General features: G+C 39.9%; 4 protein-coding genes across 8 annotated transcripts; 3 read left to right on the top strand and 1 right to left on the bottom strand.

The window, feature by feature from the left end:
- Window positions 1-306: 306 nt before the first annotated feature.
- itga7 (integrin, alpha 7) lies at window positions 307-40,974 on the top strand. Of its 3 annotated transcripts, XR_005207379.1 has the most exons (26): window positions 307-834; window positions 18,047-18,174; window positions 18,866-18,945; window positions 19,212-19,467; window positions 20,936-21,067; window positions 25,618-25,825; window positions 26,949-27,145; window positions 27,448-27,536; window positions 27,670-27,797; window positions 28,829-28,924; window positions 29,105-29,166; window positions 29,436-29,605; window positions 29,870-30,019; window positions 31,163-31,278; window positions 31,818-32,004; window positions 32,122-32,196; window positions 32,383-32,462; window positions 32,583-32,660; window positions 33,485-33,587; window positions 34,326-34,541; window positions 35,362-35,478; window positions 35,618-35,731; window positions 36,755-36,853; window positions 37,780-37,905; window positions 38,345-38,516; window positions 39,890-40,024. XR_005207379.1 is itself a non-coding variant. In XM_037773634.1 (25 exons), the coding sequence occupies exons 1-25, from the start codon at window positions 620-622 to the stop codon at window positions 40,043-40,045; spliced, it is 3,378 nt and encodes a 1,125-aa protein (XP_037629562.1). In that variant the 5' UTR covers window positions 308-619; the 3' UTR covers window positions 40,046-40,974. The 3 variants fall into 3 exon arrangements, 2 of the variants coding, with proteins under 2 accessions (XP_037629562.1, XP_037629572.1); XM_037773634.1 differs by lacking the exon at window positions 38,345-38,516 and having other exon boundaries at window positions 308-834; window positions 39,890-40,974; XM_037773644.1 differs by lacking the exons at window positions 20,936-21,067; window positions 38,345-38,516 and adding an exon at window positions 21,817-21,924 and having other exon boundaries at window positions 308-834; window positions 39,890-40,974.
- Window positions 40,975-45,336: 4,362 nt separating this feature from the next.
- Window positions 45,337-48,482, top strand: npffl (neuropeptide FF-amide peptide precursor like). The gene is made up of 3 exons (XM_037780679.1): window positions 45,337-45,623; window positions 46,420-46,535; window positions 48,000-48,482. The coding sequence occupies exons 1-3, from the start codon at window positions 45,477-45,479 to the stop codon at window positions 48,118-48,120; spliced, it is 384 nt and encodes a 127-aa protein (XP_037636607.1). The 5' UTR covers window positions 45,337-45,476; the 3' UTR covers window positions 48,121-48,482.
- A 7,271-nt stretch (window positions 48,483-55,753) lies between these two features.
- LOC119494499 (protein phosphatase 1 regulatory subunit 1A-like) lies at window positions 55,754-90,817 on the top strand. 2 transcript variants are annotated; one of them, XM_037780423.1, is made up of 8 exons: window positions 55,754-55,862; window positions 56,069-56,160; window positions 71,701-71,761; window positions 83,016-83,053; window positions 83,209-83,272; window positions 85,574-85,756; window positions 88,020-88,151; window positions 90,553-90,817. In XM_037780423.1, the coding sequence occupies exons 2-8, from the start codon at window positions 56,080-56,082 to the stop codon at window positions 90,630-90,632; spliced, it is 639 nt and encodes a 212-aa protein (XP_037636351.1). In that variant the 5' UTR covers window positions 55,754-55,862; window positions 56,069-56,079; the 3' UTR covers window positions 90,633-90,817. The 2 variants fall into 2 exon arrangements, with proteins under 2 accessions (XP_037636351.1, XP_037636360.1); XM_037780432.1 differs by having other exon boundaries at window positions 55,787-55,820.
- Window positions 90,818-96,962: 6,145 nt separating this feature from the next.
- On the bottom strand, window positions 96,963-114,472 carry LOC119497626 (calcium/calmodulin-dependent 3',5'-cyclic nucleotide phosphodiesterase 1B-like). 2 transcript variants are annotated; one of them, XM_037785867.1, is made up of 14 exons: window positions 114,278-114,472; window positions 112,077-112,190; window positions 110,049-110,231; window positions 109,516-109,582; window positions 109,266-109,382; window positions 108,741-108,881; window positions 107,401-107,501; window positions 104,573-104,698; window positions 103,275-103,376; window positions 102,932-103,052; window positions 99,132-99,213; window positions 98,754-98,871; window positions 97,742-97,881; window positions 96,963-97,432 (listed from the first exon to the last, which is right to left on the bottom strand). In XM_037785867.1, exons 1-14 carry the CDS (start codon window positions 114,328-114,330, stop codon window positions 97,335-97,337), a joined length of 1,563 nt encoding a protein of 520 aa, XP_037641795.1. In that variant the 5' UTR covers window positions 114,331-114,472; the 3' UTR covers window positions 96,963-97,334. The 2 variants fall into 2 exon arrangements, with proteins under 2 accessions (XP_037641795.1, XP_037641803.1); XM_037785875.1 differs by having other exon boundaries at window positions 97,742-97,878; window positions 114,278-114,464.
- Between the last annotated feature and the right edge of the window lie 3,687 nt (window positions 114,473-118,159).

A 118,159-nucleotide genomic window follows, 5' to 3' on the forward strand; every position in this document is an offset into this window, starting at 1 on the left:
GTTTTTCCCCTTTATACGCTCCTCAGATCTACAAGCACCTGCAGCACTGAGTGGCCACAGAAAGAGACACTTTGGACCGTGTGAACTCCAACAGATAAAACAGTCTGCTGTCTTTTCACCCTCTCTGTCTCTCTCTCTGTCTATTCAATAGCCTCCAAGTATCTTGACAACCTTGCCTAGTATTTTGGCAGCAGTCCCTTGAGTGTTGATGTCAGCTGAGGGAGAGGAGAGGAGGTAGGGAGGGACAGAGAAAGAGAGAGGGGAGGGGGAGGAGTGAGCGGGCTATTCAAGGCACTTGTCCTCTGTCTCCCTCTGAGCATAGAGGAGGGGGAGGCGCACATGCATTGAGAGAAACACACACACACACACACACATATGCGAGTGGCGGCCACATTTTCACAGCCTGCTCTTCAGACTGACAGCAGCAAACGGAGTTGAGAGGCAGCACGATCAGAGCGAGGGAGGAAAGAGAAAAGAGGATTGGAAACAAGGGAGGCATCCACAGAAGAGAGAGGAGACTACACAGGATTTGCTCTCTTTTTATCTCTATAAAGGATTCATCCCTGTTCTCTTCTTGAACTGAACTTGCTCTGCTGCTAAGAGGAACCTGCACCCTGCCATGGCAGCCCCGGTGGGACATGGGAACACTGTCTCCCTCTCATCTTGTTCCTCTCATCGTTGGCTCCTCTGGGCTCTGTTGACCCTTTCAAGCAGCCAAGTGTGGGGCTTTAACCTGGATACTACTCACACACTGCACAAGTTGGGAGACAGTGGCACCTTTTTTGGTTTCTCTCTAGCACTTCACCATCAGCTTACCCCTGAGCCTCAGAGCTGGTGAGTGGGTGAATGCGGCACACTGCTCTTGTGTGTCCTTTTTGACTTTTTGCTGCACCTCACAGTATAAATGTGTGGTATCTGCACCTGTTCCTCATGCAAAATGTTCACTACACAGTGAATGTTAATTTTTTAGGGCAGTTAAAAGCTGAAATTTTGAGTTGTGCTGCTACTACAGTCAGCATTTCTATGCTGCACCAGTCCTCAGATTTGCTAAATCATTGTTGCACTCATAACTGTGGTGTAACTGGGTGCAGGAGTTTTAGCATGTTTATGTGCTGCATGCACAGCAAGAGCAGCCTGAGCTTGATAGATGGTGATTTACAGCAAGTGGAGAGTGGATGAGAGTAGGCTTGTGCTGAATCAGCTGGCAAGAAAAAAGGGTTTTTAAGTGATTTTTTCCACAGCAGTTCAGGTCTGATGCTGACTTCACACAAGGGGAGTGGAGATACTAATGTGTCCTACAGTGTGTGTGTGTGTGTGTGTGTGTTTTCATGGACATGTCTGTTTGCTCATCTACATGACCATGTTTGTTCTCTGATGTGTTTGCCAACAGCTGTTTTGCTGTGTCTTTCAGTGTGACTGGAACACCCATAAGCCCTGTTCCCGTCCTCCAGCAATCATGAATAAATTATACCAGTAAATCTTTAGAAATGTTTACTGCATGACGGTTAATAAGAGACGGCCTTAATTTACCTCTCCTCAAGTGAGAGGTTGCGATTAATATTTCATCTGACGTGATGCCAGAGAGAACAGATTTGTAATATATCTATAGGATATAGGTCTGATGGAGGTCTGTACTGTATTTTCCACTACAAATTCAGTTGGCACAGTTAAAAACATTCCTATAAGTTCACAACTTTTTGACAAGGTTTTTGTCAAACATTTCCTTTTAACGGTGCAGCAAAAGAGCAACAAGACTTAAGCACAATGCACAGAAATGTGATACATGCATATAATCAGTGGTGGAAGAAGTATTTAGATCTACTACAAAAATGTAAAAATACTCAATTACAAGTCAATTCAAACTTAAAAAAAGTAAAGTAAAAGTATTTGTTGTGCAGATAAATGCCCCCTGTGAGTGTTATACTGTACATGCTTTTATATTATAATATTGGATTGATTTGATGCATTTTTGCTAGTTGGTTGTGGTAGAACTCAGAGTTTAATCTATGACGTGATATTTTATAAAATCATCATGCAGTAGCCTATATGTTTTTATGTAAAACTCTTTTGCAAAGTAACTGAATGTAGTGGAGCAAAAAGTACAGTGTTCCCCTCTGAAATGTAGTGTTGTAGAAGTATAAAGTTGTATAAAATGGATATACTTGAGTAAAGTACAGCTCAAACTTAAGTACTACACTTAACTATTTCCCACCTCTGAATATAACCTATATGAGGGAGTTCATTTACTACAGGTCCCTGTTTTGGAGCTCCATATTTAACCGTTGGCTGCTCAGTTTACTCGGGCTGGAGTCACCCTGTCGCCTGGTAAGACCAGGGGAATGACATCAGCATTCACACAGACACAGAGACAGTCACCCCTCTGAAACCTGCTCACTGTCCAGCAGCAGCATTCCTGGAAACTTATTTTAAAAAAGGACTATGAGCTTAAAGTATTGCATTGCTTACTACTGCAATAGAGGCAGGCAGGACTCCTGAGAAAATGCCCATGTTGCACCAAGAGGAGACAGTCAATAAACTGACCCGATGTGCTGATGTGATGCACCTACTGGAATAGAGTGGGATGAATAATGCTGTTGCCAGTATGCTGTGACATCACATCTAGATGACTTTATAATGATTTCATCCCCGTCTACTGTATCTGTATGACCTGCAGGGCTGTAGTCAGGATTTGAGAAATTCTGAGGTCATTATTATTCAGTTTCCTAACATGAAGGTTTTTGTCCTCTGAAAACAAACAACATCTCCAAACACGTCAGCGTTTCATGAGCTGATACAGTCCTGTTTTCAGCTTTGTGATACTGCATTGTTTCAGAATACTAGGTAAGAAGGAGTAAGAAGATCAGGGGGTCTTTAGGGGGAGATGGCAGGTCAACAGTATATGTCACATAGAAGTGGTTTACATCATTTAAATGCTGGGAACCTGAAGATCAATTTGAGATGCAGCTCAGCTTGTGTGTCAAGTTGTTGTCATAAATCAGAAATAAAAATGAATTTATTAATTGATTAAAATAAATTGTAAAAGACCCCAAAGGTTAAGAACCTTATGATCAAAGTATATGATGGTAATCCCCATGCTCTATTATGTCTCATGAGCTGCTGCAGCAATTTCTGGGTTGATACCATTTTGTTATACAGATTTGGTGCTAAATTTGACAATTTTTTACCACTAAAGAATTGAAAAAAATTATCAATAATCCCTCCAAAATACCACATTAAGACACCAAGACCTTGAAGAACACCATAGTAAAAGCCATGCTGGGATTGGGTAATATCCTAGAGGTCACCACAGGTCATTTTATACGGTGAGGTCAAATTTCAAAAAATGGTTTCACTATATGAAATGGCTACCATGGGGACTAACATCATCACACATGAATACAATTGAGCTCATGAATCCACAAGAGTCTCAGCTTTACAGTGATACCCAATTTATGTAATTCCAAGACTGTTTATGGACCCCAGTATGTGGAATTAGATCAAGGGACCAATGTGAAAATGGCCATGATAGTTTTTCACTCGCCAAAAATTAGCCTAACTTTGGAGCCTTCACGACAAGCTAGCATGACATGGTTAGTACCAATGGATTCCGTAGGTTTTCTAGTTTTATATCAGTATCTTTACTCTAACTTCAAAACCCGAGCTCCTGAGGTATATGACGTTAGCTATCAGGCTCTTTAGCTGCTATCTGCTCCACTGTGTTCAACAGCTAGTTTAATGGCTAACTGTGTCTGTCTACTGGTTGGTGCCAAACAAGACAGTTAGTCTAGTCAGTGTGCATTTTTTTAGGGCTTTTCCACTGAATGATGCTATGGCAGCGTTGAGAATGAACCAAAACAGCTAAACAATGAGCTGAAACTGCTGTAAAGCTCCTTAAAGTCGAGTGAAGCTGCTACATTGCTATCATAAAGATACTGATTATGACCAGTGACTCTGCAGACAGCCAGGAATACCATTCTGTTGGGGATATCATTCAAATCTTTTTACATATGTATGCAAACATTGGCTTAAAAGACATCAAAATTTAATATACTGAGTGTAAAAAACAAATCAAATCAGCCTATAAAATATCCACTAGTGTAGAGTGTTCATTAAACCTGAGAAAACAGAGATCATGAGCTCAAAGTCACTTGTACATCCCAGATGATTTGATGATGATATCGTCAGGACTGAAGGAGTTCAAAACACTTGCACTCTCAGTTGGAGAAATGTATTATTCAGAAAGCAACAGAGCAATTATGTTTCCTGTCTGAATAGTACATTAGCTTTATGATAGTGCCCTCTCTGTGTTATTGCAGTTCAGATCTGAGAGTTTCCATTATCTTCTCTGCTCTTCTGATGTACTGTCTTGAAACAATTTGGCTCAAACTTGCTGTAATGAGATGCTGTTGACTCATTTTTCTCTTCATATCATGAAGGTTTGGGTTACTGTCGCCTGTCGCCTGTGGCCATGCTGTGTTGTCCTCATTGTGTGTTGTGCCACCAGATTCAATGGTGAAAATGATATTACCGCTTTGATGCTCTGTTCTGTGCTTACTCATGGCTGTATGACGTTAACGTGCTAATAGAAATCAGCTTAGTCATACTGTTTTGGAGTACTTTCCCTAAAAGCATCAGAGGAGTTGTGGGTATTATTTTTTCAAAGGAAGGCTCTTACAATGTCGGGGGCCGGCATCCAGCTGCAGATACAGCTGGCACATTTATGGAATGAATGTCTTTTTGTTCAGTTTTACGGTTTCTCTTCAGTACTGGCTTGTGTCTGCCCCAAAACCCATACAGTGCCCTTTCAGTATGGCAGCAAAGGTCAACCCCATGTGACACAGTGATCTCATATGTGTTGTAATGAAATCCTGTTCAGTGACATGTTGGGAGGAAGAGCTTCAAACGGGATTCACAGACATCTGTAAACTTTCTATATTATCTCTCTTGGTTTTTGTTGTTGTCCTGCAGGCCCCATGCTGAACTCAGGGGCCTTCTTCTTCTTCTGTTGCTGATGCCAGACAGAGGATGAGATGATAGGGTATTTCAGTCTGAGTTATGTGTGCGTCTGCTATTTATACTGCTATGAGAAGTGCTTCCGCTAATAGTTCACTGCCTGGTTAAGACAGGAAGCCCCGAGCTTTATCCCACCACTGTCAATCTCCCTGAAGTCAGCTACTGCTTGTTTTTATACTATAGTAAGTCTGACAAACAGCCTATAACAGTAGAATATCAATGTGTTGAATTGTTGGTTTTGATTGGTCGGACACAGCCCCCCCAATTCCAACATCAGAAAGATGTGGGTGGTTTCTGAAGCTTCTCAATCATCCAACAAGCACTTCTGAAGAAGCAGATTGGCAACATAAGAGGTTGTAGCCATGCTAGCTGATCTGAGAGCGACTGCACTAAGCCACAACGTTGCATTAAGATTAATGCTAATATCAGCATCATGCTCACTCATAGACTGTATATAAGAAGTGGACGTAGTCACCATGACAGGACTCATTGGTTTGTGGACTGCCGTTTTGAAGCCTCGACTTCGGCATTTTGTTTTTTGGTTATCACCATCTTGGTTTTTTGGAACCAGAAGAAACACAAGATTGTGGAGATAAGTACAACTGAATGCTGAATAAGACGTTTTCAACCAAAAAGGTTCTAATTAACTTTCATGAACTGAAAACACACTGTGAGAAGGTTAAAGTTCTAAGACAAAAACACAGACAACTCCCAGACCGGACAACGCCATGATAGCAATCTGCCAATCGCAAGGTAGCCCCACCCTTAAGCATCTTTGCTTCCTGGTCTATTTGATTCTAAATGGAACCATCATTTACTAAATGAACATCATGCTGTATTGAAGAAGACTTGAAACTAGCGATTGAGACCATAAACTAATTTTTACAATGTTTACTGAGGTAATAAATCAAGTGAGAAGTAGGGTCATTTTCTCATAGACTTCTATACAATCAGACCTCTTTTTGCAACATGAGGAGTCGCCCCCTCCTGGATATTAGAGAGAATGCAAGTTTTTGCCCACTGGCTCACATAGACAATGCCGACATGTTGATGTTTAGCAGGTAAACTGTTAACCACATTTATCATCTTAGGTTAGCACATTAGCATGCTAGCACTACAGTAGTTTTGCAGGTATTGAATCATAAACCAAAGTATTGGACAAATGAATGTTTGACTTGATGGTGGCGCTAGATGAAAAGACAATGGATCACCAAAGTCATTGGGATTCATCCTCTGGGGACCATGGACGTCTGTACTGCATTTCATGACAATCTGTCCAATAGTTGTTCAGTCTGGACCAACCAACTTCACTCATGTCCAATGCTAGAGTCATGCCGCTGGCTCATAAAAACACCATGCTGCTCTGCTATATTCAGGATCAGCTGATTCTACATACTGCAAGCTTTTAATGTCGCGCACATCAATATACTTAGAACAAACCCATGACAGCATGATATAGCATGAAGCGTTCTGAATATATAAATGTTAAGCTCACTGCCAAAGGCTTGTAAATCATACTGTACCCAACATGTATGCTGGAAAGCCTCAAGACTTTCAGTTTCATGTCATTTCCTTTATATTGATCTATGCTTCTTGATTTAATGTGGAGGTCTTTTCTGTTTTAGAGTGCGTTGACGAAGGTGGGGGAAGGCAATTCTGACGTAGGTCACAAATCATCTGTGATGGATCTCTATCTGGCCTTGACAGACATCTATTGTGCTCATTCTTTAGCATGACTCAACTGTTAGGCTTCCTTTTGTGTTATGTTTTTAATCGTAGCAGTAATTTCCTCTTTTTGGACTTTCAAATTAATATATTATAACAATGTCTTTTCCTCGATCCATGCCGTTTTGTTTTTTGCGTGCAGCATAGCCACACATTGACAACATTATTGGAGCGTGATTGATCAGGCTGTTGATGTCGGTAGAGGTAAAGTTGACTGTGTTGCATTGCTGTCAGAGGTAAAGTAGAAAGTCTCAGGTTGCAGCGAGGTTCATGTTTACCATGGACCTGCTTTGGTGCCTTTCTGAGGAGAGTCTCAGTGCCAGTGGAGCCACAGGTAGCTGATATAATCCCAGACATATAGTCTGGATCTCTGTTTCACTGGCTGAGTATAAGAATCTAAAACAGAGCTTTCTGAAGCTGAACAAATCCTCTTATTGAACTGGAGGCTTGATTAACACAGCTTAAAAAACAAGAGTGGAGCATGGAAGTGATTTTTGGATGACCTCCAAAAGGTTACAGAGATTGCAAGAGAAGTCAAATACAAAAGATAAGAAACTCAGCAGCAGTGTACAGGTCAGTAGAAAATAGGGCTGGGCAAATAAACGAAAGAAAAATGTTTGTTTATCGTATATATTTTTGTATATCGTTTCGATCACGATATAGGCTAGGTCTATATTTATTTATTTTTTCTCTATAATTAATTTATATATATATATATATAATTTCATGCTCCTTTTGCACTCAAGTTCTTAAAATGAAAAAATACTCTGTATGTTTTATCTGTCAAGTATTTAATTCACACAGGAGTATACAGTATTTCATATAGACTATGTATTTATTGATTTACCAGAAAACATGCTATATTGTGATATACATTGTTATGGAGATATGAAATGATGTATAGATTTTGGCCATATCACCCAGCCTTATTAGGTACCATTTATTTATATTAAAGTAATAGTTTGACATTTTAAGAAAACACACTTATTAGTTTTCTTGTGGAGAGTTAGATGAGAAGATCGATACCGCTCTCGATCTTCTCATCTAACTCTCAACAAGAAAGCAAATAAGCGCATTTCCCAAAATGTCAAACTAAACTTTAAGTCTCTTTTTTAATAGTTGCTAACTTTTATTTTGCTGTTAAAATGCGTTTGGCTTTTGCCTCCATCAGTCAAACACAATACCCTCTGTACCTTCCAGTACCATTTCTTTTGTTCAATCCACATATAAATGTGTGTAAATGGGGCCCAGCATAACTGCCTCACACATTCATAACACAATGAAGAATTTCTGGGGGTTCATTTGCATCAAAATAGCCAAATAAAAGCTGCTTCTTCAGCCTCAGCTTAAGAGTTGAGAATGAACCTTCCCCCCCTTTTCCCTCCCTAATTCAATTCATGATTTTTCTCCTGCTCCCTCTCTCTTGTTGCTAAATCTTTTTTAGAGGCCATTCATGTGAAAGCCTCATAAATGTAGGACCTCGCGCTGTCGCAGTGCTTATTTATATGAGAGATCAGAAGGGGCAAAGGGTATATGGCATGGGCTTTACAGTCCAGCACACACACACACACACACACACACACACACACATTCGATTAATGCACTTTACTAGCTCCCACTTACTCTCTGTCTATTTAACATTCTCCTGTTCCTCCACGCTGGGCCGCCGGGACAAAAGCTCGGTGGGAAGCAGCGCTGCTTGGCCGAGAGCTTTCAGGAATATTACTCTGCAGCGGACCACGTGCTCAGTGGAGGGAGAGGAACAATCTGCAGAGTCAGGAAGGAAACATACAACTTAGATGTGATGGAGGACGTGCAGATAAAGTGTTGGCAGTGTAGGAGGAGCAGGAGCTGATTCTGCATCAGAGATAGTTGGCAGATAAATTCCTGAGATGGTTTCTGGCATTTTGTTGCATTATTAGTACATATAATTATCATCTGTGGTGTTAAGGACTAGTGTTTGACTTTGCTATTAGGTTTGCTTTCCATGCTATTTGATAAAAAAAAACTCAGAGGTTAAACCTTGAGTACACTATGAATATGGTTTGATCAGTATGTGGGGGAGGGGTCGAGGGTGTGATGGGGTCGGGAGCTACGAGGATGAATAAATCATGGAAGGCCTCCCCTTTGATTAGATATGTGTGTGTGTCTCCACGCTTATGTGTGTGTTCACTTGGGTTGACGCAGTTTAATCAATCAGCTGATGGCGGCTCTGCTGGGAACTGATAGTGAGATCGGAAAGAAGCCGTGTGAAGCAGACAGGAACAGGAAATGACAAGAGATGTGGAAGCTTTTTGTTTGTATTTCTTAAAAGAGATTAGCTGATTGATTATGCAGGAAAGTCTTTGGATACAAAGAGTCTAACTTTAAAAAAATAAAAAAGAATAGATGCCCTTTGCGTTATCACTGTCACTTGCTAATCTTTTATAATTTCCTCTAACATTTATGGGTTAAAGAGGTCCACGGATCTTAGCCTGTGTCATCGTTGTTGGTATCCTGTGTCGGGTTGAAGTGAATTGCTAAATGATCTGTGGGTTTTGTTGAGATTCACAAGGTCTTCATAAGTTCGGGCATATGTGTTTGCCAAGTGGAGATTTACACATCACTAAATTAAAACAGGTTGCACAACACAAACTAGTTCCTACATAGAGATTTGTTTAACTAGATATCGTAACCGCCAGATGTAACTGTAGCACAGCTGACCTTAACTGATCTAGGGCTGCTGCAACTAACAATTATTTTCATTGTCAATTAATCTGTCGATTATTTTCTTGAGTAATCAATTAGTTCTAGTCTATAAAATGTCAGACAATGGTGAAACATGTCAATCAGTGTTTCCCAAAGCCCAAGACGCTGTCCTCAAATGTCTTGTTTTGTCCACAACTCAAAGATATTCAGTTTACTGTCAGAGAGGAGTAAAGAAACCAGAAAATATTCACATTTAAGAAGCTGGAATCAGATCATTTTTTCTTAAAAAATGACTTGGACCCATTAATCGATTATCAAAATAGTTGGCAATTAATTTAATCGATTAATCTTTGCAGCTCTAAACTGAAGTGACAAAACATTAGCTTGCTAACATGTGACCTGTTTGTACTGAATTGAGTATAAGAGGTAATATGAACTATGATCTGACAAAATGTTGTTAAACGATGCAATCTGAGAGGATTTTACAAAAATAAAACAATAAACCTCAAATTATAAAAAAGTAAGCTAATGCTAATAGTTACTCTAAATTACATCATTGGTTATATTACCATATCTTTTTTTATTTTACACAATACTAAATCTGAAAAACATATTTCTCCATGTCTGCACATATAAATAAAATGATCAAATAATACCTACATTTGTGAAGGATTTGCAGTGAAGTTTAATACAATGATGGACACGTTTTTATCTTACTAATGTAGAAAGAAAGCCAGACAGCAGCCGAGATGACTAGAATGGCGAGGAAGCAATTAGTAGCCGCTCCCTTATGGAAAATGAATCTCTGTCTTTGTTAATTATTCTCCTCTCTTTGTTCTCTTTGCTTTTCAGATTTTTTTTCAGTCGCCTGTTTCCTTTCTTAACTCTGTGTCTTCTCTATGTATCTCTTTCTCAGCATCCTAGCTACCCGATCTTAGTCGATTAGTGGACTTATCGGTCGTTTCGGTCAAGGTTGACTAAGATTTCTTTAATCCATTAGTCATTTTTTATGCTTTTTATATACTGAATGACTTATTTCCAATAAACCGATGAACACATCTCTGGTAAACACAAGATTTAAAGTGGTGCTTTTGTGTGATTCTTTGCGGAGAAACTCAGTTTTACAGATCTTTCGAAAAATCCACTTATCGATAAGTCGACAAAATCGTATTGAGTGTTAGTCGACTAAGAATTTCTTTGGTCGATGACAGCACTGCTTCCGTTATCACACATTCACACGATGAACATGATTAGTTTCCTGCGGGACAAGACATGCAGGTCAGGTGACCTGGAAACTCTAAATTGATCACAGGTGTGACTTATTGAACGTGTCTGTGTGATAGACTTGTCCAGGGCGTTTCTCTGCTGTTCATCCGTTGCATGCTGCTTGTCCCAACCCTCCCAAAAAGATGAATGGACAGAATAGGAAAGAAAGAGCAATTGAAATGGAGGCAAAGTTTGAGAACCAGATGTAGATAGACAGATCAATAGATGGACGAGTGGATAAGGGAGGAGAAGAGAAGGAGGAGATAAAAAGAAACAGGGGAGGGATGATAGGGGTTATTTCCTTGTTACACTTTGGACCTGGGGGCCAATCGTTACCCCATCTATGCCTGGAAATGACCGCTCACTTATTGATCAGTAGTGGGGCAGGTGGTGAGCTTAGGGGTTGTTAAAGATGCATGTGACGTGAGGATGGAGTTACCATTGTCCTCTGAAAGCCTAGTGTTTGTACCCTTCTCCTTCCTCAAATATACTTTCAGTGGATAGAAGCTCAAATGGTTTTTCCTATTTTTGTGTTTTGTTTTAAATTGACAGAAACTGCCCTTGTGATGTCCTTGAACAAATCGTTTAAGCAGGAAGTTGAGTCAGGTCCGTGGGCAGTGAACCGCAATATCCCGAAGGGGGTTTCTCATGGTCTGGCAGCTGTTTCTGTCTCTCTTTTTGCCCTTTATTGTGCATTACCCAACCCTTCTCTTCCTCTGTCCCGAGTGGGAGAGAGTTGAGATGTTAAAATCATGATGTGATGATTCACAGCTCGGTCACCTCATTCTCAGCTGTCATTTTCCCATCAGCAAACAGGAGTCAGGTGCGAGTACGGGCATTTTATGAAACAGCTCGGCTTTATGAGACTGATTGTCACAGCCGACGTTGAGTGGACAGGCTGCGGTCAGCGTGCTGATCCGTAGTTTACACAGTTGTTGGACAGCCTCCTGTTGTCTGCTGTGTATCTGCACGTGTGTGTGTGTGTGTGTGAGTTTATGAGCAAATATTCAGGTCCGTTTGTACACTCATGCCTCTATTAACGTCTGCGTGCTTGCACATGTTTTCCTTTGCATGTATATAGTATGTATGTTTGTGTGTCCAGGTCAGAGATCACAGTCTTGCCTCAGGGTAACAGAAGGCCTAAAGAGCCCCTGGCCCCCATGCTGATCCTGTAGAGCCACTATCTATACAGCAACAGCCTCACGCTGCTCTCCGACGGACAGATGTCAAAGGGTGTGAGCAGACAGATTACGAGGGATCAACTGAAACGGTCCTGACACTAAATATTGGAAATGTTTAGGGTGTATTTGATTCAACATTTCACAAACTTCATAAGCCTTTAAAGATCCTCCACGCCTGGAAAATTCCAGGGAAGGGTTGGGTTTAAAAAAAAGTTGTATCGGCTGTTAAAAGTTTCAGTTCCTCCTTAAACTGTAGTGTGAAAAAACTTCTGCCCCCTAAAGCGCATTGTTTGGATGATGTGCTGTCACATTGAGGCCCTTTTCAAACAGAGCTTGTGTGGCCGTCACATTAACGTCTGAACTGCTTCCCAGTCTTTCTTCTGGCTCTCGCGTTTCTCCTTTTTCAATGAAAGTCTTCTTTTCATAAACAAACAAAACCAGATTTCAGGAATTCTCTTGGGTTTACAAAATACCTCTCTGCAGATGTTTTGTTTGACTGTGTATTGGTGTGTTTACATGCTGCTATTGCCAGGTGATTTCAGTAACAAAGAAAAGGCAGACTAGTTTTTAGCTTAATGTCAGTGGAATTTGGAGCATAAAAATTGATTTTGAAATGTTTTTTAGCAACACAAGTTGATAAAATATTCCCCAAGAGTTGGGGAATTTTGTCAACCCATCGAGGAGCATGCATCTTGCTATAATAGGCATGGAAATTGACTTCATGGGATTTTACAAGCTGCAAGGGTATAAGGAATGGCTGAACATTGCTGGATTTAATCATGTTTTAAGGTTGTGAGTCATTCATTAAGATGAGATGGACTCTTGGGTGTAGCTGTTTTTCCTCTTTATACAGTTTTCTTGATATTTAGAGAAAGGATGCCGCTCTGATTATTGGTTACATGTGTGATGTATTGTTGTCTCCCACTCTCAATGTGCCTGTATGGGAAGCTGGACGCAGGGATGTGACTCCTGAGAGTGGGGGAGGAGTGAAGGAGGATGGGATTGTGTGTATGGATGGGGTTTAGATGGGGGAGGGGTGGACAGGATCGTGGTGAGTGTCGGGGTCACTACACATCCTCCCCTCGACGAACACATGGGTATGAGTGGGGTAGTGTAATGAGGCTCCTGTGTGTGACTCTTGTGTCTGTGATGAGTAGCTGGAAAAACAAGGATGATTTTAATGACAGTGGAGGGTGGGGTTAGAAATGTTGTATAATACACTGTTATTGTTTGTGTGACAGCAGCTGATAAATTTGGATTTGTTTACCATTTATTATTCCTAGATGCAATCAAAACTAGAGTTGCAACTGTAATTGATTAGTTGCCAATTATTAAATTAATCACCAGTTATTTTGATAGTCGATTAATAAGTAAGTCGAAATTCTCTGATTCCAGCTTCTTAAATGTGAATATTTTCAGGTTTCTTTACTCGTCTATGACAGTAAACTGAATGTCTTTGAGTTGTGGACAAAACAAGACATTTGAGGACGTCATCTTGGGCTTTGGGAAACACCGATCGCCATTTTTCACCGTTTTCTGACATTCTATAGACCAAACAACTAATCTATGAATCAAGAAACTAATCATCAGATTAATCGACGATGAAAATAATCCTTAGTTGCAGCCCTTATCAAAACCACTCAAGCAAAATACCCTGATTCAAAAAGCTTTCACATGCTTTGTTGGGTCCAAAATTAACATTACACACAGTCACTGAACTATTGATTTAGACCATCAGGACGTAATAATAATAATAATAATAATAATAATAATATAACAATGTTAATTTAGTCAACCAGGAAAGAGCCTCGCTGAGATAAAAGATCTCAGATGTGCTCATCAAGATAGCATCACCACATAGAACATAAACCACAGAGGTTTTCATGTGGGATATTGAATGTAAGACTATTAAAGAGGACATATTATGTTCATACCAACTCAACATCAGCATCTTATGTTAGTATGCAGATGTTAGCATTTAGCTCAAAGCACCGCAGTGTACAGCCTCATGGAGCCACTAGCATGGCTGTAGACTCTTGTTTTGATCTGCCCAGGTGCATTATCTAATCTGTGTATACAGAGTGTAAATTGCACACACACTCTTCAGATATGCTGGTGCCAGCTCTGTGGCGTCTGGGTTCATGTGGGCATTTCACTAGACACCGTCACCGTCACGCTCAACACCCTGATATCTCCAATCCAGGCCCAGACTGCAGCAGCAACATACCCACAACCACTCATATTACACACACGCACACACACACACCATGTCAGATGTGGGTTTACTGAAAGATGAGATGAGCTTGGCAGTGGAGATCATGATCGGACTGTCTGACTCAATCCTGAACAATGAAGTGAGCTCAGAAGTGGGTGAAGGGCAAACAAATGAAAGCATTAGTCAGACGTGACATTTTATCTGTGTCAAATTGGGACATGTGTGCCTGTCTGTATGCTGGGAGTTATTCAACTCTGACTAACTCAATCACTCAACTTCCTCCAGATTGTGAATCTGTTTGTAGGAAGTTATGTGATTGAATTAAATGTTCAGGGCTGTGACGATTTGTTAAGGACACCCAGACAACATGTCCTTGTTTTCTTCAATCCATTTTTAAATGATAGATTAAATTTTTCACTCAATGATGCTTTTCATTTTAGGGAAAGATGAAGAGGAATGAGGGAATGAATGGTTTTAAAAAGGGCTACAACCAAAGATTATTTCCAAATTTTGTATTCATTGATTAATTGTTTGACCTTTAATGTTAGAAATAGTGAAAAATACCCATCACAGTTTCTTAAAGCCCGAGGTGACATCTTCAAATGTTTTGTCCAATCAATAGTCCAAAACCAAAAGATATTCAGTTAGGCTAACTTAACAATATTGCATGAGAGGAAGAAAAGCTGCACATCCCGCTGAAGCTGGAGCTCGGGAATGTTTTGTATTATTGCTCAAAAAATGATTGAAATGATCAATCATCAAAATAGTTTGCAATTTTCTGTTGACTAATTGCATATTCAACTAAAGATTTCAGCTTTAATCTGAATATTTTCTCATATTTGAGACTATGGAGGCGTAGCATTGGCGTCCTGTGGGGAGCGTCTAGCAGCTATGGCCGTGCCTTAGGCATGTGTGAGGCGACACGGAGAGGCGACTGTTCGTTCTAAACAACAATGGCGGCTCCTGAAGAGGTTAGCGTAGATGCTGCAGCATCAGTTATATCAGAACAAAGAACGGCGCTGAAGGCTTTTCTCGATGGAAAGTATGTTTTCGCTCCTCTCCCGACTGGCTTCAGCAAGAGTTTGATTGATAGATAGCTCATCCAATCACCTGCTAAGTATTTTTTGACAGTGCCTGTCCTTTCCCAAACACTTTCCATTGACGGCTTCTCAGATGGTTCTGTGTAACAAACCATCTGGTGGGTCAGGTTAATAGTATTGTGCTAGTGAATATGATCTTATATGACAATGAAGTATGTGCCATCTACAATAACTAAAGTTAGATAAACACCAGGAAGAGATTTATCTGTCTCTCTGCCACATTTCTAATGTATGAGCATCCTGTGACTTGTTGGTGATTTTACGAGACTTTCTATTGAAAGATGGTCGGGTCCTCTATTCATTTTGTTTCATCTCTGCGTATACTTCATGTCTTTTCAGGTGTTTTCTCTCTGAGGAATAATTTGAATCTGTCAAAGTTGGCTGAATATAATGTTTAGGCACATGGACAGGCTGGGAGACATCCAACTCTCTCCTCCAAATACTGGCGGTATAACAGCTTGACAGACCTCCCACCTTACACCCTGACACCTGCCAGTGTGTCTGCACATGTGGGGGGAAAGATGGGTATCACCTCAACTCCTACACGTAAACCAGAGCTCCCCAGGAATGTCGAGCTATAAGAGGGATCAGATCTTATCAGGGATTTTTCTTTTCTTCCTCTTTTGTTTAACGTGTGTTTGCGTTAGCTTAACACCGTGTGGATCGGGGTTTCTCATGTGGGCCACCACTTCACATGAGAAGTCTTGGCTTTAGGTGGCTGTTTGGGGTTCTCACTCATTAAGGTGAGGTGAATCATCCCTGAGGCAACGCACGGCTGCATCTCAACAGAAGCACTTGTCAGGGAAGAGAGGAACATAGAAAGTAGAGCTGTCTGGCCTCCTGGGCGGTAAGAGTGGTCGTTTTTGTGTTATGATGACCAGGATGAAAGTGAGGACAAAGGTTTTTTCTTACACTGGAAGAAGAAAAGATGTTGAGTCAGGGTGGCAGCTATTGTCATGGTGTAAAATGAGTAAGATGTTTGGATGTGCAGCAGACGGATCCACCATGCTCGACTCTCCCCTTTCCCATCACTGTCTAAACTGCATCAAACAGCTATGGAGTGCTCCAGGGATGACGTATTTTTGTAGGCCAACCAGGAAGTTAACATCCCCCTGGTTCCCTCGTCAGAAAGCCAATGGGATTTATCATTGGGTTTTGGATTATTGCAGAAAACTAGAATGGCATTCGGAGAGCGCAGATTGCCAAGCTGCCCAAGTACGATTGTCCCCCCCCCCCCTCTCCGTGCAGCTTGCGCCATCAACCACGTGTATTTTTGTTTATGTTGAGATCAGCGCCATGAACGCGTCATCAGTTACACTGCGCATGTCTTAAAGTCTGTGGTGTTAGTGCACAGGCTGAGCGGAGTTATTAAAAAAAATTCCCGAAGCCGGATCATGATCCGGATCGCCACCAAAATCAAATGGATTGTTCATTGTGCCACACCCACCCCTCCAAAAAATGTCTTTCAAATCCATCACGGACTTTTGGAGTAATCCTCCAAACGGACAAACCAACAAACAAACAAACCAACGCCAGTGAAAACATAACCTCCTTCCTAGGCCTTCGGCCTTGGCGGAGGTAATAAACTCTGTGGTAAACAAACGTTTATGATACTAGTAGGTTTTGTTCTGCGAAATAATCTTCACAAATGAACACCACTTAATGATCTTTGAAGTGTGAAAGCAATCGCCAGAAGTACAAAGCTAACGCTAGGCTATAAACGGACTACACCACGGTCGCATGAACACGAGTAAATTCACGAGTGGGATATTTACTGACGTGTTTTATGTCGTAGAAGAAAACGTTAAACTCTCTTAAGCTTGTGTTAACTGCAGACCTTTTCATTTCAAGCAGCTAACTAAAAACCCGTTGACTTCCAGACGAGGGAACCGAAAGTGCTAAAATGCTACTACATTAGTATGATGAGCTGCCTCTGTTACGGCCGGTTGACGAGTGTCTGTGTCTACTTCTCTGTCTGTTTGTCTGTGTGGGGTTCATGCAGTGCTATCAGCTTGCTACACTGTATTTATAGTCAAAATACTTCCCTGCCACAGAGATAACTCTAATTTAAGTGTGTACATAACAAGGTAGGCATGAGGGGGGCTGCTGATGGGAACTATTCAGACAGACACTGCTAGTTGTTATTCATACGTCATTATAAATATATGTGAGCAGCTATTGTTGTGGCTCCCAGTTTCAAGGTCGATCCCTCTCACTTTTGCTTTTTTTTCCACCTTGCAATCTGCTCTTTATTCTCTGATCTCTCTCTTCTGCCTCTGTTTCCCCAAGTCTCGCTTCCATGCATATGCCATAGCTGACGGTGTTGGGTGGAATGTGGCTCAACGCTCGGTTTTTAAATAGCATCCTGGCCTGAATCAGCCGCTCCTAATAAGGCAGAGGGCAGTGACACTGGCCCCAAAATATCAGCAACCGCCTCACTGAGAATAAAACTTTTCCTTGCCTTGATAGCGAAGGATTATCGGTGATAAGCCGTTAGTACAAACAAGGTGCAGCACACGCAAACGCAACAGAGCTGTTTTGAATCAACTTAAAGTCAAGATAACACGTTTAACTGTAGGTGGTCTACGCAGGATTTGAATAGCTTGAGCTGCAGTTGTTTGTACTTTACAGTAATGGTGGCTTAGGTCAGCTGAGGCTGAAATGTGCCACCAGTCACGTGTGAAATAAAAGTGTTAATAATAGCGTTTAAACACTGCAACTACAGTTACATTGTAAGTAGTACTAAGACTCACATGAGATGTTTAGTTTCTGTCATGACACATAGCGTGAAATCAGCAATGAATCTTTAATTATAATATATGTATCACGATTAAATGTTCATTGTGATGTTCCTTCAGGATCCTTGTGGGGGCGCCGCAGGCAGCAGGGCAGGGCCTGTTGAGGGGCAGCCGGCCAGGAGCCTTGTTCAAGTGTCCAATCACACCCGAGGAGTACGACTGTGAGAGGGTGGATATCGATGGAGATTGTGAGTGAAGAGCTGAAACGATTCGTCTGCTAATTGATTAGCTGCAACAATATGCTGCTAAATGAATCAGCAACAATTGTGATAATCGACTAATCATTTAAGTCATTTTTTTCAATTCGTTTCAGTTTATCAAATGTAAATCTTTGTTTTTTTTTCTTGTTTCTATTGTTACTTTTATTGTTTCCAACTGTTGGCCAGATAAGACAACCAGTTTATGTCGACTTACCCTATAAAAATGGTGATGGCCATTTTCTATTAATTTTTAATTTTCAAATGGTTAAGCAACTGATTAAGAAAATAATCTGCATATTAATGGAAAATGAACATAAATTGCTGATTTTTTAAATTTTTTTAGTCACTTAGACTCGCTGCGCTTTCTTTTCTTAAATTTCCACAGAGATTATTCTCGACTTTCATCTCTGGTTATTTTGTGACATCAGGAAAAGCCTTTCTGGATTAATTCAGTTACTTACTGTGAATGCCATTATGCATTTATCTTCAAAAGTTTCTAACTAATGTTGCCATTAAAATCTACTTACTCTAAATTGTATTTGTATTTAGTCATTTGCATTGCATTAGAGAAAAGTTAACTATAATTTGAACTTCAATAACTCCTCATTGAATAACAAAGTGCTGTTTGCTTACGGTGGCTCGTATCCTAATTGGTTTACAATATGGTGTTTTCCCTTAGTGAAACTGGACAGAGAGAGCAAAGACAATCAGTGGCTGGGAGTCACTGTCAAGAGTCAAGGGATCGGAGGAAAGGTGGTGGTAAGTGAAGATAACATCCTGTACATGCATCAGTGCAGGAAGCGAGCTCTTTCCTGCGTTTGAAAGTAAAACTGTTGCTCTGCTTCTGACCCAATGATATGTAAACACAGAAAGCACATTTTCACTTTTGGTTCCTCTGTTAAGTTGTACTAACTTTTAGTTCTTTATGCATGACTATGAATACTAGATTTTTTTAATGAGTCACCAGTAACAGCACAGTAAATCCTAATGGTTAATACTTAATGACATTTCCTGTCCCTCACCAGACCTGTGCTCACCTGTATGAGCTCAGGCAACGCGTGAATAAACCCTCAGAGACTCGTGACCCCATTGGACGCTGCTACGTCCTGAGTGAGGATCTGACAGAGCGAGACGACCTGGACGGAGGGGAGTGGAAGTTCTGCGAGGGCCGGCCGCAGGGACACGAGCAGTTTGGCTTCTGTCAGCAGGGACTCTCCGTCAGTTTCACCCCAGACAACAACTACATTCTGTTTGGGGCTCCGGGAACTTACAACTGGAAAGGTAAGGTGTCTGAATCACCCTGAAAACAAGGCTGTGAAAAGGCAGACATGTTATTTTTCCCATTGTTGTGTTGCAGTTTTAAAGTTGCATTAATCATTTTTAGGGCACTAGGTGGCAGCAACGAGGAGACAAGCAGACAATCACATGTTTTTCTATCTGAATCTTTGGTCAGAAGTTGTCTTATGTTTTCAAATTTGAATGCAGTCTGAGGAAAATCTGTGTGTTATATTCTTGCCTTCTTAAGATGTGATATGTTAATCTGCGTCAGTACACATGCTGTAGACCGGTATGACGTTTAAGAAGGAAAGAAAGAAATGTTTGTAGGAAATGTTTTTACAATTAAATCTCCTAGTTTGTATCTATTAACCCCCTTTTGCCCTCATTAGTGCTGCACCATTACAATGTGCAAATTGTTTTCTTGTTGTCGTGGATTCAAGGAGGATGTTCATTATTGACAATTTTCACTGGATATACAAAACATTAGAAGAAATACTGTTGCAACTAATGTGAGCTAGAGGAGAGAGCCAACATATGTACACTGCCTAATTAAAACAGTGCTATTAACAGGACAATACTGTTAGGGATTTAAAAAAATCAAATTGATTTATAAACCAATCTAGTGATTGGACACAGACATTATGCAGAGCAGCGGCATGCATGTAATCAAAGAAAGCCCTGAGATTTATCTGGTGCAGTAATCAGTTACTGGATTGATTTATTTTGTCTGCCACATCAATCAATCAATGCTCATGTTGATCTTAATTTATACAATACACATTCTAAAACATAAAAATATAAGTCTACATTTTGTCTGCTAGATGCTGATGTTGATGTTTTTGATTTTACTCAATGTTATTTTATAGTGTAAGACATTCCACTGTGTCCACAACAGAACATGCATTTAGATGGAAAGACAGGTGTGATTGTGATTGTGAGTCTGAGAGTGTCGGCCTGTCTCAAATTCATACTACACACAGATTCTTATCCGATTTTTTGTAGTGTTTGTTTGTAGTGTATTCTAAGTGACAAAATTAAGTATGCTCAAAGCAGAGAGTACGCATACTAGGGATTTTTTTTTAGTGTGCTGTCAATAAACACTACTCACTCGTAATGCAGTGCACAAAAGAAATAGAGGAGCTGCTTAAAGCTGACATTAAAAAGGGGGTGTGAATGGTGGTGAGACAAAAAAGAAAATTACTAGATCTTAGGAAAAACACTTTGCAGTCTGTTTTTGAAGTCTAATTTTGAGTTGTCTATTGATGTCCAACGTTGCACGTGTATTGTATAATTTCCTGTTAGTATAACATGGTATAGTAGGTTGATTTTCTTGTATACTAACTGCTAAAACAGTATACCATGACTGAGTACATACGATGTATAGGATTGGTAAGTAATACAAGAGTTTATATTCTGATGTGTGCTGTGTGTGCTTGTTGCTTTGCTGTGCCCTCACCTGTTTCCATTCCAGGCGAGATGCGCGTCCAGCTCCTAAACCAGACTCTGCTCGACCTCGGTTTATATGACGACGGGCCCTACGAGGTGGCAGATCAGAAACAACTTAATGCCCAGCTCATCCCTGTGCCCTCCCACAGTTACCTGGGTAGGATTTGCCCTCTTTGCTCACTGCTGCCTGTGCACAGGAGAGAAAGAGAGGGCCGGTGCAGGGCGACACCAGGGCTCAGGCTGTACTCCAACATGGCTGCCAAAACCCCAGGAGCTAGGAACAGTAGCAGCTGCCAGACTGCCTCTAACTGGTCATTCCCTGTGGATTATCTCTGGATGAGCCTATCTGTGTGTGACTCACAGAGCCCTGAATGGGACTCCACCTCATTTTTTTTAAACGTTTTCCCATGTGAATGTGGGTGGACATGTGAAAAATGTCCAGAGCTAATTGTGGCCTGACATGAATTCGGATGATGCCAGTATTTGCAAAAAATTTGGCCTTTCTCCCTTTTTTGAGTAAACAAGGGAAATATTTACTCCCAAAAAATCAACCCAACAACAATGACGTTATCTTCATCCCATCCACCGCCCTCCTCTTAAAACAAAGTACAGGAAAACATGTCAAAACTTTTACGAGGGTGGTGTACATGCAGTCAGGGTGCAGTCTGAGCCTGAAACGTCGTCTCTCCACCAGGTACCCAGTGGTTTTGCAGGACCACTGCGGCACCACAAAGAAAAAAAAACACCAATCAATCACAGCCTGTCTCACCTGCACCTCCCTTTCCCCCTCTTTTTCCTCTCTTTTCACTCTTTCCCCTCCCTCACCATCTCACTATCCCATCACTCCCTTCCTACACTCGTCCTTCTGTCTCTCCTCTGTTTTTCTCTTCCTGTCTTGGGCCATAGGGCTCTTGTTCATGGCTAGCCCCATTGAAGATGCACTGCTGTACAAAACTCTGGAGCCCTCCAGCCGGCCCACACCGTTTGAGGACGTAGCTCATAATAGCTACTTAGGTTTGTAGGCGTGAGGTGTTTTTGTTTGGACCGGACTGGGCTTGTAGTGGAAGTAGTCCCACTTTCCTCCTCCGTCTTCGTCTTAATCCTTTCTGCTAATTCCAGATAGATTTTTAGTGTGTAATCTATGTACTATATGGGGCCGTATCACCTGTACTGTTATAAAGAGACAGCCATCCGAACCTGAAGATTTTTTATGTAAAACTTTAATTTAATTTAATTTGATTTGATTTAATTTAAATTAATTTAAATTAATTTGATTTAATTTATTTGATTTAATTTAATTTAATTTAATTTAATTTAATTTTTTTGGTATGATTATTTTTCACTTTCTGCTTCTAGCTGCTGATTTGACGATGGCAAGCAGATGGTTGTCTCTTTGAGTAGCAGCGGGGTGTTTGTCTGTTCTGTCTGTAGACATCCGTCGTCTGTAGTGTGTTGACTCAGTCTGCATGTGTGTGTCGGTACGAAGCTTTCCAGGTGGTGGTGGTTTTCTCGTCAGTTGTTGTAGTGTTACTAAATCGATTTACTCATATAAAGGTTTAACTAACAAACAAGACAAAGAGTCTACAGCCGTGCTAGCGGCTCTGTGAGGCTGTACTTATAGGCACAGCATTGTGCTTTGAGCTAAATGCTAACGTCAGCATGCTAATACGCTCACAATGCTAACATGCTGATGTTAAGCAGGTATAAAGTAATGTTTACCATGTTCACCTTGGTGTGTTAGCATGATAACATTTGCTAGATGGCTCTAAAAACAAAGTACAGCTGAGGCTGATGGGAATGTTTTGCAGGTTTTGTCATAATACAGATTACTGGACACATCAAAAATGTTGACCTGATGATGGCGCTAGATGAAATTTTGAGGGATCACCAAAGTTATTACAGTTCGTCCTGAGGGGATCATGAATGTGTGTACCAAAGTTCATGGCAATCCATGTAACAATTGTCGACACATTTTATTCAAAACCACAGATGTCACCCTCATGGTGACGCTAGAGGAAAAGTCAGAGGATCACCAAAGTCCATAGGATTCATCCTCTGGGGATCATGAATGTCTGCACAGAATTGTGTCCCAATCCATCTGTAGATGTAGAGATATGTCACCGGATCGTTCAAAACTTTGACCTGCTGGTGGCGCTAGAGGAAAAGTCAGGAGATCACCAAAGTCAATATGATTCATCCTCTGGGGACCATGAATGTCTGTACAACATTTAATGGCGATCCATCCAATAGTTGTTGAGATATTTCATTCCGGACCAAAGTGGTGGACTAATGTTTGTTTTTGTTTTAACGTTCTGAATCTCGTGGTCTTTAGTGTCCATGTGTGACGACTCATCGTCTGCTTAACACAACCTGTTTATTGTTATTGTTCCAGTTATTACTTTTCACTAAGTGTGTGGATCTGCCATAAATCTCTTTATTCGCATACCTCCAGGCCTGCTTACCCTCCCGCTCTCCACATTGAGCCGTCTCCTTGACAACACTAATTCCCACATGACCTTTTAGCCTTCATTTATAACTCACATGCTTCCATTGATCATAACCAGATGATACATGCCACACCTTTGCATGCTTACTAAAATGATAGACACAGTGTTGTAGCTATTTCTGATTATTATTTTTTTGTTTATTATGTTATGGTTACATACATTAATGTTATTACAAAGAGCAGCGTATTGCTGAATAACAGCATACGTCCTTTTTCCCTCAATCAAGGCCAAATCAAATCCTATAGAGAATAGATAAAATAGATATAAAATAGATCTTTATTATTCGGCTAAATGTAGTGTTATGTCAAAGCCAGGTTTTCTGAAGACTTGATTGTTGTTTAGATTTTCATAAAATGTGAGAAAATACTGTCTGTTACTGTTTTTCATATACTGCAAGAGTCAAAACAAGAGTCATGCTTGTCATTTTGACTAAATCTAGTCTTGACTTTATCTTGCTTAATTTGTCAAAAATTTAAGAAATAAAAAAAAAAATAAAAAAAAAAATAAATAAAAAAAAAAAATAATAATAATAATAATAATAAAAATAATAATACAAAATCAATCAGCTTTTAGTTATTTTAGTTTTAATTGCTCATAGAAGTTTGCAAAAAAAATCACAAATATAGTTTGATGGTTTAAAAAATAAAAAAGACAAAAGATTAAAAATGTAATGTTGTAATGTTGCAATATGACTTAAAAAGTATTAACATTACTTTCAATTATATCAAGCTGTTGCCACTGTGGCACAGACAATACCCTACTAATTAAAAATAAATAGGAATCTGAGCTCGGAGGACCTATTGAGAATATAATGTGGAATGAAATATATAATAAAGTTAATACCATCACTCATGTGAATAGTTGTAAAGACAGGGTAATGCATCCTTGCACATTTAGTGAGGATGCACCTTCCACAGGAGAATGGACAACGGGATTGAAGTTGTGTTGAAAATTGTGTATGACATGGAAACATTTTAAAAAATGTCATCTACCTAATTCAATTAATTTCTTGGATCATATGAAATGAAGTGAAACCAAACAGTTAGGTTCAAGGCTCAGCTTTATTGTCATTTTACAGCACATAATATAATGCAGCTGTAGCCTCCTCCGTGCTATGCACACAGAAAATGTATAAACAGGTAAAATATTTTATATTACAACTAAATAAGCAATAAAATAGAACAAATAGAATAAGTAGCGCTGAAAGAATGTCACTGTAATGTGCAAATTATGGTGCAAAGACTTGAATGAGGGTAGTGCAGATACATTCCCATTGTTGCAGGGACCCTATAAAAACCTTTTGCTGCCTTAAGCTTTCATTCCCCATTTAGATTTACAGAGACGACCTTGTAGCGAGTCTGTGTGTTAAAAAGCCGCCCTGTGTGGAAAAAGTAGCACCTTTGTCTCCGTTTTTACAGGACTTGCGATGCAGACTGTTGCATTCCTCACCTGCCACCCTGGAGCTGCTCACTGTTTGTCTCTGTTGTGTTGTCTCCTCCTGCATGTTTACTCAGGACTAACAGATGAACCCCCTCCTCACGGCCTGATAGATTATTTCACACCCTCCCCTCTGCATGCTTTATAACCAGTGAAGCAAATGGTTGCTTCTGTTCAGGTGAAAAGTTTGCTACGATGTGCTATTTTTCACAGCTTGATAAGAACACACATCTTGTCATGAAGCAAACACGCACACACTCCCTCCCCCTTACACTTGTTCACTCCTACTGATTTATATGCAAGCACACATTCCTTTACACACACACACACACACACACACACAGACATACACTCCCACACAAAAGTGGAGCTGCTTTAGGTTATAAATCTGATTAACGTCCAACCACTATGTTTACATCCTGCCTTCGCTCGAGGCAACTGATAGAGAGCAGCAGCTTCATGAATCTCATGAGACATTAGGTGAAGCCCCATACGTCTCCCTCTGTTAGCTCACAAACAGCCCATTTCTGCTTTTACCAGTGGACACGCAACCATTCGCCGGCCTCCAGCGGTCTTCAAACACATGCACACAGGACATTTACACCCATCATGAGTTTGGCATAAAATCAATAGTCACTTAAGGCACATTTCATTAGTAAGAAGATGAGCAGGACATGCTACACAGAGAGGAGATGAGCCTCTGAGCCCTACAGTCAATACTAACCCCTGACCCTTTCCTCCGTCCTGCCCTACCATCTTCCAGGGTTTTCCGTGGATTCAGCCATGGGGATAATGAGCCTCGGGGAGCTGACGTTCGTGGCGGGCGCACCTCGGGCCAATCACACCGGGGCAGTGGTGCTGCTGAAGAAGGACAACGTTTACCGGCTGGTGCCACAGCACATCTTCTGGGGGGAGGAGCTGGCGTCTTCATTTGGGTACTCGGTAGCTACGACGGATCTGAACAGGGACGGGTGAGGAAATGCTGGATGAGGAGACAGTCTGGATGATCATCATTACAGTAAATAGTCAGGGGTGAACAGTGGTGGAAGAAGTATTCAGTATTTTTACTTTCGTACATAAGTATTTCTAACAAGATGTACATTAAAAGTACAGTGTGTAGGAATTGGTGGCATCTAGTGGTGTGGTTGCAGATTGCAACCAACTGAGTACCCCTCCGCTCATACCTTTCCAAGACTGTGGTAATGCCTGGCTTAGAGGCCATCCTTACTATAGCAACACTACTTTAGGAGCAACGGAAGTCAGACGGTGGCTGGCGGTACCACGGTTTTGCACTCTGCGGCTCACGTTACCGCAGTTTCACAAGCGTGTCGGAGAACTACGGTGGCCTTCAGATAACGTAAAAACGCGAAAAGCTCTCTCTAGAGCCAGTGTTTGGTTTGTCCGTTCTGGGCTACTGTGGAAACATGGCAGACTCGGGGCAGAGGAGTCGCTCCATATGTAGATATGAAGGGCTCATTCTAAGCTCACGAAAACACAACGATTCTTAGTTTCAGGTGATTATACACTAATGAAAACATAGTTATGAATATTATATTCCATTTCTGCTAATAGATCCCCCGAAATGCTACACACTGGTCCTTTAAATGTCTAAAAGTACTTATTTCTATATCACGGAAGAATTATGACATTTACATATTACAGTACTTTACTGTAGCTGCTTTATATATCATTTTGTGTAGTTTAACATATGACAAGGCATCATATTTTATAAATTGACACACATGTTTTATATAAAATCTTAATCTGAAAAGTAACTAGTAACCATCGCTGTGAAATAAATGTTGTGGAGTGAAAAGCACAATAGTATGTATTATGTATGCCTTTGAAATGTAGAGGAACAGAAGTAGATAGTAGAATACAATGAAAATGAAAATACTTCAGTAAAGTACAAATACCTCAAACTCTCAAGTACAAGTATATAAATAAATGTACTTAGTTGTATTCTACCACTCAGGATAAAAGTAAATGGGATGTGGTGTATTTTAAAAAAAAATGGATCAGAGGTTCTAGGGTCTCACAAAAACTAAATCCAGTGTTATATTAATTTGTAATTCTCTGTTTCTGTCCGTATAGCTGGACAGATCTGATTGTTGGAGCTCCTAATTTCTTTGACCGTAAGGCAGAGATTGGTGGGGCTGTGTACGTGTACCTGAACCCCTTTGGTCACTGGGACGACCAGGCTCGGCCCATCCGTCTCAATGGGACCTACGACTCCATGTTTGGAATGACAGTCAGCAACGTAGGAGATCTGGACCAGGACGGGTACGGAGGTGAGAACAACGGGCTTTTTTTCACACAATTCATCATCAACTTATACTTTAATAACTTATAATACTTAACTTATAATATAACAATGGAAAGGGACTGATTCTGTTCAATTTCTACTGCTGTTGTTTGAAACAGAGGGGGATATCAGTGGTTTCAATCCAGTTAACATTCACAAAGTTTTACTTTCACTCACAATCATACTGTGGGTTCTGTTTTAAACCATTTAAATGTAAACTAAAAAATTATTTAATTGAATGTGTGCACACTTTAAACAGTTTTCAATCTGTGACCCGTATCTGTGCAGATATTGCTGTGGGGGCACCGTTTGATGGAGACGGCAAAGTTTTCATCTACAGAGGCTCAGATGCTGGAATTGAAACAAAACCTGCTCAGGTGAGTTTCATGCAACAGTTTAGGACTGAACCAACAGATGGAAGAAAGAATAATAAATAAAAAGACCAAAGGAATAATAAGAGAGTGACCGTCTGAATGAATAATGACTGATCAGTGTTTCTTATCCCACCAGGTGCTGGATGGTCGTGACTTTGATGTGAGACGTTTTGGATACTCCCTCTCAGGTGGTTTGGATATTGATAATAACCACTATCCAGATATTGCTGTGGGATCTCTTAATGACTCAGTGGTTCTCTTCAGGTGAGAAAATATTCATTTAAAAAAACCCAAATAAGATTGTCTATTTGATAACAACATGTGTTTGACATGAAACATAAAGGCCCAATGTTTAACTTTTACTGTTGGAAAATTCAGGATCAAATTCCAAAAGTTAAGCAGACATTAATGACACACATATACTCTCAGTTTGCATCATAAATCTTGTGTGCTATATGAATGTGAAATGGTTCATGACCTCTGGGCAGCTATTGTTAGATGTATATAACAGCATGCTGGAAACAGAGATCATTGTGGGTCCAGCATTATGAATATTGGGTGTCTTAACAATGGAGGTATACAGTATGTATTTTGTATATACTAGTGTATAGTATTTATACAGTTCCCTTTGTTAACACCTTATTTTGAAAACCGGACGTAGTCACACGCGATTACTTCCGCTATCTTCGCCAAGTCCGTCGCTAGCTCTGCCATCAGCTCTGTTCTCTTTATACATCCATGGTCAGCTCCATCGGGGACGTTTGAATTCATTTAACATAAATGTCAGTATATGGGTGCTCTACAGTTGTAGCGTCGGCCGATTTGACAACGGAGATGCGAGTGATGGCTGGCTTGCCCGCACGTTACCGCAATACGATAACGTTTCCTGTCTATGACAGAGTTAGCATGCAGCTTTAGCCATGATGTCTAGCTCTGCTTTTCCTGGTAAAATGTGAAACCCAAAGTGTTTCCATACTTTACTGTATGTGTAGTGTTTACCACTTTGGATTTAACATGTGAGGGCGCAATTCGTATCCACGCAGACCCTCCGTTGTTTTCTACATTATCGTTTTGGCTCACTGCAGCCGGCTGCGTTTTGTTTTGGTTGATGGATACGAAACAGATATGATGTCACGTTACTCTGACTACAACAATAAAAGCGATAACTTCCTTCTACCTCCACATAGACTTAAATTAAGCAAATATATCGATTCTGGGATTAAAAAATTCAATTTTAATTTAGTCATAATTGGTTGTACCTGACACACCTCTATGTGTTTTCGTGTGTCCCTAAGGTCTCGTCCAGTCGTCCATGTGGTCAGAGAAATACTAATCGACCCTCAATACATTGATCTGGAGCAGCACAACTGTAAGGGCAGAGAAGGAGTCTGGTAAGAACAGATAATGTGACAAATAATCCAGGATAACTGAACTAAACCCAGATTAACAAAAGACAAACCAGCTGTTAATGTACTTTTCTCTATGATTTTTTTTCTCACCTCAATCTAAAATACTGTTGTCGTTGTAAAAACAGATATTTATTTTCTCTCTCCACCGTCTGCCTTTTTTAGTGTGGAGGTCAAGGTCTGCTTCACCTTCACAGCCCACCCAGAACACTACTCACCACACATTAGTAAGTCACACCTCGCTTTTCAAGACTATTTCCTCTCACGTGGGACAGGAGTCTATTTACAGTGGAAAGTAACCTTATCTGTGGGGTAACATCAGACTTTATTTGGATTAAATCACAGCTGTGTAACACTGTATCCCCTCAGATGGGGACTTCGTATGAGTTCTGCCCCCGCTGGGCTCTTTAAGTGCTCTCTGTGTGTGTCCTGACATTTTTCAATCCCTCTATCTCTCTCCATGCATCATCCTCCTTTTTTTTTTACTCCCTTCAAGTCCTAGTGGTGCACTTTGAAGCAGACACCGAGCGCAGGAAGTTGGGCCTCCCGCACCGCGTCAACTTCCTGGGCCGCAGTTCGCTGGAGCCGGAGTACACTCAGACAGAAGAAGTGGAGCTACATGGGCAGCGTCACCTTGTGTGCACCACTGCTACCTTCCAGCTCCATGTCAGTACCTTAGATTAGACAATAACTGGTGGTTCTTGGTCTTGTTTTTTTTGTCTTTTATTTTAATCTGGTAGCAAAGTAATAGTAAAAGTGTACCATGTGTGTTTTGGCAATCTACATTTTGAGTTCCAGGGCATTAAACAGTTAACGTTTCATTCAATATTTTGACACAAAGAAGATGAAATGCTGCAAAAATCCAAGATACACACTCTTTCGCGTCACAAATAAACTCTTTGACCACATTTTCTTTCTCTGTTCATGCAGGAGAACATCCGTGACAAACTGCGTCCCATCTCCTTGGCGATAACGCACACTATCAAGACTGTGCCACCGCGCAGACACTCAGGTGCCAAGAGGCTGGAGAAGCTGGCGCCCATCCTGAGTGTTTCCCCCTCTAATACGCTGCACTCCGAGGTCTGTAACAAAAAGGAAGTAGAAGTATTTTATGGCTGGGATTAATTTTTATGGGCCACACTTGCCCGCAGATTACTTTATAAAGAAGTGGAGATTTATGAAACACTTCCCATCAACAGTTTTTTTTCTGCTGTAATTCAAGCTTGTCAATGCTCGTTAAAGCCAAAATATACTATATTCATATTACATATAAAACATATCGAGCTGAAAATGTAAGTCTGTTAACAACATACACATGAAGAATGAGATTTTTTTGTAGAAATTGACCCTGGATTGCTTGGTTTGTGTGGTTAAAAGATAATTCACACAGTTAAATGCTGCAGTGAGGATTAATTACTCATAGTTTACGATTTTCATAAATTAACTGAGATGTTTTTGAGTCATCATCCTTATTTTGGAGCCTTAAGCTGAATCACCTTCTTACCTCCTCCCACAAACATCCGCTGGCTCCATGGTTTTTCATCCCATGCAGTTTTTCTCCCTTGAACCCCAAATATCTGCTGCTTAAAGGGACAGTGTGTTTTGTGGGATCGCTTGGCAAAAATGGAATATAATGTTGATAACTATGTTTTCATTAGTGTATAATCACCTGATAATAAGAATCGTTGTGTTTTTGTTACCTTAGAATGGGACTTTAATATCTACGTAGGGAGAGAGTCCTCTTCATGGAGTCCGCAATGTTTCTACAGTAGCCCAGAACGGACAAACCAAACACTGGCTCTACAGAGAGACATTCACATGTTCGCGTCGGCCACCGTAGTTCTCCTACACGCTTGGCACACGGGAGAAGTTTCCTGCAACCTCACCGCTAGATGCCACCAGATCCTACAGAGTGCTCCTTTAATAGGCATTTTAAGCTCAATGATGAAGAAAAGTGTAACGCAATTGGGCTGCACCAAACAGTTATTTTTTTATTATTGATTAATCTGTAAATCAGAAAATATTCATATTTAAGAAGCTGGATCCAGGGATTTCTGTCACTTTTGCTTAAATATAACTTAATTGCTAATATAATGAACACATTTCAGCATTAATCATGCTACATAACATCATTTAATCTCGTTTTTAAAACCTAAACTTGATGTTGAATGCGCTTCGAGATTTAATAATCAACTTCACGTCTGTCTCCTTTACCCTCCGAAGGTGAACTTCCTGCGAGAAGGATGCGGCACCGACAGAATCTGCCAGAGCAACCTGAAGCTGGGCTACCAGTTTGGAACGCGACCCCTGAACTCCGACCTCTTCACCCCTCTGCCAAAGTTAGTGTCTGCAGAGCCCGCTCAGTGTGAGATGGTGGCCTTGATGATGCAAACTGTTGCCTAGCAACCTATAGCCACAACACAAACAATTGTTTGTATGCGGTGGTAATAACTTGTGTACGAATGTTAACCTTGAGGATATAATGCCTGGTTTACTGTCATGTTTCTTAAATTTATCTTTTGATACCAGCTGATAATAAAGTACCCTTCATAAGTTGTTATTGATGGATATATTAATGATTTCACATTATTTAATAATGATTTTTATATCTTATATCTTATATTCGTAAGCCTTTACAACAACGTTTAGGTTGCCAGGTTGTGAAAAGTTACAAATATTAGTTTCTCACTTTTTAGCAGTCAAGGGGAGATAAACATGTCATGTTGGAGCAGAATAAACACCAGCCAGAGGGATTCTGTAACTTATAAACCGTTAATAAAGAGGGACTTATTAGAGAGTGGTACTTTTCTTAATAAATCCTGATGGCTTATCATTATGTACCTGTTTTCCATCTCAATTCCCCGACCTCTTCATGTAGAGATGAGGATGATGTTCAGGTGTTCTCCCTGTCAGACCAGCGCTTGGTGGTGCTTGAGATCACCGTCACCAACACGCCCTCTGACCCCCTGCACCCTGACGAGGACGGAGATGACGCCCACGCCGCTCAGCTGCTCATCTCCATCCCAAACACTCTGTCGTATGCCGGCTCCAGGGTCCCACCACAAGTATGGGCTCTAATGAGAAAAAGCTTTTTTTCCTTGGCGTTGAGGTGCATTCATTAACTAGAAACATGTTTTGATTTTTCGCTGATGGTGTTTGTTTGCTATCCTGACTCGCTGTAGATGAGATGCCAAGCGAACCAGAATGGCTCCCAAGTTGAATGTGACCTGGGAAACCCTGTGAAACGAGATACTAAGGTACGGAAACAAAGCAGTTAAAGCTTGGAGGACTGTCAGGATTAAAAGATGCAATTTATCATCATAAAAATATATATTGATACCTTTTGATAATTCTTTCATACAGTGTGAAACAAAATCATCATAATTTCAGCATTAAGTGTCATTAAGTGTAATGAAATATCACTTTATGTGTTGCTTTTTCAGCTGAAATTCACCATCAACTTGAGCACGTCTAACATCACGATTGAGACCACTGAGTTGACAGCAGATCTCTTAATGACAACGTAAGCCCTCTACATCTCTTCTTGATGGATTAGCATCTTATTGCCCTCACATCAGGCTTTGAATATTTAAGATATTGGACAGTTGATCACAGTGTTTGTTTGTGTTTGTTTTGTCCCCAGCATCAGTGAGCAGCCTGAACTGGCACCAGTCACAGCGTTTGCTAAAGTTGTGATAGAGCTCCCTCTGTCTGTCAGTGGGTGAGTAAAACCTTCATCAATGCATGTGGCACAGAAAGGCTGCTTTATCTTAGCTTAGCTTACTTAAACCCTTAACATACACGTTTCTCTTTGGTGTCCTTTAGCTTGTTGTGACTGACAACTCTTCATTGAACTCTTCATATATGATGTTTACACTAAGATATTCAAGATATAATAAGCATCGTTTTTAGGACTGCAACCAACGATTATTTTCATTGTCAATAAATCTGTAGATTATTTTGTCGATTAATTGATTAGTTGTTTGGTCTATAAAATGACAGAAAATTGTGAAAAAATGTTGATCTGTGTCCTCAAATGTCTTGTTTTGTCCAGAACTCAAATATATTCAGTTTACTGTCATAGAGGAGTAAAGAAACCAGAAAATATTCACATTTCAGAAGCTGGAATCAGATAATTTTGACTTTTTTTTCTTAAAAAATTACTCAAACCGATTAAACAATTATCAAAATAGTTGCCGATTAATTTAATAGTTGACAAGTAATCAATTGATTGTTGCAGCGCTAATCATTTATACACATATCCACAAAATTGTGCCTCAAATATTTGTTGGAAATTTTGGGATCTTTTTAAGAATTGAAAACAAAGCTCTGCTGGATTTAACAATGTACATGCATGAGTTTGAGTAAAAAAAAATCATCTTGCTCTCTAGCAGTTATTAGAGACTTGCTATTATCCCAGGTTTGCTTGCAGTCTTGGACTTTACAGCTACTGTGCCCAGTAAACAGATATCTGCTGTATGAAGCTGTGTGAGTGTGTCTGCAGCTGTCTGACCCACTGATGTGATCCTGTTTTTTTTACTGTAGGCTCGCTCGTCCTCACCAGCTGTTCTTCAGTGGGTCAGTGAGGGGAGAGAGTGCCATGACCAGTCTGGAGGACATCGGCAGCCCCGTAGACTTTGAGTTTGTGGTGAGGAACCAGTGTGTGTATGTGTATGTGTGTGTGTGTGTGTGTGTGTGTGTGCAGGACCCCTGTATGTGTGTTTTGATTGGCGTGTGGACCAAGGTTATAATAGTTTTTCAATTTCCATTAGTTTTTATTTTATTTTATTTTTGTCTTTTCAATTTCATTTTATTTTAGTTTTAGTTAGTTTTCAGAGTGTTTACTAGTTTTAGTTTAGTTTCAGTTTTTCAGAAAGGTTTATTTTTATTTTTTTATATTTATTTTTAGTTTTACAGTAGTTTTAGTGTGTTTTTGCTATAATGTCATTGTCTCAGAAGTATGTAGCTATATACATACAAAATACATGGCTGGAGAACTGTATAGGAATGGCCATAATGTATGATCTTCCTGCTACTTTAGTGTCCGATGTGAAACAATTGCAGTATAGCACCATCTCCTGGAAGGTCAAGTCTGTTCACTTTCTGTGGTTGATTGTCATGAAAGTTGACTACCGTAAAAAAAGGAAATTGAAATGAATTTATGTTAATTTTTACATTAGTTTTATTAGTTTTTAACCAGACAATATCATTTCAGTTTAATTTTTCTTAAAGGATATAGTTTTCATTTTCACTACTTATTTTCATTTTAGTTTTAGTTTACTATAATAACCCTGGTGTGGACACAGGTGAGCGGCGTCTGACACATCATGGCTAAAGGAAGACGCACATCTTAATATAATCTGTGTTATATTCTTTTGTCCGTCAGGTTTCTAATCCCGGCCAACCTCTGCAGACGCTCGGCTCGGCCTTCCTCAACATCATGTGGCCTAACGAGTTGGCCAATGGGAAGTGGCTCCTGTATCCTGCCAGCTTGACGTTTGAAGGTCACCCAGACACAAAGTGCACTCAAGCAGGGGCCTTGAATCCTCTGAAGCTGCACAGCTCCTCATCTGCAGAACTCCCACAGCTGGCCAATCTCAGGGTAATAACCCATGCTATGAAATGTTATTTTAACACAATCAATAAATACGTCGCACTCAGTCTGCATCCACGATTAAGGCCACAGAAGATGAGGTTGATTAATGTTGCTAAAGTGAGTGATCTCTCAGTGGCAGTTAAGAGCTGGTTAAATTCTTTTCACAGCTTCAGTGCTTCCTTTCCTTATCTCATTTAGCTCAGGAGTCTCAGGTCCATCCTGTCCATCATTTGTGAATTGGGATTGTTTTACTTTAGCAATTAACAATTCACAACGTGGGTATTCTGGACAACTTTTAGTTCAATCTCAATTTTAATGTTAGTTGGGTTTGCTATTAACAAAGGTAGTTTTTAGGTGAAAAAAAACATACAATGCAATAGTAAACCTCTTCATTAGGTCTATGTTCTCCTTTCTTATTCACAGTGCGTCTGGCTGTAGAGAATTAAAGATTTTGTGCTGGAAATGTATATATATATATATATATATATATATATATATATGTATATGTAAATGTATATGTATGTATGTAATAATAAATATACTGTAAATATACAGTATTTGTTAGATGACAAAAACACTCCTTTTCCTCCTTACATATAAAGTATTTTCCATCCAGTTAAAAGAAAAGTGGTTCAAAAGGAGAGCATTTTTGGATGTAGCTGCATGTAAAGTTACATGTGGTTGTCAAGACTTTGACGGCAACATCTTGTTCTACATTTCTACACCGCTACATCATGTACCACACTGATGCTTTTTGTGGAGCATAACTCAACCATTTTTAGAGACTGATCTATCTCTACCTGTATGAATGTGTCACTTCCATCAGGCTGGGCGAACGCGGCGTTCCCACCCAGAGGAGGAAGGTCAAGTGAAGACAAAAGGCAGCGTGGGACGAACCACCCCAGCTGTGGCGGCTTCAGAGAGACGCAAGTCTCTCAAACTGGTAAGAGGGAAAGAAAAACACAGATTGCACAAAAGAAGAGATGCAGGCTTTGTTACTTTTGCTTTTCACTGCTTTTTATAGCTGCTTTCATCTGTCTCCAGTCCATTTGAAAGTGCTCAGCTGTCGTTTCTTCTTCCAGGACTGTCTCTTGGGGTCGGCACATTGTGTTCTGTTTCAGTGTCCCCTCCACAGCTTCTCCGGTCAGGCCGTCCTCAAGATCCACGCCAGACTGTGGAACAGCAGCTTCATAGAGGTACAAAAGACCCTGTAATCATTACATCAGCACCTTAGTGCACAGTACTCTACCTCTCAGCTTCACTCCAGCTGTTACAGCTGCTGCTGCTCACATTGAATGCAAGTGAATGAATGATAACTGCAGCAAGCGATCACAAGAAGTTTGATGTTAAGGCTGGCAGCAAACTGTGAACACAGCTGTCAGCTTTGACCACTGAATCACCTGCAGCTGCCCGTTTGATATTCAGTGGGAGATCCAAGAGTAGCAAGAAATATACAACATATATGGTGTTTTTCCTTGAACATCAAATTCATTTTTTTTAGATGGCAGTTTTCTTCTGTGGTTTGACTTATTTCCACATTAATCAAGATGTTGGCGCAGAACCTATTACTTATTAATATATGTCGAGTTCAGTGTGTGTGTGCTAAAATAGAAAATGCTTTATAGGAAGAAAAAAAGACTGGGATTTATATTTGTACAATGTGTCTAAAAAGGTTCATTCAAAGGTTAATTCAGCGTTCAACATTAATGTTTTGTTTCACTTACCCGAAGTCAATTTTTACCTGCCCCTATATAAATTGTTTTATTTATTAGCGGTTATCAAATAACAACAAAGACCAAAGTTAATTGTCACGTTTAATATTTATTTATGTAATTTAATCCAGAGTTTCACCCACATCCTCCAACGTCACCCAACTAAACTCCTGTTTTTAGGATAATTGAAATGCTCACTTTCAGCTCATAAACTTTAAAAACTTTTCAATTTTCTTGCTACTGCTGTGTCTGGACAGAGATGAGAAGGAAGTGGGATGGATCACTCCTTAACTACATCCATCATCAGCTACGGAAAAATAAATGTGTTTAATTCTTTAATCGGGCAAGTGAATTGCTACATTTACTAGCCAGAAGTAGCATTTAACTTACCCCGGGCATGCGGGAAATCCTTATTGTTGTGCCCTGTCATTTCACAGGAACTTTAAGAGCTGTTTCTGAATGAACAGTTTATGTATTTATGTTTATGTTCCTTTTTCTGTCTGTCAGGAGTTTCCAGCAGCCAGTGCTCTGGAGCTGCTGGTCAGAGCCAACATCACTGTGAAGTCCAGCATCAAACACCTGGTCCTCAAGGATGCTGCTGCACAGGTACGCAGCACATACCACAACACGTATCCTCAAACATTTTACTTAAATTTTGTTCACTAAGTGTTGGGTACTAAATGTCTCTTTGATATGTTTTTTTTTAGGGCTTTCAATGTTAATGTGATAATAACGCGTTAACGCAAATTTGTTTTAACGCCACAAATTTGTTTAACGCATTAACACAACTTTTGATTTTTAATTAACCTCTTAAAATGTTCAGAGTCCATGTAAAGACCTGGTTAAATAGGTTAAATAATGCTTCAAACTTACACTAAAGTTTGGCGAGGAAAAACTGGCTTGGCCATTTTCAAAGGGGTCCCTTGACCTCTGACCTCAAGATATGTGAATGAAAATGGGTTCTATGGGTACCCACGAGTCTCCCCTTTACAGACATGCCCACTTTATGATAATCACATGCAGTTTGGGGCAAGTCATAGTCAAGTCAGCACACTGACACACTGACAGCTGTTGTTGCCTGTTGGGTTTGAGTTTGCCATGTTATGATTTGAGCATATTGTTTTATGCTAAATGCAGTACCTGTGAGGGTTTCTGGACAATATCTGTCATTGTTTTGTGTGTTAATTGATTTCTAATAATAAATATATACATACATTTGCATAAAGCAGCATATTTGTCCACTCCCATGTTGATAAGAGTATTAAATACTTGTTGTTCCCTTTAATGTACATTTTGAACAGATACAAATGTGTGATTAATTTGCAATGAATCACAATTAACTATGGACAATCATACGATTAATTGTGTTTAATTGTTTTTTTTCATATAAATTGGCAGCACCTTTTACTTGTACTCTTTTTAAATACACCTATTATCATTACAGGCATGTGTGACTGACTCACTGATTAATTCAGCAGTGATATTTGTTCTTGTAATTTTGCATTTCCATTGCATTCTCCCTTCCTCTCCAGGTACCAGTGATGATCTATCCTGAGCCTGGTCTCGTTGACCAGTACCTGATCCCCTGGTGGATCATCCTCATAGCCGTCCTGGCAGGCATCCTGCTGCTGACTCTGCTGGTCTGCATACTGTGGAAGGTAACACACACACAGGATAACTGACTGTCACTGCATAACACTTGTACTCTCTATAGGCCTTCTTGTTCTATGTTTCAAAGTCCCAAAATGTATAAAGATTCGCTCTATTAGATTCAGATTCAGCCTGTGAGAGGTCTTTATAGTTTAATTGACTTCATCCCTGTCACCCCACTGGCCATTACTCTGGCATTTTCTCATCACTTTCCATGGTAGTCCAATGATTTCTATCCACTTTGTTCTGTCCTGTAATCATTTTATTCCTTCCAGCTCACTCTCATCTCTTCCTTTCCTCTTTTGTGTGTCCTCTGTGTGTCCTCCCTTTTGTTTTGTCTCCTCTCACTTCCATCTGGGGACTCTCTATCCTTAAACCCCCTCTTCTCTTTCATTTCCCATCTTATTTTCTCCTATTTTACTTTCCCTTTGGTGATCTGTCGCCCAGTGTGGGTTCTTCAAACGCAGTGAGCAGCGCCCGCACTATGACACGGAGTACTACCGCGCCCATTTGGGGGTCCAACCCTCGGAGGCGGAGAAGCAGGCATCAGAAGAACTATAATATAAAAAACTATTATTTCACTCTGGCCTGCTCTCCCCTCCACCTCCCCCTCCAAGCGGTAAAAATACTCAATCGCTTTGTTCCTCGATGCACTCTGGTGTGGCTGCTGTTGTTCATTACACTGTGAAATATTACCATATTTTGGCACAATTAATAACAAAAACACACAGATGTGATATTATAGCTTTGGGAGGGGATTAACGTTTAATCTGTGCTCATTGAACACCATCCAGCCAACTCTCCATCAGAGCTTTTCAGATGCCTGCTGTGCTGTGTGTTGTGCCTCTTGCTGTGTAGACTTCACAGTTTAATCATCTACACTTGTTCATTCTGGCACCCGTCTATGGAGACTGTTCATTTTCATCTATTAATACCTGCATCTCATGATCAACTGGCTTTTTTTCAGGTGCCAGAATTAACTTGTCATTAATATCAACAGGTGTTTTTGTTCACATGAATGTGTTTCTTAATGGCACTTTGGCAGCGTGTTGGCGTGTTAATCGAGGACACTTGAGACTGATGCTGAATTTGAGATGTGGAGCATGTGGATGTGCTTTTTATTAAATTGTCACTTTGACTGCACAAGGTCGTCAGATCATTTTCCTTCTCTTCTGTCAGAGATGAACTAGTAAAGACTACTTTAATGGAATAAATTAGATTTTATGCATCTCTTACAAGGCATGATATAAAGTGGTGCAGGGATGATGTGTTTTTGTAGGCCAACCAGGAAGTTAATAGCATCGCCCCGGTTCCCTTGACAAAAAAAACAATGAGATTTTTCCATTGAGTTTTGGATTATTGCAGAAAATAAGCTCTGTGGCAAACAAACATTTGATACTCACAAGTTTTGTTGCACAAAATAATCTCCACAAATGAACACCACTTTTATGATTTTTGAAGCATAAATGCAATCACCAGAAGTAAAAAGCTAACGTTAGACTATAAACGAACTACACCATGGTCGCATGAGCGCGAGAATACACAACGAGGCTGTAAAGGCGGACGAGTCGCCGTGATGACGTTTAAGGTCTCATTTAGCCACTTGTTAGAAACTGCCTTTTTTAAGACACGTGTAAGCTTTAAAGTTCATGAGTCAGATATTTACTGATGTATTTCATTTGTAGAACAAAATGTTAAAATCTCTTCAGCTTGTGTTAACCACAGACCTTATTTAACTAAAAAACCCGTTCAAACCCCATTGACTTCAAGACGAGAGAACCAGAAGTGCTGAAATGCTAACTCATTTCTGGGTTTTAGGACTCATTCCTGCACCACTCTATTGGAAAGTGAAACCAATGAAAGGGCAATCAAATGCACGTGATTTGCTGTGGCGTTCTTATATACAGTATATGACACCAGTTAATTATTATTTTTTTCCTGTCTTCCTCTATCTGCACTCCCTTCCTGTTCTCCTCTCTCCTGTGCCGACAGTGTGGCTTCTTCCAACGGGCCACCTACAAAGACAAACTGCCTCAGTACCACGCAGTGAAGATTCCTCGCGAGGACCGGCCACAGTTCCAGACTGAGAAGTCAGGAGCCATCCATAAAAAGGAATGGGCCACGCACTGGAGCGACGGGACCTCGTAACCCGCTTTGAAGCACTGACTGACTGAATTCATTCAAATCACCACGTGTGGCACTCATTCTGTCTGCATTGGAAGTAACGGACTAAAAGAAGTGCACATAGACTGAGATCACGACATCGTGTGCACTCTGTACTGTGTCAGTACTTTCATATTGGTGGCCTGTTACACTGTGACTGGATCTATACTCTTCTCCATGCTGTATTCCGCTGAAGACCGGCCTTGCATAGTCTATTTCTACTGTGCATCTATATCAGTGTGTTACGGTTAATACTGAAGGCCAGGAACAATATTAGAACCAGTCTAGTTGCTCACTATGCTTTACAGCCTGCAGGAGGAGCGCTGATGATGGACAAGGGAGGACAGAAAATCACAACTCGAAGACATGCATGAATGCACAAACATACAGTATAATCTTAGATGCATACAGATACACTGGACATTGTTGATGAAGAAGCCACTGCCCTGTGACAAAGACTACTTTTTGCCTTAACTACTGTAAGACTGACGACTGATGTGGGCAATGAAAAAAAATGCATTTTTTTTATATATAAATGATGTTTTGTGATTTCCTTTTAGTTAGTACTGGTAAACATTGGGAAATGTCAGTATGTACAGTTAGATATCAGTTCAGTAATATGTTGCAGAACACTGAATGTGTTGTCGTCTGGGCTTGTCTACGGCTCTGGCAATAAGTTCCCCTGATGGTTTTTGTATGTCCTTATTCAAGGAAGAGAAACGCCTTTTTGTGTCAATATCTTTTTCACTTTTTGTTAACATGTCAGTCAGATGTACTTTAGGGTACATCTATAGTTTATTGCCTGAGTGAACTTGAATAAGAACAAAAAAAACACAATATAACCTATGACAGCCATAACACTGTAGTTGCATGAAACCAAATATATAAGAAAAGCGAGGCAATATTTAAAATATGGTCTGCACATTTGCAGTGTAAGCATTTAAATTCCTGAGCCAGTGTATAAAAGGATTACAGCTACAACGATTAATCGATTAGTTGTCAAATATTTAAATTAATTGATTAGTTGTCAAATATTTAAATTAATCGCCAACTATTTTGATAATCGATTAACCGATTTGAGTAATTTTTTAAGAAAAAAAAAAGCCAAAATTCTCAGATTCCAGCTTCTTAAATGTGAATATTTTCTGGTTTCTTTACTCCTCTATGACAGTAAACTGAATATCTTTGAGTTGTTGACAAACAAGACATTTGAGGACGTCATCTAGGGCTTTGATCGACATATTTCACAATTTTCTGACATTTATAGACCAAACAACTAATAAATTAATCAAGAAAATAGTCAACAGGTTAATCAACAATGAAAATAATCATTAGTTGCAGCCCTAAAAAGGATAATGTGTGAAACATGGTCTCAAATTAAAACTTATAATACTACGTATGTCTGAATTCAATACATCATAATTGTGAGGTTTTCACCACCACCTACTTTATTTCTATTTTTTTATTGAGTAAAGATACTTCACCAGGAGACATCTTGACCTTTGTATAAATAGTTTTAAAACGCTTTACTTGGATTATATTAACCTGCTTGTCTCACTGTTCCTGGTACTGTACTCCAGTCACACCAGCCAGAGTAAGATTCATTTCAGTACTGACGTTTCTTACTGCATACAAGTGCCTTATGGTAAAAGTGGCAGATTGCGAAGAACACAAGGCAATTTACAAATTACATCAGGCAACGCTGAAGCATCTGTTGGACAACATGGAGAGAGGAGAGAAGATTTCTAGAAGAGCAGAACATGTGGGCGAGGAACCAGAGGAACTTTCTTTGGGTCTATTTTGGGTCGGTGACGTGGCTGTAAAGCATGAAGAGTCAGCTTGTTTTTTAAGGTATTGCTGGACAATCTTGTATTAGCTGCATGAGGCTCCCGTTGCTGTTCTGACCTTCCCCTGTTGTTTTTGTTGTTTTTTTTGTCATGATTCAGTGTTTTATTTATTTTATGTTTGGCTGCACCGTTTTAACATTGTAAATAAAATAAAATAAAACAAAATAAACCAGATAATGTGTCATTCTCTGTAGAGTTTCAGCCAACAGTGATCAGTTACTGGTTAACCTGCAGTTCACTCTGAGAACACCAGATGGAGCCAAAAGTCTGAAAAGTGAAATACACATCTGGTCCCTGTACTATTTGGCATTGTATTTGTCAAAACAGCACTGTTTATGTGATATGCAAAGCAAATTATTACTGATATATAATGCAAGTATGGAACAAAAACAATGCAAGATAATAACAGGGCTTGTATGGAATAAATTTGCATTATTATGTTCCTTATTTTCATGCTAATGTTGCCCACAACCTCGTAGTGTGACATGAGTGTGTCAACAAGAGGAGAGACACCACAAGGACAGATATTAGTGGTACATTAAAAAAAAGCTTTACTTTGAATATACATTTTCTTGAAGAAGAAATAAAGGTATCTTGTATTGTTTCTGTGGAATATAACATGTAACTATCAGGTGAATAGGGAGCTGTTAGTGGCTTTGTCATATAATAATAACAATCATCATCAGGATATGTCAGCTTGTGCTCTGGTTCATAAAAGAGCATACAGGTTAGCCATAAATAGCTCGAGGTCATAAATCCTTGGCTCATTTCCTGTTACCAGCAGGGAGGTGATTAAATAGGTCATACATGGTCTTTTCCTTTAGGTCCAGTTAAAATCCTGTCAGCTACATTCAGCTGAGCCAGCGGGAGGTGTTAGAGAGAGATGTTTGACTTTGCATGGGTGTAAAAAAAAGATTGGATGTACACACAGCTGACCTTCTCAGGATCTGGGGAGGATATCCATGAATATATTTATCCGTACTGTACAATGGAAGAATATGAAGCCTGCAGCTTTATGTTGGAAGACACAATTTTCCGATCATTCAGATTTATATTCAGGTTTAAAGACGGATGGGAAATATTTAAAACATCAAATATCTAAATATTTTTGACGTACCTTGTACCAGCTGTTTTAAACTGTGTAATAGCACATCAAATCAAACTTATTTCTAAAGCTGACCAAAGTAGGTAGTAGAATAAAGCAGGTCAACAGAATAGACAATAAAACATGCATATAGATATCAAGACGAGATCGATGAGTGATGCAAAAACTAATAAACAGCCATTTAGTAGTCGCAAATTAGGTACATTCAAAAATCCAAAGAATTGATGTTGATGTTTCTTAACTCTACCCACGGAGGGATGACTGCAAGAGAAGATGGGGATTTAGTTATGGTGACTGAATATGTTTGATTGATATGTGATTGAACCTGAGCCAAATCAATATACCTACTATACCTATTATGTGATCACACTGAATGACTAATAGTATTTATGTAGCTTATAATAGCATTTGTACCACATGCTTGGTTACACCTGTACACTCCATTGCAATTCAAAACAACAGATCTGCAATAAATTAACCTTTACATTTTACCTTTTACATTTATAATGTTCAGTTTTTTGTTGGAAATGTGGAAAATCAATTATGTGTTTACTATTCAGGTTATAGTTAAAGGTGGTGTTGTACTTGACTACATTATATTGAGAGTTGTTTCTATTTTTCTGTCCTCCGTGTTTACATAAGCGGGGCAGAATATTAGAAACACCTTTCAATATAATGCAGGCCAGTACGCTTAATTAACACTTCTGTGACCGTGTCAACTACAACAAAACATTACAGGCATCATACGAGCTGACTTTACAGCAGGGCTGTTATATTGGATTGTATGGGACTGTATAGATGTACCTAATAAAGTGGCTACTGAGTGTGTATTCCAGTTTAAAAATAACCGAATCTTAATCAAAACACAGCACAGATTAAACATACATCTTTTTATTATCAAGTCAGAGTGAGCGAATTAGATTTTTCTCTAATCCAAAATCTTAGGATCTTATTATAGTAATGAAAACTAATTCCCCCCAGAATCCGTCAGATGTCATCCTGGTTGCCATGGCAGTTAAACAGTTAGACTGTGTGTGTGTGTGTGTGTTTGTGTGTGTGTTTGTGTTGCAGTCTAAGCGGATTGTCACCCATTAGGCACTTGAGCCAAATCCGTTGATGTCTCATCCAGTATTGGGGAAGTGACTAATTATTACACAAACACACTCACACTGTACATGCACACAAACACACATACACACACTGTACATGCACACACACACACACTGAGTCAAAGACAGAGACAAAGTGAACACATACGGCACTAATAAAGCCGGTGTCACTCTCACTAATCAAGCTTAAAGCAGTCCTGGTTTGAAATTAGCAAAATGAAGGAAGTTGACATTTAACAAATGAAGGGGTTTTTATTCTAAGACACTCTTTCCTTTGGGAGAAGCGTCTTCTAAAATCCTTTCATCAGCATGTTAAAAGAAAAAAAACTCATAAAAGCGTCTCTTCTGCTGTGAAAGCGAAAGTTCTGATGACCCATAACGTTCCTATTGAACCATATTGTGTTTTACATTCCTACCAATAACCATTTGGAGAGAGCATGAGGGAAGCATTTTCAATTAAATTTCTACATGCTCCTGATAATGAACTTTAAAAAAAGAGAATAAAAACAAACCTGAAAAATTAAGTTTGCATACACTATCTTGAAACACTTGCAAAATGATCCCTAAAACGAAAATAAAGATAACCAACATTAATCTGAGATGCCATTAAGACACAGACTCTGAGGCTGATCCTTCACTGATGGATGAATCAGTGACATTATTTTAAACCCTGAGGTGTGAGATGATATTGTTGGATATATCCTCTCGTTTAGAAACATTAACTCTGGAGCAAAAATATCTTTTGTTTTTCTGCTTTTTTTAGGTTCATTACTTTGTGGCCTATAAGAATCATTAAAGTTGTCCGGACTAATCTGTTTAATATTGGCGCATGATGATTAAGTGGGTGACGAGTGTTTCTCACATTGTCTGTACATGCAGTGGGGACTACTGGGCAACAGGGACTGGTGGATCAGAGTCCATTTGCAGGGATTTATCTGTTTAATAACTGGGAGAGTTGTGTTGCACTACCCTAAGGGCCACATAATAACGCACTCTGGCCATCACTAATGCCCTGATCCTGCTAAATGGACCTGGTTAAGTCTCATATTAGGGGGGCTGGTTCTTCCTCCATCCTGTCCCTCGTTCCCCTTTATACAGTAGCATCTTTCTCCAGCTCTCCTGGGGGTTTTCAGCCAGCGACCGTGAGGTGTATATAAGACCCGGCGAGGATGTTACCATCCACTCAAGTTAGCCAGGTCGCTGCACAAAGAGGGACACTTAACCCCCGACCAGGACGAGTCTTTCTTCTGTTTTCTCCCAGGAGCCAAGCCCTTTGAAGACAAAAGGTGTAACGGGACAATCCTCTGCCTCCTCTGTCATCAGAGTTCATCTGACCTCTCCTTCAGTTTGAGACCATGGACACAGGTGCGGCGGTGACTCTTCTGGCTCTGGCGTTGGCGATGGCTGGCGTCAGTCAGGCTCTTCACGTCCAAGGCAGTCTGGACAAAAATGACGTGCTGCCAGGCTCAGAGGAGAACATGGCCGACCACCTGCTGGGGCTGGTGAGACAACAAACCACTCGCACTTCATTTCAAGTCTTCAAATTAACCTGCTGTGGCAAGGAAATATTTTAGAGTAACACCATTTATGCGTGTTCATGTTACATCCAATTTGCCAAAATCATTTTGGCATCTTTAAATATAAAAAATCTTATTTTGAGACATATCGTAGGCACACATTTTAAAATATACTGTGCGTCTCCGGGCAGGATTTAAATAGGGACTGTCTTCGGTGCCACATTAGACTGAATGAAAAATTCTGTGCACAACCAGAAGACATGCCAACATTTCCAGAGAAATCTGTCACTCCATGTGATGAAGTATGTAAATGGGATTTGAGCCCTTTTATCAAGTGAGACAAGCTAAATCACACAACTCATTTATATTTCAGATAGTGTTCCTCTTCATGCAACAGAGAAGCTCTGTAATATATTCTGAGGTCAACAGACAGTCGGAGCACGATAGAGGAGGAGGTTTCAGATCACAAGGAAAATTATAAGGTTTTCCCACTGAGACAGATGTGGGTTTTATTTTGCATAAAGATAAGAGTGGATGGATATTTGAGTGGACAGGAGGTGCATTGCTTTGCCTTTGTACACTGATATCTACATCTCAAGGTCTCTTGTCACAGCAGGACTGACTGGCTGGAGTTAGAGCCCCCGGAGGGGTTTGTGTTGCAACCCAAAATTGAATGCAGTTAGGGTTCTTGATGTGGTCCTAAGATATTTTTCATAAACAGAATACAAGCTTTTTGATGTTAGGCTTTGCATTTGTTTGTGTGCGTGCTGCTGTGCTCCAGGAGAGTGAAAACACAGATAACAGCGTTGATGATCGTCTGCTGACCGCGGTGCTGAGAGCTCTGCTGCTCGGGACTCAGAGGGAAACCAGGAACTCTGTCCTCCATCAGCCACAGAGGTCGGTGACATGACAGAGCCTGTATTCATCATCACACACAAACACACACACACACACACACACACACACACACGGTAAATGTAAAAACAATCACACAGAAAATAAGTCATCTATAACACTGTATAGCAGTTTCCTCTCAGCACTGAACTAAAACCAAATATGTATCAATTCTACTGTGGAAAAATCTGACATTTAATGCAAGCATAGTAGGTTCACTGAGGTATGTTTGGGTAAAAACAACACTAGGTGCGTAGCCCAATGCCATGTTAAGGTCACATGAGGATTTCCAGAAAAAAACGTATCATACATAACTTAAATGGGCCCTGATTTCTGAAATTATCAGTATACTGCCAGTGTTAAGCCATGCAGATAGTGCTGCAACTAACTTTTATTTATATAATCCAATTAATCATTTGGCCGGGAAGACGTAATAAAAAACTGTGAAAAATGTCCATCCCAATTTCCTAGAGTTCAATCCAACCGTCCAAAAGCCAAAAATACTACAAGAAAAAGCTGCAAATATTCACAATTTAAAAGCTGGAACACGAGAATATATTGACATTTTGGCTTGAACAGCCCCCGATGAGAATGTGACATCTGTCAAGGACTAAAGTTTAATTTCAACATTGGAGGGGACACATATTAAGCAGGGGGTCTGGAGGTCGTCCTCTATGAAATTTTGAGCATCAAACACTTAATTTCCTGAATTCTGGTGATTTTTTTTCTACCAATTTCTGTCTTTTCTGCATCAAGTTATGGTGGAAATGTCTTGAGGTCAGAGGTCAAGGGACCTCTTTGAAAATGGCCATGCCAGTTATCCCTCTCCAAAATTTAACCTAACTTTGGATCATTATTTTTCTCCTTATCGACAATCTAACATGACATGGTTGGAACCAATGGATTCGTTAGGTTTTCTAGTTTCATATGATACCAATATCTTTACCAGCTTTAAGACTGAGCCCGCTACAGCCTCTTAAAGACAGTAATGTCAGAATAGATTTTCTGTAAACCAACTAATCATTGATTGATTGATTGTTGCAGCTCCACATTAAGATGAAATGAAATCCATTTGCAACTATTTTCCACATCTGGATTTTAAAATGACACAAATATGTACCATTTTTAAAAACCATGTACTTGAGATTGTTTGTAAAAGTGGTTCAGGAGCCAACCAACTCTCTTATATGGCAAAGATTAGGTAATCTTAGACAGAAATTGGTGTCTCAGCCTTGAGGGTTTAAACATTACCTTGTTACCTTGTAACAGTCGTTTCTGCTCAGATCAGTTAAATACAGGATTCTTTTGTACTTGCAGCTTGTGAGATATATTTGTCCGTGTTTATCCCTCATAGGAAGTGTGTGGTTAAGTTCCACGGTATAAAAATATAATATATTATATATATTATATATTTTAAAAAGTCTTTCATTTCCATCGGTTGCTGCCTCCGTTTGTCCTCCCTGGCAGGTTTGGCCGCGGCTCCAGAGGGCAGATGATGTCGGAGGATCAGATACAGTCCCGTGACTGGGAGGCTGCCCCCGGCCAGATCTGGAGTATGGCCGTGCCCCAGAGATTCGGCAAGAAATAATCTGGCAGCGGGATCCACGCATCAATGTCCTGGCATAAGGCCAAGCAGCGGGCAACTGTGGAGAGACCAAATTTGAATGAATAAATCTGAATTACATTATATTTGTTTTCCAACATTGTCCCAGCCCATTTGGCTTTGCTTGATACGTTCAGTTAAAGATGACATGAGATTCATTTTAAATATTGTTTTCCTTCTTTTTCTCCAACAAAGCATGTTGACATTTGAAATTAGGGTTTCCTGAGCAGACCTCATTTGTCCTGACTGGAACGTTATTGAGGACCACAAGTGTTTTGCTGTAAATTGATTGCTACGTTTTCTGTTATTCTTCTGTTCTCTGGTCAAATAAAAGAGCTTTGAACTCACGTGTGTGTTCAAAATGATCACTGTGCAAAGATCAGGATTAGATGTTAGATTGTATGAAACCTCTTCCAAATGTCTGTCTGAGCTTTGATATAGATATAGATATTAATAGATATAAGGCTACTTGAAAGAAGATTCATTTTAGAACAGGGCTGTAACTAAGGATCCTTTTCATTATCAGATCATCTGTGGGTTGCTAAATTAAATAAAGTAAAGAAATGTCCATAAAAAGGAGATGTCTTCAAATATATTTAATTTAAATTAATATAAAAAGCTGCGAATGCTCACATTTTAGATGCTGTAATGTTCCTTGTTAATTGACTAATTATCTAATAATACTATCTTTGATATCATGAGATTCACTGTGATGTTGTGCAGTATTATCAAAATAATTGCAAGTCTGCAGTCAGCGTCTAATCTGTCGGTTTTCCAATTTATTTGGATTTGGTTGCTTAGCAACATTTGTGGCTTTACAACAGCTGGTTAGTTGTGATTGTTTGTAAGACATTTCCCCCACAAGTGATTAGCAGGTTGTTTTTGGCACAGTGCTTTATTTGTTGGGTATGCAGATATGAAATTATTGCCACAAGAAATGTTATGAGCATTTAAACGTTAATTGCTGACAATTTCTACATGAGCATCTGCTAGACCACATAAGTACGTACTAATTTTTCCACTACATTAAATTTGCCTTAACTGGCTCACTCAGACATCAGAGGAATGTAAATTCAGTGAAGGACACACAAAGAAAGATATGTACTGCGACGCATTACACATTTCTTTTTTGGAAAATATACCACTAAACATTTAGTTACTTCACTTTCATCTCAACAACCCACCAACAGCTGTGTGCAGCGTTAGGCTGTAGGTTTAATGAGATGTGAATGGAGAATGTTTTATCCAACTATCATCTGTTTAATGTACAGTGATGCACAGCTCTTCTCTACAGGCCGGTAGTGGTTGTTGTGGTTTTGTGTGTGGTGAATTTACAGGCCACCTGGGGAAACAGCATGCAATAAGCTTCAGCACTAATTAAAACACAGCAACATGCAATTAGTCTACGCTTTCACGGTTTCCGCAGCCAATTACTGAGAAAGAAAGCACGTCAATCCTTCTTAGGAAGAGCCTTTTATTAGCCTGACCTCCCATTCCTATTTATGAGCCCAAAGACAGAATGAGGAATAACTAGTGCTGATTGCAGATGACCTCTCGTATTTCTTTTTTTTCCTGTTTACTTTAGTCAATGCTAACCTATGTCTGTTTTTCTGACCATTATGGTTTAATCAAGGTATATTGTTGCAATATTTACATTAAAAGGTAGAGCTTTTTTTTAGTTCTCTCTCTTACACGATCTATTCAAAACATTATGTGCATAATAATAATAATAATAATAATAATAATAATAATAATAATAATAGTTAGAATTATATTACTACTATAATATTATAATATAATCATACTAAACCTTATCGTATTTATAGTCCATTAATAATTAGTATGCTATACTGCTGTACTACACTGTATATTGTTGTCCTACTACTACACCTCACTTTATAGGTACACTTATATACCGTATTATTTATACCGTACTATATTTTCACTATTTTAGACTGGCAAAATACTGAAATTGTTTCCCACTATATAAGTAATTCAGTTCATGTAAGCCTTATTAGACACACTCCTCTGGGCTGAAACAGTCGGTGCTTTGTCTGTTTTCCTGAAGGGGGTCTAACTTAAAGGGTCTTGCAGGCCAGAACACCCGTCGGTGTTTTTCACTCTCCGGCCTCAGGGGGCAGTGATGAACCCATTCCGGCTCGACGCATGATTAGGTGAAGAAGAAGCAGCACTAGAAAACGTAACTTTACAGACATGCGACACAAGGTGAGATTATATTTCTACTGTATCGGTAGTGTTTTCAAACTGTATTTTTTTTTCCAGTTTCACTAGAGAAGAGACTTAAAGAGACATTAAAGATAAGCCTGTAACGTTTCATTCTAAATGGGCCCCTTTGTATTTCCTGTTGCAATGTTTTCTTACTGCAGTTAAGTTAGCTGACAGGAAGTACACTTGGACCAAAGCTAACTAGCATGCTTTGCTTGCTAGTTTACTTAATGCATTAACGTAAGCTAACAGGAAGTAAACTTGGACCAAAGTTGTTGCCCTAGTAACAGAATGGCAATGAAAAGGTAGAAACGACGACTTAGAAAACACAAATATGTAATAAAATACAATACACAAACAAAAAAGCACAAAGACATACGACAGATGTTACACGTCTAGCTAACCTGCCAAACAGTCACCTCACCAACCTCAGTGAAGAGAAAAGAAAACTCTTAAAAAATAATTTTTGAGAGAGAGGAAGAAACTGTCAGCTAAAATATTCAAAGAGGGATCCCCTACCAGGATGTCTGAGTGTGCAATTGCCCTTGTTAATGCACGCTTGTGCAGGTGCAGCAACAAGGGCAATGACAACGAGATATGAGAAATAAATATGAGCTAGTAAGAAACATGTCGAGACAAAAAGACAAGACAAAGAGAGAGAGAGAGAGAGCAGGGCTGGGTGCTGTTGATCACACAGCTGTAGCGTCTGATCTGCACAGCTGAGTTGAAGAAAGATTCAACTCATCTGAATTTCATGAGTCTCTGCGGGGGGGTTCAGACAAAAGTGTGCAGCAATTATAGCAGACAGACAGACAGAGAGAGAGATAAGACAGGCCGGGAGAGATAGATAAATAGAGAGATAGAGAGATTGTTATTGCCACAAACTGTATGCAATAACTAAATGATCTGCAGTTACCTTTCAGATACCATGTCCTCTATCTGCTGTGTGGCTCGCTGACCTTTCCTCGATCCCCTGCTCCCAATTTCCCTGATGGTCATCATCTTGGAAAGCAGCCATCTTGAACAGTGGAGAGGAAGGTCTCAGCCATTACCGGCCGGGGGCCATGACACAGCACAATCTGTCACACACAACAGGCTTTAATGGCTATACAGGGTGAGTGAAGGATCTTGTTTAGAAAAAGCTATGTCAGTGTCAAGGGTAAACTGCAGAGGTGTGCTCTGCTGACTAAAAAGCACAAAGAGTTATTTGACTTTGCAGCTAACCAACCAATTGGCAACAACTATGCTGCTTTGTTTAAGATTCATACCATTTTCCATTCATATATTCACAGCGAAAGTCTATTTAGTAGACTCTTAAGCAGTAATGAAAAATCCAATATGGTGCAGAATTATTTTTCATTCACGTATCAGATTGCAGTTCGGTGTTGCAAACGGTAGCCAGAAGATGGAAAAGGGATTTTATAAAGCTTCCAGACATCAGTGGCAGAACTGATTACACTGCACAAAAATAAATCTGGCTCCACCACTGATCTGTCACGGTTTGTACTGACTTTAAACCTGCAGTGGGCAGAATATTTTTGGCATAACTGGGCAAAAATTCCATAATAACCTTTTGACATATTGTAATTTAAGTGTTCTGAGAGAAAACTAGACTTCAGGCTTTAGAAAATCCAACCTGTGACAGGAGACTTTGGCCAATCACAGGTCATTTCAGAGAGAGAGCGTTCCCATTGGCTGCTCATTTAGCGGAGGCAGCTGTCAATTACTCACAAACTCCGATCAAACGGTCAAACTAGCAGCGCTGATCAAATATGAATCACTATTCTGTTACTGTAACGCCTATTTCTCTCCTCAAATGTTTTCAGAAACATCTTGTAGTGTACCTGTCTCATGCACTACTGTCAGGATATGGTGACGGCTTTATAAAATTTTTTTTTTTTTTTATCATATTTGCTCCATTTCTGCCCACTGCAGCTTTAAAAGAAAAGATCTTTGAGATCTCTCTGAGTCAGAGTAAATCATCATTTTTTTTGTCACTTTGCACCTCTTGACCTCACTGTTACCATGTCACCATGATAACAGCTGAGGTCCGCGCCTGCGCAGTTAGACGGCGGCGCTCAATAAACGGGCTGTGGCTAAGGTGCAAACATGCAAGAGTATCCCAGTTTCTTTTGCAGTACTCCAGCTCACATATACGGATTATTCAGAAAGCAGGATAAGCCCTTATCCCGCTTTCTGACAACGGGTCATGGTGTTTACATGCACAAACTCATAAACGGGTTATTCATATCCATGTAAACACAGTCATTGTGGCTTTTGAGCTGCTGAGAATCAGGGCTAGTAATTTCCTGTTCATAGATACCATATTGAAATAACTTAGAACCAATGACATGGTCATTATCAGGCAGGCAACCATCTTGAAGAGTTGGGAAAACAATCTGAATTTTTAAATTGTACAGCATGAATTTGAAAATGTTTGAGAGAGTGTACACAATTTACAGTTATGCATGTAAATCTTGCAAAACCACTGGTATGTCTCTTTAAGGGAGCAATGGAGAGGTTTGTTTTTAGGAAGATAACTGACCACAACCTCATATTATGCAGCACACTGTCATCTATTTTAAGAGATAATTGGCTGGATAAATTACCGCACGCGTATGTGGGTGCTTTTGTTTGATGAATCCAAGTAGTATTTAGGACTGTTAGTGGCTTTTTATTGTTTTCTCTCAATGACTTACAATGGTTCACACTATAACATAGAATAACACAGAATAATATAGAAGATTGTGGTTTTGGTTCAAAATGAGACCGCATACCCTCACTACATGATATCTGAAAATTAAAACTGTAAAAACATAAAATAATAAAACAACATTCTGTATTTAATTTGCAGTAAACAGGACATTTACCAATCTGTAGGAGACGTTATGCAGCTGTAGGCTGTTTTCTTTGAAGCTTGCTCAACTCGAGACACAAACACTATGCTGGTATTAAGAGATAACACAGACCGTACAATTTCACTAGTGTTTTCCCTTCAGGAAAGACGTTGTAGAGGAGAATATGCAGCCAGCTGCTGTCAGCTCTCTCTCTCTCTCTCACACACACAGAGCATGTGGTCTTTTATTAACACAATTCTCTGCTTTGATGGTGCAGACGTAATTCAGGAAAAGCTCTTATTAAAGTGGCATTCTTTTATTATCACTCTCAGCTACAAGAAAAAGAAAAAACGTCTTTTGTGTGTGGATGGTTTATGTGCAGTTCTAGCGGAGCAACATAATGGCCTAGTTAAAAAAAGAAAAAAGGAGTCTGATGTTGTTTTCTTTTATTTATACATGAATATAGAGGAGAGAGGGAGCTCTTCAGGTCAGATGATGAAAATATGCTCTTTATTCAGCTTACAGTATGTCTTTCCCATCCCATCCAGTTACTATAAGAGAGGGGTTATAAGCTAAATAAAAACTGCCACTCGACTCAAAAGACAAATTTACTGTAAAGGCACCCCTGTGGCCTATAGCCATCTGTGGCTCGTGCCATATGGCCACAGCGATTCCAGCTAGAGATCTTTTGTTGTTTGGGAACCCCCACCCTCCCTCATCTCTTGCTCTTTTCTCATATTTCCTGTCTGTCTCAACTGTGAACTAGCATATAACAGCAAAATGTCCTGTGCAATATACTGTATATTGCTGATACAGTCATAGGCCTATAGTGGTCTTAATGTGACTGCCATCCTCTCTCAATCATCTCTAAAGCTACCAGTTAGTGCTTGGAGGAAACTGTAAACATCTGTTCGTCAATTTTCAAGATGAGCTATCGGCTAAATTAAAGTATAATTTTTAATGTGATTGAATTTTGGAATTCAGTTAAACCTGTCGGATAATGTACTGCAAATCTGGAACAACAGACCGGTCATATGCCTCTTGACCGGTGTCGGGTATCAGGGCCCAGTAGACGTGTGATGTAGGGACACTAAGAGGCGATCAATACAGATTGTGCTAGCCAGGCGGCAGCGAGGACAAGCTTGGTCAGACATGAACAAAGCTCAGATGACCATTTCACAGCTTTCTCTTCAGTTTAGGCTCAAAGCTGTCATTATGTAGCCCTATTTATGAAGACATATACTGCAGTGATCTGGGTAAAAGAGCTGTTATTCTTAAAAAAAACATGCTAACATATTTGTCTGTGACTCACAGGTTAAATTGCTGTATTAAATATTGTCAGAAGTGTATGTAAATATAACTTAAACCTGCAGTAGGCAGAAAGTTTTTGGCATCATTGGGCAGAAATTCCAAAATAACCTTTCAGCATATTGTAATTCAAGTGTTCAAGTGTCCAGCTGTGGTGGTTCGGGCATCTGATAAGGATGCCCCCTCGGCGCATCCCTAAGGAGGTGTTCCAGGCACGACCAGCTGGGAGGAGGCCACGGGGAAGACCCAGGACTAAGTGGAGAGATTATATCTCCACACTGGCCTGGGAACACCTCGGGATCCCCCAGTCAGAGCTGGTTAATGTGGAAAGGGAAGTTTGGGGTCCCCTGCTGGAGCTGTTGCCCCCACGACCCGACCCCGGATAAGCGGTTGTTTTCAGGCTTTAAAAAATCTAACCCGTGACGGGAGACTTTGACCAATCACAGGTCATTTCAGAGAGAGAGTGTTCCTATTGGCTGTGCTCCGGCTGGTGGGTGGTGCTTGGTATTTCCTCAACTGATCTCAACATGGCTGCCGGGTCATGAACTTTCTCATTTTACAACTAAACAGTACACTACAAGATTATTCTGAAAACATTTGAGGTGAGAAATAGGCATTACAGTAACAGAATATCAATTCATATTTGATCAGCGCTGCCTAGTTTGACCGTTTGGTCGGAGTTTGTGGGTGATTGACAGCTGCTCAGAGACGGCAGGCTCCAGCTCGGCTATGATTGGTTGTTTTTCTCCGGTCTGTGAAATCTTGCAGATGCCATTAGGAGCACCGGAGGACAGATGATTTTTTTTTAGATTACCTGTCTCATGCACTACTGTCAGGATATAGTGACTGTTTTATGAAAATAACTTTTTTTAATCATATTTGCTCCAATTCTACCTACTGCTACTTGCTTGTGTGAGAGAGATGACTCTCTGTATTTGAAATATCATGAAGGTTATATTTAAGCACATGTAAGAAGGTGATTTTAAAAGTACTTTCTCTTAAAGCAGAGGCTAGATCATGCATCTTTTCCTACCCATCTAATAGAGAGAGAGAGAGAGAGAGAGAGAGATGTCTTTGTCATCCATTCTCTCCCGGCTGTGCAACGGCTGCTGCAGAACAGCCCTGATATCAGACATCCAATACCGATGGAAAGAAATGTGAAGAGAGGGTGGGACTTGCGTGAAAGGGAGTCAGACCCAGCGAATGGGAGAGAAGGAGAGGTGTTCCTAGCCCAGAATGCCCTTGCCTGAGCGCTGAGAGCCGGGGGAGACGGTTAGAGAGAGGAGAGTGAAGCCGGGATAGAGACACCAGCAGGTGCTGAGGATAGAAACAAACAGGGTGCCAATAAAAGGCTAGGTAATCAGGGAAAAGTGTGTTAAAAGATAAAACTAAAGAACAGAAAATAGGCAGGATCTATAATGCAATCTTAGTTGTTTCCTAAACTGGAGCTCACTTATTTTCAGCCTGCCTCACTGAGCTCTTTACCCTCCTTTTCTTGTACGGATTCTCCCTCCTCCTACTCTTCCTCATCCTCCTCTTCGTCCTGTCCTCCTCTTTGACAGACAGAGCTACCATGGACACCGGGAGCCCCAGGAAGATACAGTTCACCGTCCCCCTGCTGGACACCCACCTGGACCCAGAGGCAGCTGAACAGGTGAGGAGGAGGGAGAGGGGAACGGAAGCAAGGGGGAGGAAGAGGAGGTGGTTTGGGTGATGTGGGACTTTTAAAGGTCTCTTTAATGCATCAGTGACATGATTGGACTTTTAGCAAGGTTATTGTGGAAAAGATTTAAAAGGAAATCAGATTGAATGCTTGTCACCAAAAAAAAACTGAGAAACATTTATTCCTGTCATTAAAGCCAGCGGGTGCACACACAGCTGAGCAACTCAGCTGGAATAAAAAGCGCAGTGTCTAATGCGTATAGTCTGATGACAAATTGCCTCTTTAAAGAAACCACATTTTCAGTTTCTTATTACTCCCTTTGCACCTAATTAGCAAGCTGTGTCTTTTGAATGCGGTGCTAAAGTGGTCATGATGAAATTCAGATTGATTTTTTTTTTTCCACCTCAACTCACAGCGTAGCAGGTTCTTAGAGACAGACACAGTATCTCAGCAGTGTTAAAAAGGGGGTGTTGCAGTGTATGGATGTGTCTCCTGGGGTTTGGTGTTGTTTTGGTTTCAGTGACTGGCTGCACCTCACTGTACAGCAGTGAGATATGGACAAAAGTTGCCTTATATCACAAGATAAAATTGTTCCAAATCAAACCAGCTACCAACAATGGGATAATATGTATAGGTAAATAATAGATGGTAACTGCATGGCGTGGCTCGGTTTAAAGAAATTCTCTCAGGAGGAGGTTTGAAAAGATGGAAAGGTCTGTTATTATTCACTTATTTTAGGATCTTATGAACTCAGCATCACTTAAAGACACGAGAGCAAAGAACTCTTCTTTTTAGTGACTGAAAAACCCAATGGGTGCAATTCGTGCGTCTTTAGAGAATGCAGTGAAAAGAGGTGCCCCATTTTCTCGTTTTTATAAATATAACATGAAAGGTCATTAATAACGAATGAGCCTCGAGTAAAAACCAGCAAAGATTTATGAGTCTGACTACACCTCGTTTATATACATATTCATTTCTGCTGGTCACTCTTTTCCCCACTGTGACTGTAAGAGAGGAGATGTTAGAAGGACTGTTTTGTGCATGTCTGCGTAGGTGAGTTTGCCCTTGTGAGGATGTTGTATTGGATGGTTTGAGAGTACAGTATGATCAGGGGTAGTAAGGTTCAGGTTGAGTTAGAGCTGCTGCTGGTATGATGAAGTGTGACTTTGTGAAGCTCAGATGTGAGGAAGTGAATGTGCAGAACGCACTGTAACCATCATAATATCCTTCTGTGCATAAAAGTTCCCCCTCAGATGGATTACCTGTAAGGGAAATAGCTTGCTTACGAAGGAGAACAGCTTTAATGCATACATCATTATTACATTGTTTGTCATGGTTTGCAATTATAAAGTACAAAAAGTTTCTTTTTTTTTTTTACCGTTGATACTTTTTAATTTTTCCCAGTAATATAACAACAAACTTTAAGGAACAGTGTGTAACATTTCGTGAGATCTATTAGGAGAAATGGAATATAATATCAATAAGTATGTTTTCATTAGTGTATAATCCCCTGAAATTAAGAATCGTTGTGTTTTCGTTAGCTTAGAATGAGTCCTTCATATCTACATAGGAATAGGGTCCTCTTCACGGAGTCTGCCATGTTGCTCTGCCATGTTTCTACAGTAGCCCAGAACGGACAAACCAAACACTGACTCTAGAGAGAGCCTTTCATGTTTTTACGTTACCCGAAGGCCACCGTAGATTTCTGACACACTTGTGAAACTGCGGTAACGTGAACCGCAGAGTGCAAAACCGTGGTACCGCCAGCCGCCGTCTGACTTCCGTTGCTCCTAAAGTAGTCTTATTATGGTAAGGATGACCTCTGAGCGAGGCGAATGGTGTTACCACAATTTTGCACTCCACGGCTCACGTTACCACAGTCTTGGAAAGGGAGGAGGAGCGAAGTGGAACTCAGTTGGTTGCAATCTGCAACCACACCACTAGATGTCACCAAATCCTTCACACTGTCCCTTTAAATGTGAAAAGGAAAACAGACTTCTACAAAGTGATCTAAATTAATAATAGATATAAATTACAGGATATATGTTAACAGGACAAACCTAAACCATCACTGATGCAGCCAACAGGCCTTTTACACAGCAGACATTTTGACTTGTCTTATAGCAGGAAAAGCAAAAGGTGAAACACATTTCATTAACGATGGCTCAGTTCCATCAAGTGTCTCAGTCAGCCGTGACAGTGAGCCAGCATGCACAATACCAAAGCCCCGCATGTAGCTCACCTAAATAGAGTGTAGTTGTTATTCATGTTATCAATTTCACCTATGTGCTTTTCCTGCTATGACATGCCAACATGTCTGCTGTGAAAAAGGTCAATTGGTTTTAGAAATCACATAATTAGTTAAATAGAGATCACTTGTGTGTAGTCACAAAGTTTCAGCAACTGTTATAACTGTACACTGCATTGTGTTACTACAGAAGAAATACACTTTTTACTACACATTCAATACTTCATTGTCCTCGAAGTTACTTTGAAGAGTTTTGTTCCACAGAATAGAAGAACAAAGCAACTCAACCTTATAAAAGTGCCTACAAATAGAAAAGTTGTAGTGCTGTTTAAAAGAGAGTCCTCGCAGGTTTTAGTGATACTAAATGAAGAACATAAGATCGTTATTTGCCTCCTAACTTAAATGCACATCATTTTGGAATATAACTTTTTAACTCTTAAAGTTATAATGTTATAGATTAAACATGAGTTTTTGATACTATTTATGGTCAGCATTTTTTTCAGCAATAGCATTCAGTGTATTTACATTCAGTAATAACATCTCCATTCATTATTTGCATTAATGTAGAGTATATTACTATCATTTTACAGTGTATATCCAGTATATATTAGAGCTAACAATATAGTCCCATCTTTAGTCTCTATTCTGAATTTTCTATTTTATTCTATTATGTATTTTTTTATTTAATTTAGTCTAATAATAATAATTTGGCTTTTTAATTGTATTTGTTTCTCACATACCTCATTTGTTTTTGTGATTTATGTTAAGTAGCTGTTGTGCTGTAATACTGCAATTTCCCTTTGGGATTAATAAAGTACTCTATTGATCTATTTAGCTATCTAGCTAATGCATATGAGGGATTTACAGAAAATGATGTCTCATGTTATCCAGCATTACTGTTTTTATCTCATTGGCTTTACAAAATCACTCCCTGTTTACTATATAGTGCACTATATTTACTGTCTGCCAAGGGTTTATCCATCATATAGTGCCCTCATAAATTCAATGGAACAAAAAAGTCCTCCTCTGTGATCTCCTATGTGTTTGCGAAACTCCCCCATCCGTATTTTTTCACGCCGGAATTTTCCAGGTATACGTTGAAAAACTTGAACTTTGTGGCACATTTTGGACGGACCGTATAAACTGTGTGTCACAGGAATTGCACATTTTTAATTGCATATTTAGTTTTGTAAAATATTTTGCTAAAAGACGTATGAACCACTATGCATGCATACACAGCTATATGGTACCAATGTTAGCTAATACGCCATCGAACATTTCTCAAAATTTATAAATGTGACTCGTCTAGACTGGATGGGCGAAAAACAGGCAAAATGAACTTCTCTCCCATTTCTGCGGTGGCGTTTCTACCCTTGCGTTAAACACTAGGGGGCGGACTCTGTATACTATACGGAATTACGGACACATAACAAATTTGTGTGGAAACAAGGCGCACGGCTGTCAGTGATGATATTATAAAGATAATAGTGAATGAATGATAATTCTGCGATCTATAGTATCAAATAGCACTTGCTGTGACAACAGTAACCACGGGCATCAACGAGGACTGAAATGGTCAGGATTAATGAAACTGCCAGCAGATGAGCACAAAGGTTAGATGATGTTATTATCCAGGACTGAAACTTATTGGTTTGTGCCAGTGTGGTTTGATTATGTTGCTGTTTGTACTAAGAAACATTATGTGTAATTGGCCAAATGGTATTAAATTAGCGTCTGTGGTACATTTATAAAAAGTGTGTTTGTCTAACTGTGTGTGTGTGTGTGTGTGTACTTCTGTGTTTTTGAGACTGTGCATCCTCGCAGTGCATTTGTCTCCCTTACTTTTCGTCTTCTCTGCACATCAAGATACAGATTTAATTAAAGTCCCTGTCTGACCTGTTTGTGTCTGCGTGTCCGGGAGTCTGTGTCCACTCTGTCTGTATTTATTTAGCCAAACTGATGTGTGATCCCAGGCTGCAGCCATTCAATACAGGATCTTAAACACGTCCAGCCTGTTGTTTACCTACTCTTCTTCACCAGCAGACAGATCTCCTTTTAGCTGTATAGTGAAATTCAGTTTACTTCTTCTTCATAGACTCAAGAGAGTTCTCAGCTCTTGGCCTCAATAAGCATGCCCAAAGCTTGGCTGATTGCCATTGAGACTTCACCCTTGTAGGATACATTTTCTATTTATTCTAAGACCACTGAGTCTGCATGGCATGCCGGTTCTTAAGTGGTTTTATATGTGTGTGTGTGTGTGAGACAGATGACCGAGACAGACAGCCCATCAGCGAAACAGTCAGATGTAAAGTAAAAGAAAAAAAACCCACAAAGGAAATGTGTGTATGTGCTTGTCTGTGTGTTTACAAGCACACTTATGTATGTTACTCTAGGGGGCTTCACCCATGGTTCAGTAATCTCTGCAACCTGACCCTTCACAACATGATGAATCAGTCTCCGTGGAGACCTGCACGTCAGTCAGAACAGCCTCCCTGAGGTCTCGCCCTCATAACAACAGCTCACATTCATCCTCTTATCCACAGACAGATACAGTGTGTGCCACCGTTATCGTAACATTACGTTAGAGCTCACTGTGTACTTCCGAGCACAAACTGACTCTGATAGAGGCCAAGGCCTGATGGTGACAGTGGATTGTAGTTTACAGATTCCTCTTCTGCAGTTATTTAGATTTTCTTCTCAAAGGTTAAAGGTCACTGTGACCTAACAAAACACATTTATTGCCATAACTCAAGAATTCACAAGCTAATTATGACAATTTCACATAAATTGTAATAGGATAAAAATGATGATGTGATGACATTTTGGACGGACATTGATGTAAACTGCAACTAGACCTGTTGGCGGAGGCATATAACCGCAAGGCGGTAATTCTAGTTGTACAGATAAAATAAATGAGGTATAACGTGAAGATTAGGGAGCTTTAGAGGTGACCTTGCACGGCAGCTGGATTCTCGCGATGTCACGAGATCACGCGAGAATCGCAGGATCAAATGTCCAACGAAAATTCATCTTGTGAGGCTTCAAGTAATGCGTTTGTGTCCGGCTCGCCAGACAGCGGACCAATCAGCGTCCTGTGAGGAACTACTGCAGCTACGGGTTTGGTAGGTTTGTGAGACCTGAGACCTGGTGAGACCATAGCGTGAGACGACACAGAGAGGTGACTATTCATTCTAAACAACAATGGCGGCTCCTGAAGAGGTTGGCGTAGATGCTGCAATAGCATCAACTATATCCAAACTGGAGAGTGTTTCTTAATTGAAGGAAGAGTAAAGAACGACACTGAAGGTGATGTTTTTGGCCTTCGGTTAGTTTTGCTTTCATTAGTTTGATTGACAGATTGACAGTTCATTCAATCACCTGCCAAGTATTTTTTTGAAAGTGCCTACCTTTTCCAAACAGTTTCCAATGATGCTTCTCAGATGGTTCTGTGAAACAAACCATCTGACAGGGTCAGGTTTCTTTAGAGATGCAGGTAGGCGAATAATATTATTATCTTTAAACAGAGCCAGCTAGCTGTTTCCCCCCTGCGTCCAGTCTTTATGCTACAGTAACTTACCATCTCCTGGATCCAGCTGTATATACTGTATTAAACAGACAGATATTAGAGTCATATTGATCTGCTCAAAAGTCAAACTTTATCTTTAACAATGCAGAATAAGGGCTTAAAAAAGCTCCAGGAACATGATAGATGGCTCGGCTGAAGCCCTGCTGAACGGATGACAGTGTTTTCCAGGGTTTGGGGGGGACTGCACATGTGGTTGACAAATGTTTTCTCCCTGTTTCCAGTCTTTGTGCTGAGCTGTAGCCTTACATTTATCGGATGGATATGAGAGTGTTATCGACCTTCTTGACAACAAAGTACGTAAAAACGTCAAACTATTGCTTTAACTCTGGCTATCTGCCTACATTGTATTCAACGTACACACACCGATGAATCCATTATAGCCAGATGACTAGCCTTGTTAACACCAGGCCACTTTCTCTCATTAAGGTTGTAAATGGAGTATGCATAACATGATTAACACAGCTGGTTTACTTCTAAATTAAACTCAAATGTCTCTTGCTTGCTTGCTTACGGCTTTGAGAGATAATTCACAGATCAATTAAAAATCTTCTCCCACACCAACACAGTTAATATTCGACTGAGATCTTTGCCCTATCATTTAGATGAAGGGCACCTGCTTGAGAAATCTACATTCATAGATAAAGACGGTGTAATTCTTGTTGAAATGATGAATCGGGACATTTTGAGGTGATTTTATTTCAGTGTCCTCCCTATTCCCTATGCTGATATGTGTCAGACCATCTTTGTCCTTGACTGAGAACATAACATTACTCTGTATTGCCTCAGGAGGGCCATTTTCCAAGAACTTTCGAGTGCAGTAGATTATATTTATATCACACCATTTATATTTCTTGCACATTAAGGCACTCAAGACCTGTTAAACTGAGAATATATGGTTTTAACCAGGAGACATATTCATTACTGATTTGTACAGTTAGAAACGGTACATTTGTATTCATAACTTTTCCCCAGTGCAGTGATTGTCCAATCATAGCATAGTAACCGTAACTAGGCACAGCAGTCCTGTCAAGCTTTGGATTTCCTCACACGCTGAAGAAGGATCAAAAGTTTTGGGAAATGTATTAAAAGGTCTGTTTATCTATTAACTTAAGTTGCAGACATTAGCATGTCTAACTAGCATACTACCTATGGTAACTGAGCATTACTTCCAAGGTCAAGGTTCAAGGTCCAAGGTCACCACTACCATATAGACCATTTGGTATTACCCCAATGTGTGGAAAGTTGTCCTGGATGTTAATAGAAGTTTAAGGTAACGATAACGGAACCTGTGCTTCTCTTTATTGTTTTTGGGGAAGTTAACATGTAACTTCAGTCAATGTTATATGAGATATATAATACTGTTACATTAGTTGTGGCTGAAAGTCCATACTAACATGCTATTTAGTACACTAAAACAGTATGTGAGATATTTTAGTATGTCCAAAACCTTGGTTCGAATCCAATAATACGCCAATTGCATGCTATTCCAGGTGTAATATTACAGTATGCAACACTGGACACTACGTCGGCATAAAAATCCCACAATGCAATGCGGTAGTGACGACAACGTTCATAAAAGACATTTATGGACAGTTCTGTAACGTCAGTAACACTTCAATTTAACTTTAAGTATACATTTTTACTTTGTTAGGTGTAATATATATTTTAGATTAATTCAGACACAAATCGTTGTTTTGGTCACATAAGGTTGGCACAGGTTACCATGGTTACACGTCTCCTACCGGCAAGGAGGCTCTCAGGATGTGACGACGTAAATCACAGCTCAGTGCGTCCGAAAAGATACATACTACTGTTTATTCACAGAAAAGTATGTGGAACGATTGTACACATATTGGGTATGTAGTGCACAGTATGTGATTTTGGGTGCAGCCACTGTCTAACACATCAGTTTGTCCTCATCCTAGAAGCGTTTGCTCTTGTAGCGTTTAAAGTGAAAACATGGCAATTAGAAAATACGAACAAGTATCCTATGTAAGCCAAGCAGCCAAACAAGGCTATATAAGAACAAAACAACTGTCTGAACTTACACTCAGTCTCAGTCTTTTAGCACGGTAGCCTCCAAGGTCATATCTAAGACCCATTTTACAAGATCCTTGTTTAAAAACGAGTCAGCTGGAAAGATTAAGAAGTCAAACGGAAATGGAGTTTTCAACTAACTCATGGAGCTATTGTTGGCTTAATTAGCTCGCTAGCTACAGCTGATAAAATCTTCCAAGGACAATTAATTCAGAAAAATCAATAGTTGCCAGCAAGAAACAAGAAGCCCGCTTTTGTCTACTTCTGTCTGAGATCAAGAACACTTTGATTCAGTTTCCAGTTCCTTTACACGTTTGGTCCTGTTTTTATCATTCAAGGCACAAGTTAACTTGAACAGATAACAGCTGCTGCAATAACAGGCAGATAACTTCCATTCATTGAAAACATAATGTTTAGCCCTCATTGCTTTTTAGTTGTATTTCATTATAAACTGCTACTATTTACCTTTTTTGATTCTCAGCAAAGATCTACGGTGACTGCAATGAATTTGCAGCTTGTGCATCTAGGCCCTGCTCCCCCAGTGCAGCTGAGAGAGAAGACGATGAGAGCTGTTACAGGGAGGCAGATTGATAGGAAGTGAGAGGGAGGCAAAGGACTGAAGACACTGAGATAAAAGAAAGTAGAAGTCAGTGATCTGGGTTTTTCAATGCCCTATGAATACAGTAATTCCCTCTATTCAGAGCCAATTGAGACCACATTTGGAGAGTCTGTGAGGATGAATAATGGCTGAGCACTGATTTTACCCTGAACAATACCAAGATCATATTTCAAATGACAGGACGAGGAATCACAGGAATCCTCGTCTGTGCATTGTGCTGAATATCTTACAGCTCAGTCCTGCCTCGGTCCACCCAATAACAAGGTGCTGGGAAATTTTTCTTTAACCTTTATTTCTGCCAGAGTTTACTATGTGTGAATTCCCTTTTTCTTATTCATGGCGTTGACTGGTGCAAACACATTGTTCTTGTGTAGGTCACAGGGCAACTCTGATAGCACAACTATTACAAAACTACCAGTGATTTTCTCACAAGGAAATCAGGGTTAGGAGATAAAGGCTTTATGCCTCTGTATTTCCTTTTAAGCACATTTTGAACTATAAACCTTTTTTCTACCTCAATTAGTTAGGAGTTTGGTTATTCCACGATAAGAGTTCCCAAGGTCAAATCTGCTTCAAGCTATAAAACCTGAACAATAGCGGTAACTCCTCCAACCATCTTAATTCCCCTCCACTGAAATTCAAATGTGAAAGAACAGTGGGCATACATGGACAAAATCCAACAAAATGCATAATATCACCACTGAGACAACACCACTTTCATGTTCAGTGTGGGGTACTGGGCTCAAAAAACACACATGACATTGTTTTATCAGTTTGATAAAAAAAAGTTTGTTTATGACCTTTCCTAATTTTATGAAATTTGCTTAAAAACATGATTTAGAAATGATGCATATGTCAAAAGTCCTCTACAGAAGATGGCACATTAGTTCTGTTGGGGGTCTCAGAGACTCCAGCTGTAAAATATGGGTAAATACAATGGATGTCCATATGCTCTATATCTGTGATTGGTGTTAACAGAAGTTTTTAGACGGCACTATCCCTCCCAAATTTCACACAGGTCCATTTAGATTAGTTATCGGAGTTTGTTCATAAGAGGCCTAACAGGGAGTTACACCAAATATAAGAAACGCCCCTATGTATGATAACAAACATTTCTTCGTGTATAAATTACTTTTTGACAAACAAAAGAAATATAGAGTCAAAGTGAAATGGGAACTTACAGGTTCTGTTCCAAAAGTAAGAAAACCTCATTCGGTGGTGCACCTGTAGCTCAAACATCCTCGAACCGCAAGGTTAGAGGTTAGATTCCCGGCTCCTTCTGTCCGTTTGACGAAGCGCTTCACAGCAGCCCACTGCTCCTAAATGCTTAGGATGGGTTAAATGCAGAGGTCAAATATTATGTACGTACCTGTATGTATATAATGATTCTAATAAAGTTTAAGTTCAAAATCCCATTGACATTTGACACAATAACGTAAATAACATTCATATGTCTCTGGATAAGGACCAGGAAGAGCACCGGGCTTTGAAGCAAATTTTACATAATGGCCAAACGGTGGTACTACAACTTCTGTGTCTGTCACGTGATGCTATTAGGCCCAGAAAGACTTTTTCCCATAGACTTACATTGGGAAAGAGACGTCTGTAACACAGTGGATCATTTTTTTTAGGTAAATCAACTACCCAGTACAAACACTCTAATATCCTTATTTAAATCATTAGGTCCTAAAAGTTGTAAAATGCACTAATAGCTGAATCCAGAGTTATTTCCCTTCTTCCGTTCATGTGAATGAGACCCAGACCGAGGTTGGAGCGAGGGCTGGGAGGCGGAGTTAAAGGAAACGCTAGTGCGCCTGCTCTATTGGCCCAATGGATGCCGAAGATCGCCGGAAGATCCGAGTACTTTGTCACTCGGTATGTGCCACTGAGCAATTCTTATAGGAATGAATGGGAGCCCACCTACAACGCTGTATCCAGTTCTCTTTATACATCCATGACAAAGATGGCAGTTTTTTGAGAAACAATTTATGTTGTTTATTTAATATTTTAACAAACACCATTTCCTGTAAACCTCAGGAGCCTTTTTGCCATTTCTTTCAGAAAGACAGATGAAAGAAATGCAGAAGGTGACATTGCACTGAGTTGCAGAAGCTAGTGGAACAGAGGTTAGCCTGGACGTGACAACGGGATTTTGGCTCTCTATTTATATATATGCATAACCCATGTCACATATAAAAGATGAAATATTTCCTTACTTGGTGTAACAACCAGGTTTTATGGTCGTACTTTGTTGCCTTCATCTAATGTACAAGCTCAGTTTGTGGCAAAGGAAGGGTTACCACTTCAGTGCTTTTCTACATATTGGGTTTTTATTGAGGTCAGAAGAGAATCAAAATATTTGAGGGAAATTAATTGGTTGATTTTGCAATTATTATTCTTTTTTTTTGCACTGACAGAATTGGGGTCTGTGGGGCCCCAAACAAGTAGCCAATGCCAACTAAACACAAGTGGCAAATGTGAAACAGGACTTTGTCTGTGCTGTCTCTTGGCCTGACCTACATTTTCCATTCAAGGGTATTTTGTCTGCTGCCCCCACACAAGAACATCAGGCATGCACGGCTTTTCCTGCCCACCCATCACTTTTAGAAGGCTGTTTTTGTTCGTTGTTGTGAGAAGTGGCAGAACTGCATTTTAAACGGACTGTGGGTAGAAAGGCAGGCGCGCTGGTTTGAGTGGTGAGCCTGTCCAGTAAGCGGTGGTATTTGTGTGAGCGAAGGATCAGGGAGTTTGCTCTGCTGCCGGCTGAGGAGAATAACAATGACTCTGGGCATAATCAGTTCTACACAGCCATGGCTCGTTGAGCTTTAATGTGGGTCGGGAGGAGGGTTTTCTGGAATGGCAACAAAACATACGCACAAGGCTAAAATATTAGTACATGGATTTATAGTATACACAAGAGTCTTAAATACAACTTGATTTTATATATCTGTTTTTAAAACCTGAGGCTTCACAGTGCTTCACAGAAATATACAGAACAAATCAAATACGGTGAAACAGAAACTGACAAAAACAAAACTTCAGCAGGAAAAATCAATAAAAACAGAACTTACAGTTTGATATGATTTAATACTTTCCATAGATAGAAACTTTGATTTTGATACAGCTACAAAGTTTATATCTCTGCAAAAAACTACTTTGATTGTGAAACAGCCACATAGCAGACTTTGCTCAGGGGACCTTTCAACTTATGGTGTTGTATAGAGCCTTCTAAACTTTCAGACCCTTTATTTAAAGGACCAGTGTGTAACTTTTAGGGGAATCTATTGGCAGAAATGGAATATAGTATTAATAAAAGTATGTTTTCTTTTGTGTGTAATCATCTGAAAATAAGAATCGTGTTTTCGTTACCTTAGAATGAGCCGTTCATATCTACATAGAGCGGGTCCTCTCCACGCTGTCCGCCCTGTTGCACCGCCATGTTTCTACAGTACTCCAGAACGAACATAAAGTCTTCACAGATTAACTTTTCTTGCTTGGGCTGGAGTCGATAACGTTACTCGTTCCCGTCACCGCTGCTCGCTCTCTCTTGCTTCACCACTCACTTCCCACGTACACACACACTCTACGCACTGGCTCTGCTCCAACTGGCTCTAGATAGGGCCGTTCACATTTTGCCATTGGCTACTGTAGCTCTCCATCACGCTTGGCACACGGGAGAGGATTCAGTTAGTTGCAATCTCCTCACCTCACCGCTAGATATTGCCAGATCCTACACACTGGACCTTTAAAGCAATATGGAAACTTGGTGTGGGTCTGACGTCTGATCCTGGACGATGATAAAGATGTCAGACTGCTGTGGTTTAATAATCAATCACTTACTCATTACAGTCACTAATTTCAGCAAGATGTTTATGCAAAATAATTATAAGTTCACATTCCTCAAAGATACTTTTAGCTGTAAATATTATCAGAGTATAAAGCATGGTTCAAATGACTGTGTTGCATTCAGGTGTTGTATATCCATACCGTCTAAATCAGTTTGCTGCAATTCACACCTGCCATCACAATGTAACTCAAAGGCAATTTGAGTGATTACTTATGATTTTATTTTGTCTCTCCAGTAGGATTTTGATTCATGTGTGGAAAAAGTGTGACCTCTGCTGCACCGATAATAAATGTTACACTCCAACACACAGACAGAGAAGACAGTGGTGGATCTTGGTTTCTCGTTCTAGGTATTTGTTGGCCAAGCTAAATCAACTGTATGTCGAAGAATTGTTCATTTTTTTTGCCCAGATGCCGCCAATACACTGGGGATGCAGGTGCAAAATATAGCTTGAGCAATTGAGCATTGGATTGCTATCCAATGACACAAGACACAATTTCGTGCAAGGATAGCTCTACCTGTTCCTGTGTTTATGTCAGCCTGAACACAGACATTACTGTGAGAACATATTAATATTAGCGACGGATACAGAAAAGAAGGTATAGCAGCGATACAGAAAGGTCACACTGTGGTCGACATGAGTCTCTCGGAAAAGTGTAAAAAGCAGTAAAACATCTCTGCCTGCTTGGTAAGGAAAAGAAAAGTCACTCAATGCCTCTTCCTATTCACACAGCCTTCCTGTACTCTGTGGCTGTGATTTGAAAGGTAATGAAGATGAAGCCTCTTAAAATTTGAATACCCAATTAGGCTGTGCTACTGAGATCCTACTGACTGCTCACTTTTCATTCTTGCGCCTGATTTCTGCAGCAACATCTGTATTCTTTATTGAACAGAGTCTAAAGAGATGTTTTGTGCTTCTAACCGTTTTGTGTTATTTAATAATTTCCTCACGCATTTTGTTGAGCACAGCAAAGCCTCAAAGTCAAACCTGCATGAAGGGATCCAAGGGCAACGATTCACTTTCTGATTCTCCTCTGTTACTTTTCTTTTACCTTTTAACTTTGAATGCACCCGCATTAAAAAGCAGTCTTCGCGTTTTGTTTTCCATTGTAGACTCACAGCACAGCTTAAAACTTTGATCTTTAGTTTCTCATCTCGATGGAAAAGAGTTTAACTACTAGCTGATTTAAACTGTCTCATAAAATGCAGTGGGATGCTGCACTGTGTGCAGGCTGAGGTTATATGGCTGACTGGAGAAGACTACACAGCTTTGTAAGTGCACAAGCAGCATTTAGAAAAGACACATGGAGGACTGGGGCTCGTATGCCTTCTAGCATTAGTCAGCATACCTGTCAGCTATGTGTGAGGAGTGCATTAGTGTGTGTGTGTGTGTGTGTGTGTGTGTGTGAGTGTAATTGACTTCTCTATTTCAATTCCTATATCACAGCCTTTTAGTTTTATGGAGCGATAAAATGGAAAAGTAATCACCTGATCCCGGAGGCGACTGAAAATTAATTGCTGTGCTTTCACCCCCAAAAAAATCTTTGGTCGCAAAGTTTTGGAGACGTAGATGCAGAACTGATTTCATTTGATGTTTGCAGAACCATGACGTGCATATTTCACTGTAAAACTATCCATCAGCCCTGGGATAGAAAATACATTTTAGATCGTGGTGGCAACAGTTAAAGTCCGTAAAAGAAGCAGTTGTGCTCAAGGGTAGCGCTTGGACTGATAACGTCTGGTGTGGAATTGTACCTAAATTTAGAGGAAAGTATATTCTGGATCATTTTACAAATCTAGTAGTTGCACTTTTGTGGAAAATTTATATCAGTAGACATATTTTTGGATAATTCTTATAGCCAACACAGGGCATACAGTGCAGTGGGGGGGTTTTGGGATGGAGACCCAAATACATTTTTCAGTTGCATAGGTGCAAAATAGATTTTAATTTGCTGTTGTTGCCCACAGTTAAGAGGGTTGCCATTCATTTTCTCCCTTATTATTTTCACCTCCCTTCTCCCTATTTCCATTAGAGTTAAGTTGACAGTCAAATGAATACCTTTCTAGTGGTTTCAGCATGCATCAGTTTCATTGGCAATCCTGGCAGCCTATTTTTACCTGAACTTTCTTAATTGAAACTAAGGAAATCAGCTGATAACTTCCATCAAAAAACAGTTTGCATCACCCAACATGTTCTTATAGATGGATACTAATAGTATATGTCCACAGGATCCGACCTTTCAACGCTTCCCATTGATTGTCTATGTAAGCAGCCTGGCAATGCATTCTGATAGCGTGACGGCGCAATTTGAGAGATGGGGCATCCTCATTTGCATAAAGTTGATGTCCAGGCTACTTCATTAAACTTTCCAAATTAGCCGCCATGTTGGTTCTGGTTTGACTGCTGTGAGCAGCCCACGAGGGAAAGTGTTCGTCCAATCAGGTGTCTAGCAGCAGCACATCAAGCGTCCAATGCTGGGAAGCGAGGCGATCCCTCGCATCCAAAACGCGCCTGTGGGCACGTACCATAATAGATACTTGGGCCTGTTCGCAGTTGAAAATAGCAATGGTTGTAACTCTAGCTTTTATATCCACATGCAGAGCTTTCTAACAGTTATACTGTAGGTTTGGACTCTCTACTGCACAGTTCAGTGTAATGTGCGTGTTCTTTGAAGTATCATCCCAGAATGGTCCATCGCTGCCACACTCCACTAATCGTGAGCCAAGAAGCAAGTAGGTGGTGGCAGGCGGCCCTGCTGATCTCACTGCACTGTGAGATCCAGCATTGCTCTCCACCAGCTCAGGCATCTTCAGAGACATCCAAACCAAAAATATGGATCAAACAGGCTGTGTCATGGGCTGCCAGCATCATGCGAGAAACTGGATGCTGAGTTGGCCATGTGGCTGGTACAGAGGGAGCAGCGCTAGACTCTCCCTGATTGGCTGAGTAATGAGAATGTGCCAATTTGAGTGCACTGCTTATCATTTTGATTGGTTGAGCCAATAAAACCCGTCAGAGGTCAAAGCCTGTGTGAAATTACAGCCTGGAAGTGCTTGAGATTTATCAGTCAGTATTTCAGTATTTCACTTCAAACTTAAAGATGTTCAAGAGCAATCATTTAAGGGTGTTAAGATGATGTTTAGCTTCAAAAAGCTTCATAATGTGCTTTACTGAAACTGTTTTACTTTTTCAGATCAGAAGACGCAGACCCACACCTGCCACTTTAGTGGCATCCAGTGATCAGTCATCACCTGGTAAGGCACTGAAATGCAAACACACACACATACAGGCTATTTTTCTTACTTGTGAGGTCATTGTATTGATTTTCATTCATTATCTCGAGGCTCACCCTATACTTCATTGATAATAGAGCGCAGCATTGAGGTTCCAGAAGTGAAAATCCATGTTTGATTTTGATTTGATTATTAGCCATAATGTCGTAACCATCCAAGGTAGACGTACCACAAGCTATAAGATTGTGAAACGATGGTAAGTGCTCTTGTAGAAGCCACAAGTCTGTGAATCAACTTGTTTTAAGAAAAACATGTTTTATTTATTTATATCATTGAGAAGTACTACACTACCCATAATCCTTAGTGTAACAGCGACGTCTTTGACTGGTGGAGCTTGCTGTTACCATGGAAATGTGTACCACACCCACGAGCGGCTAGTGAGGGTACTAATGAGCCAAGATATGATCCAGGAAGTCCAGTTTCAGTAACAGTAAAATAATCACTTTGGCAACTATATTGTGATGATTGACATGTAAACAGTAGCATTCACATTACAAAGGAGTCTGTCAGGAATGTGTGGTAGCATGTATTTGATCAGCCATCACAGCATCTTGTCGGATGATGTGTTGCAGTCAGCTAGGTTCAACTACTTTGCTGGTGCCTTCTGCGTTTGCACCGTTGTTGCTTCGAAGGCGTGAACCAAGTCATGTTCTCACGCAGGGCGAAAGTATATCTGAACGTGGCCTTAGCTAAACATAATTGAAAATGAAAGAAATGATTACCCAAACTGACAGTTGTAAACAGATCGCATTCCTGGTTCATCTTAACCGACTGTGCATGCAACAACAGTTTTCCAGGGCAGTGAGATATCATTAACAACATTTCTCGCCCATTTTCGGTTTTACCTCGAAATAGATAGATAGGTTTGGATTATCTGGCTGAACTGTTGGCTTGTTACAGTACAAACTCTCTGTTCATCTGACTGCTTAGGTTTCCTGCCCCGTCTGACCTGTCTACATTCCCAAATGTCAGCAATTACTTTGGTAGGGGTGGGAATCACCAGAGGCCCCACGATACGATATTATCACGATACAATATTATCACGATACAATATTATCACGATACGATCTTATTGCAATTTTAAACATTTAGCGATGGCAGACTATTGCGATAAGATATATTGTGATTTATTACATTTTCTCAACTGCAAATTATGAAGTTTGTCAACATCTGTTTTATCTAATAAGATGCAGTTTTCACTCTGTTCATCTCAGAGTTTCATTCACATATCTTGAGGTGAGAGGTCTAGGGACCCTTTTGAAAAAGGCCATGCCAGCTAAAATCTAGCATAAATTTAGAGTGTTATTTAGCGTCCTTGGTAACAAGTTATTAAGACATGGTTGGATTCTTCGAATAGCTTTGAATAATTCTCACCGAAGCTTTGAAGCCCAAAAAAATTGTATTTGGGACAGCCCTAGTTACGTATGAGGTTAATAATTGACATCTGTGTATTGATATAATATTGTTACACAAAATATCGCGATATTATGCTGTATCGATTTTTTTCACCCACCCCATAATGGTGAATGCAGTTGTATCATAATCAATATAAATGATTGCCGACACTACAACAATTAGACCTAAATTGTAATACACCATAATTATCCTTTAACCATAACCGCTACATGCTCAGCTCAACTAACCTGCAACCCAATGAACACTTAAATAAATGCTTAACGTTGTGGGTAACGTTTATGTCCCCAGATGGATGATGAGTCCCCATAATGTGATTAATGCGGTTACATATGCCAGCACAATAATAAGTTACCATCGCCACAATATGTTTCACAATATGTTTCACAGTACTCCAGACATTTCCATTTCTTATTTTGATTGCTGGGATGCAGCATCTCAAGTCTATTATGCACCAGATGAATCTTCCTGCTGCATTAGAGCAACAAAAACAGCCGTGAGTGTGTGTGTCCTCTCATGGGATCTTAATGATCAAACACTACAGCGCCCCTCTAGAGAGTTATACAGTATCTTCTATGAGTCATCCAGCAGCTCCCTGCATCCCTCCCTGCCTCTGCTGTACTTTGGTGTATGAGTGTGTAATGTGACCCAAATTAAAAGATGATCAGCTGGGAATGAAGGGCGGCGAGTGTAATTTTCTCCAGGTGAGGAAACGGAGGGTGGTATTCTCTGTTTTGTATGAATAAATGAAGAGTTGATGCGTCATTGAGGATGCCAGCAGAGACTGCCATTGTGATATTGTTTAATTCGCAGCATTTCATCTCTGAGAGTTGAGCGTTTTTATCTTGAAAACAACAGTCTTTCTAATTGGATCTGATTAAAAATTGGTGTCTTCTTTGGCTGTGATCTATTTGCTTAATGTGTGTCTCTGCGTGTGTGTGTGTGTGTGTGTGATTACACGTGTCTGTGTTTGATTCAGTAATTAGACACTGAGCATGTGGAGTGTCTCTGAGTCAACCTTGATCTCTGAATGAAAGTGCAGAGAAAACCCTCAACAATCCTCCCTGCTTAGTAGATCAGAGGCGAGAAGAGAGAGAGAAGAGACTTGTGAGGAGATCAAGTAGAGAAATCATATGTGAAGTAAATCATGTTCATCATATTCATTTTACATGAGTTTTAAACTATGTTAGTTTTTTGGTTGTATTGTGCTCTGCCTCCATGAAAATTAACATTAAAAAAAATCTACCTAACATAAAAAAAGGTTCTTTGAACTGAATTAAGATTTGATTGTCAGTTAAAGCAGGGGTTCTCAACCTTTTGCAACTGAAGGCACACTTGTGATTGTCAAAATATTTCCGAGGACCACCTTCCCAAATAAATGAGTAAAAAACCTAACATGTTTATACAACAAATAATAAACTGGGCTGTAGATATGTGTTGTGCCACTGTCAGCTGTAATGACCAAAATACATATTCTGCTTACCCTCAGTGAGACACTTGGGCTTGCCTCTGGGAAATAATGAGATCAAGTCGTGGTGGGATGGGTGAGAGGCTGACAAGCAGAGTAGCATTCAAGGTTGCTTTCAGTTTGTTCCTTGCCTTTGATTTTGTGACAGTCACAATGGAAAACCCTGACTCACATAAATAGGTGGTGGTGAAAGGCAACAGAAATTTGATTGCCCGTTTTGACAGAGAGGGATATTGACTGGCAGCTCCTTTAGGTTTTACCTGTTCACTTTGCTAAATAACAATAAAAAAATAATCTAGTACCACTGTCTCCGCGGCACACTAGATGGCGCTCTGCGGCACACCGGTGTGCCGCGGCACACTGGTTGAGAACCCCTGAGTTAAAGGGACTGTTTGTAACTTCTTACACGTATAAATGTACCGGGTTGGTGTCCCATGTGCGCTGGCATATGCGCGCTTGCGTGTGTCTACGCTGTTCAGACAAGACCCCAACAACAACTACACGGAAACACCAAAACCTCAAAGTTATATCTAGTGAAGCCGGTCTTGCAAAACAGTGTGGGCCGCGGTCGTAGTACGCGGGGGAGTCCGTAGGCTTTGGTCTCCAGGGCCGGAGTCTCTGCTTCACGCTGCCCCGTTGCTGCCCCGCTGCTGCCCCTTGCCTTCACTCAAATTGCTCCACCTCACGTGCATGCGCGCTCACTCCACACTGCAGGAGACTTCGTAGCTCTGAGAATATCTAGTAAATGTACAGTGGACGTTTGTGAAGAAATAAATGCTGCAGCTCCTCCAGACCAACAGATGTTTCCCGTGTCTTGAGAAGTGACGGGGCTCAGCAGCGAGAAACGTTATCATCCCGGATGCTGAAGCAGGAAAAGCCAACACTAGGATCAGCATTGATTCATAGAGAGACCTTCGTCTGGTCAGCTAACATTACTGCCAAGCAGGTGAAATGTAGAGTGATATCGTGGTTTTAGCTGACATGTGTCGCCTCACTGTTTGAGCGATGCTAGCTCATGTATATTTAGAGCGAGCAAGCGCGAGCCCGACGCTGACTTTCGTTGACTTAACGGCCACAGGTGTCGCTGTTAACAAGCATTTCTGAAAGTTACAAACAGTCCGTTTAATGATCCATGGCTGAACAGTGAGGAAGAGGGTGAAGATGTCTTTGGATAAAAGCAATGCCTGCAATATTTTAGGAAAAATGTCATAAGATAATCCTTCAACAAACATCTCTTTTGTTACATGTCATTGTACAGGGCGACCAAACTAGTTTCACCTCTGGAATTTAAGAAAATCTATCTAATCTTATCTATTGCCTGAGTATTGTTGGCTATCTTGCCCTCATCATGGTGTTGTCAATGTTTGGAAAGTAAAACATGTATATTAGAAAATAGTTGTGAGACTTGTTTAATTTTGATGGACTTGTATTTAATCTCACTCTGTGTGTGAGAATGAGAAATGATGAGAAAGACAGCCATGCATTGAAAAAGTTCAAGAGAGGAATTAAAAAAAGAAAACTTCAAACATCAAATCAGACACAAGCAGAGATCGACATAGTTACAGTTGTGAGTGTGTGAGAAGGAGGCTATGCCAGAGAGGAGGGGGATGGGGAGGAATAGATATGATGATGACGATGATGATGATGATGATGATGAGGGAGAGGAGCTGTGCTGGTGCAGTAATGGCGTGCCCCACATCAGACAGAGCCCTGCATTATTTAATGCTCTGCAGATTGCTCTGCCCTGTGCTCTGTGAACCCCAACAACACATCAGAGGAACAGACGAAGATGTTCAGATAACTGATGCAGGCCGTGGGCTAAATAATGAGGAAGCAGAAGAGCGCCTAATTTGATCTTCCCTGAAGAGGAGGATTCATGTCTTTATTGGTTCCTGGAGAGAGACAAAGAGATACCTTTAGTGGGATTAAATAAAGCTTAACAAAAACAGTATTTAAATGTATTATAGGACATAAAACTTGGAAGAACGTCTTCTTTAGTAACTACTATTTTGGTATTTTGTGTTTCCTGATGAGCAACAGCAGTGCACTGCTATATTCCCTTTGGAAAGGGGAGAAAATAACCGCAAATGCCACATACTGTATGATGATCATGTTAAGTAGTGCTCTTTAAATGAGATACTTCATCTCTACAAGCACCAGCAGCAGCTGGTCTGTGGTGGAGTGAGTGATGCCAACTGAAACCCTAACAAGCAAGCAAGATGAATTGATTAATTTTACCTTCAAACACACACATAGAGTATAAGGAAAATAAGGACTGGTGCACACTGGGTATTGACGACAACTAAAATGGCCCAGGACATCACTTTGTACACTATACAGTACCTTTCAAATTAAAATGGATTAAGAATTTATAATGATTAAAAAATGGTGCCTTCAAATGGGGTCGTGTTTACCGTGTTCATCAGAGGAGTCCATATGAACGTTCAGTGCAATGTTTCTGAAAGCTCAGAGTTCATGAGTTGTGACGTGTTTCTTGATGTTGTCAGAAATTGCGGAGGCCATGGAAGTTTATCTTTCGGTGCATAATAAGTTAATATATTGTAAATTTAGTCGTATATTGTTTTTCTTTGTAATTTTATATATAATGTTGATATTCCCAACGGCCTCATCTTTTTCCTCTGTCATTATGCCTTTGCATTTCCTGCATTATGTTACCCACCTGCTAGCTTTCTAAATTGTTAGCCTCTGTGGCTTCTAGACGGCAACAGTAACATTAATATTGCCGTTGCTTAGCAGCGGTGTTCTTAACCACTTGAACGCCAAGCATATTGTGTACACGACTTCCCACTTTGTAAACACAAGCTCACAAGTTTCATTTGAAGGCACAAATAGTGTCACTCTTCCATTCACTGCCATTGATGGAACCTTTCAACATATGCACGTTTACAACATTATATCTTAAACCACCTTTAAATATTGCGTGCATGTTGCTCATATGAGCATCACTGTTTATACCTGTTCTTCTTCACTGCCATGCAAACTGCCTACTCCTTCTTCACCTTCCCTTTCTTCAATTTACAGATTATCCAATTATTTTGACGCTGTAGCACCGCCCAGCGAGCCCTGCTGCCACTACTAGCTTTTTGTAAGCAAACTTCTCCTCAAGACAATTTGAACTTGTGCTATATCAGGCCACTTTAATCTTTGTTGACAAAATTATCCTGACAACAGTGTTCTTGTAATTGAGGTTCATTGATTTTACGCAACTTCCTGCTTTCTCTGGACCACAAAATCAATCAAATTTAAAAATTGTGTGCAGAATTTGCCCCTTTTTTTGTTTTTAAAAACATGTTTTTCTGTCTCAAGCGTTATCTCACTTGGTACAGCCATGCACTTTGTTGATCGAGCAATGTAAGTTCCAGTCCAGTTCCAGTTTGGGATATTCATGAGCTATAATCTTAAACTGTGAGCAATCATGCTTGTTGTTTCTCCAGTAAATGTAGCTTTTCTTGTGCCAATATGCGCTCTTCAAGCAGCAGCTGCAGCTTGTCAGCTCTCAGGAAAACACATTCTCTAGTTAAATTAACAGGCAGTAACATCATTAGCATTTTTAATTCTTTACGCTTGTTGAGAAGATGATATCAGCGTTTGAATACAGTTATTGACTGGTTTGTTTAAACTCAAACAAATAGGAGATGAGGAGGAAGAATGTTGTCTTTGAAATCAAAAGAAATGAGACACATTATTTGTGCAAAAAGGGAGAAGGACTTTACCTCCTCCATATTCATTGTCCTTTGCATAGCAACAGTAAACAACTGCAAAAAAGATTTAAGAAAATGTAAACTTTTAAATGTATGACTGTGTAGACTTATATTACTTTTTCGTTTTAAGACAGTGCAAGCGTTTTCTTGATTTGCTCATTTTTCTTCATCAATTGCAGTACCGAAAATATAAATCGACACCAGCTACAGTAGGCAGCTAAATTAGAGCTGCTTGGCTGAATAAAGTGGAGTCAGAAAGCTGTCTCTGTTCTCGTCTGGCTTTGTGTCAGACAGCCAGTCAGCTGGGAGTTGCAGTGATAGACTCATCACTGCCGGAACGGCCTTTTTTATTGGCATTTTCTCTCATTCTGCAGCACAGATGGGCTCGATAAACAGAGAAAACATCTCAATAACAGCAGAATGAAAGCCATATTTCATGTTTGTTGACCCAAATGATATTTCAAACATGTCGTCTACTATTACTACTACTACTACTACTACTATCAATAATAAGCATGATATCTAACAGCTGCTCACTGTTCTAATATTTGAAGTCTTCAGCTGCAGTACATTGATCCTATGCACCGATTTTAAACATAAAATGAAAACCTGAGAAGACACCTGCTACGTTTGGAGCTCCAATTTCTCTCCATCTCTGGTGCACAAACATCTAATTATCATCTCTGAAATTGCAGAATGTTACAGCACAACTACTTATCTTTATCTTTAATTACAGTATCTACTTTGACTCTCTGCAGTTGTTAAATTGTTAGAGCTACTTAAGATGCAATAATTCTGCAGTTAAAACTGCCACCATCTCTATAGGGGAACAGTTTTTGTTATTTATATCTTAATTATTTTAGATTTCTTTTCTGTCTTTAAAGATTCTAAATACAGAATTTAGAGCATTTTGATTGTCTCTGCGCAGCTCTCAACATGGCCACAGCCGAGTCGGCGGCTCGCAGCTAATGGTGCTAACAACTCTAACAGTGAAAAGCAATGGCAACATGTTTACCTGAGGGTGAACCGGAGAGTGATTGCTACGCATCCGCAATGACGCCGTTGATTGGGGCGGCATTCTCTGCTGTAACCGCTGTATGAGAGCAGTGAAGAGCAGCGGCCGTGAGCTAGCCAGTGGGGCATGCTCACATTCACTAAAAGCACTTGTGACCGGCCCGGCTATGTAAACAAAGCACAGAGAAGCTCTTATTAAAACACACAGAGGGAGGGTGACTTCATTCTCTGCTCAGGTAGTTATTACTCCTCTATTTCTTTACATAACAAATAGTTATTTGCTGCTTTATTAATGCTCTGAAAATCGAATAGAACCTTTAATGGCCGGAACAGACAGGGCATGTGAGCAGTCCTTGATGGCTGCCTCGTGAACTACTGCGTGTCTCTCGCGTGTGGTGTCCACACTGGCAGCGTTTCTGCTGCAGCGCTGCTACTGCCAGCCCTTTCTTTCTACATAGAGTTTGCCTTTCATAATGGCCATTTTATTTCAATATTAATGTCATTTATATTTATTTTAGACAGAAAAAGGTTGAGATGCGTATGCTCATTTGTAAATAATAGTAATAATCCACAATTTAAACTTGGTACTTTATTCATTCATGGAGCCTTGCAAGTCACTGCATTTTCTACAACACTGTCCTGTTAATATTTCAGAATAAAAGCCTAAAAATAAGGTTAAAAGCAAGACCTTAAATCTCTAGAAGAGACGCAGCTGACGCACAGCTGACGCACAGCTGACGCACAGCTGACGCGGTACCTGAGCCATGCTACTCTGACCTGTTAACATGGGTACCAAAATAAAAAACAACAGGTTCAGCAGCCGCCACGCACTCCTGACGTTCCCAGTGTGGCCCAGCCGGAAGTTACAATAAAGATAATGAGGATAAAACTTTAAAAAAGCTACAAAAACAGCTTAAACAGCAACAAAATCATGTGTAAATGTCAAAAAAAGATTATAGCAATGACGAAAGGATGTAGGCTGAAATCAGAGCTTATTACGCCTACACTGATCACAAAAAAGGTGTAATATACAGTATGTCGAGACATCCCTCCAGCCATCCTCAAGCTTGTTCCAGAGGTTCACCCCTTTATAGAAATACATTTCTTTTTTGGATGTTTTGAACATACATATTCCTTTAAGACAGTGGTTCCCAAACTGGAGAGCAGGACCCCTAAGGGGGCGAGGGTTAATATTAATGATGCATGGTTCCTTACTGGCCTCGGGGGCCCTGCTGAAAAGGTTTGGGCGCCACTGCTTTAAGATGATATTTGCGGTCTCGTTTTGCAAACATGTTTACAACTTTTTTATGGCTGCACAAAATGTTTACATTGTTTATTACATTTTTGCACAGGTGGGATGAATCTCTAATTTCAGACTGATATAGTTTGACAGCTGTCTGTCAAATACTAGTTCATAAATCTGAAGCTTTACTCTGTAACTTGAAGGACGGTCTAAGACCGGCCCATTTCCTGCGATTGATTTGAAAGAAAATCCATAATGGTTGTATGAACCGTCTCAAACTCCTGGGAGATGCTAAAAATACGATTCAGTTTCAAGCAGCGCTGTAAACACGCACAGCGTAAAGATGAATCCCTCTTGAAATGAAATTTAATGGCTTTTGTGTCAGGTTTTTATACACCACTGGGTTTGTGTCTGGTGCCGAGAGAAATAGCGAGAGAGAATAAAGAAACAAGCACATCACTGGCATTTTGAACAGCCTAGTGCATACTTTTAAGTAGGAATAATATATGCACATGCGCTCACACACGCACACAGAAACACACACACAGACACACACAGTGCCTTTCTAGTGCCTAGGGATGCATAGGTTGCCAAGCAACAAGGTGGTGTCCTAGAAAAAAGTTCCAAGGCTGGAACCACAGAGTTGGCTGTGGGATCAACGAACTCACTATTGATCACAGTTAATGGTTTCACTGTACTCCACTCAACAGATTTTTTGTTTCTATTTCAGTCCTTTCATGTAGTGACCACAGAGTCAGGTTTCACTTATTGACTACAGATGATAAATCTTTATCCAGTGGGAGTCACATGAGTGTAGTATTCATAGACTGTACATAAGAAGTGGGTGTAGTCACTGTGGCGTCACCCATTGGTTCGTGGGCTGCCGTTTTGAGGCCTCAAGTTCGGCATTTTGGCCGTCGCCATCTTGGTTATTTGCAACCAGAAGTAACACGAGAGTGTGGAGCTAAGTACAACTAACTGAATTAAACATTTTTAGGCGACCAAAAAGGTTATAATTAACTTTCAATAACTGAAAACACACTGTGAAAGGGTTAAAGTTGTAAAACTAAAACACGGACAGGACATCACAAGGTAGCCACGCCCTAAAGCATACCCTGCTTCCTGGTCTATTTGACTCTAAATGGGACCATAATTTACTAAATGAACATCATGCTGTATCGAAAGTAGACTTGAAACTCTAGCGATTGAGACCATAAACTCATGTTTACAATGTTTACTGAGGTATTCACGAGTCACTTTCTCATAGACTTCTATACAATCAGACTTCTTTTTGCAACCAGAGGAGTCGCCCCCTGCTGGCTGTTAGAAAGAATGCAAGTTTAAGGCACTTCTGCGTTGGCTTCACTTTTCAGACCCGGAGTTGCTCCGTGGTTGTATCACGTTGGAGTTTCCTTTTTCACCAAAACAAATATATTCTCTACAGCTATGTGTATGCACACATTGCAGCTACTTTTACTGTAGTATTATCCACTCAGTTGCCAGTTTATTAGGTACACCTAGCTTCATGAAGGTTATAATGTTTGATATTTGTTGAAGCTGTTTTAGAGAGGTGTTGATTCAAATCTATGATGGTGTTTGTGGTGCTGTTGAACTGCATTATACAGATAGGTGTTTCTGTTATTTAACCTGCTCTCATTGAAATAAACTGGATGGACAAAATATTAGAAACATGACATGAAGGTAGGATTTATTGCAGGACTGTTGTATTTAGAGACATTTATTATCAGAAAGATAAACCCCTGAGATGAACCATCTCATATTTCACTGTAGACTGCATTAGTTTTAGCTACATGTACCTAAAACACTGCCAACTGATTGTAAATCCACTCAGCTGCTGACTACACTTGAGTATGCTACACACTTACTTCACTTAAGGGGTTTTGGATCAACAGTGTTTTACTGTTTATTTACTGTATATCATCAGCAGTTGGCTGCATGCGGGGGTCTATTAGGATGAAGATGAGAGTGGATAAGCATCCCCTTTGTTTGCAAAAAAATCATGCAGTGTGTCTGTTTTTATTCATAGATGAGAGTGGAGAACAAAAAAATTAAATAAGTCCGCCCACCATGCTTGATACAAAATGGAGCAAACACTTATTGCATTGGCTTGTAGTGTGTCAGATAACCATCTGGCCGGAGGTCACCTTATATCCACTCTGCTGTCTGGAGACACAGCAGCAGTCCAGCTACAGGACACTGATTGTGCTATTAGGAACAATATCAAGACTGCACAATGTTTGCCTGTTCATTCTGTATCTGCTTTAAACCCCTTATTGTCATTGTTTTATTGTGTGCACTACTTAACTGATTATTTGTTCATTTGCTTTCTTGCAGAAATAGATGAAGATCGTCTCCCGAACCAGTTGTACAAGGTAATCTAATTCATACATTTTATCGAAATAAGATTACAGAAATAGAATGATGTGAATTCTGTTTTTCTTTTTTAAAGCAGCTCCATCTGTATTAAATTATCTCCTCAATCTTAGTGCTCTCTGCCCAGCTGATATGAAACATTGATGTTTTACAGGCAGCCTTGCTGAACTCCCCTCGACAACGGCGAAAAGGACAAAAGGGAACACCTACAATGAAAGGTAGAGTTTGTTATAGTTATATGTGTGCTTTTGGCATTTTAAGTGTTAGATCACGCTGCTGGTGAAACAACAGTAGAAGTCGCAATTTTTCACTGCTTTCTATAATGGCATCTGACAACTGACATCTCCAATTTGTTCAGTTATTCTTTGAACTGAAACTCAGTCTAATGATCAGGTTAATTGAAATGAAAATATACTTACATTAAAAACTTCACCTGCAATGAGTATCGTGACAAAGGTACAAAGGCTAAAAGTAAGGCCCCGTCTTGTAATTGGTACCATCTAATAACTTACAAAGCCAAATTTACTCTCTTCCTATTGCTCACATGACAGAGGTCTGGAGAAGATGAAATACAAAAAGTAGGTTAGAAAACAGTGGTGATGTTGTAGGCAGTTGTCATTATTCATATCAGTCAGATTTGAAGGTGAAGTCGGGTACAGGTGTTCATAGCTGTAGGGACAAAAATGAGATGACATTCAGTACAATTTCTGAGCAAGTCAAACCAAACTAATATGATCGCCTACCTGTGTGAAATGTAGCCACAAGAGTTATGTCAAATCAAATGTATGGCCCAGCGGATGGGAAGAAGACCAAAAGTTATAACAATAATCCCATTGTTCATAATCCAACTATGGGAATATCAAAAGTCCAATAATAATACATTTACCAATATGTATGTAATGAAGTTTATAGGATGTAACACATGCATGTCCATCAATATGTACATTTAAGTGTAAACAGTCTCTTTACAGTTAAAGCAGCAATAGGTAATATGATTAAAAAGAGTCATTTTTATAAAACGGTCACTATATCCTGACAGTAGTGCATGAGACAGATAATCTGAAAAAAGTCATGTGCCTCTGTGTCCTCCGGTGTCCTCCGGTGTCCTCCGGTGCTCCTAACGGCATCTGCAAGATTTCACAGACCGGAGAACAACCAATCAGAGCGGTCTCTGAGCAGCTGTTAATCACTCGCGAACTCCGATCAAACGGTCAAACTAGGCAGCAATGATCAAATATCAATCAATATTTTCTTACTCTAATGTCTATTTCTCTCCTCAAATGTTTTCAGAAACATCTTGTAGTGTACTGTTTATGTAGTTGTAAAATGAGAAAGTTTGTGACCCGGCAGCCATGCTGAGATCTGTTGAGGAAATACCAAACACCGCCCACCAGCCGGAGCAAACTTTCTAAACAAAATCTGTTTCAATACACATATTTCGGTGTCATTACTATTTTAAGACAAACTTAAAAAAATGCCAACCTGTCCTTTTAATGGGACAAAGCTATTAGTATGTCTGATACAGAATGTCAGATGTCAGGTAACATGAACTTACTTGGTGAAATAGCTGAGCTAATGATAGAAGTTTGGACTAACTTGAGTGTACTATTTCAACCTCGGAGCCAAGTGAGGACTCATTATCCCATTTTTTTTTTAGCAGAATTTCTCTCAATTTCCATTTTTTTTTGTTGCTAAAAAGAGGGTCTGAGTGAGATTAGGGCATTTGTATTCCTGCACCACCTAAAAGTCTGAAGAACAAACGTTGCTGCACACACAGAGTCCGAGAAATTTTCCAGCACCTGATTATTTCTGTCGGCTGTTTTTACCACTGCAATGCGAATATTATATGTGTCAATATCCAATTAAACACAAAGACAGTATGTAATAATTTATGTAGTACGACAGAGCATAACAACAAAAGAAAAGCAAGGGGAACAATAATGAGAAGGTAAGTGAAATTTGGTGCTCTAGGATGTTTATTCTTCAATTAGTTTCATAGCTAAACAGCTCCAAGTGTGATGAGTCACTTCCTGGAGGAAACCCAGGCGGTAATCGGTCGGCTTTAGTTTCCCACTACAGGGAGATTAAGAGTGATATAACTGTGGATGAAGGAGGTCGAAGAAGGCGATTAAACTAATCATCTCCCAACTCTAATGTGTCTTTACTTGCCCCCTCACTCCAAACTCGGCTGGATGTTAATTAAATCTTGCTAGTTTATTAAATATGCTTAACCTACAATATTCTTTTGAAGTGCCGGATTTCTCGTTGAGTCTCCACCTTCATCTCTCTTTCCTGTGTATACTGTTCTTTCCTCCCATTGGCTCCCTTCATCTCACTCCACTTTCCTTTCTTGCTCGTCCTCCTTCTTCCAAAATGTCCCCAGTGAATTTCTACTTTTTACTTTCCACTATTTCTTCCAATTCAATCCATTCCCCTCTCGTCTTCCCTCTCCTTCCCCTGTTCACTCTTCCCTCTTGACCAACTTTTTCTCTCTCTTATCTCCACCTCCCTCCTCCCAGAGCTGCAGTTCATGGTAGAGCACCACCTGTACAGGCAGAGCCAGGGAGCCGGAGACGATTGCTCCTCAGAGAGCTGCCTGTCGGACCGGCCCAGCCCCGACTCTGTTCCCGCCGGGGAGGAGCTCCCACACGACGACGACGCCACTGCAGAGGCCTTCGAGAAACTGCGCTGCCAAATGGAGGGTATGTTTGGAGAGTGTGAAGAATAAGATTTTATTTGCATGCTTACTGTATTGCAACTGCCTATTCAGCAACACAAACTACTGTACTGACTTAGGCACAAACAGGAGTACTTCAACACTTGTAAATGTGTGGAGTTGTATGAAGTTTTCATGTTTATGTTCATGTGTTTTTATGCCTCCACGCCGGCGACAACTGTGGACGGAGGCATTATGCTTTTGGGTTGTCTGTCCATTTTCGTGAACACGTTATCTCAGGAACACCTGGAGGGAATTTCTTCAAATTTGGAATAGACGTCCACTTGGAATCAAGGATAAACTGTTTAGATTTTGGTGGTCAAAGGTCACTGTGACCTCACGTTCGTCCCATTCTCGTGATATCTCAGGAAGGGCTGGAGCAAATTTCTCCAAATTCAGCATAATCATCCACTTGGATTCAAGGATAACCTGATTCAATTTTGGTTTTCAAAGGTCAAGGTCACTCTGACCTTGCAGAACACATTTTTGGCCATAACTCAAGAATTTTTATCTTAATTATGACAATTTCACAGAAATGTCTGACAGCGTAAAATTATGTATTGATGACATTTTGGACAGACATGGATGTAAATTGCAACTTGACTGGTTGGCGGAGGCATACAACCGCAAGTCGGTGATTCTAGTTCCTCTTGACAATCTAAACTGATCATAGGTATGAAGTAGAGTGAGTATTTGTCAATTTGGACCTATAAAAGTATAAGTATAAAATAGAAAATAGAAACATTCAAGTAAAGTAAAAGTGAAAGTAAAAATTTTCCTCACTGTAAGCATAGTGCTTCTGCATTTCCGTCAGTGTCGGCTTGTAATATGAATAAAGAACGTGAATGATTGTATGAAGAAGACCAAAAGGGAGTCTCTCAAAATATGTCAAGTGCTGGAAAAGGTAGAAAAAGAATGAGAGGATGGACACAAGTGTGTATGAGGATGCTAGAGCGGAGGAAGGACAGATGAGACAGATAAGGAGGTCACTGCTGTGGCCTCTGAAAAATGGATGGTGTGGTTCCATGAGGAGTACAGATGAAGGGACAAGAAGAGACAGAGAATATATGGAGGAATAATATTAAGGGAGGGAAGAAGCCAACTACAGCTTATTAATATTAAGGAAGGGTGTAGAATTGGGAGAAAATGTGAGCAGTAAAGTAAAGCAGAAAATGAGGCAGAAAGCAGGAAAAATGTCTGGAAGGGATGAATGTAAAATGCATAATAGGGTTTTGGAGTGAGAGGGGAATTAAAAGAAGTGAAACAAAAGGATTGAGAAAAAGAGGAAATGGAAAGGAACAATTTTGCTCACAATTTAAAAATGTTTCTCACGTACAAAAATGAAGTGTAAAAATGACAATGCCAGTGTTACGTGTGTTTGTGTGTTTTTACACTTTTTGTCCGGATTAAACAAATGAGCTGTAACATTATAAGTTTCAGAGGAGCTGGTAGGTGGATTTTGTTATCTTCGGACAGAGCCAGGCTAGCTGTTTCCACTCTTTATGCGAAGCTATAAGCTAACCGGCAGTAGCTTTATATTTAGCGTACAGACATGAGAGTAGTATCGACCTTCTCATCTGACCGTCTGCAATGCATAATTAAATTATTCCTTAAATGAAAACACCAGCATGGTTCAAAGTGCCATCTTGGCAGACACGGTTTCCTTTCTGTGCCAAATACTTTAACAGCTGATGAGAAAAAAACAGAGAATCAGCTTTTCAGCTCGGGCCAAGTACTTCACTTTAATAGCAGGTGAGTAGATGGTCACAGAGCGCAGCACATACTATACACACATCCAGTAATCACTCAGCACTAATGCACCACGAGGGCTGTGCTTTTCTGAAGGGCCAAAATTCAAATTTTGCTAATGTTATCTCTTTTCACTGTAATTCACTGGGACACACGACAAAAACACATACTCCACTGTAATGAGATGACTGCTTTTTATGGATTGCTCACATGTTCTTGAGGAGCTGCTAATTAAGTTGTCAGTACAGATAAAAGGAGCAAAGTGGGAGCTGGGGGAAACAAATCGATGACAATTAACACCAGTTCAGTCAAGGGTGGCTTCACTTGAAGATCAGCCTTATGAATTCACTCAGCGTGACTAAAACACATGCAACTGTTAAATGTCAGGTGACATTGATTGATGAGACGAGGTGGTGAAGTTTTTTTATCCACTCTGCTGTATATGTATGGAAAGGGTATTTTTTCATCTCAACCTCTATTTGTCTCTGTGCCCCCTACAGAGTTCTCCAGGGAGAGTCTATTAGAAGCTGCCGGTGGACTCGAGTGCCCCCCCCTCTCCAAGGATGAAGAGGATTGTTCCAGCGTTGCCAACGTAGCAGATCCCTCCTCGCAACAAAACAACGCACAACCAGGTAGAGTCAAAAGTGCCCCGTTTACACAGGAATCCTTTCCCTCGGGGGACTCTTCATCATGCGTTCACTAGGCAGGGTTTATTTAGATACCTTAACAGTTCAACAGGCTTGGCTTGGTGTCATGTAATCATGGCTCCTCAACAAACATCTGTGAAGTGGCTTTGATCCGCACTTCACATAGCGCTGCTGTGGCAGAAATACCCTGGGAGGCAGCTCGTACGGAAGTGGAAAAATGGGTTTGTGGGGCTGATCTGAGACTGTGGGTGTTCTGTCATTACTGTAGATGTTATTTGTTTGTTTGGTTCTTCATTTCTGTGTTTATTTCTCTCTACCTTGATCTATGTGGACCTATTAATCAAGAATATATATATATATATATATAACACGTAATAGTAGCTATAAACCTTCATTATGCATTATGATGTCTTACTGTGTGCTCAAACAGAACACAGTCAATGGAAAGACGAGACTGAACGCACAAATTGACCCAAAGTCACGTCCGAGCAAGTTAAAAATGTGAGACGTCTTCTATCTGGTGGATCGTGTCATCGCATCCTCTCTGTTAGTCTTTAATTTTTTTTTATTTCAGCTCATTAACTGAATCAGGATCTTCAGTATCTGGATCAAGTAGCTTGAAAAAAATAGGGTTTGCCAAATTTGGTAGACTACAGCTGTTATTTCAATGTGTCAGATAAATATTTAATGAACATTTAAGTAAATATAAGTATCGGATCGGACTTCGAAGGACCTGGATCAGGATCAGGGCCAAAAAGTCAGCAACTTCAACTGATGTTTGAATGTTTCCAGCTGACTTATTTTTAGATTTTTTCTTTGTTGCTCATATTTCCAATGATTATGTTTTACTTGCTGGAGTCTAAACTACCCAAATCAAATAAAAAGTAGGACAGAGCCACTAACGTTAGCCTAAACTCTGATATACAGTAGTAGCATTCAGGACCAGCTTTTTTCAAATTTAGATAATTAATGATGAGCTCTTGGGCCTTGGTAGTTTTGACCAATGAAACTAGGTTGGAAGTGGAGCAGGTGCACCAAACTTTGCATAAATAGAGCCAGGGCGAGCATTTTTTCAAACAAACGACAAGCCTGTCAAACAGTCGCCCAGCCTGTTTGCTGACGCACGGAGCAGGTTAGGACATCTTCATTGGGAAAAACTGAAACAATCTCATGTTCTCTTGTTCGCATCACGTCCAGTTAGGAAGAGGTGTTAAGGCACGTTCACACATGTATGAAATTAACATTCGCCCCCGTTCATTTCCATTCTATGCAAGCGGAGGGGCGAAAAAATATTTGCTTCTAGTGACGCAACAGTTTTGCATCTTTGCATTCGAAGTGGAGTTCAACTTTGGTGAACTTTCAGTGCAAATATGTCCTCGGCAGCATTTGCTTATGTGTGACCGTACCTTAAATTATCCACATGCCCAAATTAATTATTCTCTCCGATTTAGAGACCCGCATGGACATTTTCCATCTACCACCTGTAGGCTATGTTGCTTTTTAAATGATGTATTGAATTGATGTATGAATGTTTTCTTTAACGATTTACTTTAATGTTTAGAGAGGCTGCTTTCAATCTTAATTGTAAACGTTTCCATGTACACAGTGATGTCACAGCAGCAAATACCGAGGGACATTTAAGCAGCAAAACTAAAAACTGTAGTTCTAAACTTGACAGAGGGAACAGAACTAAACTTTCAGCTTCTGAAATAATCATTAAAGTTACGCTGCTGTTCCTTGTGCGTTAATGCTGCATGCGTCTCTCTAAGGGGACACACTTGCCTGATGAAAAATGAGGCTGTCTGCTGCAGAGCAGATAAATACTGTTTAATACATCCCTTAGCCCCATTGCACTTTTGCTCTTGTATTCCTGGTTTTGGACAATATTTTTAAAAAAAATGACATTACATTACATTAAAATGCCTTGTGTCACTCTTATTAAGCCCCGTGCACACCGCATTGGCATGTTAAGAGATCTAATGCTTGACAGGCTGGCCATGCTTAGTTACGGTTGCTAAGCTATGATTGGACAAGTTTGGTTTAACGACCGGTCAATTGTTCGTAATTGCTCTCACCATAATAGATGAAAAGTTATAAGATTACTTCCGCCCTCATATCTCATGTGATATCAGAAAATACAAAAAGAAAAAAGTGAGAGTGAATTACAGAACTCTTACCTTCTACTGTAAAGCATGATGACCTTTTGTTTCTGTATAGTTTAACACCAAGCAACAGAAAACAGAAGGTGCTTTTCTCCATTTGGAGAAACAACCATCCCCACGTTGAAATAATAAATAGTGTTCCCAAGAGTCCATTAAAATCCCACCGAGTCAGCCTCTTCTCTTTCTCTTATTGTCCCTCAGTATTTCATGTCTTTATTTTGCAGACACAAAAGCAGCAGCATCCAGCGTGAGTCAGCCAGCAGAGGAGAAGACAAAGAAATGCAGCCTTGACAAAGAGAAATAGAGCGGTCTTCTGCACAACACAAAGCTGCTCCGTCTGCTCAGCCAGCCCGACACAATGACAGAAGATTGTGTCTGCAGATCCACTTTTTAGATACATCAGGGCATCTACGTTCCTCTACAGTCAGGCCTTAGTTTCCACCCGAGAACAACAGCAACAAAGGTTTCTACACTTATTTTGTGTCAAAAGAATCTTGTGTAAATGATTTATTTATAATATATTTCTTTTCTATAGCTTCCCCTACACTGAACTAAAATTAGTTTACTGTAAGTATGAACCAGACTGTGAGTTACTATCTAGATAATGAGAAAAGAGAGCGTTGTTTCCTGTCACAGTCACACAATCATTATCATGTCCTCTTTAATGTTCAAAGGCAACACATATTCTATTAGTAATCCCCAATTTTCATGATTAAATATGTACCATGACTCCTGCAATTATTGTTCAATCTCAAAGCAATACAAATGTATTAGTACCTCATAAATAACTTGGACTGAAACCGTCATTTTAAATTCAAATCATTTTTTGAGTTAGATGCTGAATCTTAAATGAGTGTTTAGCACATTAAGTTTTAAATTAAAACTATATTCACGTTTGTTTCGACTACTGGATTGAACATCTACAAATATATTCTTAAAGTACAACTGAAATGAAATACATGTTATTTTTCTGCTACAGCATGTAGAGCTGCAACGATTAGTCAATTAATCAACTGACGGAAAATTTATGGGCAACTATTTTGATAATCCTTTAATCGTTTTAAAGAATAAATGCCATAATTCTCTAGTTCCAGCTACTCCAGTTTGAGGATTTGCTAGTTTCCTCAGTCTTCCACTACTATAAATGAAATATTTTGATGATTTTGGACTTTTGGTCAAACAAAACAAGACATTTGAAAACGTCACCATGAACTCTGGGAAACTCTGAGGGACATTTTTCACTATTTTCTGACATTTTATAGACAAAGCGATTCATCGAGAGAATAATCAGCAGATTCATTAATGAAAATAATCTCTAGCCCTAAAAGCATTACATATCTGCTCAGTAAATTACTTGTCCTGAGTTCAACTTTGAGAAAAAAAAAAACAGAAACCAAAATGGGGAACTTAACATTTTAAACTAGTTGGTTTCATGATGCCGCCCTCTATCTTTGCATTCATTTGTTGGAATACTGTTCTGGTATCCATCTATGTAGATGGGGGTCCTTGTTTCCATACAGCCAATCAAATTGCTTCATTTCAAATCATATTTGCATAAAGCTGTAACCTCATCATTGTAACGGCCAGACAGCAGCCTGCAACACTCAGCCACAAACTTAAAGCTACAACCCACAATAGTTTTACTGCATAAGTATCCTTCTAATCTAACTTACAAACATGAACGCACCTCTTGTCCTGCACCTTAGCTTGTCGGATGAGCGACCAAACAAACATTCACAGAGGAAAAAGTGCACTGGCAGCGTCAGTTTTCAGGCTAGATGGCTCATTAGCTGCTCAGATGGGGCACTTTAAACAGCATGTAAACTCACCTGCAACTGTCCGGTTAGATGCTGGCGTGGTCCTTACTCTTCAATATCACTGGTAACAACACGTGTATGCTACAGAGGTCACCTGCTAGCTGCTGTCAGTCAAGCACAGACAAGCCCCCAGCTACTAAGAGGAAAAGCAGTATTCCTGATATTTCCCCAAAGACCGTTTTCTTCCTTTTAATAATAAAAAAAACTATTAACACATTTTAAAATACAAGTTGACATTATTTTTGACTGCAAAAAGGTATAGCTAAATGTACTTCAGTTGGACTTCAAAATAGGAAGTAATTACTGCTGATCTGTCAATGAACAACAATGATATCCAGCCTATTCTCATTCCCAGGGCGTTAAATACCGACGCTTTGCCACGGCCATCGACGCGAGTTACCACCGCACAAGGCAACCTTGAGCGCCGATATGAAAAACACCAGGCATTCCATTAACTATAATCCATTTGCGGCAACATTAAACACTCAAAGAAAGTGCGCCGGGAGTGTGGAGATGTAGTTTAAAGAGCGAAAAGACACACACCAGGCGGGCGGGATCGGAGATGGATGGGTCCAACAAACAGAAGGCTTTCATCCAGGAGACCGCTGTTTACAGTTAGCTGTTCGTTCATGTCCCAAGTTCACAACGCTCAGTGTCATTTTCACTGTACAAACGTAGTAGTTTTAAGCCCAATCGTGTAGTTCATTCCTAAACCTAACTAAAGTGGTTTTGTTGCCTAATCCTAAAGTGACGCCAAGGGCATGACAAAGCGGCAGTATGTGACGAGTTGGGATGAGAATGTGTCGTGATATCATATCTGGTTACAGTAATACACTAATAACCAGCAGACTTTTACTAGCTTAACGGTGTGGTTGTATGTTTGTAGAAGAAGAAGAAGCATGGGACATTACAGAAGGTTGTGTTTGCAGATGCATTTAGATATATTGTGATTTAACAAGTGAGCAAATTGCCTCATATTTGGCACTTGAATGCATTTGGGGAATCTAAATCCTGGTCTTAAAACACTTTCCTGCATGGCATTGAATGTAGAGTGACTTTTCTGGACTTTTAAAATATGGGATACAAATTGTACCGGCATTCCCTTTTCTTTCTAGTTTTGTATGAAACAAGGACATTATATAGTCATCACCGCACTCTCAAATGTTATTTCATCTATTTGTATCACTGAAGTGGCATTATTATGTGACAATCCTTCCATGACCTCGACATTAATACTTGACATGGAAGAAACAGAACTGAAACAGTAAACTAAAGCCACCCTAGTATTGAGAACAACAATGACCACAATGAATAAGACAGACAGTAAAAACATTCCTGTGCAAGCTTTTGTTTTTTCTTCTGCAGTGTATTTATGGACCATGTAATGTTTGTTCTGTTTTTGGATGGTAATAGTGTACTTTACATGGATTTAATCTGGGGAGTTTTGTTCCAATTTTACTTGAATTGATTGATGATTACATCTGTAATCTAAATTTGTTTGATACAATAAAACGTTTAAATTGGTGATTGGCTGGTTTTTCTTTCACACTTATCCGGGCACAGTCTGTGAATTTTGCATCCAGTCAAGTTAAAAACATGTTTGACAGTAAGTCAAAGAGAGTCTAGTATGTCTTGAATGTCCAAAGCACATAAACCAGGATCTGCTTTCCCGTTAAAATGTCAGAGAAGAGATTAAAGTCTCAGAAAATATCAAGTTTAACTTACAGTGTCTGACATCACTGCACCACTGGTCATGTGCTTAGTCAAGTTTGACTATATCCTAAAAATAGACACTCTCTGCAAATAAATAATTCAATGTACTCAGAGCCAAGAGCATAAAAACACATACATTTTTCATAGTCAGGCCTGGTTTTCACAAAAATATTTTGTAACTCTGCAGCAATTTAAGTTGCGTGACATCTATACAGACACTTCACGTTGCCTTTTAAGAGGCCTGTGTGAGATTGATCACTTCTATTGCCAGGTTTTGCCGTGAAAGCATGTTGCAGGTGGATGTGCTGCTGGATCTCTTGAGAGCAAAAGACCAAAATTGCAGTTGTTAATGATTTTCTATATCAGGGTGAAAGACACTCTGATTACAACTTTTAAATTGGCTCGCTGAAAGAATGTACATGGCAATGTAGGATGTCATACAGTAAATATATGCTTGTTTTGCTTTTGTAGCGATACCTCACACACAATATGTGCAGTACAGTACATGTGTAAAGGTGTGCGAAGATTGCTGTTTTTTTTACTGTTTTGCATTTATATAGTGTGTGTGTGTGTGTTGGGGTGCAAGTGGGTGTACACTGCATGTACTGCACATTTAACAGAAGTATCAGAGCCCAGTTGACCAGTTGACTTGAATGTAAACAGCTTTATGTGTCCGTACTGTCCTACTGTAAGATGAAGAAAGCTGAAGATGCTACTGCAAACTGCTTAAGTGACAATTGTTAAAATAAGAAGCTGGGTTTGAAGCTGAACCCTCTGGGCAACCCTGGAGCCGCTTTCTCTCACTTTGCTCTACAGCCCCTCCAGCTGGGAGAGGGTTAGGTTACCAGGCACGAGACAAACATTGTTTATTGTGCATGTTAAAGTCAAGGGAGGGTCTAACAAAAGACACTTTAAGTTACATTATGAGAAGTATGGGATCAAGGCTTTGGATGGATTTGGAACTCGACCCATATTAAGGACTAAAAGTCATGATATCTGTTACATTTATTTTGAAAAATCTTGAAAAGGTTCTCTTGCAAGTCCTCCAATTTTATGGAACTCCATCCATCCATTTATTATCTTTAACTGCTTATCCTATTCAGGGTTGCCAGACTATCACAGGGCTGACACATAGAGACAGACAACCATTCACACTCATATTCACACCTACGGGCAATTTAGAGCCATCAAATAACCAGCATGTCTTTGGACTGTGGGAGGAAACCGCAGAACCCAGAGAAAACCCACACTAACACCGAGAGCATAACAACACAGAAAGGCCCCAAGCTGGGTTTGAACCTGCAGCCTTTTTGGTGTGAGGTAGCAATGCTAACCACTATACCACCGTACTGCCCCGCCCCGCCCCGCCCCTTTTTAATGGAAATCAAAAATTACGTTTCTGGAGAGACACTTTAAATGTTTAATTATAACCTCCGCCAAGGCCAAAGGCTTAGGAAGGAGGTTATGATTTCACCGCCGTTGGTTTGTTTGTTGGTTTGTTTGTTGGTTTGTTTGTCTGTTAGCAGGATTACTCCAAAACTTTGCGATGGATTTGAATGACATTTTTTGGAGGCGTGGGGTGTGGCACAATGAACAATTCATTTGATTTTGGTGGCGATCCGGATCATGATCCGGATTCAGGATTTTTTTTTACGCATTCCGATCAGCCAGAACATTAAGACCACTGGGTATAACACATGCGCAGTGTAACTGATGACGCGTTGATGACGCGTTGATGACGCGTTGATGACGCGTTAATGACGCGTGACCCCGCCTTCTTCCTTCTTCGAGCAGAGAAATATGTGTGTGGATATGTGTGCGGGAGCTGCTGGCCGTCCGCGGTGTGAAAGAAAAAAGCGATAGATGACGGGATCACAGACAACGTAGTGTAACGTTATACAGCCATAACAAGGCTGCTGAATGAGAGAGGCGTCTGCCGATACGTTACACGGAAACACACCGTGTTAATAATAAGCCGACCACCTCACGGTACCGCCAGCTGTGAGCTGTGATCTGTTTTTAAAGTCAGGCACTTTGGTGGAGGTCTTCGCTCTCCGAGTGCCATTCTAGTATTTATAGTAAACTGCTAAAAGTTGTTCTGAAGTTATTAAAATGTTGGCGCTATATTAAAAAGGTATGTTTACCTTTTCAAATGGTCACTATATCCCGTCAGTAGTGCATGAGTCAGGTAATCTAAAAAAGTAATGTGCCTCTGTGTCCTCCAGTGCTCCTAATGGCATCTGCAGGATTTCACAGACCGAAGGAAAACAACCAATCAGAGCTGAACTGGAGCCTTGCCGTCTCTGAGCAGCTGTCAATAACTCGCGAACTAGGCAGCGCTGATCAAATATGAATCAATATTCTGTTACTGTAATGCCTATTTTTAGCATAAAATGTTTTCAGAAACATCTTGTAGTGTACTGTTTAGCTGTAAAATGAGAAAGTTTAGTTGAGGAAATACCAAGCACCGCCCACCAGCTGGAGCAAAGCCAATAGGAATGCTCTCTTTCTGAAATGACCTGTGATTGGCCAAAGTCTCCCGTCACGGACAGAGCCATGAGGAGGTGCAGAAGTCTAGTTATCTCTCAGAACACTTGAATTACAATATGCTGAAAGGTTATATGGTATTTTTGCCAAATAATGCCAAAAATATCCTGCCTACTGCAGGTTTAATAGATCCAAACAGGTAATAATTTACGTGCAACAAACATCTCCTCTCATAATAAAACTACTTCAACTGACTGCATTGGTTTTAAAAGTGATTTCATATCAGAAAACAGTGAAGATATCACTTGAGTTGGCCTTTTAAGTCAAAATGTGCACTAGGTTTTGTGCAGAGCATAATCTAGGCCTATTTGTATTTTATACTGTAGCTATGGGTTTGCAGAATAAGCCACTAAATGTTCTGTAATCCATTTTTGCAGACGTGGCACTGAATAAAATAATTGTTGAAATAATGGCCAGCAGCTTTAATTTAATCAAATATCTTTGACCTTGCAGTTGAATCCTTTATTAAATGTTTTAATTAAAAACAACCAGGCACAATATCGCACCATAACAAGGCCAGCCTTATGATGAATTAATAACTTCACAAATGATAAACATTGACATATTTTCAACGTTTATTGCATGGTTAAATGATTTGTGTACAGGTCAAACTATGAAAGGTAAAATGTCCCTTATAAGTGTTTAGGTGGCAAATTAAATTAATAACATGCACGATACTGTATAACATGGCCAGCATGTACACTTTGCATTTAAATTATCACAGTATACTACCCTTGAAATAAGACATGAGGACATTTCTGTGAATATAGTGCATCTTACCTTGGGAAGATGATGTTAACCTTAAACCACCCCTCCCTCCTCTACCTCCCTCAGTCATGATATAAGAAGGCGTTGTGACTCAGCATCAACCTCAGTTAACCTTTGTAGATATTCTATGACAAAAGCACATATCATAAATGAAGTCTTATCTACGGTTTTGAATCTGTAGCGGGCTCTTGCAGGGATTTTTCTGACAGCTCCTCTTGTCTGGATCTCGGCCCTTTTGTCACACTGGGGTCTGAAAATCCTGGGAGATAAAAAAGATTGGAAAAGGCATTGGAAAATTGTGTTAAACTGAACGAGAAACAGTATCTGTGTTTAATTTCCTCATGAGATCACTGTGAAATGAGTGCAGATAAATCAAATCAGGGAGACTGAGCACATTTACGGAGCAGAGTGGCTTTGTCTCTGCCAAATCAGACACACATCTAGAGCAAAGGTTGTCAAACTTTTCATAGGTGATCATATAAAGTCTCAAGATTTTAAGATTTTGCCTTAACATAGATTATGTTAAAGTAAAATTGTGATTATGTATGATAATGAATCTACAACATACCATTGGAGCCACTTTCCTTCCATTTGATCTTGTTGTCTTCGGTGTGTCGCGTCCAAGTGGAGCGGAAGCTCACCAGCTCAGCTGTGATGTGAGCGAGACTCCACTGCAGACCTCTGGAGCTCTCCTTCCACAGATTACTGGTGAGACATAACAGTGCTCTCATAGCTGTACTTTTTATACTTTCTTCGTCCAGCTTTACCCTTATTCACCTTTCTTTCTTTCTTTCTTCCTTTCAAGTTTAGATAACTGTGAGTATCTCTATAATATTCTTGTCTTTATTTAAAGGACCAGTGTGTAACATTTAGGGGGATATATGGGCAGTGTATAATAAGTATGTTTTCTTTAGTGTATAATCACCTGAAAATAAGAGTCATTGTGTTTTTTGTAACTTTAGAATGAGACGTTTATATCTACATAGGGAGCGGGTCATGTTTCTACAGTAGCCCAGAACAAGCAAACCAAACGCTGGCTCTAGATAGGGCCATTCACGTTTTCATTTTTTCGCATCGGCCACCATAGTTTGGCACATGGGAGAAGTTTCAGTTGGTTGCAATTTGAAACCTCACCGCTAGATGCCGCCAAATCCACACTAGACCTTTAAAGATCAAAATGTCTCTTAAAGGAATATTTCGACATTTTGGGAAATTACGTTTATTTGCTTTCTTGCTCAGAGTAAGATGAGAAGTCTGTTCGTTAAAAAAAAGAAGCTACAGCCAGTTAGCTTAGCTTAGCATAAAGACTGGAAACGGGGAAACAGCTATCCCAGCTTCATCAAAAGGTATAATAAAATCTGTTTACCATGAGGTCACTGTACATGAACGAGAAATACAGTACTTTATTACACGGCTGTGTTTTTAGTTGCAATACCACCACTGACTGACCACTGGGACAAATTGGCGCCGCCATCCAGCTCTCTTAATGCATCCATATTTTCCAGTCTTTATGTTAAAAAACGAAAACAAAGAAGTAGTAAAATGTACTTCAACAAGTACCAGCCTCCTCCGTGTGTTACCTGTGTCTGTTGCAGGGGTCTGGTGGACCTGGGTTCTCCTCCACCAAAGGAATAACAATCTTTTCAGCCATGTCCGTCAGCAGAGAGAATGTAGGATACACAATGAAGTCTATGAAACCTGCAAAAGAAAATGTTGCCTTATTAACGTGTGAAAATAAAATGTTTCTGAGCTGTTAAAATATGATTTTTATTTTGCTTTTTTATACCGGTAAAGAAATTCAAATGTAAGTCAATGATTGAAGTAATGAGATGTCATATAAGTCACAGCATTTTCATGACTTCAAACAGAAGTGTGGATGGGAATTAAATCAGTTTTATAGAATCAGTGAGAAGAGGACTGAGTGAAACGGGTTTTAGAAAGTGTTTTGTGAGACGTACCGATCTGAGACTCAGCTACTAGGGTGCTTTTTCGATCACACAGTGGAGAGAAGGGAAGGCCGAGCTCTGCCTCTCTATCACCCTCACAAAGATAGAAAGAGAGAGAGAAGATATCTTAAAGGGCATCCCACACCTCACCTGAGAATAACTTTTTAAAGGTTATTTGACTGGAACACATTCACCACTTGAGACTTTTAGATTGTTCGCAGAATATTTCGTTTTTTAAAGTAACACAAGAAACATTAAAGAGTCTTTTTCAGAGAGAGGTTTCTCACATCTTATTTTCAAAGAGAGTATGGCTGCCCGACACCTTCTCTAATCTATTTTTTCTTCTAGTCCAGACAGTGAAAATAGAGGAGAGAGGACGGCTGCACATAGAGACATATTGCTGCATTTACTGGAAATCCACTCAGTTAAAGTACCAACCTCACAATACCAGCCAATTCTCTCATCTATCTATAAGGCTCAGAAGGCATTAGCGTAAAAATAATGGCTTTTTAAGAAGGTTGTAAGAATGCATGATTGACAGGTTTCTTCACTACAGGAAAAGTGGGGTTTTCGTCAGTAAGCAGCACTGTAAATGACCATGAATGTGCAAATGACACGAATTTGTAGGCAGCACAGAAAACTCCTGGGAACAGCCAGGAAATTATGTTGTTTCAATTTTAGGCAGTTGACCCCCCAGCTGCTAGTCCAGGGAGGCCTTCACATGTGAGCTATAGATGCAAATCAAGCTAGTAGGGGGATTTTGACTCACAAATGGTCCAAACCTTTTTCTAAAAAGTACTAACTCAAATTTAAGAAAATCGCCGTATAAACGGATCATGTTTAGTATAATTTCTTGGACTGACGGGGAAGATAAAGGTAGGAATCAGTGTTGCTATTCTTAGATTTAGATTTATTTTATTTCTCTCTTATTTTATCTTTGACTATTTTTATTTTGTTTTTTTATTTATTATTTTTTTATTGTATTTATTTTCATTTTATTTTTATTATTTATTTCATTTATTTCGATTTTCTTCCTTTCTTGTTTTGATTTAGCCTATACTTATTTATGATACTGTTCCAATCTCCAAATACAACCCTATATATTTTATATCATCTGTTATATATCCATGAATGAATCATGAATAAAAAAAATTATAATTATTTCATATAAATGGAAATGAGCACAGCAATAAACTAAATGTATAATCTTCTTTGGCTTAATAAAGTAAAGTAAAGTATTTGATTTCCTTATCTCAGTGATGAATTACCTTGTATGCTACTGGCAATGATCAATAATGTTATTTAAGAAAAGATACTCAAAACAATAGCCTACAATTCGTGCAATCACGTGCAAGGTGATGGTCACACAGAAGACCTCGTGAGATAAGAGCAGGTAAACGCGGATGATTATGCCATTTTTAAATCTGAAAACTGAAGTGAAACACCAGCTGACCGCAGTGAAGAGCAGATGAACTCTCTATGGAGGAGAGGACGGCTGCTCTGGAAGATAAACTGCAGCCAAAATCAGGTCAACAGTTGTGGAAATGTTGCTAAATGTTTCCTGATAAATAAACCAAAATAAGCCTCTGAGTAATCAGCAGGGGAGCTGCTGCCTCAAGCTTCATTTGATATCTATAACAACAACTTGTCTAAATAAGTTGTCAAACAATCTCATCACAAGGTCCATTTAGTAACCTAGCTGTTCTGGAGCTTTCAAGATTTTTTCCTAGTTGTCATGAAATTGTTTTAAATCACTATTTCCCAGAGATTTTGTATGGACTTCTCATCCATGTTATCCTTAAAATAAATAGTAAAAACCTGCATACCAGATCCATCTGCTGATAAAGATAGTGTTATATTATCAAAAGCTCTAAAACAGCTATTAAATGGACCCGTGAGGTGCAGTCAATAACCTTTTTGTTCCACTCTTAGCTGAATTTCTTCACGTTTTTGTTATACTGTGGCACTGCAGGTTATCTTGCCAACTGTAAATGTGAAGTAACAAAGTCTTAATATGATACAAATGTATTTCCAAAACATGAGTCCACTGTCCAAACATCAAATCAAATCATTTCCACTAACAATATAACAGAATTATCATAACAATTCAATTCTCAGTCCTTCGTAACACTATACACATAATAACAAATTCAAGTATATTATTATAGTTTATTTTGGCCCTGAGAGTGAGATTACTCCATCAAGTTCAGTTTCCAATCAATTTTGAACCTCAAGTTTAGCAAAATAATCTAACTTCAGAGGTTAAATCTTCACGGTGTTCTTGATTGAAATGTTTAGTTACACATATTGTTCTCAAAGCTCCACAATGAATTTCAAGGTTTTTAATTTTTCGTGAGGTTTGTGAGTTTTGAAAGGCAACATCACCCCTTCAACAAGATCAAATGGTTTGATATCTGGCTCAATCGATTCTCGTCGGATTATTTTTTTTCCAGATCTGAGCTTGTAAGATGGCTTCAAGTACACAAAGTACAAGTTTGATTATCTTTTCAAAGACACTTCCCTCTCTGCTTCATACCTGAGGTGCTATTTATGTCGTTTCCTTTAGCTCTGACGTAATAAACCTCTTTGAAAGCTTCCCGCTCTCCCTCTCAGACTCCGATGAGTCAGTTACAGACCTTTAGAGCTGCTATTAGGCGTTCAACCTTTTCACTTATCAATCATGCTAAGATAATTACAGATCAAGTCTATTAGATAAGAATAGAAGTTGGTAGGACATAAAAGAGGAAATGATCTGAGCATATGTGAAGGTAATATACAATGAAAATGTTAAAGCCTTTCCAGTACAAAATAAAAACGCTACATAATATTATCCCCTCTTATTGCCCCTCTTCCTCTTAAAAAGATGAACAATTATGCATTGTAGCATTCTAGCTTGTTTTCTGTTGTGTTTGGCCATCTAACAATAATCTAAGCTGTGGTGGAAAAATACATTTACTCAAGTACTGTACCTACAATTTTGAGGTACTTGTAATTTACTTGAGAATTTCCATTTTATGCTACTCTATACTTCTAATTCACTACATCTCAGAGGTAAATAATGTACTTTTACTCCACTACATTTACTTGACACTTATTGTTACTAGTTTACTTTTTAAATGATCATATTATATGATGTAATGCAGTACTATACTACTAATCTACCCAGTAGTAAACAATGTATAACAAATTGGCTCCATATTAACGGACCACATTAAAAAGCTCTTACACGCATTTGCTAGTGATAAAAACAGAACAATATGATCTTCTCTGATAATATAACACTGTGGAATTACATTTTGCTAATAAAACTTTTGTACTTTTACTTAAGTAACATTTTGAATTCAAGACTTTTACTTGAAATGTAGTATTTTTTGGGCTATGGTACTTTTACTTTTACTTAAGTTAAAAAATCTGAGTACGTCTTCCACCACTGATAAAATATGATCCATTGTTACAGATTAAACTACCAAAAGTATACGAAGTAGTTAAGATGAGCTCCATCTTGATTCAATAATAAAGCAGTACACTGACAGTAGCCACTCTGCATAATGAGTACTTTTACTTTTGACACTTAAAGTACATTTTGTTTCCAATACTTCTGCACTTTCACTTTGAATGTTGAATGCAGGACTTTAACTTGTAATGGAGTATTTTTATACTTTGGTATTGCCACTTTTACTGAAGTAAATGATTTCAATCCTTCTTCCACCAAAGAGTGGAAGAAGTATTGAAGTGTGATAATACTAACACAATGAGAGAAGAGAAGTAGAGAAAGAGTCACATTGTCGGTTCAGAGTTATTAGAGTTTCTACCTGCCTGAAGAACTCCTCCATCAGGGCTTTGGTCCAGCGAGAGTGCAGCTGCCAGGGCTTGGACGGATGGCTTATGTCAGCCGTGTGGAGTAACAGAGACAACGCTTTGGGCTTGTCAATCCTGTGGAGAAAACATGATGCACTTGTTGTTATTGTTGCTGTTGTCAGTCGGACATGTCTAAAAAAAGCAGACTTGACACCAGCCGGCGTGACACTAATTTGTCTGTCTACCTCTTTTTGACAGGACATTTGAATCAGCTGAATCTGCTCTGAACGTTTTTATTTTATGACCTGTTGATAGTGCACCACAGCGTAAACAAGCAGCACAGTCTATTAGGGTTACCGTTCTTGTTGTTGTAGACAGGATTTCATCCCTTTGACTTGTAGCAGGTGGGAGGACATGTCTGTGGACAACACCATCTCTATAACAAGTGATCGCAGCTCCCTATAAACGAAAAACACACAGTTTATTAGTTGACCTTGTATTATGGGAAGTAACTGTACAGAGTAAAAAACAGCAGACTCAACGCTGTAACCTTTTTAGATTTCCTGATGGGTTTTCTTGTTCCCATGGTAACGCTGACTGCTAGAAAAGCCCACCACAGTATGCTGCTAGTGTTTATCTTTGGGGATATCTGCAGAGCGCTGCCATGAATAAAACAGTCACATACTGTATATCTGTGATATATTATGAAGCATCAGCCTCCATGAGTATAACAACTCGTTATGCAAGTTTCTCATCACAAACTGTGTTTCAGTGCAGAAATGGATTGTTTACACTCATGAGAACATACAGTATATAGACACATGGAGACAGAGAGAGAGTGAGCTGATGCCAATATCCATCAACCATATGGCTTTTTTTTAAATACGTTGATTTTAGCTCACTGACGTAAAAGATTGTTAGCTACTGAAGAAGTACAAAGTGACTCATTCACTTTTTCATTGCTGACTAGTGAATGAGTCACCAAACAGAAATAGTAACGCAGTCCGTTATTGAAGACATTTTATCTTAAGAGGTCAGAGGTCATGGTCAGCTAGAGGAGCAGCCTTGTAGCCGGTCAGGACTCAAAAGTCTCATTTAAGGACAATTCATGCAGGACAGATAATTGTCCTCATGGAGCCTCTTCTGTCCTCCCTGTAGACATTTTAAATCCACCAACACAGTTACACCACTCAGTTCTTTATATTCCAAACAATAAGGCTGCCATTATTTGTTTTTTCTTATTGTCAAGCAATCTCATGAAAAGACCCAAACCGACAATGTGTTAGACTGTGTCTCAACACTTTCAGATAGAGATGTCACAATACCAGAAATCTAGTAGTCGAGTCCAATACCAGTGAAATTCTGCGATTCTCGATACCAAATCGATACCACAGTAAAAGAAAAACGAGTACAGTCACATTTTCAGAATTTTGGCATCGACTTGGTGCTGAAGTATCGATGACATCCCTATACTAAGATTTAATGTTCACATATGTGTTAATAGGAGGGTTAGCTCTCCCGGCAGAAGCCTTGTTGCTGCACCGATTCTTTGAGAGCTCTTTTCTGCCAAATCTGTGTAACTATTTTCCATAAATGGTCAGTCCCTCGACCTGTCAGCAACACAATTTTAGATGGTAAAAACATAGTCATCTTACATCCATTCCTCTCTTGTCAAATTAGTGAAGATGTTCATTTGGTCGTCCTGTAGGAGGCGAAACGCTGCACTCAGGTGATGGCTTTCCTGCACCGACCGATCATTGTAGATCAATGCAAAATCTGACCTAGCAGACAGACAGTGAAAGAGCACAGAGAAGAGAAAAGACAGTTTACGGAGTGTGAGTATGCATTAAAGTGTAGTTGTACAATTGTGTATTGAAGGGAGGAGGAGGTGATAATGAGTTAAAAAGAGTCTTCCATTAGTGATTTAAGCACTATGACTGTAATGATGGATTTGAAGTGCTGAAGAGGGAGTGGGATGTGATAATAACTGGCACCGTGTGAGTATTAATGATTCAGGATAGCAAGCTAATTAACTAATTTCTCAATCAGGCATCCTCTGTCCACTCATTTGAATTATCTCCTTTATCAGACTGTTGAAATGGGTAACAGAGTACACACAAAGTTTTCCAATTAGTGATTATTTTGTTAAACCAAACATAAAATAAAACACTTGTGAAAATGTCTTCAAAGAAAACATTCAGCTGCGTGTTAAAGTGGTCTTTTGGTGGCAGTTAATAGTCCGTCGTTTCATCCTTCACACGGAGAGAGTGTGGTCACAGTCAGCTTGAATTCATGATGGTTACAATGGTTTTTGATAATGACATTACATGGCGGAAAAAAACCTGTAACACTTTATTTAACGGATCCGTAATGTCCTAGGAAGGCAGTGTCCTGTTAAAAACTCTGTAATTTGGCTGTAATTGTACTGGAAATGAATTGAAAAGATGTCCCCGTCCCCTGAATACGGGGACATTGTGAACAAACTATTGAACAGATTGAACCATGTGGTCTAAATACAGAAATGAATCTATCTGGTCTTCTACGATGTTTCTTAGGACATTTGATGTTTTTTATGATGTTTTTTATTATGTATATTATATTATGCCACTGGTTCCCAACCTGGGGGACCTGACCCCCACTAGGGGTCGCCAAAGCTTCACAGGGGGTCGCAAGGCCTTCTTGATCTTTACAGTTGACCTATATCTCAACATTTTATTTATTTCTTTGAAGAAACCTAAATTAAAATTTGAATCATCTTTTTAGATACAGACTTAAAAATTAGAAAAGTATGCAGCTAAAACAATTAACTAACTAATAAAGAACTGATAGAACAATGGCCAAGCAGGAGAAGAAAACATTGAATTTGTCAAAAAAGAACCCTATTAGGTATATAAGATTGTTAAAAATAATTGCTTAAAATTCATCCAAATCGCTCGTTTTACGCAAACGTCCTGCAGTTATCACTATTTGGGTTAATTGTACAGTTTATCAGTTGTTCTGTACTCTTATTGTTATGCATTGAATATAATATGAAATATCCATAAAATATGTCACTTAGTCAGGTGTCATCAGTTTACTAATAATAGAAACGGGCCCCTGAAGGAAAAAGGTTGGGAACCACTGATATATGCTGTGGCAATATGGCATTGGTTAGACGTAAGCAACGCCCAGAGCCTGTCCATGCTGTTATAGACAGCTGTTAGCCAAACATCTGCAGTATGCTGCTGCCATCCGCCTCCTCTTATTCTGAAGAAGACGTGTTGAAGCAGTAGTTGTTGCACCTTTTAAGCATTAAAAAGCTTTATTATAACCTCATCTTATCTGGAGTAGGAGTAGTAGGAGTCGCTGATTTCCACAGGAATTTCCCTCAAATAACTGCTCAATTTAAACCAAAATAAATATCTATTTATTATAAATTTTTTATTGGAAACTATCTTTTTTGAGAAATTAGATGCTTGCATGTCAGCTGAGCTGCTGTGCACTGACTAAAAGATTTATGCTAGCAATGAATTGTAATTAATGAGTTAATTGGAAATGTACCAATTGAACACTGTCCTTTTATCCTATAATCACCACTAAATTGCATGGTACTTTTACTGTCATTTATCAGTTCCTTATTAGGAAGTTAGGAAGTTACAGTAACAAACACACATAGAAACCACTGTAATAAAAACTTTTTACCTTTTGTACCTCGACTCTTTTGGGAATGAATTCCCCCTTTTTGGTAGACATACAAAGAAACTTCAAATGCAGTCCAGTCTAGCCCTGCAGCATTGAACTATAAACAGGGTCAATCAGAGCTTCAAAGCTTTGAGGAGCCCCCAAGCTGCACAACATGAAGCCGTTTATTTAGTCATATTTTGGCAAAATGTTCAATGTTTGGAGCCTACAGACGGACAGTGGAAAGTGTATTCTGCTGCAGAACTTGTTTGAAAGGTTTCTATGGACATTTTTTGATATATCACTACTGGAATCAGTTGTAACCAACATAAATTCATACTGACTGACTACATCTAATATTCTCCATGAAGTAAGAAACAACAGTTGAGTTATAGCAGTATTTCCAGCCTCCAGGACACTGAGAAGGTATATTTTGGGTGGAGTACAACTTTAGGAAAGACTGTTTGTATTTAGACTCTGAAAGACATGTTCTCTTATTGTGGACGATTATTATTCCCAAAATAAAGCACGATGATGATGATGGGTGCCAAGAGACCGCGTTCTTCAGCCCTCCTATGTGGAAAATCGACATCTAAAAATACTGCGTTCCCTCCGTGAAGATGTGTTTGCTTTAGAGTCTCTCTCTTTCTCCCCCTCTTTCTAAAATTGCATCTAAGAAACACTACCTTACTATTCCTACATACCCTGACATCCCTTACTATATTTTACAGATCTCAAAACAGGATGCGGCATATATATAGGCTATATAGACGACGCTTTATAAGACAGGGTTAAGCAAATATGTGTCAGAAAAAGAGCTTACTTTGTGTGGATGTGAAAGTTGTTTGTGGTTCCTGTGTGTTCGTAGTCGTGGATGGCTGCAGCAAATAGTGACGCCATCACCTCGAGCTCTGTCAGCCAGTGCTTGATAGACACAAGAGATAAAACAAATTCATAAAAAAACATAATGTATGAGTAGCAGGGTGTACATGCTTTACTGTGAGATGAACAGTTCTTATGTCCTTGAATCACTTATTTTCTTATTGTCTATAAATCCTATGAAAAGACCAAAACCAACAATGAATTGATCCTACTAACAAGTAGCTGAAGCCTGATATAGCTTATAAGAGTCTGCAGCGCTACTATCATCACTGTGAGGCTATAAATTCTAATGTCAGGATGCTAACATGCTTGCAATAACAATACTATTGTGAAGATTTTTAGCTTCAGTAGCAGGTAAAATGTTTACCATGATTACTATCTTAGTTTTGTATGTTATAGTGTTGCAACAGTTCAACAAGCCCGCGGTCACAGTTTTGGTTTTGGTTTTGGTTCGGTTTATTTTGCACATTAGGCAGAAGAAAAACAACAATTTTCAATGTTTGATATATAAATAAATAGATTGATTGATTGATAGTTATAAATGATATTTCTATTTTATATGAATTCATATCACTGATTTTATGCATGAAATAAGGCAGCGTACTTAATGGTCAAGTAGGCCTATGTTCAGATAATTGCCTCTTCTTCTATGTCTCTGGCACCTCATCAAATCATTTTTAGGCCTGTGTTTAATAGTGGTGAAACGGTTCAACAAGACCTCGGTTCGGTTTGTGTGTCACTTTTTTAGGGTTCGGTTTTGCATCCCCACAATGTTGTGTAAAACCAAAAATGTCAACCTCATGGTGGCGCTTTAAGAAATGTCACAGGATCACCAAAGTCATTATAGGGCTTCATCCTCCGGGGATCATAAATGTCTGTACAAATGTTGTGGCAAATTCTGGCAATCCATCCACATAACATGGTCATGCTTGACAATAAGAAAAACAGAATAAGTCTGAAGTTATTAAGAGACGGACTTTGGGTCGGGTTATGTCTCTCCTGGGAGACATTCATACTATTGCACTTGGTCATTCACGTGAAAAGTGATAGAAAGAATTAAATTGTTGGACTCAGCCCCCTAATCCGAGATTGGAAAAGTGTGGGTGGAGGGGGTTTCAGAAGCTATCGACTGTCCGACACCATACTGGCAGCTTAACACATTGTTTGTTTTGGTCTTTTCATTGGATGTGTTGACAATTAAGGCAATATCCAAAAACACCATCCTTTAAAAATGGGATGCAGCACCAAAAATAAGAGTATACTTAAGTGAGCCCAGCGTACCACGAGTCCAGAGCGCAGCAGCAGGCAGTGCAGCGTCTGAGTCACATCAGCGGCGTGAACGTGGCTGTGATAGGGGTTGTTGTGTTTGCAGTATCCTCTCTCCAGTGCAGTCAGGAACTCTGTCAGGCACGAAATGGGGATCTACAAAGTTCATCACATAATCATTAAAGTCAAAGTCGTGTTTGAAAATCCAAGGTTCACAAAGTTTGTGTCAACAATAAAAAGCTAAAACATCCTGAGTGTTGTAATACAGTTGTGGCTAGGATTGTCAGGGCTTACGCATGTGATTTGCACACATAATTTGGCATCCCATTGTTCCGAATTGATAATAAAACCCATATGTCTGATTAAATCTGCAATTACACCACACATTTCCCATAAAAGCAGAGGTTAAAAGGACAGTAATGATCATATTACTGTAAAATTTGTCACCCAAAGCACATACAGACACTGACGTTTCTGTTGTAACATGTTGTATGGGAAGTGCAATATCTATGTTGTGCAATGGAATCCAAAGTAAAAGACCTTAAAACGGCTGTTGAGGCCATATCTGGTGATCAGCTCAAAGAACAGAGTTCGTAGAGCGTGATCAGAGCTGGTTGAGTTCAGAGCAAACACGTCAAAGCTCCAGCGGTCAACATCCTGAAGAGAAGGAGGGGAAAGTGAAAGCGTTATTGATGCATACTTGTGGTGTGCACCCGATTCCTTTCGTGATGTCTGATTTATTGCACAAACACCAGACGCGTGGACATATTTATGATTAGTGGAGGCTTACCCTCAGGCAGTTCACAACCGCCGCAGGTTGGTCTGGCATGGCTGCCGTGTAGGCCCTCTTGAACATCCTGAAATAATGCAATGTTTATGTTGAGTTCAGTGAAAGTTCACTAGTTGACACTGTGCAGCGAACTCGTCTCAGGAGCTGTTTATATAAATCCTCCAAAGTCCCTGTCCCCTTTGGAAGGATGTTTTAAAGAGAAAAGGAGGCTAATGTTTCACAGCCCAGTGCAGCTGTCTGTGTTTTCTATGGCTGTGATAGTAACAACACCGTATGAGCTTATATTATAGAGTTATAGTACAGACGTTGAAATCAGTCATTTACAATGAGAGTTTTATAGTATGAGATTATCGTTTCCTTATTTTATTGTATTTAAGTCTCATAAATAAATGTATAGCTGCTGGCTGGTTTCTGTTCTGCAGCAGCTGCATTGTGACAAACGAGTAACACCCCGATAAATCACACAGGCCTCGTCTAAAAAAGCATAACCTTATAATGCTGAGACAAATTGAGCATAATATGTGTTATTTTACCTCTCCACGAATATCCCAGCCTGCACTGCATGCACAATGCTGCGGAACTTGGGCTTCTCGTCTGAGCGTCGTACAGGCCGCCGAGCCCTCTGGGTGAAGGTGGACGCCAGCCAATCGGTGACCTCTGGAGGCACGCCGTCTGACTGCAGCTGCTGAAGGTCGTCCTCGGACTCCAGACACTGCCTGAGAGAGACAACACACATAGTCAGGGATTAAATGGTACGAAAACACAAAGTCATAGATGAATACTGGATTAAAGCTCTATAGGATCAGTCGCTTTGTCCAAAATCACTCCCTATTTATGATGCACTCTATTTAACACCATTGTTTGAGTGTTTGAGAATTGGGTGAGTTAATTTGTGAGTGCACTGAATAGCGTCCAGTCCATGGCATGTACTGTACTTTCTGCCACAGTCATGTGACTCAAAATTACATACAAAATGACGTGTGTCCTAAATCTCAACTTCAGACTACACCATATAGCAGTGGTGTTGCTGATGTCCAGAGTTTTAAAGGAAAAACAAAACATATACAGAGTTGGACCCTAAGGGAACTAAAACTTGTGAGGAAGCTGTAAAAAGATATCTACAGTATCGATCACTATATGAAAATTTGTACAAAAAGTTCTGTGACATAAGACACAAATCCTGTCTGTTTACAGTTTGTACACATGTAACTGTCACATTAGTTAAAGTACAGAACAATCAAAGTTCATAGGGGCTGTTTTCTTGAATTTCTAAAAGTGACTTATTGTAGGTGTTTTTGACTTTTGAATGACCATTTGTGAAAGATTTCTAACTTTTTATCGGCATTTCGGCACCTGATAATCAGTGTTACACTAATATCTACAGGTGTAGTTGGTGATTTGAGGGCCCCACGCAAAGGAAAGCAGTCCATAACTGCTTTTATTTTTCATTAAATATTTTTTTTTAGGGCTGTCAATCAATAAAAATATTTAATTGCGATTACTTTCAAATTAATTGCACATTTTTTATCCGTTCAAAATGTGCCTTTTAAAGGGAGATTTGTCAAGTATTTAATACTTTTATCAACCTGGGAATGGGCAAATATGCTTGCTTTATCCAAATGTATGTATATATTTATTACTGGAAATCAATAAACAACACAAAACAATGACAAATATTGTCCAGAAACCCTCACAGGTACTGCATTTATAGCATACAAAATATGCTCAAATTATAACATGGCAAATTCAAGCCCAACAGGCAACAACAGCTCTCAGTGTGTCAGTGTGCTGACTTGACTATGACTTGCCCCAAACTGCACGTGATTATCATAAAGTGGGCATGTCTGTAAAGGGGAGACTCGTGGGTACCCATAGAACTCATTTTCATTCACATATCTTGAGGTCAGAGAACAAGGGACCCCTTTGAAAATGGCCATGATAGTTTTTCCTCACCAACATTTAGCCAGTATCTTCATTCTAAAACTTAAAACTGAGCCAGCTACAACCTAAAAATCGCAAATTGCGTTAATACGTTAAAGAAATTTGTGACGTTAAAACAAATTTGCGTTAAAGCGTTATTATCGTGTTAATTTTGACAGCCCTAATTCTTTTTTTCAAATAAATACAAATAGTTCAGTATGGGGTGTCACCTCACAACCCCCTACGTGGGTGCTCTGGTTTCCTCCCACAGTCCAAAGACATGCAAATTAGCTCAATTGGCAGTGCATGAATAGGACCAAAAAAGGTACCAATTCAGCAGTTGCTGAAATGTTTTATGTAGCAAGTGATTCAAATCAAATTGTACACAAATATAATATTGCATAGGCTATATGTTACAATCAAACCAACTTAAAATTTGATATCTGTTGGCCTACAGATTAAATTGGATAATGAACAGGAATACCAAAGGCATTTTAATATTAGTTATAATCTTTTTACACCCTTTTGGATCTTTTTTTGGGGCCTTTACACCCGTTTGGGCCTTTACCATGCAAGTTCAAAGTAATGAACTGTTTACTGAAAGAGCACAACGATCATCATATTATTCTACTATATCCTACCTTGATCCATCGTGGTAAACTGCCTCCAGTAACGACGCTGTGAAATCCAGATTCTTTTTGATTTCTTCAAAGTCGACATCTTTCTCCTCCAGCTGCTTCAGCATGCTCCTCAGCCTGGAAGGAAACACGACCATTTATTTGGATGTGAACACAAAAGAAATAAAATGGCAGATGCCCTTTTTGAAAGAACTGGAACTGCTGTGTTCACCCCTCAAAACAGCAATCGCTGAGAGGTAATAGTGGTGTGAAAATGGTTGAAGGTTACAGCAGTTTGGCTTCCAGGTGTTCACATTAAATCACACCGGGCACAGCAATAAAAGTTATAGCTCCAGAAGAGAAAGGTCAGTTTGAACAAAATGCGGACTTTGTGTGATCCAAGCTTTCTCAGCACAGCTCTATAAATTGACAGCACTCGTCATCATCTTGAGTTGGTGAAACAAGGTACGAGGAGTGCTCGAATAGGTTGAGAAATCCTCCTGAAAGGAAAGAGTTCATTTGGAAGTGATTTAAATACCAAGCTGTCCAAAGAAAGCCAGTGGCAAAAGGGCATCATTAGTGCCAAATTTTCCATGAGAGGGAAACTTCCCATGGTTGAGGTCTTATGTAACCCACATTTTGTCAAAGTGGGCTCCATGAAAAAATGATGTTTTGGAGTTTTTAAGTCTTGGCCACAATCTGATCTTGTCTGAGAACATGTTGCTCAATTTGAAACTTTTAATCGAATTCAGATAGAGAACTTGTGGAACAGAATTAATCTCCTGCAGCGTATTAAAAAGCAAATGCTGGAGCACATGTCACCTACAGTGTTACCCACCTGCAGCGTGTTAATGTAATCTCATCACGGTAATATATCCAAAAGCTTTCACAGCATAATAAAGCTCTGATGAAAAATCTCACCCTTAATTTATAGCACTGGAATCTTTCTATTTTGATTGGATTTTTATTTTCTCTGTGGCCATTGTAAGAGAGTTTCATTTGATCTGATCACACGTTCGTGCCACAGATCATTTCTCTAACATCATTTTGGCGTGCTGCGCGTACGCCGCCGTGACCAGAATGATTGTGTTCAAACTGTGCCAGGCCGCGCCGAGGAGCCAACTCCTGGGGATGAGACGCTCACAGCTTTTCAAGTGTTTATCACGCTGGCAAGGGCTTTCAAAAGCTGTCGAGTCATAAAAATAGCATACATCTGAATGCCACCGCTCACTTTCAATCTCGAGTAATCTTTCGTGATAACACGGTCTTTTTTGTTTCAACTGTTCGCAGTAGAAGAGCCTCTGACAGGACGTTTACAGGAAATTACTCGTCAAGTGCACTCGTGAAACTTTGTTTATAGAGAGAAATGACAAATCCTCCTTTGGCTCAGACTTTGTTGAATCTACACACAGCGTAGTGTCGTCCTCACTCGGGCCACAGCAGTGTGGAAGAGGTTGAATGGTATCAGCTTTGTCAGCACAAATCTCTAGATAATAATAGATAGATAGATTATAGATTTCTGTGGCTGCGTACATTTTATTGAGAAAAGAAAGAAGCAAACAAAAGCTTAAACGCACCTCAGATCATATTTCATATCACCATAGAAGTGCTATGAATTATTGACCATCATGACATTAGAACTGTGTGACTGACACTCCCAACAAGGTTTTGAGCTCTGAACCCTGCTGACACTAATACGTCAATGTGTTAACCAAAACAAAACCACATGACCCATCATCTCTGCAGCACATTTCCTTCTACAGAAAAAGCATGATTAAGATCTGTGTTCACACAACCACTTGGAGGGACAAGTGTTCACTCTCATGCTGCCAAGTATAGTCAGAGAAAACCTTGATGAATGCATGAAATCGGTCAAATCTCCTGCAAATTAAAAACACAAAGGCAACAATCTGTTTTTTAGAAAAGGAGACTTTTTGAGGGAAAGGATAAACTTCCAGTTTTAGACTTTGCAGTGAGGGCTGCTGCATTATCACTCATCACTGACTTGTACAGGGTGTATTTTTGACTCACATATTTCCACTGCTGCAAAACAAGAAAACTCCTACATCAGAATGTGTTACCAGACAACCTTACATGCACCCAACAGTGATCGATCGTGTTCAATTTAAAGATGTTTGGTAAAGTCCTCCAGCCTTATTTATGCAGTCACAGAAAGATTAACTAACTATGATATCATCTTTACTAATATTAACCCCCTGTCTTACCTAGAGATGGGGATCTGCAGCCGTTTCTTACGGATTCGCACCAGTTCAGCCATTCCACACTCTGCCCTAATGGGCCCCAGAGTTCAATAAAAAAAAACAATAACAGGATTAAAAAAGGAAAATTATTGCAGTGAAGTTGTAAGCAGATAAAGTTCTCCAAACCACCAACGCAAACTTTGTGTGTCCTGAGACAGACTTCTGTTTCAACAGCTCTCCCACCCACTTCTGGGGGGACCTACTCCACTTCACTCTGATTGGTTAGGCAGGCCCAAACTGTGTCAGTATGTGTGTGTGTGTGTGTGTGTGTGTGTGTGTGTGTGTGAGAGTGTCTTTGTCAGTGAGTGAGTGTTTGTGTATATGTGTACACAGGTTGTGTGAAGTGTGAGTGAGTTGACCTCACTCACTGATGAAGTGTTGACTGCGAGGCTTTCAAGCCGCGTGTACTCAAATCCCCAATGAGAATTTTCCACCGCAGCCGCAAATTAGGGAACTACACAGAGAGCCTTTCAGTGAAACCCACCAGAGTCACCCGAACCAAAATACATAAACAAAGCTCGTCCTCGAAAGCCACCCACAACAGCCAGATAGGCTAACTGCTGTTCTCGATACTGCCGTGCACAGACAACAAGACACTCTTACATCAAAAAATAAATTAGCTTTGACTGCTTTGACAGGTCTTACTGATCTGTTTTAGCTGAAGTTGATTCACAGAATTCATTATGCAAAAAGAAAATAAATATGGTGTCAGACACTTTCTCTTTTACAAGGTGCAAAAACTGCAGTGGCAGCTTAAATCAGCAGGCTCAAATCATAATTAAATACAAATCAGTAATTTACTTTCACAGCACATTCAAAATATTTTTATTGAAAAATGCCACACAACAATAAAAGTCAGCTGAGTGTTTTCTGGGCAGTAAAGAGAGAAGAAAAACTGTTTTTCTGTCCATTGAGACACCAAAAAAGGAAAGCACACAATCCTACAAGATCAGACGAGACAATGAACGCCGTCCCTAAACACTTTTATAGTTCTGGGTCCTAAATCCATTGCCAGTCTTTATTTATAGAGTATTGTGAGAGCTGTGCGACAACGTGGCCTGCATGGGAAAACCCCCCTGCCCGCTGCCCGCCTCCCTCTCCTTGCTTGTCCTGCTTTGGCTGCTGGGTCAGGCTGACTCTCATGCTCCCATGCTCTTTGACATGGCTCAACATATTGCAAAAAATGAAGAGAAGTAACATTACGACGCATGATTCTCCATCTCCTGTGTCACTTTGAGCTGTTTGGTTTTCACCAAAAGTTTAAATGTCGTGGAAAAAGAGAATCAACAATGCCAGAGAATGATGCGCCTGATAGACTTACCCCGTATACTCATACTGTGATGTCAATTAAAAATGTAAATTATAGACTATAGAAGAGTAATTCATCTAGTGTCACTTATAATCCTTCTGTATTCCCTTTGTGTGCTTGCCAGCCTCTTGCTTTACTCTAAACTGTTTTATTTATTTTTTCTCCATCTGTCCGTCATCATCCCAGTCTCCCTCTGATGATGACGAACCCTCTGATCTCTCTCTGTTCACTCAGTGACATCAGCCAATTATTACTCACTGAGCCTTACACTTCAGAGAGAGAAATCTGACTCTGTGCCACCATAAATCATCTAAATGTGACGTGTCTCTGCATGGGAACTAGATGTTCAAGAGACTGAGGGTGCTGAGGGGCACGGAGAGTGGAATCAAATGGATTTTAACCAAGTCAAATTTTTTTTTTACAGTGGTCAAAGGGTCAAGGGTTTGCTATCTCAAGTTTCTCTGGGATGAGCCACGTACCCTATCAACCATGTTGGTTTGATTTAAGAGAGTTTTTATGCCACCGCCCCAATACAAAGTATGTTAATGGAATTTTGTTTGTGGTGCTCATAGTGAAAAATCACATTTGAACCTTCAATGTCATCTCTCTTTCTATGAAATGTATCCCTGTTCTGAATAATTTACAGAATATGCTGCGAGCAATTTTCATTGGAAATACTTTTCACCAAAGAAATAGTCCCTGAACACTATCGACAGTGTGTCATATGGAGAGTGATAAGGACTACATTTTCATGCACACTAATATCAACACAGGTTAAATAGGTTATTGGTGCATTTGCTCATAATTATGCAGTCAAATAGAATTGTTGATGGGACAGAAGATTGTGAAACGGCGGTGGCAGAGGGTTCACCGGCCAAGGACCACATACATCTGCTCATGAGCAGATCCGTTTCCTCAGCAGAAGACAGCCTGCTTCTCCAGTTTGCCAAATCCGTCTTTTAAATAGCAATGTGCCCGATGCAGGCGCACCTGACTTTTAAAGGGAATGGGAGATGACACTCTGATTGGTTTAATTCCTGTTACACCCAAAACACACCTATGATTAATTAAAGGGACTCTTTGTAAGAATCAGAAATTGCTTGTTAACAGCGACACCTGTGATCGTGAAGTCATCGAAAGTCAGCGTCCTGTTGCTCGTGCTTGTTCTCGCTCTACTTAGACATGAACGAGCATCGGTCTAAACAGTGAGGCGACACACGTCAGCTAAAACCACAATATCACTCTATATTTCACCTGCTTGGCAGTAATGTTAGCTGACCAGACGAAGGTCTCTCCATGAATCACTGCTGATCCTAGTGTTGTCATGCGTCAGACTCCCGTCTTCTGCAGTGTGTAGTGTGCGCGCATGCATGTGAGAGATGGAGCGAGTGAAGGCAAGCAGGGAGGCAGAGGAGCAGAGCAGCATCGACTCCAGCCCTGGAGACCAAAGCTCCCGTGTCTTCTGGCTGCGGTCGGGGGGATGGAGCAGGAAGAGTTGACATTGTTTTGCAAGATGGGCTTCACTAGATATAACTTTGCGGTTTTGGTGCACCGATCCAATTTATACGTGTAAGAAGTTACAAACAGTACCTTTAAGAAACAAAATACAACCTGTTTGCCCCTCGCGCCTTACTTTCAACCCAGAGTATGCACTGTTTAACTAGCAAAAGTGGAGTTTGACACACCCTAAATGACCTTGCACCATGCACTTGAGACCATGCTCTATAGATTGTTTAGATAGGGCCCATTGTTTCTTAAAGGGACTGTTTGTAACTTCTTACAAGTATAAATCATTGTGGGTCGGTGTCCCATGCGTGCTTGCGTGTGGCTACGCTGTTCAGACAAGACTCCAACACAAACTACACGGAGGCACCAAAACCACAAAGTTATATCTAGTGAAGCCAGTCTTGCAAAACAGTGTTGGCCGCGGTCGGAGGACGCGGGGGGAGACCGTAGCTTTGGTCTCCAGGGCCGGAGTCTCTGCTGTACTCTGCTCCTTTGCCTGCCCACTTGCCTTCACTCACACACCGCCGTGCATGCGCGCACACTACACACTGCAGAAGAGTTAGTAGCTCTGAGAATATCTAGTGAATGTACAGTGGATGTTTGTGCAGAAATAACTGCTACAGCTCCTCCAGACCAACAAAGGTTCCCGTGTCTTGTGAAGTGACGGGGCTCCGCAGAGAGAAACGTTATTGTCAACCGGCCGTGGTCGGGAGGCTGAAGCAGGAAAAGCCAACACTAGGATCAGCAGTGATTCATGGAGAGACCTTCGTCTGGTCAGCTAACATTACTGCCAAGCAGCTGAAATATAGAGTGATATTGTGGTTTTAGCTGACGTGTGTCGCCTCACTGTGTTGAGCGATGCTCGTTCATGTCTATGTAGAGCGAGCACAAGCGCGAGCAACAGGACGCTGACTTTCGTTGACTTAACGGCCACAGGTGTCACTGTTAACAAGCAATTTCTGATTCTTACAAACAGTCCCTTTAAAAGATACATTATTATATATTTTGATAAAGCCACACTAGCAGTGAGA

The sequence above is a fragment of the Sebastes umbrosus genome, chromosome 1 (genome assembly GCF_015220745.1).
Source record: "Sebastes umbrosus isolate fSebUmb1 chromosome 1, fSebUmb1.pri, whole genome shotgun sequence".
In the NCBI taxonomy this organism is placed as follows: Eukaryota; Metazoa; Chordata; class Actinopteri; order Perciformes; family Sebastidae; genus Sebastes; species Sebastes umbrosus.

Bases quoted from the DNA above. Each gene is read 5' to 3' on its own strand.
- npffl (XM_037780679.1), top strand. From the start codon at position 45,477: ATGGACACAGGTGCGGCGGTGACTCTTCTGGCTCTGGCGTTGGCGATG. The intron at 45,624-46,419 runs GTGAGACAACAA...GCTGTGCTCCAG, and splicing joins CCGACCACCTGCTGGGGCTG to GAGAGTGAAAACACAGATAA. The intron at 46,536-47,999 runs GTCGGTGACATG...CCTCCCTGGCAG, and splicing joins GTCCTCCATCAGCCACAGAG to GTTTGGCCGCGGCTCCAGAG.
- LOC119497626 (XM_037785867.1), bottom strand. From the start codon at position 114,330: ATGGCTGAACTGGTGCGAATCCGTAAGAAACGGCTGCAGATCCCCATC. The intron at 98,872-99,131 runs GTACGTCTCACA...TTTCTTTTGCAG, and splicing joins AGTAGCTGAGTCTCAGATCG to GTTTCATAGACTTCATTGTG. The intron at 97,882-98,753 runs GTAACACACGGA...GTTATGTCTCAC, and splicing joins GACCCCTGCAACAGACACAG to CAGTAATCTGTGGAAGGAGA.
- itga7 (XM_037773634.1), top strand. From the start codon at position 620: ATGGCAGCCCCGGTGGGACATGGGAACACTGTCTCCCTCTCATCTTGT. The intron at 835-18,046 runs GTGAGTGGGTGA...ATGTTCCTTCAG, and splicing joins ACCCCTGAGCCTCAGAGCTG to GATCCTTGTGGGGGCGCCGC. The intron at 32,661-33,484 runs GTGAGTAAAACC...TTTTTACTGTAG, and splicing joins CTCCCTCTGTCTGTCAGTGG to GCTCGCTCGTCCTCACCAGC.
- LOC119494499 (XM_037780423.1), top strand. From the start codon at position 56,080: ATGGACACCGGGAGCCCCAGGAAGATACAGTTCACCGTCCCCCTGCTG. The intron at 83,054-83,208 runs GTAATCTAATTC...GATGTTTTACAG, and splicing joins TCCCGAACCAGTTGTACAAG to GCAGCCTTGCTGAACTCCCC. The intron at 88,152-90,552 runs GTAGAGTCAAAA...TTTATTTTGCAG, and splicing joins ACAAAACAACGCACAACCAG to ACACAAAAGCAGCAGCATCC.